General features: G+C 35.5%; 2 protein-coding genes across 6 annotated transcripts; both read left to right on the forward strand.

The window, feature by feature from the left end:
• The first annotated feature begins 31,547 nt into the window (after nt 1-31,547).
• LOC131048023 (probable E3 ubiquitin-protein ligase ARI8) lies at nt 31,548-76,645 on the forward strand. Of its 4 annotated transcripts, none has more exons than XM_057981846.1 (16): nt 31,554-32,127; nt 37,513-37,637; nt 38,260-38,368; nt 38,528-38,618; nt 39,400-39,572; nt 39,974-40,078; nt 40,212-40,300; nt 40,858-40,965; nt 41,280-41,370; nt 41,526-41,615; nt 41,755-41,802; nt 58,733-58,804; nt 75,287-75,386; nt 75,481-75,607; nt 75,696-75,865; nt 75,960-76,645. In XM_057981846.1, the coding sequence occupies exons 1-15, from the start codon at nt 31,951-31,953 to the stop codon at nt 75,862-75,864; spliced, it is 1,674 nt and encodes a 557-aa protein (XP_057837829.1). In that variant the 5' UTR covers nt 31,554-31,950; the 3' UTR covers nt 75,865; nt 75,960-76,645. The 4 variants fall into 4 exon arrangements, with proteins under 4 accessions (XP_057837832.1, XP_057837831.1, XP_057837829.1 ...); XM_057981847.2 differs by having other exon boundaries at nt 31,555-32,127; nt 75,696-75,857; XM_057981849.2 differs by lacking the exon at nt 37,513-37,637 and having other exon boundaries at nt 31,548-32,127.
• A 5,613-nt stretch (nt 76,646-82,258) lies between these two features.
• Nucleotides 82,259-104,903, forward strand: LOC131048077 (thioredoxin-like 4, chloroplastic). 2 transcript variants are annotated; one of them, XM_057981934.2, is made up of 6 exons: nt 82,263-82,579; nt 87,451-87,570; nt 100,508-100,585; nt 104,122-104,208; nt 104,332-104,385; nt 104,490-104,903. In XM_057981934.2, the coding sequence occupies exons 1-6, from the start codon at nt 82,391-82,393 to the stop codon at nt 104,613-104,615; spliced, it is 654 nt and encodes a 217-aa protein (XP_057837917.2). In that variant the 5' UTR covers nt 82,263-82,390; the 3' UTR covers nt 104,616-104,903. The 2 variants fall into 2 exon arrangements, with proteins under 2 accessions (XP_057837918.2, XP_057837917.2); XM_057981935.2 differs by lacking the exons at nt 104,122-104,208; nt 104,332-104,385; nt 104,490-104,903 and adding an exon at nt 103,258-103,832 and having other exon boundaries at nt 82,259-82,579.
• The last annotated feature ends 37,461 nt before the right edge of the window (nt 104,904-142,364 follow it).

Below are 142,364 nucleotides of genomic sequence, written 5' to 3' on the forward strand. Positions count from 1 at the left end.
TTATAGATTCATACTTAACATATCTAAATGATCCAAATCCACCATATTGCTTTAGATTAGCACAAAAATTATCAACACTATGTACATCTTCCTTTTTACTCTTGACAATCTGAAATTTACTTTTGTCTTCAGATTCGGTGTCACTAGACTCTTTAGCCAAAATGAGTCTCCGAGTAGATTTCTTATAAGTTTTTGTTATCTTTGGTGCGGCAACATTCTTTGGTTTCTTACTTGGTGATACTGCAGATGCTCTTGTGTTAGGTCGCTTTACTAAAGGAGTCGGTGATACCTTTGATGTATTTTGTTTCTTCCTTTTCAGAACATTCCCTTTAGGCAACTTGGTGCTCAATGTAATAGTTGCCTCCTGGGCTTCAGATTCCTCCTCAATGATGACTAGAGTGCCCTTGACAGGTGTGGAGGAAGAACCTTCTCCAAATTTCTCCATTAATGCCTTGATCATTTTTGTTGCTTTCCTTGTAGCCTTGGGTACTACAATGCTCGTCTTAACTTTCTCTTTAACTTCTTCATATGTACTGTATCTCAGCTCGGTAGCATGCCTTGGTAATGTAAGAAAAGCATCTATCTATTGTTGTGTGATGTCAAAATCAATCTCATAACCCATAGGTGGCAAAGATTGAGTTCTCGGTTCCACAACATTGACATAGCAGTAGTTGGTGTCCACTTCAAAGCATATGCCATCCTTGTTTTTCTCCACTAACTTGGGTGGAATTTTATACCTGTTATGCATCTTTTCTTGAAACTTGCTAAAGTAATCATCCATAATATCATTAAAGTTATCACCTAGCTTTTTGATGAAGTCATTGATTTGATAGGTGATTGGTCGGTGTCACTCCCAAACTACATTACCGACTGATGGAAAGAATTTATCAAAATAGAAAAACATGCATACCAAAAGTGATCCTAACTTCAGTGTGTTAGCCAAGTTGTTCTTCTTCGGCTTCCTTATGGTGTTTAGATTCTCAAACAGGTTTTTCAACAATACTTCACATAGATCAATTTTCATTCCTTTCTTCACAATTTTATATGCTAAGTCGACTGTTGCACAGGGTACACTATTTTCCCTTGCCGATTCAAAGAAGAAATAACCTATAACTCTAATGGCAAACTTTAGCTCTGCATCTGTCACATTGTTCAATTTCAGTCCTCTGCAATCAGATTCAACTCCGGTTAAAGTGATCAATTCCTTTTGTGATATCATTTTCTGAGCTCGGGCATGATAAAAAATAGCGTAACCGATGATCAAATGAATAATTTCCTTGGTGATCTTGATTGGTTGCTCCTCTAACCACATGAAATCATCATGAACCCTGCTCAGAACAAACTTGACCCATTAGGGTTTGAATACATGGGGATAGGTTAGGGCTTCGGTCAATCCCTTGATTTTAATGTGTTCATACTTGCTATCCAATCTCTCATCGGTACACAATTCATCATATGTGTCCTTGATTTCAACATGACTTGGTTCCTCAACACGACACTTAGTGAAGAATCTAACATCCTCAACTAGCAAAACTCTATCCAGAATAAGTGAAAATGCAATTTTATCATCCGGTTCAGATGCTACTTTGGGAGTTAGAGAGTATTTCAATTAGGGCTTTTCAATGTTCTCAACAACAACGGGCTTCTGGATCTTAGGTGCCATTGTAGATTTCGGATAAACACTTAACAAAAGATCCTTAGGGTTTGAAAACTTTTTAAACGGCAAACACTTTCCACTTAACAATTATAAAACATATATTCACAACTGATATGATCGGTAAACTAGTTTGACAATGCGTTGTGATTGATGTAAATACCTTGAATTTTGCTTCGGAGGAGGTTTGATTGCCTTTGAATCGCTTTGCTCTGCTCTCTTGAAAACTTGGTAAGTGTAAAATGACCGCACAAAAGCTTTAAGTACACAATATACCTTATTGGGCTTCATGTAGTTAGGTCAGAAAACATTAAATGCACTCGGTACCACTTCCTTTTTATGCTTTTACCGAGTAGCCAAACTTCCTATATTTACCGACTAGACAAGCTTCCAAAAGACTTGATAAAATTTCAAATTTCCTAATGCATCTTTAGCTATGCAGATTTTGAATTAAGTACATGATAAAATAGGAACTGTTAAGATTTAACCTTTGAGAGAATGCAGTCCCTTCATACCTTTACCGATTAATTTGGAATAGGTGCACCTAACTCGGTAGATAAGGTGCTTTCTTCATTTGACACAATTTCCATCTTTTTCCAAATCATTTGTAATTTGCCTTTTATTTCCTCAGTGTCTCCTCTAGGTTGATCTCTGCAATCTCTAGCCAAGTGTCCGACTTTGTGACAATGAAAACATGCCATACCAGGATTTCTCCATGATCTTCGGTTGTTCATTCTAAACCTTATAAAGTAGTTGGCACTTATATGTCCATATCTTCCACAACATTCACACCATATCCTTGTATTGTAATCCCATGGTACTGTAGAATACTGTCGGTTAGGATCTGTGTGAGTTCGGTAGCCTCTAGTATTTGCTCGGTGTGCAGACCACATATAGTTCTTTTGCTTAAACCAACACTTCTCGGTACTGTGTCCATATCTATTGCAGTTTTTACAAAATCCTTTGAATTTTGCCTTCTGATAATTGCTAGCAGACTTTGTCCTACATTCGTTAGATGTGTGACCATATTTATTGAAATTGTGACAATAACCATTAGACTTAGTGACATTCGATTGCTTACCTTTTCTGATTTGGCACATATTAGCAATATGTCCTTGTTTTCCATAGTAGTTGCAAATAGGCTTCTTTCCTTTGATGTTCTTCTTATTTCCATCTTGCTTTGATGATTCTCCTCTCTCGGTAGTGTGGATTCCCTTCTCGGTAGAGTCTTTTCCTTTGTAACTGAGTCCAACAACTTTGTTGGGTCTTTTTGTATTCAGTTTGCTCATCCAACATCTTTGATGCTTCATGACTCTTTTTCAGTGTTTCTTTGGATTTCTTCTCTGTTTCAAGTTCATTGGTCAACCTTGATACTTCAAGTTTCAATGCTTGCTTCTCATCATCTTTTAGATTCGCTTCATGATGTGCATAACCCAATTGATCTGACAGATTTTGTTGAATCCCAGTCAACCTCGTGATTTCATCATTCTTTTTAGATACTAATGCTTTAAGTTATTTTTTTTCTCTTTCTAGATCTCTTACTTTATCCTCAGCTATCCTCGATGCATCAAGATTTTCAGTCATCTGTATGCTGAAATGTTCATGTCCTCTTTTCATTGCTTTTAGCTGATCAGTCAGTGCTTTGTTCTTTTCCTTTAGTTCTTCAATCATTTCTTTAGTCTCTTCAGATATACTGTTCTCAGATGATGTTTCAATTTGTTCCACTAACTCTTGAGAGTCCTGCAAATCATCAGATAATCTTCTTCTAACTTTCAATAATTTTTGCATTTGTCTTTGCATGTTTGCAATCACTTGATTAGCATGATCCAATTCATTTTGAAGATTCACAATTCTCCGAGATTGTCTGTAGCCTTCCATTGATAAGATCTTTTTCTTTAGGCTGTTAATCCCTTTTCCAAGATTGAAGCTTTGATACCAATTGTTAGGCCCAATATGGAAAGCTAATGTATTGAGAGGGGAGGGGTGAATCGGTACTTCAAATCCTTTCTTCAACAATAACTTTACTGTTATGCATAAACCAAAAACTGATGTAACATAACATAAAGCTAAAACAAATAAATAACAATCATACATGATTCACTCCATAGCACATATATTTTGGTTACGCAAAAACTCTTGGTTAGAGAGAAAAACTGCGGTGGGGATGGCACCCACAACTTCACTACTGCAATAATAAAGGTTGCTCGGTTAGAGCTACATGTTTAGCTATTTCTGATAGCTTACCCTGTTAGGAGTATCAAGATTGTTAGATCTACCTTGCTAAAGGAATTTACAACACTTATTCTAAATGTTGCACCTGGTTAAAGGCTTTACAATTTATAGACTTTGTTAGAGTCTTTTACCCTGTTAAAGGTTTCTCTTACAACTCAAAATATTACAATAAAATCTTTACAAATATCTGCAACTTCACATCTAAAATGTTATAGCAGATTCTATGTGCTCAAAATGAGATTACCTTGCTTATAGCATACCTCGGTAACCCATAGATTAACTCGATAAACCCTTTTGTTTACTCTGTTCCTTGACTGTTCTCTGAAATCCTTCTCGGTGACCTTTGTGTCTTTGACAATCGCAATACTCGGTGCTTCCTTATCTATCACATATGTCTTGCTTCATATATCTTTGTTTTTCCATATTTTTATCCTTAATCCATGTTGTATAAATGGATCTCTTATGTCAGTGATCTGGTTCATTGCTTTGATCTTACAAACATGATTTATCGAATGAATAACCATACAAAACATTTCATTGGATAGATGACCTCAAAATCATAGAAAATCTTTAAGTGTAATTTCCAATGTGATAACGGTTCTTTGTTCCTCGATCTTGTAACACGTTTCCCATGTGTGTCTAGGTTCAATGAATCTGGTAACACGTTTCACTTGGTGAGTGTTCACTCGGTATATCATTTTTGCTGCTCGGTAGACATAGAGTGTTACTTGGTAGACAGCTCGGTGTATACTAGGCTCTGTGACTACTTTCTTCTATTATCGACTGCTCTGTGCTTACCGACTGAATATTTCGGTAGTAGTAACCGACTAGAGTATATAGAATGACTTTGGACATAAGACTAATGGCAACTTAGTAAGTAGTAACAAACACCACACCACATCCTACATTACCAATATTACCCTTAGAAGCACCATTTAAATTGATTTTCATCCATCCCTAAGGGGGACATTCCCATCTCACCTCTTCTCTAGGATTAACACGTATGATTTCACTCCCCTTTATTCTCCAATTTTTAAAAATGATGTTATCACCTTGATCTCTAGGATTCATTATTCCACTGGTGATGTAGAGGTTCTCCACCATATGTCTTTTGATTTTCTCAAAAATAATTTGAGCTTTTGACGCCTTATCTCAAAACATTCTATCATTTCTCTCTTTCCAGATTCCCCAACAAATATGAGGTAAAGCAAATTTCCATAGAAAATTAACTGAATTGTTCTTTGAAGGGTGGAACCAAGAATTGAAGACATCTTGGACAGCTTCAGGGAAGACCCATCTGACATTGAAGTTGTCCAAGCATCTAGCCCAAATATCCACAGAGAAAGGGCAATGGATAAACATGTGATTAATGGTTTCCTCATTCTGCATACAAAGATGATAAATACTAGGCAAACAAAATCCTCTTGTTTTGAGATTGTCAGTCGTCAGAATCTTATTTTGAAGAATAGTCCAGAAAAAAATATTAATTTTGGGGATAAGACCTTTCACCCAAGCCTTGGCCCAACATAGACTATCCTAACTAGAATATTGCTGAAAATAAAGATAGGAGACTGAAAATTTACCATCGGCAATAAGTTTCCAGATAAGTTGGTCCTCATCATCAACCACCACCATAGAGTTCATAATTTTATTCAGATGCTCGAGAGAAGGATCGATAGTGGATAGGTCCTTCCACTGACCTAAATTCCAGTAGTCGGCCACAGTAGTACCAAATTTTTCCTTACATTGATCCCGAAACTTGCCCCAATCAGGATTGTCACTAATGGAAGAGTCTAACAGCCAAGTGTCTTCCCAAAATTTAATAAAATTACCCTTCCCCACCTTCCATTTCACTCCTTTGCGTATTATATCTATAGTTTTAGTGACATTTTTCTAGATGTTAGAGCCAATCATAATATATTCAGCCTTGAGGAAACTATGAAGGGTCAGGAGTTGTCTTTTATACTTATTATCCCATATCAGTTTCCATTCTCCCTCAGTTTTATAACCTCTCCATATCTGCTTAGCCATGAGAAACTCATTCATATCTCTGATTCTTCTAAGACCAAATCCTCCTTTTCTCATAGGTTTGCACACCTTGTCCCATGCAATCAAATTCATTCTCTTCTTTTCCTCAACCCTAGTCCATATAAAGGTTCTTTGAATTTTTTCAATAGCCTTTGCAAACTTAACAGGAATTCTAAAAAGACTGATGGCATAAAGAGGGATACTCTTGAGAGTGGATTTCAGAAGTTGGACCTTTCCCACTTGACTAAGCAAAGAGCCTTTCCATCCAGCTAACTTCTTATGAACTTTATCCACCAGAGCACCCTAGAATACCGACATTGCAGTTGAAAATAACCTCAAATGAGTCGGCCTTTCCATAGGAACATTGGCAGCACCTGAAGAATAATACATTAAATATATGAAAATTGCAAGAATTGTAAACAAGGATGAACCTCTATTAAGAGTTGTAAGGAAATATGAACCTTTATTAAGTGTTTAATATTAATCTTGATGATACAATAGTATGAAGGAGAATAATGAAGGTAGGTTTTGATGTAGGACAAAGGTATGCAAATTTGTGACGAGAGGGCAGTGTAAGTGATAAACTAGTATAGTCCTTGCAAAAGATAGTCCATGGAATTTGTTTATGTAGATTGCTTCAATGTGCTATCTCATGTTGTCAAACTTCCTGCTGTCTTGTTGGTCTTTGTAATATCCCTACTTTGAAATATAATTTAATAATAGTAAATTAAAATACAAGTGATCAGATCAAATCAAATGAGAACTTCTAATTGTGCAACTAAATACTTTATTAACAGTTTAATAAACTATTATTACAATCATATATACACACAAAACTTATTATTATTCATTCTAAAGAGAGAGCAATAGTATAGACAGGGAAAGGCATGTGTAAATAACACTAGCATTAAAAAAGCAAGTTCACAAGTCCAAAGAAGGAGTAGTTTTAATGTATAGAACATGGTCATCACTTGCAATACCCTGATCATGTCCACTAGGTTGATGATCACACATGAAATTCTGTAAAAACAACATGTACATATTTTAGTTAGTGACATAAAAGAGTATAAAATATAAATCATTATTGAACTTTTGTTATAATTAAAGCTTTCATTACTGCTTACTCGCATGTTTTTTGTTGCTTGCATCAATTGATTCAACCTATCTTTTATCTCATCAGTCTGAGGGGTCGTGCATACCAAAGCAACAATCTCTTTATTAATTTTTGTGATAGACATTTTTATCACTTCTACAGGGTTTGTGGAAATTGTGCAGTCCTCATCGCTTAATATTGTGTTGAGGTGTTGATGTAAGGGAGGTTCCTTTCCCTTTCCCCAAACATCCGTCTATGACAATAATATTATTAACAATATCAAAATTACTCCAAAACACTCAAGAAAATAACATAATAATGTAACAGTTTGCTTCTATCTAATTTGTACAATTATAATGAGGTTTACCTGCTCGGTAGAAGTGTTGGGACCCACATCCATGTCTATGCTATGTGACAGATCTAGGTCGCCCTATGACAAATAAAAAATATAAACACGCTAGCGAAATGAAACCAATAGACTTAGAAAAAAAACTTAATAATAAGATGGTATATTGGAGTCATTAATTGGAGGTTGGTTTAAATGCTATATAGTACGTACCACCCCCATGTTAGTAACTTTGTTTGTATCTATACAATTCAAATTGTAATCGATTAGCAGCTCTTCCCCTGCACTTATTGATTTTATCACACATACGAATACATGATTTCCCTCGTGCACCTCAAATATGCAATTCGGTTACTTATTAGTTGACCCAAGTCGCGTACTATTTATAAAACCTGCAATATTCCTTGCTGCTTTTGGCCTTCCATCAATGTATATAGCCACTCGTTTACTTTGATCATTATCTTTATGTTGTATATAATTTGTTGACAGTGCATACCTACGCATACTTTTTTTATATCGAATAATCTGCATCCAATTTTTGTAATTATAACAAGGTTCGACATACTCCATCAATTCACCAACTTTGTTGTAACAGACCTTTATGCCATCTATGGAAAATAGGCCCAAACCATGTAACAATGAAAGTGCTATATGATATATCCTCTCGTTAACACAAAAATCGGTGTTTATTGGACGAAGTTCTTTGGGTAACCATTATTTCTCTAGCTGTTTATATCTCAAGAACACCTCGATGTCACCTTTTGTCTCATCATCATAAGAACATGACCGCCCTTGAGCAAGGAAAAATTCCATACATTTACCGAATTTTCTTTTAATATTTTGACCTCTAGTTGATCTCTCTATTTTAGACCTACTACATGTCTCACTTTCGTCAACTATTCCTACATTTCCCTCACTCGAGGAAGACACATCTGACAAATACCTATTTGGTGGTAACTGCACTCCATCAAATGAGAGAGTTAGTTGGTAATGAGAGATATATTTTACAAATGAGGGTAATGTTGATGAAGAAGTCGACCCTGAAGTTGACGTTGAGGTTAAATATTGAATAAGTCCAACTGGGGCCTCAAGTGTTGATAATTGTATTAGATTTGTTGCTAATGTCGAGGTTTGAAGAACCAAGTAAGTTTGTTTTCCTAGTAATTTTTTAAAAATACATTATTTCTATAGGGTGTATTGACTTATACCTGTCGATCCACGAGACTGTGCAGGATCCTCGTCAAAGGGGTTCAGGTTCTTGCATATGTAATTCAATTTTCTTATGCTAGCTAAAAATCACATGATACATTTACTAAAAATTACATAGTATACAACATGAACAATATGCAATCATCATAATCATTGTATATTTTTGTATTCCTTACCTTTACTTTATGTAGACTATGTAGGATCCTCAACTAAAGGGTTGATGATGTCTATAGTCAATTACCTGTTTACACCAAGGGTGGTAGCATCACACAAAATATATACATGAAATCAACACCAACAATTGAGAATCATAAGCATTACATTTGTAATTTGATAAACAATAAATACATATATATCATGAGCATCATAAGCATCACATATGTATCATCATATATGTAATTGAGCATCATAGGCATCACATATGTATCATCATAAACATGTAATCTATCACATATGTATCATAAATCACCACCTATCACATAGCTAATAGACAATCCACGTTCCATAAATAAACACAAAGTTCAAAAAATGTCAAATATATCATCGTAAACATGTAATCCATCACATAGCTAATAAACAATCCAAATTCCATAAATAAACACAAAGTTCAAAAAATGTCATACATTTCATTCATGTCATTGATCTTCTTCTTCATCTAACTCATCATCATGACCATCATGATCATCATTGCCATCATCGTCATCGTCATCGTCATCGTCATCGTCATCGTCATCATCGTCGTCATCGTCATCGTCATCGTCATCGTCATCGTCATCGTCATCGTCATCGTCATCGTCATCGTCATCGTCATCGTCATCGTCATCGTCATCGTCATCGTCATCGTCATCGTCATCGTCATCGTCATCGTCATCGTCATCGTCATCGTCATCGTCATCGTCATCGTCATCGTCATCGTCATCGTCATCGTCATCGTCATCGTCATCGTCATCGTCATCGTCATCGTCATCGTCATCGTCATCGTCATCGTCATCGTCATCGTCATCTTCTACTTCTTCAATATCTTCTTCTTCCATCTCATTATACTTTATTGACCTTCCTCTTGGATCATGTCTAACAACAAATGACCAATCCGATTTATGTGAAACCGTTGAGTAAAATACCTGCTCACATTGGCTTGGAAGAACATAGGGCTCATCCCCAACTGGCTCAAACGACCTTGTATTAACCATTGTAAATCCATTATCATGTTCAATAACAGTTCTATCAGGATCATTTTTATTCAGTTGTAGCCTATATCATTTGACGACGAACAAAATTAATTTGAAAGAATTAAAGTCACAGTCAAGTATATCATCCAAAATGCCATAATATCTATTTTGAGACTCTTGAGGATGTATGTTGTTTCTAGATGAAATATTGGTCACCTCAAAGACTGTTGTTATCCCAGAATCACAAGTTTTCTTCGTGTCATCCAACGTTTTGATGCGAAATTTATGACCATTGCAGCACATAGTCTTGTGGTGTTTAACCTATGATATGTCTAGCATGTTAAAATTATTGCATCGTGAATTGATAAACATACGGGTGATTAATAAAATCATGTGTACCTATTTATCTCTTAAACCATATGCTAAATCAATTTCCCTTTGCGTAACATTGGAATCTCCATTACGACGAGCTTCTTTAACCAATGAAGCCACACCTTCCCATGTTAATGTGCGACCAAAATGTTGACATCGTTCAATCCACACCGTCATCCAATCAAGATTGTTTGCAATATACAAATGTAGCGCATCCCACTCCCGACCAACTGTACAAATAATTAATAGATGACTTAGAACTGATTTATTTAGAAGATTAAGAATTAATTAACTACAATAACATTTTATAATTACCTCTCACTTTCCTCAATCTACCTTTCCCCATAAAGTACTCCCCTTCGAATTTGTTAATGGGGTTGGGATCCCAAATGCGATCTACGTGGATCTCTGCTGCAAACTTAGGAAGATATTCAACAATGTACACCATAGTCTGGTATACCATATATCCCTCCACCATAGAACCCTCGGGATGTGCTCTTTGTCGAACCAAAGCCTTGAAAAATTTCAAGTGCCTCTCAACCATCCACATTGACCTAGTGTGTACAGGTCCACACAATTCAATCTCCTCAACTTGGTGTATGAGGTAGTGTTCTTGTGCATTAAAAAAAGTTGAACGCAGACACTTTTGCATTTCACACATTAAATGAGGAATTTTTCTCTTCCAATATTTTATATCTTCTTTATGGATTTCTTTAAATGACAACCACCTAGAAGAGATTCAATATGCAAACATATATAAACGAGACTTTACAAAATAATATACAATATATTACATAACAAATAAAACAAATCGCAAATATATTATTTATACAACAAATTGAACAAAGATCACTACTTACCTCATGTATTTTCCATGATCATATATGACTTTCTTGACATTATTGTCAAAGTTGTATGGGAGAGATAGAGGTAGAACGTACTACAACAATTATCAAACGATCTTTTCATTGTTTTCTAATATAATACAATGAAAAGTGCATGCGTAGTATACAAATATTTATTAAATACACAAGAACATGAATTACCCTAATGAAGGTATGTCAATCATGTGTTTTCATCCCTGGCCCAAATTAACTTTTCTTTGATATGAGATTGTTTATGTTCGCAGAAAATCCTATGGGAAATCAAATTTTTCGTATGACTTCTTTTATAGCATTGCTTTGTTGGTCCATTAATAACCAAGGAAGGGCACTTATATTAATCTAGTCTCCATTTCTATTTGATTGAATGACATTTTTCATTGCATGATTGGATTCCTGAATGTCACGACAAATTTTGACAATTTTTTCTTTGTCACGCCTTCCCTCCAATATTTTCCATAATGTCTCTGTTATATTCTTTCCAATATGCATACTATCAAACAAATGCACAATTTGTAGCTGCTCGTAGTAGGGCAACCTACTAAATTATCTCACATAACTTTTGTCCCTTTGAAAGGTGGTCATTAATGCCTCGATGACCTTCACGACCATCAATTACATCATCAGTAAACAAAACACAATAGAAAAATACAAATTCCAAACATAAACCATTAGATGGAATGACATTACCTTGATAATTAATTCTATTATATTTCAACTTCCATAGGCAAGGTGTCATTCTTCGTAGCTTTGATGTAGTCTCTTCTTTCCCTTTGAAAATATGTTTTTCAGTATTTTGATACTTATGATTTATGTGGAGGAAGTGCCTATACTCATCAAACACCTACTTTCCTAAACTTTTTGAATGACAAAATTTCATCTTTGGACCACAAACTGGACATGCAATTTTTCCCTTTCTTTGAAGACCTACAAGATAATGTATAATTGGATTAAATATGTTAATTTTTATAATTATAATTATAACACGCAACTTGAATACCGTAACATACCACAAAAATGTGTTAGCCATGGGGCATCATGTATTGTCCATACAAGCATTGCATGGAATTGAAATTGTCTTTGTACTATTGGTCTAGAGACGTCATACATAGTGACACCATTTCATAACTCCAACAACTCGTCGATAAGAGGCTCAATATATGCATTCATATCTTTAACTTGGTATTTACCTAGTTCAATGCACAAAAACATTACATAATTATTATGACCATTTTACTGCAACATTTATAATTAAATGTAGATGACTATTAAATGATAAAATACTTGGAACAATCATCACCAACATTATGTGCTCCCTCTTTATTGACATCCATGGAGCAATGTTATTGTTGATAACAAAAACTCACCACACCGAGTAAACAGATCTCATCTCTCCAAATGGATTGACATCGTCCACTACCAATGAAACGTTGAGATTAGGAGGTTCTTCTTTAAAGTGTGGCCACTTTTCCTCAATGTCCATAAATGCTAAACCATACGTGGAATAATGGGAATATAACAAAGAACCTTGCGAGGCACTTTTTTTGTTATTTGATTTGTTCAATATCTACTGATATGACATTCAGAACATTCTTTTGCAAATTCATGTTGTTTATGATATATAATATGATCATTGGGACAAGCATCTATTGCTTGATACTCCATTCCAATATCTTTCAGAATGGAAGATAATTCTCGGTATGAGCGAGGTAGAATATTTGATGGTGGTAACAAAAACTCACCTATCAATCTACACAATATTAATTTTTCAATATAAAGAATATTAATGGTACATGATTTACCCTTTATTAACTACAATGACATATACAACATACCTTAACATACATGAGATTGTTATGTTGGACAAACCATTCATAACCTTGAAGTTCACCAACAACAATACAATGAAGAGAAGATTTGTTTGGAAGCCTTCATAAAGGGGCTCGTATGCCTTCTCAAGTACAGGTAAATCATGAACAACATCAAAATCATCTTGATCATCATGGTCAGTTGCGCCAGTACTAAATGTGTCACAGATTAATGTATATGTACCATCATCTTTAATTGTGTTTTCTGGTGCATGATCGTCATCTTTCATGGGATCATTATCTTTATCTTCGATATTCACACCTCCATGTTCCTCCACTTCGAAAAACATATTCTCTGGGTTGTGTTGGTCCATATCATGTGCCCTGGGGAGCTTGACCTATATAAAAATGATCAACATAAATAAACCATGTTCATGATCTCATCATGAAGTGATTTCTTATGTATATAAATTGTTAAAATGATATAATGAACAACTTACCAATGGATGATAATCATGTCCCCCTTCAATGTGACCATGTTGCCTACAATGTTTCTTAGTTGTTTTGATTAGAAGTGTTCTAGTCTTTAAGCCCTTACAAATTTTGCAGGGACAATAACATTTTCCATAACCTTTTCTTTTCAAGTTAGACCACAATCTAGCAATTGTCTCCTTATTTTGTTCTTCGTTGATATTTTCTGACATGGTCTTTCTTCACACGCAAAAAATTGGGCTATCGAAACTTCGGTGCGTAACCTTCACAAACTACACAAAAGGATATCGCTAGTACAAAAGTCTTCTTAGAACTAGTTATATAGAAGTTGAAATGTTACTTAAACTTAGACTCTCTTCAGTTGTTAAGACTATTTTATTTAGATAGTTTTCTTGGCTAAAAAAGAAGCTTGATTTTGGCAAGTTGATGAAAATATTTGAGTTTAAAAAAAAAGAGAAACCTTTTTATTGTGTCATCTAATAAAATCAACTTAGGAATGATGAATTTACGAAGAAGTCAACATGAAACCAACTTCATATGAAAGAGAATTGAATTGACTATTAGAATCCAAAATATGAAGAAACTTGAGCGGTTACATTAAGAGTTATAATCAATTCTTTTGTTGCAACCCTGTCAACAAGGGTTTTATGATAGTTTTGACAAAAACCATTAGAACTTTCTTTATAATCCATGGATGAACTTCAAACCTGTCTTGAATTAAAGATAACTCTTCATTATACAACCTCAAATAGGTTATTAGGGGCCGGATTCGATCCAAATCTTATTAGGAAAAACATCTAAAGCAACAAATAATCATGATTGTAAAAAACAACAATTAAAAGTATTGAACAAAATATCAATTTTCTCATCGAATCTTCATCAAAAACATTTTCCAATATATAATTTATAGCAATACACTTCATTCCTATTTATCCAACAAACAATTACATGGAATTTTTACTTTCAAACTGATATACAACCCTGTAACTATCACAACCCTGCAAAATTAAGTGACAGTTAGAGGCTTTATTTGATCTAGCCTTACAAGACTTTCCTCCAACTCTGTCACACACACTTAATCCGAATAAATGATGGATTTTATAGCCTCTCATGGTTCTATAACTATTCCAACTGCCCCTAAGACCAAAATGTACATTTTGACAACATTGTTGCATTACAACTTTTTAGTGACACCTTGACACCTTGACAACTTTTGCCTTTTGACATGAATGACCACTAAACATTACTTAGATACTTTGAAAACCTTCGAATGGACTCAAAAAAACATATTAAACCTTTATTACCCTTCCATGGCTACATTTACGTTATTTGAACAATCAGAACCTGAATAGGACTATTTGACAACTTTTGACAAAATGTCTCAGTTAGCCTTACACATTGATTTCAAGCTTGACAAGCTTGTTTATTTCTCATTACTCATGATGAGTATGTAGATTCTTAATCTTAGTACCATTTAGTTCTCCATTTTATATAAGCAAGAAGAGAGTATGGATGTCTAGAAGTGAGAGAAATGGAAGAAGTCCATTAGAACTCCACAAGTCTACAAAGGTGAAGTTATTGAAGATTGCGGGGCTGCAGAGAAGGATGGGAGGTCACAAGATAGACAAGGATGAGAAGAAGTTTGGATGATCTCCAAAAGTCCACAAAAGGGAAAATGGAAGAGGAGAAAAGGCTTGCGAAAATTGGGAGCAAAGAAAGACCAAAGGTTGGGATGAGAAAGGGAAGGATGAACCCCGAAAGTTTGGAACTATGCAAAATGGATGAAATGGTAACAAAAGCAAGTAAAGTCAAAGATTGCAAGAAAAGTTCAAAGTACATGACAATGCAATGATGCAGAAGAGAATGGAATATTGGGACAAAGAGACAAAAGTCCAGTTGTTCATTAAAAACCCACAAAAGGAGGAAATAAAAGTAGATGAAGAAAATAAAAACCCAATATACTTAGCAGAGCTTTCGTTAGCACATAATTTTTCAAATTATTTATGCTATTGAGATACTATTTGCTTATTGTTTTAAACAAGTATTTTTATCATGAGAATAGTTACTACTAAAATTTTATGTGCAGGAGTAATCCTACAATATTAATTCCCATCCATATGTGATCTGTCACTAGTGAGTCAACCATCAACTAGGCAATTGGGGGGTGACACTAAGTAAAGATAAGGCTTTCACTTTGACAAATTTAGCCAAAGAGGCAAGATCTATGTGATATCTCAGAGGTTGAGCTTGTGTGAGGATTTGTTCAGTTTATACGTAAAAAGTCATAAACATGTGTATTTCATTAAGGGAAGCACATTTGATAAGCAAATCAAACCATTGGTGTATCCCACCCCAAAGAAAGCACCCTAGCAAAGACAAAGGTCATCGGTAAGTGATTAACTATTGCTAAAAGGAGATAGGAGTTATCCTGATACCCGATAGACACATCGAGAGGATATACACCAAACGCGTCATTACTAAAGTATCATCGGTGTGACTTTCGCTATCGGAACATGTGAATTGTTGTCTTGCTGATAGCCAATAAGGCTATCAGTAAGACTTACACCAATAGGAAGAGAATACTTATTCATCAATATAACTTAAAGAGATCGGGGTGTAACATTTCAAGCTATCCCGACGCCTGATGGAAACAATAGAGCAAGAGATTCATTGGGGAAAAAGTAACTATTGACACAGGTTGTTCAAGGTTATGTTGATACCCGATGGAGGGCTCACGAAGACACACACCAATAAAAAACAAAGCGACTCAAGGAATGAAATATTATCAATGGCGCCAAGGGAGTAATTCATCGGGAAAGCATATACCAATGAGCCGTTACAGATACAATTCAAACTGAAACCAAAGTAACCTGTATTTAATGTGTGCGATTGAGTAGATTGATGGATCATACAAGGCAAATTAAGAACCAAATGCAGGTTGCGTCTTAGGAAAAAACACACAAGGTGAAAATTATTGCTCACAATTCACCATGCATCATGGAGGTTGCAAGTTCATCAGGAAGAAAGAGGAGTGCTAAGGGATCTGAATCCATGTCTAAAAAATCCAAAACAACGGAAGTCCCTCCTGCACATAAATTGAATCAAGATATCATTGATCAATTGCAGTCCCCAGGCCCAAAATCAAGGAGGTCAAAACAACATTTTCCCAGAAAAGACCAGCTTGAGGACATGTTTAAAGGGGTTGGAGATGTGTGGACAAAGGTGAGAGGTTATGAACGCTTCATGTTTCATTTTTTGAGAAAGGACAGAGAAGTGCTAATTTGTAACTCGTGGATAACCAACTTAGGTAAACTAGTTGTTCCAAACGTTTTCGTAAATATCAAATTGATGGAAGTCTTGGTCAAAAATTACAATTCTATGAAGAGATGCATTCAGTTTCTAAATGGCGAAGTGTTTATCAGATTTAGCTGTGGCACCATAGATGAAGTTTTTAGCTTAGACCCTAACCCTGATGTACCCTTGTTGTTTGAAGAACTAGAGGAGGAATTTGTTAAAATGGATACTACTTATAAAGGGCGGAACTTAGCTTTCCACAGGGTTGAGAAGGGCATTCTAACCAAAGAGGATGGTCCCTCATTCAACATGGACATTTTCAGACACTACTTACAGTACACCTATATGTCATGCAGATAGGTTGGAGGTATAGAGGTCCCTAATGTAGCTAATATTGGGTCGCTGGTGTTAGCAACAAATGTACAGATGTATGAGTCAAGACCCTTTGATTATGCTACTTATGTTGTAGAAAAATTACATGAAGGTTTCTTGAACCTCAGAGATAATAGGGAGCCCACTTTCAAGTTTTACTCGTTGTTAATGCATTTGATTTTATTTTATGGAAGATTAAGGGGTATGTGGCCAATGAATTTAAAATTGAACACAGTGACAAAGCAGGTAAAGAACAACTAGTACAGATGTGGACATTAGTTTGGGACTCACGATATGTGAAATCAAACTACATCAAGTTTGAAGAGCTAATAGTAAAGCCATTATACCAAATGTATGGTGTCCTGTGTGAAGGGTCTATTTCCACTGAAGTTAAAATATTTCTTAGACATGCTATTTTTTTATGAAAGAGGTATTGTCAATCACAACTGGGGTGATTGGTTTGTTCACAAGGATTTTACTTGCTTCAGGATTTATGGTTTCGAAGGAACCCCATATCTGTTGCCAAAACTTGTACCAGACAGAATTGCTTATCTAGAGATTATGAGACAGTTAAGTGTTTCGAATGCCAAACATTTTAGAGGTATGCATAAGAAGACTTTCCTTCCCATGAATCTTAGTTTTGGGGATTTTACCATTGTGTCAACAAAGGCTTATGAAGCCATTGATAGGAAATTGATTGAAGAATACAATTTGTTCAAATATGCTGCTAGGGTCAATTATGACCCTAAGGGATATATTCACAATTGCAAGAAAAGTCAAAATCTAGGAGATTATCTTCATGTTTACTTGGAAGCAAATGACATGTTTAGAAACATGGAGGAGGAAGAGGCCCAGACGACCATTGATGAATTAAACAAGAAATTGGAAGAAAAGAAAAAGAGATTGCAAGAAATGTAAACTGAAGAAGAAGAGAGTGAAGGCGAGTCCGAAGAAGTTGAGGTGGTATCTAGGCATCAAGCACCAGACACAACAGAAGAGCCAAACTTGTAAGAGCAAATTGTTGCTAGGTTGAACATCCATAGTGATGCAAGATACGATGAGTATTATGCCTTTGTGTCTGATGATGTTTTTATTAAGTCGAAAGAATTTAAATTCTTTTTATATAATTTCAAAGGGAAAAAATTGAGAGACTCTGTCCCAAATGTAACACCTGAAAAAGAATCAGAATTGTTGGGGAAACTAAATGAACAAATCAATTTAGAATTGACCACTATAACCCCTCAAAGGGGAAGACAACTTCTTAGTGAAGCAGGCATCATCATCTTTCCAGTATGGGACATGAGTGCATCATTTATTTTTGATAGCATGTTACATTATAAGAATAAGGATTTTAAATTGAATATTCAAGGGGTAAATGATGTGTATGTAGGCTCTAGATTTGACCAGAATGAAGAGGCTTTTATTTTATGGGCTCTTTACCCTCCAAATAAGAGGCCAAAAATCATTGATGTGGATAAAGCCTTTGGTCACATGATGAAATTGGTGAAGTAGATCCCATTGTTAAGGCTAATATGGGTATTGATATTTCAAAATTTAATAAAGCACAATTGGTCAAAGTGATCAAACAAAGAGACCAGTACAAGGGATTATATGAAGAATTGCTAAAAAGAGGAGGACAGCCTGTGCCACAAATCCATGATGGGTCTCAATGAAAAAAGAAATGCGAGGAAGTGCAACTGGAAAATAAAAAGTTGATAAGGCACATGCAAAGTGTGAGGGCTGACACGACCTCTATTTTATTGACTAAGATATTTGAAAAATTGTAGGGTTTCCTTAGAGATTTCTGGGTTGTTTATCAAAAGAATATGGATAATGCAATATCTCACAACCGGATTTATAACAGACTAGGAACTCTGTTGCATGAGAAGACAATGGCCAATACAGATGCTGAAGTCATTAAAGGAATACAAAAGTTGTTGAAAAAACATGAAGACTTTGACACATAATTGCAAAATGAATTTAATGAATGTAAGGAAATAGTACAACATGGTTTTCCAGAAATTGAAGATCAGAATCCAGATAGATTAAGGATAATGATAAATGGATTGTGAAGTGCCAAAGTCTTCTTAGTGCTTCCCTTAACATTGCTCAGTCTGATGTACTTGACATGACAGAGACAATCGAGCAGATGGAAAACTTCATCACTTTGGAGATTGTGGTCAGAGATATTATCTATGTTGCAGATGCCTACAAATCATAGGGATATTTGAAGCACATTAAAAAATGCGATCAGATGCTTGGAGACTAGCCATAGATATCAAAAGATGTTTAAAGATATGACTTTGTATTTTATAGTTTTAGTTTGTTAGGGTAGTTAGTTTCTAGTTAGTTTTTTGTTAATTTTAGTTTAATGAAAGGGTGTGCCCTTTCATTTTTCAAACCAAATCCTCATCTATATGTGGAGGACCTTTTAAGAGAGACAGATATCACAAGTTTATAGTTTTTTTTATCAAGACAATCTCTATGTATTTTATTATGAACTTGTTGTTTGGAAGTACCAAGTTGATGGAGGATATGCACTGAAATCAACTGGTTTAAGTATTTTATTTTCAATATAAAGATTCAAGTGTTTCTCATTCATGATGGTATCTATCTATTCAATGGATTGATCAGTTGCTTGGATAAATCTATTTACATAGGTTGTTTCATTGTGGAATCTTATGTTGTTGTAATTAAGATTGATTTTCAGTTTGAATATCAATTTGAAGGATTGGTTGGAAAAATTCGAATTGTCTTATTGGTCTTTCAAAGTAAAGTTAAATTCAAAAAAATTCGAATTGTCTTATCGGTCTTTCAAAGTAAAGTTAAATTCAATAAGACTAATTGGATGTCGCATTTTAATTGCAATTCATATGGAAGCCTTTGAGATGATGGTCTTGTTTCATTAACAAGTTATAAATCTGTCTCTAAGGTTAAACGTATGATTTTTCATTTGAAATGATATGAAACTAGTAAGGAATCAAGACACTGGTCTTTTATTGATTTTATATACTTGAATCAAGTATTTCCAAAGCAAATTTCATTAAGGAATCATATTTCTAATTCATACAATCACTACTTTATAAATATTCATTTACAAGCAAGCAATTACAGTTTTCAGATAATAAGACCGAGTTCGGGAACAATTGCCATATTGAAGTTGTAGTCACATAAATCGGTCCATTTAATTAAATGAATATTTGATATTTATTTGATTAATAAACTCACTAGCCAATCAGTTAAATAAATTAACATTTAATTAATTTCATCTTCAAACATTCTCCTATTAATTAAATAAATTATTCAATTTATTTTAATTAATTCATTAAACCAAATTCACAATCAATTAAATGAATGAATCCTATTTATTTAATTTAATCCCCTTTCCTCTTGTAAATAAATAAATAAAACATTTATTTAAATCATTAAAACCCTCCCACTTGCATTCTCTTACAAATGCAAGTTGCAACCACAAGTTGAAATAAATTTATTTTATTTTAAATAAAATCCTATTTTCCCTCACCCATCAAATCCACTTGCAATCCTAAATCCCCTTCTAGATCCTTCTAATCATTTTCTAACCATTCCTAATTAGCCTAATCCATCCCCTAAATATTGTCACATTCCTAAAGCAACTTGGAGTCACTTCTCAAAGCCTTCAAAGTCTTTGAAAAACATTTAATGCTTTTATGTGCCCAACAAGCTAACCTCTAAAGTCTTCCAAACCACTTATGGCTCTTACATGACCATTAATGGTTAACTCAACTCACCCACGTGGTTAGAGACTTTACCTCTAACTCAACCCCCATTTGACCCATGGGTCTCTTCAAGTATTTATTGCTTTGACCCTGGTTATCCTCACTAACTCTTGCACAAGAGTTTATCCCTTTGGATAAAAGCATTATTCCTTAAATGATGAATTTATTCACTCAACTCAACATTAACCCTACCTCCCAAGTTAACCCTCGGGTCATGTCAAGCATTTAATGCTTCTTCCCTCTCCCCTCAACCCATCTCATGTTGACGTTTGTCATCTCGAGATTGGATTGAAAGTCCTCACATGGATCCTAAGCCCTTCAATCCCAACCCTTGTTGAGATTACTCAATCTCAACCATCCATTGCTCCATTTTACCTATAAATAGAGCTCATTTCTTCATAATCCAGATCCTAAAAACTTGTATGCATTTAACATAGTGAATTTTAGAGAGCATTTTAGCATAATCACTCATATTGTCATTTTGGACTAAAATTAATCTTAGTTAATTTCATAATATCTCATAGTTAGTTTGTTTTACACTTGCATAGCATAGTTTAAAGCATTTCAATCTTAAATCTCCATAAGACATCCATAGTGCAAAAAGCTGCTGAGAGCTACACTCATTTGGAAACTTGGAGAGGAGAGGAACAAGGGAGGAGGAGCTACAAGCATGGTGGAAGGCATTTAGAGATGCCTTGTTGAATTTGTTTTCTTTGTTAAATGTTCTATTTTGCTTATAGTGTCTCTCTTGATATGCCTGTTTAGAATAATCTTTGGTTGTCAACACTAACCTTTGTTTCTTGTGTTCTTGTGTGTGTTGCCATCAACCAGATTTTTTAAATCCTTTTTGCAAAGCATGAGAAGTCACCTAATTTCTTAAATTCACTATAGAAAAGTATTTAACCTACAGTTTAGGTTTTAGATATAGGTTCACCCGCCTTGGTTTAGCGAAGCCTGAAGTGCAAGGGAATTTGATCTATCAATCATTCTGTTTGTTGGCCAAGACTGATTCAGAATTCATCAAGAGAAGTGGCAAAACTCTTTGATTTCCAATTTGTGGTTTTGGGAACCAACAACTTCCACATGGAACTGACAGTTGGAACTGGATATTAGACAATTAGAATAAGTCTAGTAGTCAACAAAAAGTCCACAACTCCACAAAAAGTGAGAAAAATGACCAAAACCTTCTTGGACAGAGAAATTTTTTGGGCTTTTGCAACTTTCAACATATGATAATAGTAGGTGGAATGAAGAGGAATGACACCAAGACAAATTTGACCGAGGGAGATCTATTTAAAGATTTCTCAAATCTATTATATATGATGGGCAAAATAAGGCTATATGCACAAGGGGGCATTCAAGCAAAATTTCCAACTATTAGATTGAATCCCAACACACTCTACAATTGGTGCCAAATTGAACTATGGAAGATTCAAATGCTTATCACCTTATTTGATTTTAAAATATTTTTCTATGGATTTGACAAAACTTGGAAGTTGAAGTCTATTTTGTAACACCACTTAGATAAATATGCGGACATCGCTGCTGCTTATGTCCCGATTCTGGTATAGTAAATAGGGTTTACTTATTTTTAAATTTTCATACAATACATTTAGCCTTTATCTAACATAATCGATAATTGGAAGACTTTTCAATAACTAGGAACTACAACATTAGGAAAGTAAAGAAAAACAGATAAACGAGAACATACCGGTAGGATGACAAGCTCAAATTTTTTAGACACACACTCTGAAATGAACTTGTTTGCAACCAACTTTACATGATTCAAACACACAACTTGCAAGTCCACAGGAATTTACAGGCATGCGAAAATCTACAGGAATTTAGCCATCTCCAATAGTTCGATACCCTCCAAACTAGCTACTCAATCCTTTGATATCACTTGCTTGACAACCCAATTTGCAGAGACAGAGATGGAGGAAGAGGCAGAGGCAAAAGAGGCAAAGGACACGTCGAACCCGATTTGCAGAGGCTGAGGAAGAGACAAAAGAAACAAAGGAATTGGTAGAGACAGAGGAAGTCAAGAGTTAATTCAATCTGTCGCGCATGGTTTTCAAATGAACCCACACTTTTTTTTTTTTAATAATGCATGTGGTCGTCGGAATTCTGACTAACACGGGCTTCATTGGAAAACGTCGTTGACATTTCGACGTTATTGGGCATTTTAAAAAAAAAATCAAATTTGATCACAAAATGCCTTGTCTGTCGGAAACTTCTGTCAGAATTTGTGGCCAAATGTATTAGTGGCATTATTCTTTAGCCCAAATTTTAGAAGCCAAACTTTGCATACCTTCCACAAACATTTTAGTCTCCTGGATGAAAACAATATTAAGAGAATGAATCCGAATTAGCTCACGAATAGCCTTTTGTATAGGGATGTTATTCATACTCCTTACATTCCATGAGAGAACAATCATTTTTTAGAAGTGTTGAAATGGGAATCAATGGTCTTCACAAAACCATATTCAACCAAATTCTCTTTGACTAGATTCACTTTTTCTTGGTCTTTCTTCCTACCAACTTTGGAAATTTTCTTAGGAACACTCTTCTTGAGAACCTTTTGTTGAATCCCCGATCTAGGAGCACTAGCCCGTCCATTACCCTCATCTAGTTGTTCTTGTAGAGGCTTACTTGTTGCACTAGATTCCTTTGGAACGAGAATTATTTCCATGTCACCACTTTCCTCCTCTTCCCCTGAAGTTAAAAGAGGAATACTCGAATCCATCCTAGTATCCATACATCCCTCCCAGATAACACTAGGGGAATTAATAGTTTGATTTTCAATTGGAAGCTCCAAATTTTGAGGTTCTTGTCCTACAGGCATCCTGACAAGTACCTCATCAAATCGGTCCAACTCCTCTAGAAGATCAAACCTATTAAACATTTCATCATTCTGCCTATTTTTCCAGGTTCACTCCTGCCCTCTTCCATTATTCTTAGCCTTGACCTGGGTAAAACCCTCTTTGTCATTTGTCAAAGGATTTTTTCCCTTATCTTGCTTGGGAGGTTGAGTAGTAGGCCCTTTACTTGAAGGTTCTCTCGGTTTAGATTTGGGGCACATTCTCTACAAATGTGCATACTCATGACAAAAATGACATCTAAAAGGTAGAGTTTCACAATCCACTTGTTGGATCCAAGAGGAAGATCTCACCTGTATTTCCATAGAGTTTGAAAGGGGTTTGCTCAAATCAATTTCAACACAGATGCGAGTGAAATTGATTATCTTTTTTTATCAATAGTTTGCATTGAAGGCCCCGTCGGTTTCCCAAGTAGCAGAGCAATTGAGTGAAAAATATATAGTTTTCAAAATTCTAGCGGAAACCAAGGGAGACACGCCCAAAATGGAACTTGATATGACATCTCCTCTGTAGGGTTGAACCCAACATGCCATGGATTCATGAAGAGACCAACCTGATTGTGGAAATAAGGCCCCCTTCAAACACCTTGTTCCAGTCAGACATATTTGAGAAAGCCACCTAAAAATAACCATTAGCTGCCAGCATAACCTCCATTTTACCCTTAGGATTCCAAAGGGTGATGAGCCCATGACTCTAGGAAGGAAAGAGATACTTGGATTCCCATGAACTTATAGATCAGTACACGATTTGATAAATAGTTGCCATCCTTAGCAATCGTTTGAGGTTGGATAACTAGAACCGCTCGACAGTCACTTCTATCAAAACATCCATTCACCTTAGAAGGTCAAAAATCATCGTTAAAATAAGATCCCTCCTTGAAGCTACCATTGTTCAAACCAAGACCTGATAAATCAATCGATTTGGAGGAGGAGGAACCCCCCATTACCACATCCCTAAAAGGAAAGTTATGATTTGAAAGAGGCCCAACCTGCAAAGCCATGTGGACCAAAAAGTGGGAACTCCAAACCATACACTTGAAAAATAAAAGAGAACCCAAGCCAAGGCCCCCAAAAAACACTACATAGACAAAAGCACATAATAACACAGGACGAAGAATGAATCCACTCCTACATAGAACAAAACATACATGCACTTGCAGAAAACTACGATCGCACCCAGTCATAGAAAGCAATACCCACCATCGAGGAAAAAATAAACACACCCCTCTCACGTGCCACCCAACCAAAGTAGAAGCAAACCCCATATAGCCCCTACGTATGCACAAACAGTAGGTGGGGCCTCTCGACCCTGACCTACGAGAACCTATGCCTCTAAGCACAACCCATCGTCCATCCTTATACTCCTCAATAAATACATTTAATACAATAAATATATTTAATATAATAAATATAAAATTATTTAAAAATGAAATAATATGCATAAAATATATTAAAGATATATAACTCCCAATTGGAAATCTGGTCGGTGGCCTTGACCAATTAGGGCTTTCACCAAAGGATTTGTAGAATTCAAACTAAAACACGTTTATTGAGAGGGGAGTTCCCTAGCCGATGAGGGTGCCAAAAAGGCAGGTGGCAATAACTCCTAACTAACTTGGCATATGGACCCATGCAAGCGAAAACAAATTTTTATGACATTGAAATGTTGTGATAACATGTTTGAGGACTGTCGTCATTCTGTCATGATTGTAAGTGAAGTGTGGGGTATGGGTGATGAAGGCTCCTAATTACTTGTCCTCTTATAAGGTTACATTTGGAGTGATATAGTGTAATGAAGGTGGCAGAAATGTTGACCATAACTAGTACCAACTTGATAAGTAGGAGGTATTTTCCACAACAAGTCAAATATAATATTGCTATCAAGGTTCAACTATGTAGTTTTTGAGTCAAACTCATTAACCCATGTTTCATGAGTAGTGGTTCACAAGAACCCATCTCTCGTGAAAATGAATGGCCCACTTAGCACTCATTGCATCCAAGTGATGTAGTACCAACTTGCCAAATTATTATTAATGGGTTACTCGGTGATCCTTAAGAGCACATGAAGTGATTATATAACATTAATATCCCAACTTCTTTGCAAATTTGGGAGATGCGACAAGATAGGTTGAACTACTATGGCATCATGAGGAGGTTGCTTCAGATATAAGATTATGGTACGACGATGACAATTTGAAGGTGCTTATTTATCACCCTTGACAGTGGTGGATGACTCACTTCTTTGATGTTGAGATTATTTTGTGCTAGGGGTTGAGAATGGAGACTCCTATTTGATTGGTCTTAAAGAAATGTCCAAAGTCATTCTTAGGGGAGGTCTTTGAGAAGCACCTTAAGACAATTCTCACCCCATGTCATTTTTTGGTGGTCCATGTCATGGTGCCCATTCTTGGGGATGAATTTATTAGGGCATGTCATCAACACCGAGTTGGCATGGATGTGATGATAATATTCTTAGCCATAATTTTGGAAGTAGGGAAGTCAAAGGAGGGGGTTACCATGTTGTATAAGAAGCTCTGCCTTGGAGAAATTGAGGACATTTTGGAGAATGTGGATGAGGACAAGCACATTCCTCTCCCATAAGACTACTATATGGTGAGGCATTAAGGGAAATAAGTGACAAAGCTATCTTTGGTCACAACCACAAATTCAATGCTATTTGAGGGTACGAGGAATGGTATATCCAAGAATATTTTCTTCCTAAAAAAGGTCACACGTATAATGCAAAATGAAGAAGGATGGGTGTAGAGGTATTTGAAGAGTGAAGGCCTTGTCATTGATGATGAAGAGGATGAAGAATTTGAACCCAACATAAAGGAAGAAGAAGGGGATGATGTTGAGTTGTTGGACCCGCTAAGAATTGTAGAGTTGGTCTTCCATGAAGTTTGTCATCCATGTTGTCCAATGAAGGCCAAATCAAAGAAGTATAAGAAGAAGAAACAAAAGGAATAAGGACAATAAGATTCCCCCCTTTTTGTTGCAGTTATCTGTAACTTGTTTACTCTGGTGGTATGCATAAACATGAAGGGCTAATGGTGTCAACATTTTATTTTCTGCTAATATTTTTTTTTGGGGGTGGACGGGGTTAACACAATTGTAACATTACTATGGGTATGTCTAAATGGTTGGTATAATTCAATTCTGTTAGGGGGGATTTGGCTGGCTTATCGATATCCAATCAAGAGCCATCACCATCCATCATCCATAATAAATTGTCTCTTGATAAGACACTGACACATTGAAAAAATATAATTAAAACATTACACAAAGCACCAAGTTTAACGAATCATAAATCAATAGACAAACTAATCGATCAATTTTGCCCAATCAATATTAGCAATCTTTTTTAGGTATCATTTGTCTGATATGGGTTGTTACATCCCTGAAACTAAACACTTGTCTTATACGAGATGTTTCATTCCCTAAACCAAATGTTATCCTTTTGATCTATCACTTTCCTTATATAGGTTTTTCCATTCTCAAAATCAGACATTTGTCTTATATGAGATGCTTCATTCCTGGAACCATACACCATCATTATCATACTAGCAAGAACATTAACTTTGGCAAGAAGATCTAAATGACAACTGTCTCGTTGGGTCTAGTGAGTCTTATCTTTTATTTGATTTATCTTGTATCATGTTCCTAAGCTACTCGAAGATATCCATAAGTGATTAGAGTAGTGAGAATGAATCATGATTTCTATCATTTGATTGTCGTTTGTGATTTGTCTTGATAATATTATTGTGGCAACTAAGTTCCTTGTGTGTGATTGGGGTTCCATTTGGCATTATCAAAACATCCTATGCAAGTTAAAGGTCATCTGATACTTCCTCGCATTGGGATTATCTTGCTATGTGGTTACTTCCTTACATATTCCAACAGGGTTCTATTGTCACTGGTATGAGTTGGGGCACTTCTTGTTTGCAACATGTTTATCTACACAAAGGGATAACATCATCACCTTAGTATTTCCATACCTTGGTGCAAATATATCCATTTGCGAAATGAAAATGCTCCATGATGATATAACAATATATCAAGCACAAGTCTTCATCACCATCATCTTCTCTATCTACTTATACCCATAACTATATCCATTGTTATCTTCTATGGCCACCAATTTACCATCTCCTTATCCATACCAACCTTCATTCATCATAATCTAATTTATTTTCTTCTAGCCTTATCCCATGTATCTTTCCTTTCGAGAGCACACATGTATTCTCTTAACCCACTAGTCCCCTCAAAGAGACATCATCTTATAACTTGTCATCCTTCCTCATCCTTCCTATGATTGGGACATCATGCTTCTAGTTCTTATGCCTTTCATACTTACCATGTTTTAATATTCTTTGAAATGACATTACTTTGTAACATCATCTCAAACACAGACAAAATGTAGACACCTAAAAATGTCCTCACTTAATTAATAAATATTTGTTATTTATTTAATTAATTTCTTATCCTTTTCCTCTATTAATTAAATAAATATTTTATTCTATTTATTTAATTATATCATTAGCCTTTTCTTTCTTAAATTAAGTAAATAAATAAATTAATCATTTATTTAATTATTTTAATCCCAACTTTTTCAACTTAATTAAATAGATACTTTTATATATTCAATTAATTCATTATCATCTTCTTTCCAATCCAAGCCCTTCAACTTGTTCAAATGAATGATAATCTAAATTTATAGTCATGTGATAAGTGTCCCACTTCGTCCTTTCTTCACACATCTAGGTTCATTGAACTCAGAAAGCCAACCCACCTCTTAATCTTATTCATTCTCTTCCACCTCTTAATGTTTTCCCTTTATTTCATGTTAACCTCTTAATCTTATTCATTCTCTTTTAATCGCTTAATCATGGCTACTAAGCTTTTAACTTCTTAATCTAAGCCCTTGATTCTCTTGGAGATTTCTATAAAAGAGGGGTTTTCATCTCATTTGATCATCAACAACTAGTGCTAACAAACTTTATGCTACCATTTTCTTATAGCTTCATAGCTTCATTGCTATCAATCTTGCATCATCAATCAATCACACTCCATTTCTTTATGCTATCTTTGTGCTAGAACTTAATGTCGACAAAAAATACTATTATCCATGAGGTCTCGAAGGATTAGAAAATAGTCTAGAGTCAAGCTTATCATGTGTGTGAACGTATAATTTCATTTATTTTGTTTGCATACTTGATTTAGAGCTCCATTGGTTTTGTTGATTTGTTTTGTATATTTTAGGCTCGTGGTTGGGTTTTTAGGAGTTTGCAATAGGGTTACATTTCAATATACACATCAGTATTGATAGATTCAAGAAACACTCACAATTTCATCAACAAAAGTCTATGTATTACATACTAAAGAGAACATGTCTTCTTGTGACACAACGTCAAACCTTCTAGGGTATCTCTAAACACCACCAATCATCATATGTAAAAAAACAATAAAGTAGATAAAGGTCAATTAGGTGAACAATGTAATAGAAGTATTGGAGAGTACACTATAAGGTCCATTACTTTATATGGATCCTCTTTTATATCTTTTGATGTTTGAATATCTATGTTACATGCATGCTTGTGAATGTTATATACTTTGAGATGCATGATCATTTTAGGTTTCACACACACCTCAAATTGGGGGTAACCTGTAGCAGTAAAATTTCAATACTCATGCCATTTCCCATTTAATTTATGTGACCATTTTGATGAAATTCTTTGATACACATGCATTTCAATAAGTGGTACAATCTTGTGCAAAGTTGGGGTCAATACCCTAGCTTGTACGTATCCCCATCAACACATATTCCCACATATTTAACCTCCACTTTATACTTACATAAACATACTTAAAAATATTACACAAGATTTATGATCATTGCACCTATCTATATACCTACTTTAATAAAACTAAATGTATCCTCATCCACCCATAATTATTTTTCCAGGTTTACAGTGAACCTTAGGGTCACATGCTTGACCTCAGCCTTTTCAAAATTCAAATTCAAATTCTAACTAGCTTCCACCCTTTATTTTTTCACTTAAGCTAACTAACAACCCTTCCAAGGCATTTATAAGCATTGCTAGTCATTTTATATCAAAATAAAATAAAATAGATGAAGGTTAACCGATTAAACAACATTTTAGAATTATATATTACCTAGGGTCAGATTTATATATAAAAGACGAGCGTGTGACTATGGACTACACCCAGAGACCTATTCACTCGATTGCAGGCATAACACAAACTCAACACATGATTCAAGTCACCTCACTTATAGAGAGATCCCATTTTCATACTAACAATAATCAAAGTTCAAAATCGCTAACAAATGATACTCGTTCTTTAACCATAAAACTAGACACCCCTATCCACTACATTTACTTTCTTAACTTAATATTTAATTTCAAAATATATTAATCCACGACAATCACTTATTAAATCCAAATTAATTAATACTCTATTATATACATATCATCAATTCGTCTAAACATCTTTAAGGTTTATTTTTCCCTCTACAATTCTTTTATCGTACTTAGTTATGTAACATTTTTTTATCTATAATAATTTAAATAAAGCATTCCATGCTAACACCACATATTAAGAATTCCACATTTCTTTTAACTATCTTTCATTCCCGATGATAGATCACAAAATATTGATGATAAAAAAAGTGTCACATAATCAAATCCAAAAACAACAAAAATATGGATTACAACATTCCCATCCTAACACCACATACTAAGAATTTCACATCTCCTTTAACTCTCTTTCATTCTGATGATAGATTACGAAATGTTGATGATAAAAAAAAGTAACACATAATCAAATCAAAAAACAACAAAAATAATCGCATGGATTATAGCATTCCATCACAACACCACATACTAAGAATTTCACATCTCTTTAACTCTCTTTCATTCTAATGATAGATCACGAAATGTTGATGATTAAAAAATGACACACAATCAAACCAAAAACAACAAAGCTAGGGGAAAGGACCCAGTAGTTGAGCATGTACCAATTGTTGTGAGGGTTGTTGATACCTTTTGTTCCAAAAATTGAACAAATAAAACCTATTGTTTGAAACAAAAAATATCAATTTTTGTTAGGAAATGTACCAACACTTGTTAGGAAATGTACCAATAGTTATTAAGAAATGTACCAATATTGTAAAAAGTAACCAATCAGGTGATGCCATATCAGCTGCACAACTATTGGGGTCTCTTTTGCACGCCTATTGGTCTCACTTTTTTTGGGGGCTGTTTTGGACACCTTGGCAAAAAACATGATGATGTGGCATCATATTTGATGATGTGGCCCTGAAACCTTAGTTATAAGTAGGGGACTTGCCAAGTAAGCTACTGTAAAAAAAATTGGAGTGATTTGAAATTTCCAAGTAGGATTTTGAGAAGCGCAAAGTTAAGGTGCACAACTACTGAGTCCTTTCCCATAGTCGAAAAAAATATAAAAAATTGATAACTTAATAAGCATTATAACCATGAAATTTCCACAATCCATAATATTCTTAACTTACTTTTCTCAATAAAACTATGTAAAATTTTGATACCCAGAGTAAAAGAGGCTCTAGGCATGATAAGTTGAAGTGAGCCTAAGTCAAATGCATGCTTTAAAAGCCAGAGGAAACAAGCAAGGGATAAAAAGTCATACAAGAAATCTCTCTTAGAAATTCTTGCCCCCACCAATCTCTCTTCCTCCATATGAATCATATTCATTTAACCTTTCATTAATTTTCGCCTGCTCCCTTTCTTCTTTTAATATTAGTATTCTCCTTTTTCATTATTATAGTGGGCGCCTTTGACCGACTACTAATCTAAGTGTCCACCACTAACCCCTTAGCCGCTGGTCACATGATTAGAATATTTTCCACATCAACCAGCCAAAGTTGGCGGCGCTTCTAATTTGCTTCAGATGAAGAACTGAATACGTAGTTAAAAACTTAGTGATACAATAGATTCTTCGTCTAATATTGCACTTCAAACCCTCGTCGAAGGGGAGAAAAAAAATAAAAAATTCAAAATTTCTCGCCAATCGGCCTTAAAATCCTCACGGCCGTCTCGTAAAAATCTCATATTGATAAAGACTTCAATTATTTTTTCTCGCGCCTGTTCGATTGGCGCTGTAAATACTGTAAATTTCCAGGTTTTGAGCGGCTCTCTGAGGATTTCTGGCTTGGCATTTTGTATAGTATCGTGTAGTGATCGAAGCAGAGCACGAGAAAAGAAAAACAGAAAATTTCTTTGTTAGGGTTTTAATCCCGTGGAATTTGTTGTTTAGGGATAAGGGGAAACAGGCCTCATTAATTTTTTTTGCTAGGGTTAGGAGATGGACTCTGAGGACGATATGCATGACGCGAATGACGGCTATGACAGCGAAGGCTTTGCGATGGACGAAGACGAGGAAGACAATTATTTAGAGGAGGAAGAAGAAGATTACGGCTTTGTTGAGAATTGCACCGATGATGATTCTGATGAACATATCCCTATTTCTCGCCGTCCTCAGGTACGTTTGTGAATTATTTCGACAAATTTAACGTAGATTGTTTCAATTTGGAAAAGAGATTTATGCCGGAGAGTAAATGGCTGTGGTGTCGTAAAATTTGTTGCGGTTTGCGCATAATTCAAGTATGGTAGCTACAATCTATTGTATCGAGTAGAAATTAGGGTTCTTTCTGTAGCGGATAAATATTACTTATGTAACAAATAAGAATCAGGCATTTAATCTACACACATCAGATATTTAACAAATACATAGCAAGCATTTGTGAAATGAATATACGCTAGCGAAAAAATGGCTTTGCCGACGTAAATATGGGCAAAGTTTTGTAGTAAAATTGCTAGAACCTCTTATATTAAGCTAAAATTCAGTTGCTTCCTAAGGAACATAATATCGGTGGCTAAATATCAGATATCTAACAAAGAAATATGATGTATTTAACAAATAAATATCATACATTTAAATAATAAATATAGACTAGGAAGAATGGGCTTTGCTGGCTTAAATTTGTGGTCAGCACTGCATTGATATCGCTAGATTATGTTATATTAAGTTGAATCTAGGTTGATGCTACAAGTGTTCTTAGACGGATGAACTGGATCTGCTGTCCATGTTCGATACGAACTTTTTGTGAAATTCTTTATGGATACCTGCTAATTTCTAATCTTTTTAGGCTTAATTTTGGTAAATACATAAAGAAAAATCAGACATTAAGAAACAAACACTCGCTGGCAAAGAAAAAATGTCATTTGTGACTATGACTCTCATGAGAATATAACCATTTATCATCTTCCACGGGTGAGCTTTGCTAATTATTTAAAATTTTTTTTTGTAGTTAAATTTATGCCAGAGAACATATGCATTTTTTCTTGTAAGATTTGTACGTGATTTTTTGAAAAAATTCTAGGATACTTTTGCTAAATTGCTGGCAAAGGAAAACTCTTTTTTAAGAATACCAGTGATTAGGACTCTGATGAAAATATTCCCATTTATTAACTTCCACAGGTAAGCTTTGCTAACCATTTGTACAAATTTCGTGTAGATTGTCGAAATATAGTAGATAAATTTATGCCAGATAATAAATGCATTATTTTTCGTGAAATTTGTATTCGTCTTTTGGAAAATTTCTGGGATGCTTGCTAAATTTTGTTGTATTAAGATGAAGAAATTTGGGTACTTTTTTGTGATGGATAAATATCAGGCATGTAGTGAATATATACGAGGCATATAACAAATAAATATCAAACAAATAAAGATTAGGCATCTAAGAAATATATACCAGTCACTCAAAAAATAAGTACATGCTAGGGAAGAAATTGCTTTTCTATCTTAAAATTTGTGCACAGTTCTTTAGAAACATTGCTGAATTCTATTATTATTGGTGGACAAATATCAGCTACTTGTCAAATAAAATATTCGATGTTGATCAAATAAATATCAGCCATTGAAGAAAAAGGAAATTGCCAGGGAAGAAATAGCATTGCTTTTTCAAATTTGCACAAATTTGGTAGTTATATTGCTAAATTCTATCATATTATAACCTGATTTTAGATTAATATTGCAAGCTGTGTGAGAAAGGGAAGAAATGGCTTTTGTGTGTAAGTTTGATTCAATCTGTTTGAGAATTTCAGGATACCTGCTAGATTATTGTTTTGGTCAATTTCTTATAAACATTTACTATTAGGAGAAAAATTCTTGGATGATTGTTAAATTTTATTATTTGAAGCTGAAATTTAAGGGCTTTTTGTGTTTTAAGAATTAGCATTTTTGTCTAACAAGTAAGTAGCAGACTTAAGAGTTAAAATTCTCCAAGAAAGTGAGTAGATTTATGCCTGAAAATACATGCTTTTGTTGTCTTAATATTTTCATTCAGGTTTGGAAAAATAGTAGAATGCTTGCAAAGTTGTATTGAATAATGCTAAACTTTAGGTTGCTTTTTGTAGATGGAATTGATAGCTAAACTGTCAGACATCGGATGAATAGAAATTAGTCATCAAACTAAAACATAAGTGACATCTTATGGAAAATATGAGGAATTTTGCAAATTAATGTCAATTGTCAAATTTTAAGAAATAAATATATGCATGGGGAGGGATGGCTTTTGTGTCTTAGCTTCTGTTGTAATATTGCTAGTCACTACTATAACAAGCTGGCTTTAGGATAATATTGCAAGTAATATTAGAAAGGGAAGAAATGGATTTGCTGTTTAAGTTGTGCATGGGTACCTGAACCCAACCCCCTAGAACGCGAACCGGAGACTGGTACGCGTCTCCCACACCGGAGACCCGTCACGAGACGTCTCTACACATAGGAGACTCCACGTCAACGAACCCTCCCGTCTCCACCCTAAATAACATGCGCTAAAGTCAAAAAGTTTGATGCGATGCATGGGCAGAAGCAAAAACCACTGGCGTGAGCTCCATTTTCAGACATTTGTATGACATTTTGATTTGACTCATTTCACATTTGTGTACTCAAACTTCAAAGTTAATGTTAATTCTTGTTTTGAAAGTTCAATGTCATTATATTTTCAGATTTTCTATAAATTATTAAATTATATTTAAATTTTTTTTGGCGTCTCCAAGTACCCCCCGTCTCCTATTTTGAAAAAATAGCCGTACCGGTACTGATACCAGTCTCCAGCGTCTCCGAGTACCCCCGTACCCATGCAATCTTGTGTTTAAGATTGATACCAAATTTTGTGAAAATTGTAGGGATTCCTGCTAGATTCTATTCTTTTATGCTCAATTTGGTAACATTTAGAAGAAGTAGTAGCAACGAATGTTTGCATACACAGATTTGTAATAATTACATGGGTACTTGCTTTGTATTATGTATACGAATTACATCAGATATTCAACAAATAGATACCAGGAATTTAATTAAAAAATATTAGATGTTCAGTAAATTAAGATTTTCTGGTAAATCAAGGTTTCCAATTCTCAAGTTCTAGTGTTGATTATGTTGACAAAACCATCACCATTTGTTACTGTCACATCAGGTAGGCTTGCTAATTACTTTGATAAGTCTAGTGAAGGTTTTCAAAGTTATATTAATAGATTTATTACAGGGAATAGATATCATTGTTGTTCTGAGATGTATTTCTGGATCCAACTGCATAGTTATATTCTTCCTAGTGTTTTGAGCCTTTCTAAAGGGTTAACTTCCATCAGGGAAGAAGCTTTAGATCTATGCCAGGGAATAAACAGCTTTATTGTCCTAAAATTTAAATCTGCATGTGGAAGAATTCTAGAATGCTTGTTAGTTTATATTATATTAGGCTCTTTTTGTCTGCCCTTGACATAATTACCGACTGGAACCATTTTTATGTCACTCTTTTCACCTAATATCTGCAATGGAAGTGAATGCCCTGTTATATGTTACTGAACTCTAAAGATGTTCAGCCGTACCAGCCCTGGTGATTTTTTTGGCAAATTGCCAAGTCCAAATATGAATTGGCAACATAGTCACTGAAACAACTGACTATATTACATTTATTTTTACAATTCCTGAAAGTTAGGGCACCTTCGGGGTTCTTATAGATTTTGTTTGGTGTCCACAAAGGTGCTGATGGAGGATCGTGTTTGTTGAACTAAACTATTTTGAATCAATAATGTGTCAAAGAAAAGGTCATCTAAGTGTAGAAACAGAAATTGCAATGATTTCTGACTGAATGCCAAATTTCTGAGCTGTAAGGTTTGTCTAGACTCCAGACTGATTCAAAAACCAGCGAATCTGCTCTGCTAATATCTAATGTTACTTGCTAGAAATGACCGTCACATGATATTTTTTCACGGCAGAAATGGGTTTCTGTAGTCCCTTTCTAAGGGTTTGTTGATCACAGAGATGTATTTGGTTCGAGGTTTGTTGATCACAGAGATGTATTTGGTTCGAGGTTTGTTGATCACAGAGATGTATTTGGTTCGATGTCCTCTGGGTTGCTAATTTAAGACTGATTTTATTCAGATAGTATTCTTTATCTTTGAGTCATGCTTTTGCCTTGAGAAATTGGTGTTTTGGGCTGATGGTTTAGAACTTTAGTGTGTGAGAGCTGATATGTGGTGTCAAAACATCCTTCTACCTATGTGATTTATTTCAGATCAAAGGAGACAGGGTAGTGCATATTATTAAAAGTGTCGAAACTAGTACCGCTGAAACCCATAGGATCTGATGTTAGTGTCACAAGGTGTCAATTTTTGATGTTCACTATATCTGTCACCTGAGCCTATGGGGTGTTTGCTTTTTCTGTATAAATTTGAGGATTGCAAGTGTTGAAACTAGGACAGTCAAAATCTATAGAATCTGATGTTTGTGTCACAAGGTGTCAATTTTTGATGCTCACTATATCTGTCACCTAACTCTAAGGGGTGTTTTCTTTTTCTGTATAAATTTGAGCTAATACCTACTCCTGCTTGGAGCAGATGCAATGGGGGCAAAGATTTCAGTTGGGTACAATAAATATATTAATGTAAGTTGAAGGTGAAGAATTATGAACAGTAATTGAGATAGACTCATGTACAACTCTATAACTTAAGTATTGGGATTATGAATGTATTTGGGAGGGTCCTTGGCAGCAAATAGGTAAGATCTAGTTCTGTTAAGATTTGATATAATATCGTAAAATAATAAATACATATTGTGACCGAAATGTAATTTGGTGGAGAATTATGAACAGTAATTGAGACAGACTCATGTACAACCCTATAACTTAAGTATTAGGATTATGAATGTATTTGGGAGGGTCCTTGGCAGCAAATAGGTAAGATCTAGTTCTGTTAAGATTTGATATAGTATCGTAAAATAATAAATACATATTGTTATGACTTGTCATAAATGGTACAAGTTAAAAAGATTGTTGTTTACATAAAGAGGTTAGATTTAAGGGTATGGAAATTTATAGTTGCACGCTATAAATATTATTAATATTCACTATTCAGCATACTGTTAAATATTACCATTTTCAAAAGTTAATGCCTACATAAAAAGGTAATTTTAAGTACTGTCAATCAACATTTTGAAGAAAGGTTGCAGAAATTTATAGTCATACATAATTGTTCCGTTTTCGTTTTATCTAAATAAAGTTTTCATGTTTCTCAAGATTTTTTTATTTTTGAGTTCTCTATACATGTGTGTATGCTTATTTCAAATGAAAAATATAAATGCAATGATTTCTTTGGAAAAAATAACTCTTTTTTAAATGAAAATTAATTCCAGGTTTGTTGAATATTTTAGCAAAAGGCTTGTGGAATTTTTTGCTGGAGATTGTTACTATTAATACTGTCTATCTTATCTCTCTATCCTCTAGATTATTGTTTCTTAAGATTGTGTTGTTTTGTGGTCTTCTTTGGTGTGAAGTTCCATAATTACTAAAATTTGATTATTACTATGCAGATGTACTATACCATTTTAAGTGAGCAAGACATTCGTGAACGCCAGGAAGAGGCTATAGAAAATGTTTCCTCTGTTCTCTCTATCTCTAAAGTTGAAGCAGGCATTCTTTTGCGTCACTTCAAGTGGTATAGTACATATTGCTTTTATGTTATTTTTTATATTCTGTGCATTTGTTGAATCCTTGGCTTCAGCAAAGCATTCATAAGGTATAACATATTTTTTTAACTTGTCAACTTGTCATACAATGCACTTTATGCCCAATGAGAAACTTGGAAGTGCTATACAGCCTTACAAACATGCATACTCTGACAAGATATTTCCTTATAACATGACTGTTCGTTCTTATATGACTACCATAATGATTGGTTTTTTGCTCAATGTAGTCTTTGTCTGAATATAACAATCTAAATACCATTGGTAATATGCATACTAGCTCGCAATTTCAAGGTTGATATTGAGAACTAATGAGGTCTTGAGGATTAGCTGTTTTGCACAGCACGATTGTCATATATACTTATTCTTTCTTGAAATTCCTCGATGATTGTTTTTTTCATTGTCTCACATGTGGATTCTCATTTTCTTCTCTGTTTGATTGCCTGGTTCAGTTTCCATTTATCTTCCATTCGTCTTTTTTTTATTTATATGCAGGATTGATTAATTGTATTCCATTATTATTGCCTTAATCTATTTCATGGCTTATGATTGGTGGCATGCTAATCCATAGATATGAATTGTGTCATTCTGCAGGAGTGTTAGTAAGGTGAATGATGAATGGTTTGTAGATGAGGCAAAAGTGAGGAGAGAGGTAGGGCTGTTGGAAAAGCCAACTGTAGAGGTTAAGCCAGATGTAAATGAGGTAATATATCAGAGCTGGCTTAGTTTACATCTGACAAGCTATTGTAGTTGTATTTGATATCTATTCCCTGTAATATATTCTGTATTGTAATGGCACTAAATTATTGTAAAAATTGGCTGTTCTCTATCAGAGATTTTAATTATTTTCCTTTACTGGCAGTTGCAATGTGGGATTTGCTTCGACACGTACTCCAATGATAGAATGAAAGCAGTTTTTTGTGGCCATCATTTCTGTAAAGGATGTTGGACAGGTTAGTATGGGCCTTAAATATTAGTTAGATTTTTGCTATTTGAATCAAAACAATCCTGAAGACTGAATTATTAGGTATTAATCAGCAATTTTTGTGAATGTAGATTGTGCATGCACAATTCATTAGCTTGTTCTTGAGACCGGATAAATTATGCCTAAATTTAGCTGTTGGTTGCAGACTTGCAGTTCTATTCAATGTACTCCTTAGTTTCACTGACATTCACTAGCTGATTTGAAATTAGTGTAGATGACTGTTATATAATGAGTATCTGTTATATTTCAGTGGCATTTGGTACAAATCTTAGCTTCATTTTGATGTTTTCTAGGTAACATAGAAATTTCTGTATTTATCTGGATCTGGATTTTCATGTTTGTCTGATCCCAGTCCAAAGATGTCTCACTGCCTTAAAAACAGCACACATTGTTTACTGTTGCCATTTTCAGTTTACTCTTGGAACTTGCTTGGTTTGTGTCCATTTACGAGTTTCAAAGTTGCAAAAGATTCTGCATGCTTTTGTAAAAGTAGATGTATTTTTAGGAGAGAGGAGATCAATGCTTATGTATTTCTTTTTGTTTTTTATATTACAGTTTCAACCTTCCTTTCATGTTAGGATTCAGGAATTCTATTCATTTCAATACCAAATATCATTTAGTTAACATTTTTGTATGTGGATAGAATGTTTTGAATCCAGTAAGTTTGATGTGTAGGGAACACATTTCATTTATTGGTAAGTAAAGGTCCTGCATACCATATTATCAACATAATTGGTTATGCTTTGCAGGCTATATTCACACCTCTGTTAATGATGGACCCGGATGTCTTTCTTTACGATGTCCAGTCCCATCATGTGGTGCTGCTGTTGATGAGAATATGGTGCTTTCTTTGGTCTCTGATGAAGATAGAACAAAATATACACGATACCTACTCAGATCATATGTTGAAGACAATAGAAAGGTTTGATTATTTGCTTGGTCTTGAAGAAGTTAAATTTGTTTAAATACTGTCTTTTCCTAGTTTGACAATTCTTGAGTTTGTTTGCAGAGCAACTTTCTTGTTTTTTTTGAATAATTTTCTAAGAATATACATGTTCCTGTCTTAGTAATCTTTAGGAAGAGCTCCATTTTTTCCTGGTTTGTGATAATAATGATAATTTAAGTGGTCATGTTTCTTTTCCATAATCTTTAATGACTGGTTGTTATACGGAACACATGGAGTTAGTGTATCTTTTCCTCTTGTGCCAGATGTTTGCTTGTTTATTAATTTACAACATTCTGTCTCCTAAGTACATTTTGGGATTGGCAGAGAGGATGAAATATGTAATTTGCTTGAAAATTGTTGTTTGGATGTACTTGTAGACCAAATGGTGTCCTGCTCCTGGCTGTGAGTACGGTGTTGACTTTGTCATTGGAAGTGGGTGCTACGATATTACTTGCAAATGTTCATACAACTTTTGCTATAATGTAATTCCTTTTATATTGTGCTCTGTAATAGTCCTTTTAGCAAATGCTTTTGTTTTCCAGCAGATTGTTCTTGATTTTTAATTATTTTAGATTGAAACTTAAATAATTATAATTTTGACTGAAACCTATGCAGTGTTCTGAGGAAGCTCATCGTCCAGTTGATTGTGAAACAGTAGAAAAATGGATTCTTAAGAACAGTGCAGAATCAGAAAACATGAACTGGTAATAAAAATAAATATTTTACTCCATTCTCTTTTAGTTCTTAAATGCTAGCTCTGCCAATTATTCCTCACCTTATTTGAATTGATCAGCTTGCTTTCTGATCAGATTCAATGTATTTTGGCTCGAGGATCTTGACAGTTTTTGAATTAATTGGTATATTTCATTAATTTAGATATTATCCTACTGCTCCAGTCTATCATCAGAAAGCAACAGTCAAGTCCCTTGATGGCTGTTGTGTCAGGATTTTGCATTTAAGACATTTGTTACTACTACTAGTTCTTGCAATTCTTGTATCAGAAAGTAGTTGTCATATCCCTTGTGTATGTTGAATATATTACGTATGAATCCAAATACCTTAAAAGTTGCATCCTGCAAAGTGCTCGTTGCTTGGAAAATGAGATAATACTGTGAGATTTGAAGATGGTTACCCAAATCCTCTTTCTAGTTATGACATATAGCTGTCAAGAATCATGTGTGAGCTTTTCTTTGCTATCTGTCTTCACGAATTCTTATTTGCTTTCACTGAGATCCATTCTCATGTATTGATGTTTATCCAGGATACTCGCTAATTCAAAGCCCTGTCCAAAGTGTAAACGCCCAATTGAGAAAAATCAAGGTTGCATGCATATTACTTGTACACCTCCATGTAAATTTGAATTTTGCTGGTAAGTAAATGATCAAATGGTCCAAATGATTTTTTTTTTAATTTAATAATTCAGTTCCAGTTATGTTGTGTTGCTTAGGATGATATTGTTTCATTTTATCTGATTTGGATTTTTGTATATAGAACAGTTACTTTATATTTAGCTATGCTCTACCGAATTTCTTTTTCATGGAGCATTTTAAGGATTTTGTTAAGGTTTCCCAATGTTCATGGCTGCTGAGTAAGCAGTTATGACTCCAATTGAATTACATTCTAAGTTCTAGTGTTGGTAAACTAGCTGATGTATTCTACATATTGATTTTGGTGCTGCTGTAGGCTTTGCCTTGGTGCATGGTCAGAACATGGGGAACGCACAGGTGGCTTTTATGCCTGCAATCGATACGAAACTGCAAAGCAAGAAGGAGTTGTATGTCTATCGTTTTTGTTGCTGTTTTGTTCAGTTTTTCGACTTATTTTTCCACAAAATAGATAAAAGTAAGACTAATAGGATTACCAGTTCATAAATCATCCATACCATTTCAAAGGTTAATCTGATATGCTAAATACATTTTCTTTGTCCAGTATGATGAATCTGAGCGGAGAAGAGAGATGGCGAAAAATTCATTGGAGAGATACACCCATTATTATGAGCGATGGGCAACCAATGAATCAGTAAACATCTAACATTTTCTATACGATTTGAATTTTTTCAATTCATGATGTCCAATGGCTTCTTTTTCTGATGTTATTATTTGTGTTTTCTTGGATGCTTTTATCAGCTAACACTTGATTCAATTTCTATGCATAACAGTCTAGGGCCAAGGCACTTTCAGATTTACAGCATATGCAAGCTGTTCAGGTAATAGGCATATACAGTTGTAAGAAATCATCGAACTCATTAGAGGATGCAGATGTAAATTCCTAGCTCTAGAAAGTTATGATATTAAGCATTGATGAATTATGCACATAAATGTTGTTCCTTTAAATAACTATTAGTCTTGTTCTTTAGGATTTGGTTATTTTGATTAAAGTAGAGGGGGTTGTATAGGGACCCTTGTCCTTGAAATACAAAGGGAACCAATTACAAACTTAAGAACATACCATAATATCTACAATCAAAAGCAAAAACATTCACATGCATGGGATGAACAGCATCATCCAGAATATAGCAAACAAAATTCTCTCTATTAACAAGAGCCAAACCCCAAAACACCCTATACTAACTAAGATGAGAGTCTCCCCATGGATGGTGCTTGCTGAACCTCAAGCCCCATCACTTGCGGAGGCAGCTCCAGACCAATGTTTAGCTGTGACCACAATTGAGTGAGGGACTGCAAATTCCTCACCTCCACAATTGGGCAGAGCAGAAAATTTTAACAACATCAATGCAGGGTTACCAGAAACGGTGCCCCCCATCCCCTGGTACGTGTACTGCTGTACCTGTCCATACCAGCTATGACAGTGGTATGGTGGGAAAAATGTTTCCACCCGTTTCTGTAAACCTGCACTTTATGCATCCGGGCCAGATTCGCAGGTATGCAATTTCTAAAAAAACAGGTGAATTTAGAAAAAAATCTTCAGTTAACTGTAGATTTAATCCCAAACAAGCAAGCTATTTTTGTTATAAATAAACCCTCAAAGACAATGAATGATATAGCATTCGATTTCTTGTCTGTGCCTGCAAGATTTCGGTGAGCTCTCAGAAAGAGTCTGCAAGGGCTTTTTGATGTTTTTGGTCACGGTTAGGCGTTTTAAAGAGGCCGTTGCTTCCAGTTGTGCGCTGTTTTCCCTGGTTCTTGCCCGTATTTTATCCTCCGTCAGATTCAGCTCCATCACGATTTTTCCTTTCCAGCATATATATTCGATTTTAGTAGTTTTATTTTAAACTTTAATAGTTCGATAATTTGATTGTAATAGTTGGATTTTAAATCTTAATAGTTCATTTTAATATAGTTTGGTATAGGTTATGGGTCGATCATTAATTTTTTATATAGTTCAGTATTGGTTATGGGTCTATCATTAATTTTTTATATAGTTTGGTTAAAAATCATAAATATAAAAACTATTTAATAGTTTATAAAATACTCCACTAATAGGGTTCGATTTTTTAGTATGAGTAGTTCGATTTTAAATTCTATTAATTTAAATATTGATATTATTTAGTTTTCAGGAATAGAGTTTATATAAAATTGAACTACGAAAATCCAAGTTAAATTTATATTTAGTTTTTTAATTTTTTTAATTATATAACAGTTAACTGTTCTATATTTAGTTTTTTTAATTTATATAATTGTTTTTATTTATATAACTCTTTTAATACATATTGGATATATAATTTGATCAAATTAATTGATACTATAATAGTTATATATAATATATACATTTTTAATTAATATCTTTAATTTTGTTTTAATAATAAAACTATATTTAAATGTAGTAGTTTGAAATATGTAGCAATTATGTTTCTATAGTGCTTTTATGTAATGAATTTTTTTTCAATAATTTAGAAAATTGGGTTTAATATATGTATATGTATTTTTTTATGAATGCCATATCCAAATGAGAGGTCTCGAAAAATTACCGTATTCGCATCTGATACTGTACCTGTATTCGTATCTGTATCTGTTCCTGTGCAACTTTGCAATGACCCCTTCACGTTGCACAGCCTGAAGCAGAACACCATCAAGGGGGAGGAGGGTAAAGGTGCATGTCACCTCCGAAGCACCTAGATTATTTGCAACCAACAAATACTTGATAAGCTTATGCAGATCCAAGTGACTAAGTTTTTCCATGGCTTTGTTAACTGCTAACAACTCCTAATTCAAAACCTGGAGGTCACCAATAGACACAGAGAACCCCAAGACACCATCATGCTTGTCATACATCCCCACCCCTGGACTTGCAGGCTCTGCAACATCCAAAAGCGAAGGAGACTGATGTGAAAAGAGCAACACCCTTTTCTAGACTGCTACATGGGACGTTCTCTTCCAGTTTGCCAGGAAATCTGAAATAAAGGATTCTTGCAATTTCAATAAGCTGTTTTCTTCATAACCTTAGGGGCCTAAACTAATCTTGACTAAATTAAGAGAAACAGAGTCAGGACAATGAACAATTGTCTGTAAATTGTTATAAATAAACTTTATGCTGAAGGAGAGGATCCTGACCACATGACTACAAAAGAAACAAGAAACTTCTAGTGGGAGCCACAAAACTTATTGACAAGGTGTGAAAGCTAAAATGAGGGCAAACGACAGCTCAATGACAGAAAATAATGATCCAATTCACTATTGAATAAGTTAGGAACACCTCAAATCTGTGGGGAGAGGCCACAAATAAGACCATGCTGGGAGAAAATATTAATGGTATAATATAAAGAGGACACCTATGAAACACAATCATGACATCAAGAATGATCTCAGAAATTGAAAATGGCCATGACCACATACTAAGGAGCTCCCTAATCAGAAAACAATTTCTCCAAACCCAGCTAAGAGTTGGGGTGGTCACTGACTCACTAATAAGTGATGAGAAAGGCATCTGATTGATGCCAAGATTAGCCAAAAATTTGCTGCCCAATTACTTGATAGCAATGGATGGAGAAGATATTTTCAAACCCGTTACAAACTGAATGTGCTTTTTCCAAAAAAATTGCAAAGCCTCCAATTTGAACAATTCATTCTGTTCAATTTTTGTCTTATGAGTTATGACTGCTAAGGCCCCTTCCACAATAGCTTTATCAATCTAGAATGGATGCCATAGAAAGTTCATGCACCATTGCTTCCCACTCTGCCTCATTGTTAGATTCAGACCCCAAGGAGGAGCCACCCTTCACAAAACTCACCTGGCAATCTGGCTCGCGAGTTTTGCTTGTACTTTGCGAGTTTTGCAATTATGCTCCGTGGGACCGAAACTGGACCAGCAGCTCAGAAGATATGTACATGTTTTTTATTTGAGGTCAACTAATGTTGACATCTGGACATGTTGGTTTTTTTGTCAGTGTGTGATAATGCCATGAACTTGTGATACTGTTGCAATGCAAGAAACATAAACAAGCATATGCTACCCTGAGCACATATTTGGAAGCTGAAACCAGTCGAGAAATTTGTGGTAGTTTTTAGGCTTTATGCTATTGCGTTTGATTTTTCCTGGCTATTGTTTTTGTGTAAAGATGGTGAGCAGTCTAATTGTTGTTTAGATAGATAGGTAGATCGTTTAATGTCCACGAGGCTACAAATAGCCTATGGGACAGCCTACCTTGTTATTTTGGTCTTCTGCGTTTCAGTCCTTTTCCTATTCAAGGAGATGATAAGCATCCCCGTCTTCTCAGTAGTCACTTTGCTGAATAAACTGTGCCAAGCAATAATTGTCATGCTTGTCTCTGATGTCCTTGAAGGCACCACTATCCATAATAAAGTGTTTTTCTGATTCTATAAGAGATGTGTATTTCCTCCTTTGTACAATACATTGGTTAGAGCTGCTCAGTGGTCTAGTTTTTCCAAGTTCCTTAGCTGCTTATATCTGCATTTATCTTTCATTTAGGAAGAATAATCAACATCTTGTTCAAATATAACACACTTTGTCTTGTGGGTGAAGGTATCTGTTTATTTTGCATATAATTGGAGATATTTTTAATATAAGTAACTGGTTTGGGTTAAGGCTGGGGTCGGGGATGTGAACCCGGTTCTTGGGTTTAGGCAATTTTTTTTATTTTGCTCTTTGGGTTTGTGGGTTGGGTTAGTCCATACACACACACACACATATTATATGGAAAAATTCAAAGAAATATACAAAATTATAAAACTAAATACATTTAATAGTATGCTACTTCATCATTTATCAATGCCAAATGCCAATTGATAGTTCAGAATTTCAATATTATCATATTATGATTTATGTCATATGCCATATAATTATGCCGAGAGGCATCTACAATGACATCAAAATGCCCGTAAACAAAATTCAATTTTGAAACAATTTGACATGCAAATGACAGGTAAATGCATGTAATATGCCATCTTTTGTTTTTTGTGGAGGTGTTATTTTATTACTCCAAATAAAATAGAACCCGCGCCACTTGTCTCCAACTATATAAAAAGGATTACATTGAAAAGTTAGTGGAAGAGTGCCATAATATTTAAAAGGGAACGATCGATAAAATCAAGTAGTGTTGAGAGGTTAGTGGAGGAGTGGGCTTGGCATTGTGAGTATCCGATGATTCTAAATTCCAGGTTCATGCTGTCTTAGATAATACTGGTACATACTTAAGCAGCTCTATTATTATCCATATTTTTGAAACTCTTGTATACTACTAATATTGTTGCAATCTTCATATTCCCTTCTATTATAAGAGATCTCTCGGTATAATTTACCCATATTTTTTAAATATAGATTACTAGTATATATCAATGTATCATATATGTCCAGGGCCATGATTCAAATGAAAATCATCACAATTACAAAATTGACAATAAAAACTAATAATTGTCTTCTGTCTTCATCAATCATCAAAAGGATCTAGATCAAGATCATCATCATTGACATTTGCTTCAAGTTCACATTCAAAATAATTTGAATCCAAAGCAGTGCCACTCCCACTAGGTGTAGGTATCTCATTACCATCATCCATAGTGACTCTAGCCAGATCATTAATAATTGCATCCAAGTTGATACACTCAAGGGTTACATCCTAATGCTTCATTGCCTTATCCTTGTATCGTTGTTCCTTATGTGTTAGAAGACACAAATTGGAATGAATATAAACCAAGTCTTCTGCTATTTTTGAAGCCAACCGGTTACGCTTCACTGAGTGGATGAAGGATTACATACTCCAATTCCGTTCAGCAGCAGAAGAATTTGCAACTTGTTGAAATTGGAGAGAAAACCAACAAAATTTAAAAATATAAAATGTAAAATAAATTAAAGAATTTTAAGTGCTACAGTCTACAATACAAATATTAAAAATAAAAAGTTAAAAAACTTAGTTGTGATAGAATCTTGATTGCAGGAGGTTAGAGGAACATATAATCTTGACCAGGAGGTAACACCATGTAGTAGTATCTATTTTGGATTGGTCATTTTAATGGCACAAGGACAATGACTTCTTCCTGAGATAAACAAACCAAACTCTTTCCTAACACTTTCCACCACTTTAGGATATGTGAGGAGTCTACCAAATGCCTACTTGTACCTAGTAGCAACTTCAAAATCTCTATATGGTGGAGTACTCCCTAGCAAAGAAAGTATTTCATTGCTATAGTACCTGGGAGATAATGCATGTGCAAGGAGGTGCAATGGCGTGGTTATCTTGTTCCAACAATGAAGAATGATTTTTTCCACCCTTTTGAAAAATACTTCTTCGAGGTCATTCTCTTTTTTTGCTATTATGATTTTGATTTTTTCTATCATGGTGTCCATGCCATCATAGACTTCGCCTAAACATGCTGTATCTGTATCAGTATACCTGATCATACTCATGATAGGCTCGGTGAAATTCAAGACATATTCCACACGATCCCAGCAATTGTCATCTAGGCTCAATGACTTAACCTTTTGGGCCCTTTCTGAATTTGATTGCTTCCAGACACCCCATTAATTACTAATAACCATGGCACTCAATGCGTGATTGTGACATATGGTGGTTTGTCACAAACATTTTGATCTCCTTACCCTCTTGGTATATTTCCTTAATCCACTCTATTTGGGTGCTAATTGCTTGCATCACCAAGTTGAGGGAGTGTATGGTACATGGTGTCCAAGAAATGTGCACATATAAAACACTCGCAACCCTACGAACCTTTGCATTGTCTGTAATGAATTGGACAACATTTTCACGACCCACCATATCTATGGAGTCAAAGAGGATTTTGGAAATGAACTCTGCATCTTTGAGTTGCCCCTCACAATCAACTGCCCTAAAAAATGCTGCTCCTTTGGGGGACACTGCAATAACATTTATTAATGGATGGTTTTTGCAATCTTTCCATCCATCAAAAACAATAGAAACACCTGCAATATTTCTTGCTTCCATTTTAAATGCTTTGTCCAATGGGCCTCTTTTGTGGGAAAGATTGGGATTTTCTACTTCATCTTGCATAGAGGGTATCTCCAAGAAAGGATGATGGGAGGTCTGTTTTGGTAGTATACGATATTTGGATAAAGTCATTGGTTTTTTGCTTGCAGATGGATTAGCTATTATTTTTTGTCTTGCTATAGCTTGATCAGCTGCTTCTTGTTCTCTAATGAATCCTGCTATTTGTGTTGTAGACAACCCTTGCTTATTTGGCCCTACACACATTTTAATCCCTTTCCTAGTAGGGCCACAAAAGTGACGTATCACTTGATAATACGAGCACCTACAATTGGTTTTACAAAAATTACAATTCCATTCATATCCCCCACCTCCTAGAAGTTGTTGAAGCATTGTAGTATGATTCCATAAAGGAGATCCTCTATCAACTTGAAATTTTTGGTTTCGAGTCTTGTAACCCCCACCCACTGAACTTGAACTAGTTGCCTTTTTTATTTTTTTGCTATCACAAGAAATTCAACATTTTTAAATTAGAATTTAAAAAAAAAAAATGCAAGATTACACAATGCAAAAGCTAATGTAAGTATGAAAAAACATTATAAAAAATAGTAGAACTTGTTTATCATTTTTTTTTAAATTTAAAAGACCAAAGAATAGGGTTAAAAACTTAAATGCTTACCTTAGATGCTTGAATCTCCTTTGTGCAATCTCTCCTCCTTCCTCAAGCACTCCACTAATGATATCCTTAAAAAATAATTACTCGCATTCAAAATGCCAAAATGAAAACAAGAAAGAATGAATGAGCAAATGAACATATTTTAGGTTGAAATGATGTTATAGGGGGGCAGATTAGGTTTTTTTTAGGTAATTTTTATGTTTTTTTAAGTCACCTTTAAGTGACTTGCCGGCAGCACTCTTGGGGTTTGCCTGGGTTTGCACATAGGTTCGCCCGGGTGCGCCCCAGGGGCTCCAGGTTTTCTATGGGTCTGTGAACGCGGACCTATAGAGAACCTGGGGCCACTGGGCTGCACCTGGTGTGCACCCAGGTGCAAACCTGGACCCGTGCGGATCCAGTCCACAGGCATGGGGCACAGGAGGTGCAAACACAGTAACTCAGTTTTTAATAGCTAGAAATATCCACATTCTCAATCTGCATTTCATTTTTATGAAAGCAGAAATGTCAGATTACCAGAGTAAACCAATTACATTGGATGTCACTAATTACTTCAGCGAACGAATAATGAGTTCGTCTTATACCTTTCCAAGAATCCAAAGTAATTGGAAGTTTTTTATTAATTTGTGTTAATTTGTTTCTGTCTGATAGAATTTATATATTAGAGGATACAGTGCAGCTACTCAAAATTAGAGGTATCCCTTGCATTTGGTTTTAGGTCCAACTTTAGTGCTGTGAGGATTCAAATTGGCTAATAAGTGAATGATTATTTTATTTCCACTTGCCACTTATCTGTTTGTGGGAGACCACTTCAAGTCTGGGTTACTACCATATGTGGTGAATGCTTTTTTGTGAACACTGTACATGCTCATTCTGGCAGTACTGGTGTTAGATTTGGGGCTCTGGAAAACCTACAGAAAAGAAGGAACATATGCTACTTTCTTCCTTAAATGAACAGTGGCTGTATAGTTGGGGTTATTAAGAATGATGAGTACAATTAGCTGCCATTGCCCATTACTGGCAGAGGTATTGGTTATGGATGCCTAATGAAATAATTTATTTTGGATAAGCTATATGGGCATCAACATGTTGTTACTTGCACTGAGACATGCATTTGTAATTTGGATCTATCATGGATGTCTTTGATATGTGTCAGGACATGGGTGCTAGTTGTATTAGTACCGTTTTTTGTGTTTTTGTCATATAATCTGTGTCATCTGTTGATTTCTTTTTTATATGTCAGTGTCATTAACATGTCAAGTTAACAGAGAATGCCCTCTTCCTTAAATATAAAGTTTACTTGTAGGGCCTGACAAACATTATTCACTGTATTTGGTGGCTGTTACAACTCTCAAAGATTTTTCTTGTTTTTATTTTGCTGCATTTGAAATGTCACGAGTTTCAATACATGGACACATAATCTCCTGTAATTATGCTGTGAGTTGTTCTATGATGGTAACATGTTATGGAGTCTCATGTTGTGACTTTGTACTAGTGTTTTGTGGGGACGCGTTTCCCCCTCCTTTTGGGCTGCGTCTTGGAGATGGGGATGTTTCCGGGATGGGGGGACAGGGACACGATGTCTCTTGCCGTCCCGCCACTGCCACCGGAGCTCCGCTAGAGACAGGGAAACGTCTCCGCGTCTCCCAAGGAGTCATGGAGACGTCCCCAAGTTTCCTTACGAGACGTCTCCACGTTTCCTTGGGAGAGGTGGAGGCATTTCTCGAGGGGCGGGGAGACGCCTAGACGGTCTCTCGTCGCCCCACATCAAATGCAAAAAAAAAAAGGTGACGTTTTTGGGGGTAACCCTAATTTGACGTGGGCCCCACCCCTTCCCCCAAAACAACACAAAACCGTTTGCTACATTTTGAGTTCTGTCATTTAGATTTTGGCATTTTGTCTTTGACTCTTTTGTAATGCTATTGCTATTAGTATTTGTATTTGGCTACTCATTGCAATGATGGATCATGTAATCATCTCTATAGACTTTGCAATGGCATCAGATATTCATATTTTCCATTTTCAATATAATAGAAATCTCCAATTTGACAATTTCATTTGTCAAATTTTATTTAGCAATTAGCATTGAAGAAATCTTGGTATTGAGATTTAGTATTTCAAATTTCCTATAGTTTCATTTGAAATGTAATTCTTATACTGTTATACTGTCATACATCTTTTCAAAACTAGTTTTTCAAGTATTATATGTATATGTATAACTATATCAGCACCGCCACCCCGCCACCCCCTCGCCTTTGTCCCCAAACTGAGGCCCTTGGTCCCTGTTGATGTGTATTTTGTACACGACCAAACACAGAATAAAATACCTAAAGGTACCTTATCCTCTCTTGAGCAAAGTTTCCCGATTGCTGAAGATCTTGCCGAAGGATCAGTCGAGGCAACTCCAAGGTTCTTGTATGTAGGTTCTCTCCTCGTGGATAAGCTCTTTGTGGTATGATGTGATTTTGCTGGAATCACAAGGGGACTTACACTTGATGACTGAACGTCTGATTTGCTTTGAATGTTACTGGAACACAGGATTTCACTAGTCTAGATTTTGAAAAAAAAGAAAAAGAATTAGGGCAAGGAAAGGATCTAATTCTGACACTAAGAATGTAGGAGCAATGAATAACCTTTGATGAAATTCTAACTAAGTCTTGTTTTGACATCCCAGGACCATCTCCACAAGGTTAGTGCGATCTTCGGAGGAAAAGCTTTATGATGTTCAGATCATCGCTACAGGCATAGACACCATCAGGCTGATGCATATCAGTGAAGAAGAGACAATTGAAGTTAAGCTTAAGCTGAACGATTCTAGTTGACTACACAAGGCAAGTCTGCAATCAACAAACTGCTAGTAGTATGGATATACGAATTTCACCATCAATCAAACACATTTCTTCCACTCATCTAATAACATGAAATCAAATCTGAGAAGTATAGAGACCATGCAAATTGTTGAATCGACCCATAGATTTCACCATTTCTTCAATGAAGTTTACAAGTCTTTTACAACAACATCTTGGCAACAATCGTTGCCTTCTCTTTCAATTCTACTCTAATTGCTATTCTATCAACTGACTATTCACTTTTAGCTAACTATTCACCTTTTAACTATTGACTAACTATTAGCCTTTACAAATGAGGAGCCAGGGCTTATATAGAGAAACCCTTTACAAATAGACGGCTCTGGTTGATCTAGAATCAATGGCTAGGATTACAAGATAGAAACCCTAATTAGGGTTTGCTACAATAAACTTCCTTAGCCAATTAGAAAATTACATTCCAAGGGTGAGGACCAATCGGAAGCAGGGGTAGGTGCCTCGAAGTTTGTGTCATCACTGATGAACGATGTACCCTTCCTTGGCTCTCTTGTGTTTGCCTATGAGATCCTCTTGAAGAGGTCTTCCTTTGACCTTGATGTTGAAATATTCTTCCTGAGATCCTCGTTCCGATCTTCCTCCAACTTGGTCTTTCTGATTTCTTTCTTTTCCTGCTGCAAAACAAACAAATGAACATCAAACGCATGATATATAGCTTATACAATCTCTGATTTTATGTGATTTGCATGTCTGATAGGTGCAGGTTTAGGGGAGATTGTCCTTTGCTTGAGCAAATTTGCTCTTGCTATGATGAATTCAGTCCTCCCTTTATTGAATTTTGCTGTTGTTAGGATGTACTCTGCGCCTTAAAGTGACTGATCTCAATAAGACCTGAAATTTGCCTCTGAAATTTGCCTCCTCAATCACCAATCTGTCTAATGAAATCTGCTTTTGAAATTCGCCTTGATGAATTCAGTTGCTCCTCAAATTCGCTCTTGTTGAATTCGGCTTGTGAAGATTGTTGACAAATCTGGAATTTGCTTCTTAACTGCTGAAGGATTTTGCTCTTTGAAGAAGAATGTTTGAAATGAATGATGAATAATTTAAGAATCAACCTCCCTTATATAAGCGCCTTTATGGGAGAATGCACTTCTTTGATGAAAGCCGACTTTGTTTGGATGAATAAATCAATTGTATTTCCCTTTAGTTGGCCGACTTCTCAAAAAAAATTCCAATTTGCTTTTACCGCCAAAGTGAGATTGGTTTATTAATGCATCAAATGTTTCTAGGTTGACTTGCACTTAGTCTTCTCTTGATCTTTTCGGTTTTTTACCATAATGCAATTGCCGTTAATAGAATTTCGCCTTGGTACCTTAGAGAGGGACATGAGCGAGCTAGGATATAAGTCAAATTTTCATCAATATTTGATTAAGGCAAGCTTAGTTCTCACGATCTGCATGAAGTTTAGGATGCTTGAACACTTGAAACCACCATGATTCACTTACAACACTGAACACACTATCATTAGCATATTACTCATCCTCAATGCATTTCGCTCCTGAGCGAACTAAGGGCTGATCTTAGTTTTCTCACTCACATACTCAATTTTCATTATCATTAGAAGGCTCATGCTGCAACAAAGACTTAAATTACCTTCAAGAAGGCTTGTCTTGATATCTTGATTAACAAAACATTCTTCTTCAAGAGATTTCGCTCCTGTACCTTTGGAAGGTACATGAGCGAATTTCTTCCTCTTGACTCAATTCATGCTTCATTCCTATCACTTTGCCTTAGACTTGATTTTTGAAATTCTCTTCTCATCGTGCTCAAGTCAATCTACTCCCAACTTTGCTTAAAACAAGATTCTCTTGGTGCTTTAGGTGAGATAGGAGGTCCTTCCAAGAGATTTCGCTTTGGACCCTTAGAGAGGGACATGAGCGAAATTCTTCTTTTGATTCAATTCCTTCACCATCCCTCAATACTTCACCTTGAAAGCGTGAGTTTGGATCCAAGTAAGGAGCGAGAAGGTGTTCTAAGAAAACTCGCTCCTGTACCTTTGGAAGGGTCAGGAGCGAATTTGATGCCCTAGCTCAAATTCCTCATTGTTCATGATCAATAACTCGTTCAAACAAGTCTCTGTCACTCCAATGTGAAAAATATCAAATCAACCTTTCAAAGAAGGCCTTAGCAGGGATTTCGCTTCAAATTGGGAATACTGGACAGTTTCTTCACTTGACGAAACTCATTCCATCAACTCAGATCCTAAGTCTTAGTCATCCATATCAGATTAACCTCAAGAAGACCTTTGAAATCCATTTGCTTTCCAAAGCTTCATCCAGATTTAGAAACTAAGTTCATCAAATTTTAATCCCGAAGGCAAATCGGTCATTACATCAGTCAAAACTTCATCTTTCGTTGTCAAAACCTTCTTCACTGAATCGGCCATCAAAGGTTCTTTTGTAGCAGATGATTGATCAATCAAATTCACTTGCTTGCACAATTGAATCAGGCCGGATTTTCATAAGCTTTGGTCTGATTTTAGGACTTTCTGTATTTGCAGGATTAATTCTATCTGAGTGCATTCTTCATGTGGAGATGCACAGATCAGATCTCTTCCCTTATGTGGAGGATTCCCCATTTGGTTTATCATCATCCTATATTCCTCGTGCTCCATTATTTGTTTACAACCATACCTGCAAAGACACAAAACTTAATTAATTATCATGTACATTAATCATATTTCTGAGTATGAAATAATACTTAGATCTGATTGTGGTCTAAACTCAGAGAAATTAATCCACTGGAAATTGCATTTAAACCAAGAGTGAATGAGGCCTGAAGATCTGATAAATTTTCCCGTGATTAGGAACCAGCCTGCTTGAATCTCTTCTTACACAGCTTATCCCTTATAATTCACCTCATTTTTGCTTGAAAATCTTCTCTCCTTTGGAGCCAATCAGTGATTAATATCTCCCTTCAAGATGGATCTGTAGGTACAAACCTAGAAGTTTTGAATCAACTTTGAAGTGAATTGCTTTATATTTTTTATCGTTGAATCTTAGTGGAGTCCAAAACATGCCACGAATGTGAGAAGGGATGAAAGGTGTAACAACAAAGAGGATGTGGTGGCAAAGAGGATGGGGTGATGTTGTAAAGAAGTGCCATGTGGTAATAAGGTGGAAGAGTAGAGTGAGGTGGATGCTCTCCCTTTTTAAAATTTCTATTAAAAAAAAGAACTTTTCTTTCATTCCAAAAATTCTGGTGGTGGTGGGGCCCGTTTAATATGAAAGACAAAAAAAAAAAAAAATTTAAATTCCCCAAACCAGTGGTTGGTGGGTCCCAACAAGAGTCTTTAATAAAAAGTTAATTCAATTCTCCATTTTGAGTTTAAAGTGGGGCCCAAAAGGGTGATGAGAGGAATGTGAGGGAAGTGGTAAGGGAAGCTGCTACGTGGAGAAAGAGGGGAAATGGGATGTTGGAGGAAAGGGGGACATAAGGGATATAAATGATGGAAGTAGGAGATGCGTCGGGTCAGGAGGTATAAGAGGTAGTGGATGGAGTTAGGGAAGGTTAGGGAGTAAAATGTAATGGGAGGTATGAGGGGGTAATAAAAGGGTAGAGGGGTGTAGGTTATAATGGGATGAAGTTTAGACTAGGGGAAGGAAGGTGGGATAGATGGGTAAGAAGGTTAGGGGTAGGGGTAGAGGTAAGCTTAGGGAAATAATGGAAGTGAGACTTATGGGATGTGGATTAGAATAGGTGATTTTAGGGGAATAAAGGAGGAAAGGAAGTTAGTGTGGATGGTAAGCTAAAGGGAGTGTGAGATAGAAGGTATGAGAGGAAGGGAGATGTTAGGATAGAATAGGGGTAGGGGTAAGGTGGAAAGGAAGTTAGTGAAGGGAGGTGAGGGTGTAAGATGGAGGTTAAGGGGTGTAGTGGTAGGACTACATGTAGGTGAAGGGTAGTAGATGAGTATGTTAGGTGAAGGTGATAAAAGATAAAGAGAGATAGAAGGTAAGGGATATGGAAGTGGAAAGGGTAGGGTGAAATGGTGATGGTAGGAAAGGGGAAGTGGAAAGCCGTCAAGATGGAGGGTTATGGAATGAAGAGAGAGATGAAAGGGTGGAATGGTGATGGCGAAGGCGAGGAATGGAAATGAGAGTGATCGGGCTTGGGCACCCATGGGCAGTGTTGGGAGAAGTGGAAGTGATAAAATCTTGGCTAGGTAAAGGAAGTGTCGAACTTCGGTTCATCTTAAAGAGACAAACTTGATCAACTTCTGACCTCTTGACCCACTATACCTCTTCAATGCAAAGGTTCATAGCGAAAGACTCAACACTAACTTAGAACTAAGCTAAGAGGACCAATCCTAGAAAGCAAAAAAGTAGGGGTCCCCATTTGTAATGGGGCGATGTGTGAATATGTCACAACAGTCCCCCCGTCCCAGAAACCTATCCTTGCATCTCCGCGTCCCACCGTTCCCAATGCCAGTGGAACATTGCTTTGTACATAAAAACCAAAACATGGCTGAAAAGTAACAGTGTATTTATTTAGAGCTGACATATATTTTTTAAATGTGAAGACATCGGAACTTCAAAAATATATGTTTATGTAAAACTACTAATAAGTCAAATATACGTATATAATGTTTACTGCACTTCTAAGTAAAAATAAAATAAAGGAATTATCAAAATATTGAATGGTTGCTTTACTAAAAGTAAAATTAAACATTACACATTGCTATTACCAAAAAATAACTTTATGATAAAAATAAAATGAACAATGTAGATAATTCTTATAGAAAAATATTTTTTTTAATATATGTAGTTAAAAAAAAGTTCTATTGTAAAATAAAATCTCTTAATACAATATTTATTGATAACTCTTGGCATTTTTTAGATACATGTATTTTAGATATCTATGCTTGTTGTATTAAAAAATTAGAATGCTTATTACGTCGAAAGGCGTATTAATACTCACATAATGGTTTTATAGATATGCGAGATTAGAAACCCCCTATGATTAAAATTGACACCCGTCATAATTACAATTAGTTTTACTATTACTTAAATAAAAATAATTTAAATAACTTTAAATAACCTAAATTAAAATAAATCCATGAAAAACCAAAAAAAATATTTTATTTATTTTTTCTTCTCAACGACCACTTACTCTTAAGTTTAACTATTAATCAATTCTATTTATCTCCGTCATGCTAATAGTTAACTTCGTTAAATTAATATTATAATAATAATATAAAGATATGATAATATAATAATAATAATTAGTCTTAATAGATTTTTTGCTTTGGTGAAGAGTTTAATAGAAATATAAAAATATTAAAATGTAGTAATATCTTAATAATAATATAATATTGATTACAATATCATGATATAATAATAAATTAATATTAATAATAATATAATAACATAATTAGTTTTTAAGTGGAACAATAAACAAATATGATATCTTTTGGCTAAGTCACAAAATACGGCGATTTTCATGGATGAGGTTCGAATTTAATCGAATTTCAAACCTTTGTACAAAAATCGTTCAAATTCGGCCAGAAAAAGATTCTGCTAAAAAGTGGGCAGATGGCCTCTGTAAACACACAACTCACTCCCTTGGCTGCCATCGCTCTCGTGTTTAGTTAGGGGCCTGAGCTCTCAAGACATCACTCCCGTGTTGTAAACAATATTGAGCAATAGTAATGCATTCGAATGTTGTGAATTTTATTAGTTTTAATTACAAGCAATAGTAATTAGGTATTCGATATTGTTTGATGTAGTTTTATTTTTTTACTAGGTTGCCGGTTCAGGTTTTGAAAAGGGGTTTGGGTTCGTTAGTACGAAAACATGTAAATTATATATATATGCAGCCTATAAGCATGAATTAAGATTAGCATGTCACATAGCATCATATAAACAACAAAACCAACATAAACTTGTAATCATAGCCTCATGATCATACCATAACAGCATCATATTCATCAAGTTTAATATCAAAATGATAAAATATTCAAGTATCATTGTTTCAGCTTTCAACAATTTAAAGTTTGATCATCAAATGGATTCTCTAATTCGTCATCCTCATTCTCCTCCTCCTCATCATTGACATTTACATTAAATGAATCAATGCCAATGACACTTGCGCTTGCACTTTAAGTTTGCTCGCTATCTGAGTCATCAAATGCAACAAGCTGAGAAGTGAAATCATCCAAATCAGTATGTTTTGGCTCCATATCCCACATCTTCGTTTCCCCTTGCTTGTAGTCATGTTGCTTGTGTGAAATGAGCCAAGTTAATGTTTTAAAACTCACTTTTAGGGTCATATTTTAATTTTTTATGTGGTGGAATTCAAAAATAAGGTTCGACCTGGGTCCACTTGGGTTCGACCTTGGGTCCACTTGGGTTCGCCTTGGGTTCGCCTTGGTTCGAACCAGGCCTGTGAATCACGAACCCTGTCCGAACCACAGGTCTAGGGGGCTGAACCCCGAACCAGGACCGGACCGGACCAGTACCAGGGGTCTAGGGGGCTGAACCCGGTAACTCAGTTTTTTTATTGTAATAAATTAGTAAATTAGGTAAAAGGTATATCGAATGCGTTAAAAAATATACAGTAATAAGTTATTATGTATATTTTTTAATGCATTCGATATACATTATTAGTTATTTTTTTAAATAAATTAGTTATATTATTAGTTATATTAGTTATAATTTGTTAGAAGTATTACATATATTTAAAAATAAACAAAATTATATAAGGTGAATTTAATCCGATTTTTTTTTTGATTTTTTTCCTTGCCGAATTTCATCCGAATTTCATGACTGTCGAATTCGAACCTTGTGACTTAGTCTTTCGGCATACTTTACCTATATTTCTCTAAAGATAGGTATACTAGTTATAAAGAATTTCCAAGGTGAAGTTGAACTGTTACTTCTGAAGCAATATATGTTTGTATGTGATATTATGTTTACACGTTTTTGTCATCTATGTATGTTGGTGATTTGTGTTTCTTACCTCGTCATTGCTTTGTAGTACTTCTATCTTTAAAATTTTACATTTTGCCAAAATAAACAAGTTGGGTGTGAAGTTGAGAAACCAAAATTTTATTTTTTTACTGGGTAACTAAAACTGGAAAAAACTACATATGGTGGCACACTTAAATGGAAGTTGAAGAGAAATTGAACTTTGGAAATGTTTGTGATTTCACTTTTTACTATCCACAATGTTTCTTAATGTTTTGTTATTGCTGCGGAATGTGCAGATTGAGAAGTTAAGTGACAAGCAGTGTCAACCTGTTTCACAGCTGAAGTTTGTGAATGATGCATGGTTGCAGGTAATTAAATATGGTCATTTCTTTTGATAGTAAATTCCATTTGGATTAATTATATTTCCACCTATTACAATTGTATTTTGCCTGTTAAATTTAGTAAAATATGCTTGCCTGTCAGTTGCCGAGGAAGTTGTTTTAGCAATGGGCGGGTTGAATCAGTGTTTCAGTTTTATAAAAATTTTACAAACTCAAAAATCAATAAACACAGATATGTATATGAAAGCTTAACACACAGCAAGGACACATAGATTTTCTCTTGGAAAACCCTTTCGGGTAAAAACCACGGCATCAAAAGACATCCATTAGCCTCAAATGGGCACCATCCTAGTTTACAAGATGTTAACAAACTGAGAACACCAACTCTTTTGATGGGCACCAACCCAGCACCAAACACTGAGCACCAACTCAAGACAAGGCACCAACATCAATAAGACTTCAACTCTGATTAAAACGAACTTTAAGGTTTGAGTCACTTTGAGTATATGTATATAATCACTAAGAACCAAATCATCAACAGTATACTCAGACTCGGACAAACTGAAAAACAAAGATTTCTGCTTAAAAATCCCCCCTTTTTTTAATATCACACTGCCTCTCGAGACCATATATCAAGATACTTCGTTCACAAAAACCATGTCTACTACTCCATTCGGGTCAACACACTTCTGCATTAATCCCCTTCTTCTGTCACTTCAGAACAACAATATCCCATCAATTGAAATTCTTGTATCTACGTACACAGAAGTGCCATCGCCCCATTTAAAAAAAAAAAATATGCACGATCTTAGGGATTAAATTCGAATCACCAACACATGCTCCCAATATCGAGAGCATTCAATTTTAATACGACATCTGCCAAAAGTTTTTAATGCAACCCCCAGCAATAAAGAGATACGATCAGATATAGACTCCTTCCGTTTTTTTATAAAAGAACTCCCTGAAAATTCTGCGCAGTCTCCACACAGCATCACTTCCCATAAAAATCTGATACTGGCCAATTCTTGAGGGTCTTTGTTAGAGCGCTCTCCAAGATGTAGGATTTCATTCTTTAGGAAACTCTGATTGAGAATTCAATCTCTAGCTGTTATGTCTGAAACCCTATTGCCTGGCTTTGAAACAAAATCCTCTGTGATGGATGCCCATGTGTGGTACACCTCAGAATTCCTCAGACATTTGTTTTGCATGATATCTTTAATGTAAGCAAAGAGTAGCACATTGACCACAACGTTGAAAGTCCATCTCAGGATTCAGTCTGTAACTGTGCTATTGTAAGGCATATCCCTACACTTTTTGTCTGCTTTTCATTTTCAACGGTGGACAGAGAGGTCTGTATTCTACAGAACTCTGAACTCTCAACAGAGCTGCCAAAATTACTAAAAACAAAAGCACAGGGAAGAGATCAATGTGAGTGACTTAAAACAATATGTTGATGGAGAAGCTACATGAATGAAGCAAATGATGGAGTTAAGTATGGTGGCAGCAAACGTACATTATAATCATAAAACTAAAGATAGAAAGGGTTAAAATAGATTACTGTCCACAACCAGACACAATTGATTTTCTGAGCCTTCGCATATCTTGCCATGTGAATTGATTCTATTTGGATAATTGGGCAATATATAATTAGTATCATTACTAATGATGATGATGTGGGACTTTACACTAGAAACGTTTTTGTGATTATAGCACACCTGTAATTATTATTGTTGTAAAATGATATTTTTGGTTAAGTAAGAGGATATTTCAGTCAGGACTTTGATTTTATGGTGGGAATGTATTAAAAAAAATATTTAAGCTCCCCCTCTGTGCATAATCTCCTGCATCAATTGTAGATGCTCGACAGGGGATATTGAAGATAATCTAAGAACTTTAAACTAAATCAAATAAAACTGGATTTTGCTATTGATCGTTCTCAATATATGGAAAAGTCCATTTCTATGAGAAGATAGGAATTTAATGGCTTGCATTCTGATAATAAATTTTAGGGCATGGTTGTTTATCTTAATCATTTGAACACATCTATTCAGTAATATTATGTTGTGATATTGTTGCTTGCTTAACAAAGATTTCAGTTCCAATAGAACGTTTCAACATGTTCTAACTTCTAATGAGTTAGATATGGACATCTTTAGTACAATTAGAAGGTTGCCCTAAACAACCTGAGTAGAATTTTGGTATTTGCCTTAGCCAAGAAATGGATGACATTCTTGCACTCTTGGATTTGTTGTTTAGTATGAGCTGTCTTATAAAGAGAGGTAATTGTAAGTTTGTCATGCACATGGATGATCTTACCGTTGACAAGATTAATATTCAGGTCCAAATCATTGAGGAAAAACCATGGAAAATAAAAATTATCGAGGTGTCTTTCCAGTTAATGTCTGTTGGATGGGCTTGGAATTATGCTGTGCATTGCAGTCACTTTCAAGGATGACTAAATGTTAGAACTAAAGTGTTGTGGCTGGCTAGAACAAGTAAAATTTTGTACCATGCTGAATGCTGGGAAAGATTGTAGACAGAATGGGCTAGAACTTTTGGGATTGATATAATTGCCCTCATTAGTTTGCAATTTGAGGAGCACTTGGTATTAGCAATTATATCACAGAATTTGGTAAATTTCATCCATGAGATTTGAAATGTGACGTTTTTTCAAAAAACCCAAAAATTTCGTTTCTGTTCACCTTAATATTCACATGGAAAACTGGGGGTGTTTTTTTTTTAATTAATCAAAATATATTTTAAATCTCATTTTCAACTATACTTCTCTATTGCAAGCTTCATTGTGGACTTTTCAAAATCCATCCTGTGGGATGCAGATGCTTGTGTTCTGCTAAACAACTTTTGTAACTCCTGTTTGCGGTGGCCATCAATGCCTATTCTCACGCCATCAAAAAATGGGCTCCCTGCTAAAGTAGCAAGCAGCTCTTGGTGGGAAAAGCTGGTCATATCTCTGGGTTTTCGGGTGTCTAAAGCTGGACTCCTGATGACACCTCTCCCATACTTATGTTCAAATATTCCCGATGATACAAATTTCCTATGTGCCCTTCCAATAGTTGAATCATATGAGAAAAAATTGTTTGGGGAATAAATAGGCAAATCAAATGTACAAGTTTTTTTGAAAAATTTGGGAAAATATCAGGAAAAATCAGATTCAAAATAGATGTAAAATATGTGGAAAAAGAGACAAACTACTTTTTCAATAAAATTTAAGGGCATTTTCATAGCATAGAGATGTTGATACATGATAGCCTCGGTAAGATGAATGATTGAATGAGAGAAATGAAGTCTCTCATTCAATCATCTATCTCATTGATAGACTATGATAAGACTTCATTTATCATTCCTTTGTCTAATGATTATTATAACTACTCTTCTATATGATGATCGTATGCATGATCATATAAACTAATGTTGATATTCACATATACGATCTTGCTGTGATCGTATTTCTCGATATATATATATATATATATATATATAAAACCTTGCAAACAAATCCCGATTAATATCGGGTTCTTAACCAATGCTTAAATATCGATTAACATCGGTTATAAATCGTAATGCACAGAACACCGATTATTATTGGTTGTATTTATTAAATACTACACACCGATTGGTATCGGTTAACTGCGATTATAGTTTGAAGAGGCACAATCAAGTAATATCTTGATCAGTCATGTCTAATATAGACATGACCGGTAAAGGTATTACTTGATCCCCTTTGGTTGCATGTACATATATATTGATCGGTGAATGTTGGAAGATCATCGAAATTTATAAATGCTCTTTCTCCATCTGCAACATACCATATAATAATCAGATTTATTATATAGTGAATTCACAATTACATGAAAGATACAATAACATTATATATCTTGCTCATTGAATAGAAAATTGAAAACCTTTACATGGTATCAGAGCCAAGTTAATATCAAATCTGCGGCTTTTCAATTTTGTGTTAAATTCAAGTGAAGAATATATCCAACATCACATTTCTCAAAATGGCCATCACTATCAGATTTGGAGATAGACTCGGAGGAGGCGATGATTTCTCAGCATGGAAGTTCAGAATCAAGATGATTCTAAGAGAAAATAAAGTTGAATCATTTATAAAAGCTGAAACCACAAAACCTGAGACTGAACCTGACAAAGCGACATGGATAGAGGGAAATGAAAAGGCCATCAAAATCATAGTTGATGGGGTGAGGAATAATATTATGCCCATCATAAGGAAACATGAAACGACCTACAACATGTTCAAAGGACTTGAAGATGCATTCGAGATATCCAATGCAAGTAGAACCTTAGCTTTAAAGAGAGAAATAAATCATATAGCTATGATCAAAGGCGAGTCAGTCAATGCCTACTTCATGTGGATATCAGCCCTAAGGGATGAGCTAGCAACCCTTGGATATGAGATCCAAAGCAAAGAATTAACACTCATTGCTCTAGATGGGGGTTGCCTAGTATATGGGAAACATTCATCCAAGGCATCAGTGCAAGGGCTAAATATCCAAAGTTTGAAAGGTTAAGGGCAGATTGTCTCCAAGAAGAATCAAGGTTAAATAAGAAAGGGATCAAACAAAAGAATATAGATGAAGATCTCCAAGTCCTAAATACAAACTCCAATAAGAAAAGCAAGAAGAAACAATTTAGGAAGAGCAAAGGTCGTCAAGGCAAGAATACCTCCCAGAAGGATCTCTCTCATATTCAATGTTATAGGTGTGACAAATTCGGACACTATGTTGCCAAATATTCAGAAAGAGCCAAACAACAAGCCACATTTGCCAAAGCAGGAAAATCTAAAGGGGAAGATGACTCCGAGAAGTATGTACTCTACTCAGCACTTACAAACCAAGCATCAAACAAGGTTAACTCTTGGGTGATCGACAGTGGCTCATCCAGACACATTATAGGGTTTAGAGAACTGCTAGACTCCATGATAGAGGAGAATGATGAGGAAGTGACTATCGGAGATGACTCCACACATCCAGTCAGAGGAGTTGGAACCTGCACCATCAAACTGAAGTCAGGCGTATCATTGCAACTTAAAGGAGTACTATATGTCCCAGGCATCAAGAGAAATCTAGTCTCTATATCAGCACTAGAGGATAATGGGTACAAAGTGACCTTCATAGACAATAGAGTGTTGGCTTGGCCAAAGAATTCATCTGTCAAGAAAGCTAAAACCATTGGTCAAAGACAAGGCTACTTGTATGAGTTGTGCACAGAGCCCAACCTAGCCCTCATCCATGAAGCTACAGATGCTAATGAAGTTTGGCATAGAAGACTAGGTCACCTGAATTTTAGAGCTTTATCATCAATGGGAAACTTTGTCACAGGCCTACCTAAGTTAAAGCAATATCATTCAGGGGCATGCAAGGGATGTGCCTTAGGTAAAAATACTAAGGGTGTTTTTCAAAATAGTACTAGGAAAACAAGCAAAGTTTTAGAGTTAGTTCATTCTGATGTATGTGGACCTATGTCCGTACCTTCTTTAGGGGGATTTTTGTATTATGTAATATTTGTTGATGAATACTCTAGGAAAACTTGGATCTACTTTCTGAAATGTAAAGAATCAAAAGAGATCCTTAATAGGTTTAAGGAATTTAAATCACTAACAGAAAACTACTCAAGAAATAAAATTAAAACCTTAAGAACTGACAATGGGGGGGGAATACACCTCAGATTTGTTTAAAGATTTTTGTAAAAATGCTGGGATTAAGAGGGAGCTTACTATACCTTATAATCCTCAACAAAATGGGGTAGCTGAGAGGAAAAATAGGACAATTGTAGAAGCTGCCAAAGCCACGATTCTTGATCAGAATCTAAATACCAATCTTTGGGCAGAAGCAACCAACACTGCTGTATATATACAAAATAGATGTCCTCACTCCTATCTTGAAGACAAAACCCCCGAGGAAGTCTTTACTAAAACAAAGCCAGATATCAACCACCTTAGGATATTTGGGTGCCTTGTCTATATTCATGTACCTAAGGAGAAAAGATTAAAATTAGAGCCTTTTGGAAAAAAGGGAATACTTGAAGGATATAGTGAAACCTCCAAGGCCTACAAAATCTCTATACCTGGTCAGAGGAATATTGAACTGAGTAGGGATGTAATCTTTGAAGAAGACTTAGCCTTCAAAAGAGCTTAAAGCTCAATAGAACCTGAAGCCTATATCCCTACCCCTAGCATAGATGAAGACCCTGTTCTTTGTTGATTCAAGTAGCATCGATAAGATAAAACCATATACCTATCTGTTTATATCAAATGAAGAAAGACAGTAATGCAGATATATATTTCATATGAATGATTTATATATCGAACCTCTTCACTATCGAATTGCAATTAATACATGTCGAAAACATTATTGATATATAATCGGGTTATATTAGAATTGACCCGAATTAGTTATCGGGCTTGTTTGCTTTGATACCGATTCATTATCGGGGGTGTTTACAATGGCACGGATTAGTTATCGTAGACACCAAATGGATTGGTTGCCATATGGAAGAGTCACGACCAAGTGACATCTTGGTCGGACATGTCTAAAAGACATGTCCGATCAAGGTGCCACTTGATCGTGACTACCTAACTATATATGCATCATTCAAAAGAAAGGGGATGACATTGAAATCGATACATGTTCATCCTCCATACCTGCAGCAAAAGAAAGACAACAATATTATTGTCATAGTCATAATACCTAAATCTGAAATACACCATCTTGCATATAACTTGTTCATTAAATTGGAAATTGCAATAACATTTACATGGTATCAGAGCCAAGTTATAGAACCTGAGGTTATTCAATTTTGTGGAAAATTTAAGAACTAGTTTATATCAAGCATTCTATTTCTCTAATGGCCAATGCTATGAGATTCGAAGATAGACTTGGTGTGGGTGATGATTTCTCCGCATGGAAGTTTAGAATCAAGATGATTCTAAGGGAGAGCAAAGTTGAAACTTTTATCAAGACTGAATCTACGGAACCAGAGACCGAACCTGACAAAACATCATGGTTAGAAGGAAATGAAAAAGCAATTAAGATTATTGTTGATGGGGTGAGAACTAACATAATGCCCATTATAAAGAACATGAAATGGCTTTTGAAATGTTCAAATCACTTGTGAACACATTTGAGATATCAAATGCAAGTTGAACTCTGGCCTTGAAGCGAGAAATCAATCATATAACCATGAACAAAGGAGAGACAGTAAACGCCTACTTCATGAGGATCTCAACTCTAAGAGATGAACTAGCTACTCTAGGATATGAGATCCAGAGCAAAGAGTTAACATTCATTGCTCTAGATGGGTTACCTAGTACATGAGAAACATTTGTCCAGGGCATCAGTGCAAGGGACAAATATCCTGAGTTTGAAAGACTAAGAGATGACTGTCTCCAAGAGGAATCTAGATTGAATAAGAAAGGAATAAAACATAAGAATATAGATGAAGACCTACAAGTCCTAAACACTAACTCCACCAAGCAAAACAAGAAAAGGCAGTTTAGGAAGAGAAAAGGTCATTAAGGCAAGAACACTTCAAAGGAGGACTTACCTCACATCCAATGTTACAGATCATTCAGGGGCATGGAAAGGATGTGCCCTAGGTAAAAATACCAAGGGTACATTCCAAAATAGTACTAGGAAAACTAGTAAAATTCTAGAGTTAGTTCATTCTGATGTATGCGGACCTATGTCCGTACCCTCTCTAGGGGATTCTTGTATTATGTAATATTTGTTGATGACTACTCTAGGAAGACTTGGATCTACTTTCTGAAATGTAAAGAATCAGAAGAGATCCTCTCCAGGTTTAAAGAATTTAAATCAGTAACTGAAAACTAATTTGGAAACAAAGTTAAAACCCTAAGAACTGACAATGGGGGAGAATACACATCAGATTCGTTTAGAGAATTTTTGTAGAGACAATGGGATTACGAGGGAGCTTACTATACCTTATAACCCCCAACAAAATGGGGTAGTTGAAAGAAAAAACAGGACTATAGTCGAAGCTGCCAAGGCCATGATTCTAGATCAAAACCTTAACACAAATCTCTGGGCAGAAGCATCCAGCACCGCTGTATATATACAAAAACAGATGCCCACACTCCCATCTTGAAGATAAAACTCCTGAGGAAGTATTCACTAAAATTAAGCCAGATATCAGCCACCTTAGGATATTTGGGTGTCTTGTCTATATCCATGTACCTAAAGAAAAAAGACTAAAACTAGACATTTCTGGAAAAAGAGGAATGCTTGTAGGATATAGTGAAACATCCAAAGCCTATAGATTCTATGTACTTGGTCAAAGAAATATTGAACTAAGTAGGGATGTAATCTTTGAGGAAGACTTAGCCTTCAAAAGAGCTCAGAGCTCCATAGAACCTGAAATCTATGTCCCTATTTCTAACTTAGATGAAGATCCTGCTCTTGAGTTTCAGAGGGAGAATCTCGATGAAACTGAAAATGAAAATGAACACTCACCTAGAAATATCAAGAAAAGACCACTATGGGCCACCAAAACAGTAGAAGAAGCTCAGAGGTTTGCTGCTCCTTCAGGAACCTTCAGAGAAAGCAAAAAGCCTAATAAATTTACTAGCTATGTTGCTCTTATGAGTGATCTATCTAAAAATGAACCTGACAATGTAACTGATGCCCTTAAACATCAAGTATGGAAGGATGCTATGTTTGAAGAGTATCAACCCATAATGAAAAATGATGTATGGGAGATTGTTCCTAGGCCAACTAAGAAATCTGTTGTTTCTTCTAAATGGTTTTTTAAGATCAAACATGCAGCAGATGGCAGTATTGAAAAACATAAGGCAAGATTTGTAGCCAGAGGGTTCTCTCAAAAGGAAGGAATAGACTATGAAGAGACATTTGCTCCCGTAGCCAGATATACCTCAGTAAGGACTGTGCTAGCCATTGCGGCAACAAAGGGATGGAAGGTACACCAATTGGATGTAAAGACAACTTTTCTTAATGGAGAGATCTCTGAAGAAGTATACCTAGAGCAACCTGAAGGGTTTGAGATTCATCATGCAGAGTCTCATATGTGTAGACTCAAGAAAGCTCTATATGGGCTTAAACAGGCTCCTAGGGCTTGGTATGAAAGAATTGATACATATCTATCAAAACTAAGTTTCTCTAAAAATGATGCAGATCCTAATCTCTACTACAAACAGAACAAAGGTGATATGCTAATATTGATTTTATATGTTGATGACTTATTAATCATAGGAGAAGATCACCTTATAGATCAATGCAAGAAAGATCTATCCAAAGAATTTGATATGAAGGATTTGGGATTCCTTCATTATTTCCTAGGGTTGGAAGTATGGCAGAATTCTGATAACATTATTCTAAACCAAGGCAAGTATACCTTGGACATCCTGAAGAGATTTGGAATGCTAAACTGCAGACCCATGACCGCTCCAATGGAAACCAATCTTCATAAACTTAAAGAAGCAGCAACAGAATCACCTTCTTCTGACCCCACTCTATACAGGCAGATGATTGGGTCTCTTATGTACCTGGTAAATACAAGACTAGATATCTGCTATGCAGTGAATGCTTTGAGTCAATTTATGTGTGAGCCAAAGGAGATACACTTGGTTGCAGTAAAACACATTATGAGATATTTACAAGGCACCTTGAATCTTGGTCTGAAGTATGAGAAAGTTGATCTTAATCTACATGGATTCATAGATTTAGATTGGGCTGGAAGTGTGACTGACAGGAAAAGCACCTCTGGGTGTTGCTTCAGTTTGGGATCCGCCATGATATCCTGGATCAGCAGAAAGCAGTCTTCTGTAGCGCAAAGTTCCATCGAGGCTGAATACATTGCGGCCTCCATGGCTGCTCGAGAAGCAGTGTGGCTTAGAAAATTACTTGTGGGATTGTTTGGTGATCCTATGAAGCCTACTATTATCCATTGCGACAATCAAAGCTGCATAAAACTTTCAGTGAATCCAGTGTTCCATGATAGATCCAAGCATATTGAGATTCCATACCATTACGTGCGAGATATGGTAGACAAAAATGTGATCCAATTGGAGTATGTGAATACAGGAGACCAGACTGTAGATATTCTGACCAAACCCCTTTCCAGAGTGAAGGTTGATCACTTCAGAAAAGGTTTGGGTATGATAGAAAGGTAATCTGTTTTGTAACCTATACTTGCATATCAATAAGATGTTTAATGTGTAAACTTCTTTGTCATGTCAGGACTTCTATGGGTGTAACCCCCTGTGTTCATATTCAAGAAGTGACGACTTCTCAAATATTGTACACTTGTATGGGAACATCATAAGGTGACGATCTTATGATGTTCAAACCAGTTATCGTGATAGGATCTCTGGTATGTCATGGATGTGCCATGATTGTGTTGTAATATTACATTTGAAATAGAATGCTAGTGCACTTATCACAACTTGGATATGTTGAAAATTTAATTATTTTCATATGATTATCCTTAGTATTGTGTGTGTAGGCAATACTGATATCACGTGCTTAGGTGATATCATGTCATTACAAATTGACTAACCCCTTGTATCACATGTTTAGGTGATACTTCATAATTGAATGGTATAGTCCTATGTAGAGTAAGATTATGAAACCTCATAAGGAATCCTGACCATCATAAGAAATGAGATGATAGATATGGTAACTTTATCTTCCCTAGGTAAGAGGGAGTGTTGATTCAAGTAGCATTGATCAGATAAAACCATATACCTATCTGTTTATATCAAATGAAGAAAGACGGTAATGCAGATATATATTTCATATGAATGATTTATATATCGAACCTCTTCACTATCGAATTGCAATTATTACATGTCGAAAACATTATTGATATATAATCGGGTTATATTAGAATTGACCCGAATTAGTTATCGGGCTTGTTTGCTTTGATACCGATTCATTATCGGGTGTGTTTACAATGGCACGGATTAGTTATCGTAGACACCGAATGGATTGGTTGCCATATGGAAGAGTCACGACCAAGTGACATCTTGGTTGGACATGTCTAAAAGACATGTCCGATCAAGGTGCCACTTGATCATGACTACCTAACTATATATGCATCATTCAAAAGAAAGGGGATGACATTGAAATCGATACATGTTCATCCTCCATACCTGCAGCAAAAGAAAGACAACAATGTTATTGTCATAGTCATAATACCTAAATCTGAAATACACCATCTTGCGTATAACTTGTTCATTAAATTGGAAATTGCAATAACATTTACATTCCTGAGCTTCAGAGGGAGAGTCTTGAGGAAAATGAAGGTGAAACTCAAAACCCACCTAGAGAAAATCTCAAGAAAAGACTACTATGGGCCACCAAAACTATAGAAGAAGCTTAGAAGTATGCTGCCCCTTCAGGAACCTTCAAAGAAAGCAAAAGGCCTAACAAACTTACCAACTACGTTGCCCTCATGAATGATCTTTCAAAAGCTGAACCTACTAATGTATTAGATGCACTTAAACATCAAGTATGGAAGAATGCTATGTCTGAGGAATACCAGTCCATTCTGAAAAATGATGTTTGGGAGATTGTTCCTAGGCCAACTGGAAAATCTGTTGTCACCTCCAAATGGCTCTTCAAAATCAAACATGCTGCATATGGCAGCATTGAGAAACACAAGGCTAGATTTGTAGCCAGAGGGTTCTCACAAAAGGAAGGAATTGACTATGAAGAAACCTTTGCACCTGTAGCCAGATATACCTCAGTAAGAGCAGTCTTAACCATTGCAGTAGCAAAAGGATGGAAAGTACATCAGATGGATGTAAAGACAACATTTCTTAATGGAGAGATTGCACAAGAAGTATACCTAGAGCAACCTGAAGGGTTTGGGATTCATGATGTAGAATCTCATGTATGTAAACTCAAGAAAACTCTTTATGGGCTTAAACAAGCTCCCAGGGCTTGGTATGAAAGAATTGACACTTATCTCTCAGGGCTAGGCTTCTCAAAAAATGATGTAGATCCAAATCTCTACTATAAGCAAGACAAAGGTGATACGCTGAATATTGATTTTATGTGTTGATGATTTGTTAATCACAGGAAAAGATCACCTCATAGATCAGTGTAAGAAAGACCTTGCTAAAGAATTTGACATGAAGGACTTGGGACTCCTTCATTACTTCCTAGGTTTGGAAGTATGGCAGGATTCTGATGGCACTATACTAAACCAGGGTAAGTATACCTTGGACATTTTGAAGAGATTTGGAATGGTAAACTGCAGACCTATGACCTCTCCAATGGAAACAAACCTTCATAAACTTAAGGAAGCAGCAAAAGAATCACAACCCTCAGATCCTTCTCTATACAGGCAAATGATTGGGTCCCTGATGTATCTGGTAAATACGAGACCGGATATCTGTTATGCAGTTAATGCCTTGAGTTAGTTTATGTGTGAACCAAAGGAGATACACTTGGTAGTAGTAAAACATATCATGAGATATCTACAAGGTACCCTAAAACTTGGTCTCAAATATGAGAGAGTTGAACTAGATTTACACTGATTCACAGATTCAGATTGGGTTGGAAGTGTAACTGACAGGAAAAGCACCTCAGGATGCTGTTTCAGTTTAGGTTCAGCCATGATATCCTGGATCAGCAGAAAACAGTCATCGGTAGCACAGAGTTCCACTGAGGCCGAATACATTGCAGCCTCCATGGCTGCTCGAGAGGCAATATGGCTTAGGAAGTTGCTTGTGGGGTTATTCGGTGAACCAATGAAACCTACAGTTATTCATTGCGACAACCAAAGTTGTATAAAACTTTCAGTGAATCCGATGTTTCATGACATATCCAAACATATTGAGATTCCATATCACTATGTGCGAGACATGGTAGACATGAATGTGATCCAGTTGGAATACATTTGTACAGGAGATCAGATAGCAGATATTCTTACCAAACCACTTTCCATGGTGAAAGTTGAGCACTTCAAAAAAGGTCTTGGTATGATTGAAATTTAATTTGCTTTGTACTCCTATACTTATTAAGATGTTTAATGTGTAAACTTCTTTGTCGTGATATGACTTTTATGGGCTCCACCCCCTGTGTACATTTCTAAGAGGTGACGACCTCTCAGATAATGAACACTTGTATGTAGACATTATAAGGTGACGATCTTATAGTGATCAAACCAGATATCATGTGTGATTCTTGGTGTATCATGCATGTGCCATGATTATGTTGCAGTAGAGACATTTGGAAATGTCAGTGCACATACCACAAATTGGATTTAATTATTTTTATGTATTTATTTATAGTATTGCTTACTTTGCAATACTGATATCACGTGCTTAGGTGATATCTTGTCATCACAAGTTGATGTGATGAACTTTTGTATCACGTGTTTAGGTGATACTTCATGTCACATGCTTAGGTGATGTGATTTCTTGTATCATATGATTGATGATACTTCATGTCACATGTCTAGGTGATATGATCCCCCAGAGAGTAAGATTATAAGACTACATAAGGATACTGACCATCATGAGAAATTTGATGCTAGATATGTTGTCTATCATTTATCTTCCCTAGCTAAGAGGGAGTGTTGATACATGATAGCCTCGGTAAGATAAATGATTGAATGAGAGATAAATGAAGTCTCTCATTCAATCATCTCTCTCATCGATAGACTATGATAAGACTTCATTTATCATTCCTTTGTCTGATGATTATTATAACTACTCTTCTATATGTTATTTTCGGTTTCTCTTATACCAATAATGATGATCGTATGCATGATCATTTAAGCTAATGTTGATATTCACATAGACGATCTTGCTGTGATCGTATTTCTCAATATATATATATATATATATATATATATATATATATATATATATATATATATATAACCTTGCAAACAAATCCCAATTAATATCGGGTTCTTAACCAATGCTTAAATACTGATTAACATCGGTTATAAATCGTAATGCACAGAACACCGATTAGTATCGGTTGTATTTATTAAATACTACACATCGATTGGTATCGGTTAACTACGATTATGGTTTGAAGAGGCATGATCAAGTAATATCTTGATCGGTCATGTCTAATAGACATGACCGGTCAAGTTATTACTTGATCCCCTTTGGTTGCATGTACATATATACCGATTGGTGAATGTTGGAAGATCATCGAAATTTATAAATTCTCTTTCTCCATCTGCAACATACCATATAATAATCAGATTTATTATATAATGAATTCACAATTACATGAAAGATACGATAACATTATATATCTTTCTCATTGAATAGAAAATTGAAAACATTTACAAGAGATACATAGAGAAAAATAAATTAAAGTTTAAACCATAAATAGTAGAAAATAGTTTTTATTGTTTATATTCATATTGCTAATTACATAGGCAAATATTCAGTTAACTTTTTAAGAGGGCAGTCACCATATACACCAAATAGTTGTCCAAGTCTGAGATCAAATAGGCAAATATTCAGTTAACTTTTTAAGAGGGCAGTCACCATATACACCAAATAGTTGTCCAAGTCTGAGATCAAATATTATCCAAGTATATGAAGTAACTGAGGTTAAAATTTATGAGATAGTGATCCAGCTACTGCTAGGAATTAAGTAAAGGTGGAAGCCATTTTGAGTGATTGTTAGACTCTCGGTGTGATTGAGGCGAGGAGTTTCGTAGGGGTAGTTCAATATTTGAGAAAGCTTGTCAAATCTGTTCCACAATTGCAATGCTTTATATTCCATTATGGCAATGGGTTAAGTCCTTTATATGGGACATAATTCAACAAAAGGCATTTGTTTAGTTGAAGTAAAAGATTAGCAAGTCACTGGCTTTGGCAATACTTCCTTGCAACTACTATTTTAGGTGGAGACAAAAGTTAATGATAATGTTTGGAGGCTGTTTAATTACAAGTATGTAAGCTTGTTTGTTATCTTTCAGATTTATTTCATGGAGCACTCTGGATATACTGCTCATATAATGTTTTGATGTCTTTGTCTGAGCAAAAATCAAATATATTAATTATTAATTAAAAGTCATATAAAAACATATAAAAATCATATGCATACATTAAAAATTAAATATATACATAATTATTAATTTATAATTTTTTATATAACTATTAATATATGTTAATAGTATATAATAGTTTAAATTTTAAAACTACATTATAATTTTAATTATAAACTACAGGGGTTCACTCCTTCCTTGTCAAAGTGCCATCTATACTAGTGCATAATAGTTATAATTTTAAAATTAGTGTATAATATTAATTATATACTAGTTCGCATCAGAATCCATGGGGCAGGGTGTGCGGAGAGATCGGGTCATATTTAAGCCACGATTTAGAGCAAATTTGTCAGCTACTTTGACACTATCCCACATGCTCTTCACAATTTAGGATGATTGAGGCTCTTTCAAATTTGGTGATGACCACTCTTGCTCCTCCCCCTCCTCTGTTTAGGGTTTTTTAGAGATCAGAAAGAAAACTAAGAGACAAAATAACAAACTGTTTCCATGCCAATTCCATGCTGCTCTGATTTTGTCCCAGGATCAACCCTATTTATGAGTGATTTGATAATTTTGTAAGTTTTTCTAGGGTTTCATGGTTTTTTCAATTATTTTTTGACATTTTTTTTGGATTTTAACACAACTAAATGCAGAAAATTGAAAATTGGGTCTAATTTCTTGGGAAAAAATTGGCTGGCTCCATGATTCAGGATTAATCGGGCATAATTATGATTTTTTTGCAGATTATTGCTTCTTTGAGTTGAATAAAGTACCAAAGATTTTAAACAAGATGAGGAAGTGGCATTCACTTGTTCCCTGACTGCATATTTATGTTAATTTGTTTTCATGTTTTGTTCATTTTCCTTCATTTATTTATTGTTTTATAAAATTGAACACATTAAAATTTAAATATTGTTTTAATTTTTAATATATTAAAATTAATATCTTAAAATGTTTAATTGAGATTATTAATTTTTAATATATGTAATTGAATATATTTAGTATTTAAAATATTTTAATATTCTTAAATTTGTATAAGGCGAATATCTTTCCAATTTTTTTTCTTGTCAAATTTCATTTGAGTTTTATTGTTGCCGAACTTGAACTTTGTGGCATAGATTAGCAATATTGGAAACAGAAGATCCATATTTTTCTTAAATGCATTTCCATGTAATACGTTTTGAGTGAGTTACTGTTGTTTTCAGAAACTGAATTAGAATGTTTTGATTCGTTTTTTTTTTTAAAATATCAACTTATGTAAGAGTTGAGAGAATTAGGGAAACATATGCAAATTGTGTAGGTAATAATTTGTGAAACATGCATATAGCGGTTCTTTTGAAATCGGATTAGAACTTATAGTTCTATACTATACACTAATTAATTCATTATAGATATGCATAAGTTTTGTTTCAGGATTCAGTAATGGTAGTGTAAATTAATGTGGTCTCTTCTTTGCAAATGCAGATAGTTGAATGTCGGCGTGTGCTGAAATGGACATATGCATATGGGTATTATCTTCCAGAAATTGAGTATACAAAAAGGCAATTCTTTGAGTACTTGCAAGGTATGCTTGCTATTAAGCAGTATATAATGGTGGCCTGTAGTAATTATTGTGGTTTCTAATGCAAGATAAAAGCGTTTTGCACCTTCCTTTTCAGGTGAAGCTGAATCTGGTTTAGAACGACTTCATCAGTGTGCTGAGAAAGAATTGCAAGGTTATATTGATGGTGAAACTTCTGTAAAAGATTTTAATGATTTCCGCACAAAGCTTGCTGGTCTTACTAGGTATTTTCCGATTCTAAATTTAGTTTTGCATATGTTTACCTGTTTTTAGTGTATCTCCATTATCCTTAAGGGTTTTTTATTGTTACAGTGTAACACGTAATTATTTTGAGCATCTGGTTCAAGCTTTGGAGAAAGGTTTGTCTGATGTAAATAATACACAAGCTGGAGCTAAAGGCAGCAGTTCTAAAGCCTCTGCCAGCAGCAAAGTAAGAGGGAGATCAAAAAGGGGTACAGATGACACTAAGCACTGGTATTGAGGTCTACCACAATCCTTTATTTTCAAGCATTCTCTGGTAAGGCATTTAATATGAAGCAAGGTTACTGGTCTTTATAACGTCTCTGTTTGTTGCAGATGAAGTCTACCTTGTAGGATATGTGTTAAAGTTCAGATGACCTTGGGAGAATGTCTTTCCTTGGTTCTCTTCAAGTTGCATGTGCGATTTTTTGTGGCACCTGTAAATCTTTGGTGTTGTATATCTGCTGGTGTTGTTGACCTTAGCCCAATGAATACAATAGTGTATTGGGTAGGGGCAAACATGGATATTTTAAGATATCATTCAAGTATAGGAGAAGCAGATGACGTCAGTCACTGTCCAAGGTGTTAACCGAGTGTATGGCGGTTTGTTGTCATAAACTGTGTGTTTATGGCTGGCCATGGTGAAATGGGCTTTTAATTCTTCCTTCAATTACAGATCACTCTTGTTGTATAGGCTGGTAGGCTGTGATGTGTAATCAGTTTTCAGGTCTTAATAGCAATCCAAAACTTATTGTTATAATGATGTTCAAGTATTTCTTTTGTCAAGTGAAGCATGAGAGAGGTGGTGTTGCTCTGTAACCAAAAGGAATCTCTATGCTCATTTGTATGCGGTCTTACGGAGCACTGTTCTTCAAACAAAGAAAACAACTGGTTTGTAATGTAACTGGACATTTTATGAATCTTAGTCAGTATAATCTTTTGCAGCAGAACATGTTTCCTGTAATATATTTATCATAAATCCACACTTGTTGCTTGGATGAATGTGGATGAGCTTTATTATCTTTAATGTGTTCAATATTTGCAGCTAGACATAATTATTCTGCCAGGGCATGCTTCCTTTAACATAGCTATTCATCATAAATCTTGCAAAATGTTATCACAACTGTTATCACTGGAGTTTAGGTGGACCTGTTTCAATCGATTTAAGTTACAGAGGGCTTTATTTACATAGTCGCATGCAAATTCAATGTTAGGTTTATCTCTGTGGCACCGCCTAAAATGTGGCCTGAGGCCGACTTCTAAATGGACAAATATTTTATATTTTTAATCACTTGGTTCTTAACCTTTTTTAATTTCATACGAATCATTACTAGAATTCAGTAGAAGCTTAAATCAATACTCGCTTTAAAAAATAAAAGGAAAAAGCAGCATTAAGATTGTTTTCAACAAAAAAGCATTTTTGAGTAACTAAGAATTTTGTTGCACAATAATATTGACGTCTATTTCTATGTAAAAACTATGATAAAGGGAGGGAATTGTGAGAGAATTTCGTCGACTTCAACATTAGTATCCATCTATAATTTTAATACAAACTACTCGCTGAATCAATACACGCTCTTATAACTTTTAAGATTGTTTCCCACAAACATTTTGATTTTGACTACCTGTCGATTTTGCCGCACAATAATATTGCATGTCTACTTCAGTATTTCTACATGTAAATTAATGATATAAGAGAGGAAAATGTTTGAGAATATTGTTAATCTTAACTTGAACATCCACCTACTTGCTTAATATAATCTACCTGTTGAATCATATTTGTAAAATTCAAAATCAATACGCGCTCTTACAAAAGAAGAAAAAAGTAACTCTAGGATTGTTTACCACAAAATACATCTTTGACTAACTATCGACTTAATTGCAAAATAATATTCCATGTCTATTTGGAAGTACAAACCAAGATTGTAGTGAGAATAATATTATAAAATGTGTAAAAATATTGTTGACCTCAACTTGAGCTGTAACTAACTTGCATAAGATAACCTCTGTGTAAACTTGAAAAAGTCCCTATGGAGTAGGATGTATAGGAGTTTACGGCATGTAACCAAAAGAAGGAAAAACATATTTCTCCCTAAAATTGCATAAATTGACCAAGTTTACTAGCATGTAATAAGTAATTGCATTACAAAGTCACTCCAAACTCTCTCATGAAACAATAATTTCATTACAAAGTCACTCCAAACGCTCTCATGAAATATTTATTTAAGCTACATTAGTGTTTTTCATTGCTTTTCACTAATTCTACATTTGATAAACTAATACAAACATTGCAATCATAGTATATATAGAAATTCATAAAAAGATATTCCAATACATCGTGGGAAGTTCATTTTAGAAATCAGCATATGAAGAAATAGATTTCTAAACTAAATATACTTTTAATAGGTTTTAAATTTTATTGACTTGATATACCATCTTTTCTTGTAACATTCATACACTTAAAAATTCAAAATTAGAAGTTTCAAATTGCATGGAGCATTTATATGACAAGGGCTATGCACACCCTTTACTAGAGTAATTTGACGTAGGTGTTCTAAGAGAGAATAAACAAATCAATTTTGAGAGATATAATCTTTTTTAAATCAATCTTAGATATCTTAAAATGCTATCTCCCTTAAACCAATCTTAGATGAGAGATATAATCTTTTTTAAATCAATCTTAGATATCTTAAAATGCTATCTCTCTTAAACCAATCTTAGATGTTTGGGAGTGCAACTTCTATATAGTAACATCTAATATATTAATTAAATGATTTAGATGAGATGTTAGTTGTAAACATTAATATTGTCAAAATATACAAAAACAAACTTACAAAGGAATTTTTGAGTATTATTTTGTTTATCAATGCTTACTTGTGGTAAGAGCATATCAAAGTGATAAAGGCAGGATTCATATTGAACAACTTAAACTTGGATGAGTATCTCAATCAATATTAGTTGAGGGTTAAATCTTTAAAATATCCTTATTTGGGAGGGTCTACATTTAAAATGTACTTTTTGAACTTATTTAAGAGTGATGTTGTTACTTTATTAATATTATAGATGAAAGTATCTATCATTTTTTCTAACTAAGACCATTGATAAAACATTAGGGGTCAAAGAGATTAGATTTTCATAGTCCATTGTGAATCATATCTTTTTCTTCTGGATTCAACTATGTAGGATTTTTTTTGCATCTTTACTTTAAAGCATAATTCATTCCCAGGATGGGCATCAATCAGAGAGATTAGATTTCCATAGTCAATTGTGATTCACATCTTTTGCTTTTAGATTCAATTGTGTAGGAGTTATTTTGCATCTTTGCTTTGAAACATAATCCCCTTCCATGAAGGGCATCAATTAGGGGTGTTACTAACTATTATCCTACTCTTTAAATATCATGTATAAGCCTTCCATTTCTAACCTCTAAATGTAGCTATATTTACAAGTGACTAGTATTATGGATAAATCTATTTCTAGGGGCATGGAATGAGTAACTACTCGAGGCCAACCTCTTACCGATGCATCACAATCGTGCATGACCAAAAACCTTTAATATGGTTGAATAACAGGAGTTCTTGATACACTTGAAGACATGAGGCCTAAGTTTGTGTAATGAGGGTTATGTCTAATAGTTTGATGTGAGAGGGCAACCCACTCTTTTCCTTTACTTTCACAAGACAATTTTTGTAAGCTTAGCTAAAAATGACAAATGTCTCAATTTTCTATTCTCTCCCAAAATTATATACCTCATCAACACAAAAGGGTTTGGGGTCAACCTAGTGATGAAATACCGATGCAAAACCACTAAAAAATAAAAATAAAGAAGAATATTTCAAACTCTTAGGATTGCTATTATGCACTAGAGAAGAGCATATGTATCCAACTTATGTAAAATGGTGAATTAGATAATTTTTGGTTCTCAAGATTGCCTAAACAACATGAGAGAAAAACACACTTAAATCCAAATAGTGAAACAATATTTAATCTAAATAAATAAAGCAAACAAGTTAATTATAAGAACTTAAAGACAAATGTGTTATGGTTTCAAATTGAACTCTTTAGCAAGTGAGGTTGCATGGAACACATTAGTAGTTTGGAGAATTTTTCTTTGATACAAAAGGCTTACAAGAAAATGGGTCAATAAATAGCAATGAATATCTAAATACGACCTATAAAACTAGTCTTAGAAAAATGTGAAATCAAATCTTGATGATATAATGATGGTTGTATCCAAAAACAAATGTTTGAAAAAGTACAAATAAACCATACCACTATCAAGAGGACAAAAAAATGAATTTACATAGCACCCAAATACGAACCTTTGTGAAATTTTTAAGTTTGTAAAGCTTAAAAAACTATGATTCCATAATAACAACTAAGAAAAATAATAATTTCTAAAAAATGCATTTAAAAATAAAAGATCAAGACAAAGAGCATAAATTTTTACCATATTTAAAAAATATGGTTAAGTTATGGCTCCTTTGCTAAGAGTGTGATAGAGGGGGTAAGGGGGTGGAGTCTTGTGGGTAGCTTTGATTGGTGTTGTCAAAGGATGGAGATTAATGGTGGTTGATAAGTTGTGAGGTGATTGAGTGTTTCTCGATGATTGATAGGTGAAGGTGGAGGGATGAGTGGAGGGAGAGTTGAAGAGGTGGGCAATGAATTACTTTTCCCGATTTTAAGTTAAAAATACATTTGCACTACCTTTAATTTGTTTGATTTATTCTATTTAGGACGTGCATGAATAAATCAACTAATTAATTATTTGCATGAGTGGAAGAGGTTAACTTTCAAAAAGGACATGTTGATAAGATAATTATTTGTGTGGATGAAATTATTTATAGAGCTTGTGAATAAATTGTGTGCATGAGTTGGTTTGAAAATTGATTAATTAATTAATAATAAATTGTGATGTGATATTTAGTGGATTAAGATGAGATTTAATTAACAAATGAATTTGTTTTATTTAATTGATGTCAATTAGCTAATGAAATGGGATAATATGGTGAAATTAATTAATTAATTGATATGTTGATGTTAGAGGGAATTAGCTAAAATGAATTAATATGTAAAATTGACAATAAATAGAGAGAAAAATATTTTTTATTTTTGTAGGGAGGATAAACATCCTTAATATTTTTGCACTCCATGGTATTATGTGTATCAGATGTACAAATAATTGACCTCCTTTTGTTTAATTTCAAGGATCGAGAGGTATCCATTCAACGAAATTCGCCAACAACACGATCCTTGCCTCATCTCTTTAGAACATTAGGGTTTTGAATTCAACAAGCTTTGGAGAACAATATTTTCTTTTGGACTAGTTTGAACTCTTACATTTTGAGAAACAAAGGTAAGTAAGTGTTTAAGCATTGAGTGCGATCGATCAATTCAGTGAAAAATGTTATCCTTAATGTCAAACTCTCCACTCCCAACTCATAACAATTTTTTTAAATTGAAAGATGTTTGATGTAAAGACAACGTCCATATCGTAGACACCTATATAATGACCGATACACACACACACACACACACACACACACACACACACACACACACACACACACACACACACACACCACCTCGGTATTGACTTCAACAAAAATCTAAGTTGGGAAGGTTGTAGAAAAAAGATAATGTTGGGAGGTTGGAAAACATTTTATGCTTTTCAAAATAGGTCCAGAGAGGTAGACTTATGGAATTGGAAGACTATCCAAACTCTCTTTGGGCTTTTATTGCTTCTAGTTGTACTTTATGGTTGTGAAGTGTGGGCCAACAACATCTTTGATGTACAGTGGAAACAAATTGAGTAAATTAAAAAACGCTTGATTTCAAACAAGTTCAAACTCAAAAGTTCAGTCCCCAATGATATCATGTTGAGTGAAGTGGGGGCTACACCTATAGGAGCAATTGCTTTGGCGAGACTCATAAGTTATTTGAAAAGAAATGGGCAAATGGAAGAGGGTTGATGGCCTAAGGTTGTCTTCAATGGCACATTATGCATAAGAAAGAAGTCTTGGATGCGACAAAATAGCAAATGGTTTCGAAAATGGGATATATACTTGAACATGTGCCCCACAAATAATAAGGAGATCAAGGTGCATATGTTATGGATAAACTCCACAAGCTTACTTGGGATAAAGAGCTAAGGAGAAAGAAGAAATACTATATTGAAGAGTTTAACCCCTCTTGCAACCATCATCAAAAAACGTACATAGAGGCCAATATACTGTGGAAAGCTAAAATCCTCATTGCTTAATTAAGAACTAATTCCCATCAACTCCGTTGCAAAACCGGACGTTGGGAAAGACCAAAAGAAGCTTGGGAGGAAAAAGAGTGCATTTTTTGCAATTCAGGTAAAGAAACTGAAAAACACTTCATTCTTGATGGTGATGCTTTCAAGGCTAGTAGAGACAACTATGAAAACATCCTGATAGCTAGCTTTTGGGATAATTTATTCAACAAAAGGTTTGTGGAGAAGTTAGGGGCACTCATCATCACGCTATACAATAAAATAGTTGAAATACAAAAATTGGTTTTGTGAAAGGCTATGTCCCATAGACTATATTTAGCCTCGTGAACATTAAAATAATTTCTTCCTTTCCTTCTATATATTTCAAACCTCATTTGTACAAAAATTCCCATTACATAGAGATAGGGCTGGGAGAGGTTAAGAAGACCCTCACACCCATAAATAATGTGAGGGGTCCAGGGTGGAGGGTCGAGACGGATTTCAGCTCTGCGTGCATCAAAAGTGCACCAGTATGAGTGTGCGCATGCTGAGCTGTCATTCCCTCCCATCGTACACGTGGAATCGTGTTGCTGCGCTGGAGAAGCTCAGGCCGACACGTCAGCTCTCCACCAATAAAAGGCGGCCATTTGTTTTTGCTGTCCGAGGGGGAATCGACATAGATAGGAGAGCCTTCTTCAATCAACAGCTTTGCAGGCAACTGGTAATTTCATTAAATTTGCTTGTTTTTCCCCCTGTTTAAACTAGTTTGTTTTCTTTCAAACCTTGTTCGTAATATATGTCGAAATTACATTTTCTTTAAAATTCTTTTACTAAATAATTTTCAATTCTTAATCCGTGCTCTTTACCAGTACTTGTTTGGTTAAATTTGCTTGTTTTCCCCGCTTTAAACTAGTTATTTCGAACCTTGTTCGTAATATATGCTGAAATCACATTTTCTTAAAATTTCTTTCACTAAATAATTTTCAATTTTTGATCCGTAGTAAATTTTATGCTGAAATCACAATTTCTTAAAAGTTCATTTACTACATAATTTTCAATTCTTAATCCGTGCTCTTTACCGGTACTATTTGGTTTAAGATTTCAAGCTTAGCAAATCGTTATGTTAGAAAAACCACCACTCTCCTAAAAATTGCGAACAAGATTTGAAAATCAGGGAGTTCTAGATTCTAACCTAGTCAGTGCATACTTATTTACAATATAATTTGGTTAAAGATTTCAGGCTTCAGCGACTTGTACTGTTAAGTTTGCGTGAATTTCTGAATAAGATTTGAAAACCACTCGGTCTAGGTTGGAGTTTTAGTTAATTCGTGCTTTTCTTTTTGACAATATTGTTTTGTTACAAGGTTTCAGACAACCCGTAATATTAAGAAGACACGATTTCAGACAAATTGTGAATAAGAATAGAAAAACCACGGATTTGAGTTTTACTTAATCTATGTTTTCTAGTTATATCATTTGGTTAAAAAATTCAAGCATTCTCAATTCATAATGTTAAGAAACATAATCTCTGAATAAATTGTGAACAAGATACGAAAAATCAGCAGATCTGAGTTTGGAGTCCTAGTTACGTTTTAACAATATAAGATTTTAAAGATTTCAAGTTTCTGTAATACATAATGTTAAGAAACATGTGACTTTCTGATAAATTGCAAAAAAATGAATTTCATCTGATCCGAGGTCTTAGGTTATAGTTGCAATTAGTTAATGCTTTTTAACAATATCATCAGGTTGTTTTAGCAGTATTATTTTAAGATATCTCATTATTTAAAAAAAAAGAATATAACAAACCCTTCCTCATAATCATAATAGCTTGCATAATTAAACATAAATATGAAATATTTATAACTTTTTAAGTTTTGATGAAATCAGTCTAAACACTTGATTTAATTTTTTAATCAAATATAATGTTCAGAACTTTGTTCAGGAAAGACCAAATTCGTCTACTGCAGCGGCTGCTAATTTATCTCTAAATCTGCAGTGTTCTACTTTTTAATGAAGAAAATGCCTTCAAATCTACTTGATATCCAACCTTAGAATGCCACAACTGCTGCTAGTTGAAAGGATATTTTAATTCCAATTATTAATAGTCAAATTTGTACAATAGTGATCTCTGTGTCAAATCACCTTAAGAAATTGTGGGTTTCGTCCTCCAATCCAAATCTAAAGGGGTTTCGTCAAGTTAATTGAACCGTAATTCCATGCTCCACAAGAAATAAATATCAGATAATAAATGTCTGCTCAATGACACCTTCTCCTTGTTCCATTTCTCTTAAATAGATTTTGTTCTTCGAGACTCATAATTCTTCAAAATACTTTTTGATTATATTAAAAATTAACTTTAATTACCATTTCATTTTGTAATATTATTTAATCCTTTTTTGGTGATCCATAATTTTCTTTATTCTTCTGTAGCGGCTACTCATAGCTGCGTCTCCTTTTAAATTTTTAAATCCTTCACATACGGCCTTAAATAAAATATTCAATATTTCTGAATATTTCAATATCAAAACTGAATTCAATGAAGTACACTTGGAATCCCTAAATAGCATTATCAAATGATTTGGGGGGTTTAGTTTTGGTTTAATTCAAAGAGGGGATATTCAGAATGAATGAATGAATGTTTGTTTCTAATAATGTTCATAAGGTCAAACAGTCTATGGGATTCACATATAGTTAGTAACACGGATAAATATGGAAGTCTAAAATAAAACAGATTGGAAACACTGTGTCTGCTGAATCTCCTTTTCTTTGTATCTTGGATTTTGAAGTGTGTATCTTGATCAAGTATTCTGCAATTTTTGTTTTCCTTTCTTCCTCAAACATGTTACTGAAGGAACCCACATTTACACTGAACAATTACAACAATAGTCTACTTGGATATGAGCAAAGGTAGAATGAAAGAGTTAAACAATCTTTGAAGAGATTGACTCAAAATTATAGCCAAAGTATCACCAATAACCTCCAAAGAAGAATCAACTCAAAATTGCAAAGGGAGATTTTGACAATTTGACCCAAACTGGAATCGCGAAGAAAGATTTAATAAGAGGGTTGATGGTAGGATACCAAGGCTTCAATAACAAAGCAGTCTCATCCCAAAACCAAAGCCCTTCTAAAGAACATCTGCCTTGTCTTTCTTCGATTGCAACTGAAAAAAACCTGCTGAGCATAGGGGAAGGATCTACTTTTAGAGGGACTGGTGTCTAGCACATGGAAATCCAAGCTCGAAGATCCAACAAACAACGTCAAGGATGATTAAATTTTACAAATCAAATACTTTTGAACATAATACACCTATTCATCCAAAACATTAGACACCAAAACAAGTGCAAGGATCTTCTTAGAACACGAAACTAAATATATTTCCTGAGCAACCCTTACTCTAAACTTCACAACTTTTTTAGTAGATCGAATGTTCCTTCATGTGGCAGCCAAGACCACTTTTAACTCCTCATTCGAAAGGTAGGAGCACAAAAAGGCAGTAGAAATGCCTTCAAAGAGACTGACAACCTATGTTGTAGAAAAAGCACACAAACTGTCACAAGGCAACTTGCACGAAGAAACAACATAAGACAAACCCCTAATTGTCGTCGTAGAAACAAGTTTAGGGTTTGCAAGGAGAAAGTAACAAAGGCAACCAGGAGCAATTGGGAGCTTTTTGCAAGGTCATATGCATTTTTCCTTTTGACAATATCATTTGCTTAAAAATTTCAAGCTTTTGCAATCGATAATGTTAAGAAACACGATTTTTTTTTTGGTATAAACTGAGAAACAAATTTTAAAAATTTAGGGGTCCTAGATTCTAGCTGTAGTTAAACTGTTAATCCATGTTTTTTAACGATCTTATTCAATCCATAATCATAAAAAATACATGAATTCTAGATAATTTGCAAACACTATTTGAAAACTCAAGGGGTCCTAGGTTCTAATTCTAGTTAGTCCATGTTTTTTTATCAATACTGTTCAATCCATAATGTGAAAAAAACATAACTTGATATATAATGAATAAGATTTGAAAAACCAATGGGTTCTAGGTTTTTGTCCTAGCGAGTAGAAGAACATGGCTTATAAATAAATGTGAGTAAGAATCGAAAAATTAGGCATCCAAGGCTTGAGACGTACTGACGTAGTCAGTCCATGCTTTTTAACAATATGTTTTAGGTAAATATTCAAGCTTCGGCAATCGATGATGCTAAGAAAACATGATACTCAAATAAATTGTGAACTAGATTTAAAAAGTTGAATTTTAAAATTACATTTTGTGGTTCATCATAATGATCGAGAGGTCATTTTTTCAAATCTTGTTTGAAATTTATCCAAAAGTCACATTTTTCTTAATATTAATTGGTGTTTGTTTGACATATATATATTTTCAAATTGTTGATGGAGCGTGCCCTATTGGTAACAAATACGGTTCTTAGTGGAGCCCTACAAATCCATAAGACACCTCTATGCTCAAATTTGTTTGCATTGTAATCTAGGGTAAGAATTGAATGTGGGTTATAATATGAATATTTAAACACCCCTCCAATGTACCTATATCCTAGTTTCGGAATGCCTTGGCTACATTATTTTAAGGTTTAAAGCTGTGTCATGCAACTTGGGCTCTATATTTAGGATTTAAACTCGAGTCGTACTTGATTGTATAAGCATATTCTGCTTTGAGGTACACTTTTGCTACATTCCGAGGATTTAAATCTGAATAATGCTTGAATGAATGTTTTGTATTCTAGTTTTTGCTCTGGTGTATGATTGGGTAAATTTTTAATTGATGATCATTCTTGAATACACCAGGAACTATATTCTAGTTTAGGGTATGCTTGGACTACAGATATATTTGAATGTTCTGTATTCTAGTTTGGGCTCTGGGGTCTGATTGGCTAAGATTTAAATGATGATCATTCTTGAATATACCAGCAACTATATTCTAGTTTAGGGTATGCTTGGAATACAGATATATCTGAATGTTTTGTATTCTAGTTTGGGCTCTGGGGTATGATTGGGTAAGATTTAAATGATGATCATTCTTGAAAATACCAGTGCTTGGACTACAGATATATTTGAATGTTTTGTATTCTAGTTTGGGCTCTGGGGTATGATTGGGTAAGATTTAAATGATGATCATTCTTGAATATACCAGCAACTATATTCTAATTTAGGGTATGCTTGGACTACAGATATATTTGAACATGAATCACATTTAAAACAATGCGAGTCATCTTTAAATATAGCTGAAAAGCAACCTACATAAATATGTTAATGGCACTATATGTTTTAGTGGATTTTTTTTTAATTCAAAATTTTAGTTTGGAACAAATTATGAATCTAGGTTCCCATGAAAAGTATATTTTGACACTAGTACTTTTTATCATTGAATGTTTGTTTTTGGTTGTTTAGATAGTCATTCAGAATTTCAGAGACTGATTTGAACATTAATTCTCATCAAGTGCTTATCTCCTGTTCAAATTTTTTTCCTCAGCATTGAAAAAGTTCAAATTCAAATTCTACTTTTTTGTATTTGTTAAATTTGTCTAATGAGCATTTCCCTTCCAAAATTTCTGAGAGGAATGGCAGGAAGCAGAAGCGATTGAAGCAGAGGCAGAAATTAGCTGTCCAATTCATTGTGTACGGGAAGTACAAAGCCATAGGGAATTTGAGAAAGTGCTGAACGATGCTCAGGAACACAATAAACTGGTGTGGTGTTACTTCTTTAACATCTTTTTCATTTTGGCATACCTGTAAACCCATCAGATATTTTGTTCAAATATCCATCCCTTAGTACTCAGGACTCAAGAGTCTTTGTAAATTTCAAAATCACACAAATACAGATACATACTTGTCCTTTGTCAAGTCAACAATAGATTCAGGTTATGGAATTTTGTTTTACTGTTGATATATCTCAGCCACCAAATACAATGTGAAGTTGATATGAATAACTCACTATATTACTGGACCAGCACGATCTCACTTGCAGGATCTCTCGCTAGCAAGAAAAGATTGAATTTCTTTTACACGTTTTAACTGGTTGGGCAAATATTTCCATTTTGAAAAAATATAAGTATTATAGGTTAATATCTGAAGAAAACATGAATTTGATGGTTGTAAGTTTTGAAAAAATATAATAATTTAATGTATATTTTTAATATTCTACAAAAATTGGGCTTTTTCCCTGAATTTTTTCTTGTTGAAAAATTAATTTTTTTATTATTTTTGTTTGAAATAGTCAATTGGCAACAAAATAGCTATTAAGAATTTTGCTGCGTTAAAATTTATCTTGCCAAACCCCATACCTTTGATCCTCTCTAGACCATAGGCTCGTGATATCCCATTTCATAATCTTAAAGTCAAATGATATACTTTATGACTGCAGAAAGTTATAAAAGACGTGAGAATTTTTAGGACAGACTTCATTATGTAACTGCCAATGTTGGGATATTTTGTAATTATATTTCTACTATATATACTTTTATTTTTTTGTTAATGAGGAGAATTAGTAGCCTAGCGACTAGGCAATGCAGTTACTTCAAAGGCTAGCTAGAAGTGGCCGCGCACTATAACTCTTCAGCCTCGACTTGAGCTGCTCCATGCTCGACACAACTCGTAAAGCGAGTTTCAAACTTGTGACCGTTGTTTGTGTTTTTCAATGGTTCAAACATTCGGTCTATATGCTAGGGTGTAGATATAATTTTATTTTTATTCTAAGTTTGACGAAGGGTGCTTCCCCTTAAACATACACATGCTCTAATGCCAACCGATACAAGGGTACTCCCCCTCATTCACACAACTATAAAAATCAGCAAACTTCATGAAGCAAAACATTTAAAAAATCAGCAACCTCTCTATTTATTCTTCAAACATACAACTTAAAATAAAAAAACATAACTATATGATCATCAAGACCTCTGATTACAATATCATGGGATGCATCATAATTGTATAAGTTGATGATTCAACCTCACAAGCCAAGAATCATCTACAAGCACACCACCTATCACAAAGAAAGATCAAGCAAGGTTAATTTGCTCAACACAACTTGCAAATTTCGTATTGATTACACAAAAGATTTCATTTGAATGAATGAATGAATCTTAATAAAATAATGAATGAAACCCTAGATGCAAAACCCTAAATCTAGATTAAATTAGCTAGTGCCAAGTGTCATAATCATAGCTTAAGTTTGTTTCTTGGGTATATATTTATGAAGTTCTTTAGAATCCGAGGTTGGTTCTCTCTAGCTTTATTATTTGGCTAGGATTTGCCCTTGACTTAGAAGGGAATCATCTATTGTGTCTTGATATTGAAATCTTACAATTATTATATCTTTCACACTTAATTAAATTGTTCTAAGCTAAGTCACATGATACGGCGATTTTCATGGATGAGGTTCGAATTTAATCGAATTTCAAACTTCTATAAAAAAAATCGAATTTAATCAAATTTCCTCTATAAAGCACTGCTATCCGCCTCTAAACACAACTCAGCTGGTCATGGGTATTCTTTGTATATGCTTTGTATCTATTGGGTCATGGGTGTCTACAACTGCTGGGTTGCCCTTGGATTTTCTCCAACAAGGGTCGCTATTCTGATAATTTATTAGAAGTATACATATATTTAAAAATAAACAAAATTATAGAAGGCGAATTTTATCTGATTTTTTTTTCGAATTTTTTCCTTGTCGAATTTCATCCGAATTTCATGGCTGTCGAATTTGAATTCGAATTCGAACCTTGTGACTTAGGTTCTAAGTCAGTGCAATTTATTAGGAGAAATTGTGACTAGTGAAAAATCTTGAATTCTAGTTTAGCGGCACTGTAATTCTCAAACCCATTATGAGCTTCATTGCTTATGAGCCAAAATGTGAGAAAAGAAGTATCAAAAGAAAAGAAAAAATGAAATGAAAAAAGAAATATCAAAATATTTTGGCTTTGGGAAGATGCAAATATTTCCATTGGGGGTATGGACGCTTGACTAGCAATGGAACAATGTTTGTGGGAATTACAACGATAACCCCGTCGGGGCTATGGATGCCTTACTGGCAATGAGACAATATCTAGGTTGGTTTTGAAGTAGATGGGTTTGTGAAATATTCCATTGCATTTTGGATTGTGAATTCTTGATGCCATTTTGAAAAATCCTAATGATTTTGTTGCTTAGGCTAAGTTTTGTTTCACAATTTCACAATTGAAGAATGAGTTGTCATGTTCAAAATTTTAAGTGTTTCAAGGTGAATTAGGAATGTAAGATTTTGAATTTTTCATTTTCTTAGCATAAATTTCTTGCATTTCACTTAAGGAATTAAAAAATCCGGAATAATAAGAGTAATTTATCCATAACTTTAATCCAAGGATTCTCTCTCTTTTCAAGCGATGCAATTAAGATGATGGAGAACGATGGAAAATGATATCTCAACAATACAAGGGAAGTCAAGGTCCAAGATATTGGAGGATGGAGAAGGATTAAACAAGAATGATGGAAGACAAGATCAACATGTTCAAAATGAGGATGGCGAAGATGAAGATAGAAATGCGTAATGAAGCTTAAAGAAAGCATTTTGAAGTTTCAGAAGAGTTAATCAAAGTTAGAAACTCATCCTATGAAGAATGAAGAAGAAGGATAGCAAGTTCAAAGATGGGAATCTAGAATGAAAAACAAGATGAACATGTTGAAGGACACAAGTCAGGAGTTGCGAAAAGAAGGTTTGCTATACATGCACAAGCTGACATGGCGCTTACTCATCTCCACCAATCAAATGATTCAAAGTCAACATGTCCAAATTCATCAAACCTAACTCATCCAAAGAAAGAGATAATAGGCATACAATCCTCTAGAAGACATGTGTAATATCCCCAAATATAGAACTATATTTTTCTTAACATAAACAATTTTTCAATTTTGCTGTTCCACTGTTTGATATAACTTGTCTGGTGAATTTAGTTCCAAATATTGCAATGAACCATAAAACATAGAATAAACAGGATAAGATTGGCAATTGTTTAATCAAATTCGCTACAAGACACAATCTGAAATAGCCTTCTTTAACAACAATAATCAAGCACACGAAGATATAAGGGCAAATACATATGATGTGAGATTAATGTCTAGTGTTGGAAGGCACTAACATTAATTTTATTTGCTTGATATAATACATTACTCACAGAAATAATAAGCCATGAACAAATGAAGCTCCAATATCTTTGAGGCAAACAGAAGATAGCTGCACCTGCTAGATATTCCAATACCAAGACAAAGAATAGCAATAACAACTCTGTTTGATTCTAGAAATTAAGAATTTACGCACAAGGGACTCAAATATCTTTCCCTTAGAAAGCTACAGTTCTACTCAACATACTCACACACCAGGAACTTCATCTTTGCTCACGTTTGTCACTGAAGAGTCGTTGAAACCCAAGACAGTTGTGAATAAGGATTACTGCTTGTGTTTTCTCCAGAATACCTCCTGCATAGACCACTGTAATGTCAGAATTCTCCCTCAAACAAGTCTGTTTGTCTTTTGCGAGTTCCACACAAGATTAGAGATTGCAATCATGTTAGGTTCGATTCTTTCTTTGATCACACTAATCTTGCCCTTTTTTCCTATCGAAGACAAAGGCAAAGGCCCATAATCGACACCTCTATCACCTGTGTGGATCTCTTGACTCGCTTGCCCATAAACCATCACCTCTGGGAATGTTATTGTCACCCAATGAAATGAGTGGACATGTGATGAATATTAGTGTTTGTCCTCTAACATTAACCGTAGCCAGCAAATAATATAATCATTTGATGCTAGACAAGCCCAATTTTCATATTAATATTTTACCTCACATTTTTGGACTTGTATCACCACAGTCGATGCTTGCCCATATCCCAACAAGTTTCAAATCTACTTCACCCAATAAATAATATGGATTATCAACAATCATATGCCGTCCTTGTCTCTATGCAGTTTACACCTAGGCAACTTACTCACAGATTGAATACAACCAAGATCACATTGATATGCCAAGCCCAAAATATAAACTTATATTTCATAGAACCTATACTATTGAAACGGTAGCTGAAAACTGAATTCATAATTGATCAGGCACATAGACAACCAACTCTCAAAAAATGTTTCTTTATTTATGAAATAAACCCCAAACCTTACAAATTTGTCAATAATGGAGACTTTACAAATTTGGCACAATTGTGAACTCCATCGTGAATCCACCTCTTTGGAAGAACCAGGTTTTCGTCCAACCCTTCTAATCATTAAAGGTTTCCTCAGTGATTAGCTAATTTAACGAATCAGACAAATTCACCATAAAAACATCATATCAAGCATACCTTCTTTCTTCCATTCAACCTCCTTATAAAGAACTCCTAGAAGCAACTAGAACATTAGGCCGGCTGACTAAAATATATTTTGGAGAACTTTATTTTATAAAGTGACATATAATAATATTTAATTTAATTAAATTAATTAATATCAAGTCATCATTTGAATAATTTATTTGGTTTTTGACGACTTAATAAAAATCAATTTAATTAATTCACTTAAAAAAAAGTTAGGGACATTACAATATGGAATTTTCTTATTTTCTCTTGTTCCTTGCAATTTGTGCCATGGAGGATATCTTATTTTTCATTGGTCAGAAATTGTAAAAAGGTGGTAGTTAGGGTGTTAGTTATAACTACTTCCACCATAGGGTTTTATTGTTTAATCTTGGCCATTGATTTAGAATCAATCTAGGCTCTTCATTTTGTAACTCAAACTCTATATAAGGCTTGCTCTTATCATTTGTAAAGGTTAATAGAAGTTAATAATAGTGGCAGGAATAGTAATAATAGTAGGAGGAGATTAGAAATTGTTGTCGAGACTATGTCAAAATCAATATATAATTTTCATTGAAGATATGGTGGATCTTTGTATGGGTTTCAACATTTTGCATGGTTTCTACTTCTCAAGTTTTAGTTGAAGTTAATTGATTTTAATGGAGAAATGTGAAGATATTTGATAAATTCCCTGGTTCATACTATCTGTAGTTTGGTGATTGCAAATTGTAGTGTATGGTTAGTCTGAACCTCATTTTGGCAATATTTTGATTGTGGATGTTCATTTGGATTGTGCCAACATTCGATATTTGAATGGATGTTTACAATATGAAAATCTGTAATATGCACCTGTCAGACACTACAATTTTTTTATTTTTTATTTTTAACAAGAACCAACTCAATTAAACAAACTTCTCGATCTAACTTAGAAATGTCAACTTCTTAATTCCTTCAATTTCCTTAGTGGTTACAATTCTACACCACCACTTATGCTTGCACTCAAAGGTGGTAAGCTCTTGAGATCAAGATCCCCATTAGACCCAGACTTAAGCCTCGAGGGTTCATTGAACCTTCCTACGTATCCCTTCAAGGGAAGTCAAAGGCCTCGTATTTCATCCCTAAAGTTTAGAGGGAGTTCATTCTCTCCTCCCATACGAGATCTTTGATCTCTCTTCTAAAACCGGATCTATTTATCAAAATTAGCCCATCAATAGTAAAGTGATATCTAATTGCCTTCAAGCAGTGTACATGCATACACAATTACATAGAGGGGTCATATCCTTCTCAAAATCCCTAATTCCATAGAGAGTGACTCAAGCACACATCTCATATACACATAGTGACTAGCTCACACAAGTCATACATATGATGAGTAGCTCTGGCTTACGTCACATATACATAGTGACTAGCTCTAGCATATGTCACATATTCATAGGGACTAGCTTATATATATATATATATATATATCTTATAGATAGTGACTAGCTTCAGTGGGCATCACATACCTAGTGACTAGCATTTACACAGTGAGGAACTGACATATCCATAACAACTAGCTACCACTTTCCCATAGGGCATCCCAGATAAAACAAATGTCGATGCACTGGGCACTACACCATGGGGTACATTTTTTTGTCCAGTCTTTTCCACCAACGAGCAAGCTGGAACAAGGTTCGATGTATCCCATACTACACTACATGTCTATCCTCATCCTAACAAAACCAAGTATACCATTTCCACATCAAGATATGCCCAATAATGTACAGTGAGATGATCCAATTATTATCTACCTATTCTATATTATAGATTCTCTTCCCTGCAGTCTATCGGATGGCTAAGCAACAAGGACATCCATCGTCGACATGCAACTGGCCACCAGGCTTACATGCTCTTGGCGGAATTTGTCCAAAACCCTAGATCTAAGCAGGGTATCCCTCGCTGCATGCAACTGGTGATAACCATCCTCTAACTAGGTGGTACGGCTGATAGTATACTGACATAGTATGCTCCTTGACTAGTGTCAATCTCGAGTGGATAAGCTTATCTCAAGCGGGTCATAGGATTTCCATTGGTGATCACCTTAGATGGAGAAGGGTAGCCTATGCATTGATGAAAGATGCCTACTACTGAATGTAGCAATCTGACTTAATTTTCTGATTTTGATTTCTTTGAACAGCGGTAGGAGAGTTTGGTTTCATATGTTTGTTTTTGTGGTTTTATGCTTTTTTTGTGTTTTTGCAATACATATGCCTTGGAAACTTGACAATGAAATTGAATAACAATGATAAAACATAAACTAATTACTCGATATAAATTTCAGATTGACTGATTTTATAACAACAATTAACAAATGCCAATAAATAGTGGAATTCAACAATGATATGCCAAAATTGGCCTATAGAGGGCTGCTTTATTGACTTAAATGAATCCAGATGCTGCTACAGGAGCTTCCAATGAGTCCTAACTCCTCCAATGAGTTTTATTCCCCTAACTAATAATTATCAAAAGCAAATTTTGCATGAATACATGAAACTGTTGCTATTTCTTTCAGGCTCCTAGGAGACTTCACTAAAAATGACCAATTTTCCCCACTGATTTGCTCATAACTCACTTCAAGGACATCATAAACCTGAAAGAATGATTTTATTCTTTATTTTTAATGCTGACAATGAAATTTACACAAAAAAACCAGATGTAAACCCTCCAAATTATTTTCTGTAAACTCCCAAGCTAGAAGTGTACGGCTAGGCTCAGAGAGGCGTGGCTGGCCATAAATTGCATTATTTCACCAAAATCTGCCCTCTAACTGCTCAGATCTGATTCTCATATTCAATTGCTATTGTAAGTGTCAAAATTCTTCTAATTAATCTCCTTGTTGGATAGATATAAGCGTTCCCAGCTTTCCAAATTGACAAAATATGAAAGGGTTTTCGTCCTTTCTCTCAGAAATGGAGGTCTACGTCCCCAATTCCAATCCACACACCTGCAAAATACGTTGCAGACTTGCAAAATAGTTTTCTTCTCAAAAATTCTCACTCACTTAATGCAAAAGTGAGCCCCCAAGTCTTCTTTTATGTATTCTTGCCCTAATTTGATCCACCTTGGGCATCATAGGAAGATTCTAATGGAATCTTTTCTCTCCTCATAAGTTCGAATTGCTTGAGGGTTGATTCCTCATTAAACATGGCCCACTTTTTAAGAAAAGGTTTTATCATCTAGGAAAGTGTGCAAGGGACTTTTAATATAAAGTCATTTATTAAGAGATAAAGTAACTTATAAGTCACTTTTATTTACTTTTTCCAAATTTAGAAAAAGTAACTTTATAACTTAATATTATAAAGTTTTATTATTAAGGCCCACCAAAGCAAAATTTGTCTAAGTATAGGTCCCCTTTGGCTAACCCATCATCTCCCAACACTAAACTTCACCTGTGGAGATGGGTGACAGGTGAATTTAAGTATCTGGATAGCAACTAGAGAAGTGGGGACATTACAGTCCTCCCTTCCCAGGATTGCTTGCCCTTAAGCAACTGAAGAGCTGGATGCTATAGAATAGCTTCTCCTTCCCAAGTGGCATCCTCTATGGGCAAATCCTTCCATCTAACCAAATATTATCTGATCACTCTGTTCTTCAATTTCCTCTCACGCCTATCTAGGATTTCAACTGGAAGCATAACCAACTTTCCTTCCTCATCCAAGGGAGGTAACACTGAAGAAGTCACTGTGCCCTGTCCAATTGCCTTCTTGAGGCAAGATACATGAAAGACATTATGAATCTTGCTCTCTGGTGGTAGCTCAATCTCTTATGCCACTTCCCCAACTCTCCTCAATACACGGTACGGTCCATAAAATCGGAGCTTGAGCTTCTCTGCTCCACTCATCTTCAAAGAACTTTGCCGGTAAGGTTGGAGGCGCAAAAACACCATATCTCCAACCTCAAATGATCTCTCAATCCTATGGCGATCAACATATAGCTTTTGCTGATTCTGGGCTCGCTGAATGTTCTCCTTAAGTGCCTTAAGAATGTCTTGGCTCTCTTGAAGCCAATCCTGTGCCAATGGTGCTCTACTATCTCCAAGTGCCAAATCCATAAATGTCATAGCATCATAACCATATAGTGCACGAAAAGGAGACATATCGATAGACATATGATGTGTCGTGTTGTAGCAAAACTCTCCCAAATACAACCAACGAACCCATGTACGTTGCTGTCCTGACACACAGTTGCGTAAACACCCCTCAATCCACTTGTTCACAATCTCAGTCTGATCGTCAGTTTGAGGGTGATAGCTGGTGCTAGGTGTCAACTTTGTGCTAGGGAGCCTAAACAACTCTTGCCAAAAAGAACTCATGAACCTGCTGTCACGGTCACTGACAATGGTCTTTGGAAGACCATGGAGCCGAAATACCTCTCTGAAAAATAGATCAGCAACCTGTGAAGCTGTATAATCTACTGCTATGGGAAAGAAATGAGCATATTTTGTCGACCTGTCCACAACTACATATATGCAATCTTTCCCTTGTACCTTGGGAAGACCAGTGATGAAATCCATCGAAATTCCTGTCCATTTTTGCTCCGGAATGGGTAATGGTTGCAGCAAACCAGCAGGGTATGTATTTTCAGTTTTATTTTGTTGACAAGTAATACATTCCCTTACATGCTGTAAAACATCATCTTTGAGGCCCTTCCAAGTGAACCTCTCTCTAATTTGCCTGTAAGTCTTACCATACCCCTGATGTCCTGCTACAGGAGTGTCATGAAAAGCATGTAAAATCTGATTTTTCAGTTTAGATTCCGGAACCAAATATATTCTCCCCTTGTAGTAAATCACATCATCCACAACTGTATACCGGTCATCCTGAATGATCCCATCCATAATCTCACAAGCATGCTGATTTTTGGAATATTCTACCAAAAGCTGATTCCAATCAGCTGAAATCTCACTCAATGAACAAAGAGTAGCAATAGAAGGCTTCCTAGATAATGCATCAACAACAACATTCTTTTTCCCCTTGACATATTCAATGTCAAAATCATATGCTTGGATCTTACTGATCCATTTTTGCTGCCTTTCATTGAGATCTTTTTGTTCTAAAAAGTACTTAAGGCTGTTATGATCAGTTTTAACAATGAATTTCCTTCCCACCAAGTACTGTTTGAATTTTGTGAGCGCATGCATAATAGCCAACATTTCTTTATCATATGTAGAGTATAATTTTTCATTGTCCTTTAGTTTTCTACTCTCATACACAATAGGATGATGATTTTGCATAAGTACTGCACACACACCTTCTCCTAAAGCATCACATTTAAGCACAAAAGGTTGGGTGAAATCAGGAAGTGCCAACACAGGACAAGTGCTCAATACCTGCTTAATCCTATCAAATACCTCCTGTGCCTCTTGAGTCCATATGAAAGCCCCTTTCTTGGTGAGATCTGTCAAAGGTGTTGCAAGCTGAGAATAACCTCTAACAAACCTCTTGTAATAAGCACATAACCCAAGAAAACCACGCAACTCTGAAATATTCCTGGGAGGTGGCCAATCAAGAATAGCTTGGATCTTTTCTTGATGGACTTTGACTCCATCAACTCCTATCACATGACCCAAGTATAAAATCTCAGTGAGCCCAAATTCACATTTGGACATCTTAGCATACAATGACTGAGATTCCATAATGCTCAACGCCTCATCTAAGTGCCTCAGATGTTCCTCCCATGATCTGCTGTAAATCAAGATATCATCAAAAAACACCAACACAAATTTACGTAGATGCTTATTAAATATGTGGTTCATGCATGACTGAAATATAGCAGGGGCGTTAGTGAGACTGAAAGGCATCACTAAGAACTCATAATGACCATAATGGCACCTGAAAGCTGTTTTGTGAATGTTTGATTCTCACACCTTAATCTGATGGTACCCCGATCGAAGATCAATCTTTGAAAAATAAGCTGAGCCATGAAGCTCATCCAACAACTCATCTATGCGTGGAATGGGATACTGGTTCTTAATGGTTTTCTTATTAAGAGCACGGTAGTCAATACACATGTGTAGGGTCCCATCCTTCTTCACCAGCACAACTGAAGAAGCAAAGGGACTAGAACTTAGTCTAATGAATCCCATGTCCAGAAGTTCCCTAATGGTCTTCTCTATCTCATCTTTGTATGCCTTAGGATGGCGGTAGGGAGTGGTCAAGACTAGTTTTGCTCCCTCTTCTAATTCTATCACATGCTCAAAGCCTCTATTAGGTAGTACACCACATGGCATATCACCAAACACCACCCCATGCTTATCTAAAATCTGCTGAATATCAATGTGATAAGTTTTGCCATCCTGAGATGAAGGTGCTTTAGATGAAATAAAGCATTGTGTAGCCCAAAGGATATCTCTATGCTTGATAATAGTCTCCATCCTGCAAGAAGAAACCTCCTTGGTGCCTCCATCTGACAATGCCCTTAATATTCTCTTCTTACCATCAGCTAAAAACTCCAACTGCATCCATCTGGCAATGCCCTCAAATAGAAGAAATTGGCCCTAAAAGGGCAATGGACTTCCAGCTCGTCCATTCCTTCCATCGCTCTTCCTTGGGTATTCCTCTGTGTGATGAAATTCCTCTTGAATGGATGGATAACTATGCTCTCTTCCTGAGCTCATACCTTTACTCTCTACGATGGGTCTCTTTTATTTGTTTACTGCATTGATTGTAGGATACGTGCCTAATGGATTTGTTGAATTGTCTTTCGAAACTTTCAAGTGTTCCGTCCTACCGTTCATTTGCTTTGTCCGTGCTTTCACCTTTGCATACATGTCTACCAGAGCAGTTTGCCTACTTCAACAATCAACAAATTTCGTTTCTCCTAATGCTTTAATGGGCCTGTGTAGCCCATTTGAGGCTCTCATTTTGGCAGCCACAGGGAGGATGTTCTCACGGTTTGTGAAGTATATGTTTCTTTTTTTCTTTTCCTGTGTGTTCCCCCCATTTTCCTCCAAGTTTCTGAGCCCTTTTCCACTAATCGATTATTTCCATGCAAAATAATTGGTCTCCATACCGTAATAATGGCATGGATGCCCCTCGCTCATTTGTGCCTATTCTTTCTTGATGAAAGATAAGAATCACCCATACTTAAACCATAAGAATCGAGTCTCCTCCTTTTCTTCCAATAAATGCCCACATAGCAGGCCCATACGCAGCCGAAACCTTATTAGTTTGGATATGTCAGATAACTTATTTCTTTATTTCTAATTTATGGGGAAGAAAAATGTGGGATGTGACAAAATCTTTCACTATCCTTAAAAGATTGCACTCTTTCAATGGTGTTATGAGCTATCTCTGGTTAAGTAGAAAGTAGTTCCATAAGGAATCCGTCTGTCTAAAGCACTATCCATTATCATCATTGTTCATAGGTCTTAGATTAGTTTTCCTAATCCTTATCCTTTTGTCCTTTTGTTTAAAGAGTTTGAGATAGTTTAGGAAGAAAGCATCACCTAAATTGCTATATCAGATGTTTAAGTTCCAGCTGCTTTGTAGAAGTGTAAGTCCCTTTGTGAGAACAACAAATCACATCATTTCACTTAGTCTATCCATTTCAACGTCAAGACCTAATAGTAGGAACCTTGGGGTGACCTTAATTGATCACATTTTTTAGCGTTTGAGGTTTCCTTTTTCAAGAGAGGATGGAATACTTGGTATTTTATTTTGTGTTTGAGAGTGTCACAAAACACCCATCCACTCACTCCATACTTGTGCCTTTAAGCTTAGGGCCCTTGGCCCTTGTGTAATAGGTGTTATGGTTTGGGGTTATAATCACTTTTGGTTTAGCCTCTTTCGTTTTGTTCCTTTGTTGTTGATTTTGTGTTCTTATTTTTACTTACTTTCATAGCCTAGGGCCCTCTTATTCCAGTTCTTCTCTATTTTAACTGCTTTTACTGTCAAGTTCCACTCGTTTGCTTTGGTTTTTATTAGAAATTAACGTAGTTTTATTGTTGTTTCCTATCTATACTTTTCTTGAGATGCCCTGAAGTTATACACAATGAATTAGATTACAGTGCCTGATACTTTCGTATTGCCCCTACTTGAAGAATTCTATCATGCTTATTTTGTCTTTGGAGTTTGACTTGGTTTTGCAATTCTAGTTTTCAATTATTAGTATCATTTTTAAAGGTTAAGCATCCTAATTCATTTTACTAAATTAGGTTTCCTCTCTCTGTTAATTGTGATGTATTGTAAAATATTTCATTTTGCATCTTACTTTGATTCGCCATACCATTTACACTTGTATCTTTTAATTAAACTGTCATGTGATTTTTACTTCCCAGGTGGTCTTGGACTTCTACAATACATCTTGTGGCTCATGCAAATATATTCTTCCACAATTCATCAAATTGTGCAAAAAGGTTTGAAATTAATGCTCTAATCTCTGATTTCTAAATTATGTTTTTAACTACTAATAATTAGCATATGTTTAAAATTGCACTGAATTATTCTGCTTCTAATAATTTCTAGAGAAAGATCATGTAGATCATGTATTCTGTACAATTATGGGTATTCCAATTTAGCAAAATTTATCTTTTCAACGCAAATAAGTATTACCAATTTTTGTCTTTCTATGGGTTGCTTTCTTTTTGGTGAGCTCTTTTACCAAGAAAGGTCCCTCCTCTTGATATGGGCACACTTGGATGAACTTCCTTTGCCACCACCCTATGATATACATGTCAGTGTCCTATGCAAATCCCTGGCTCTATAAAATTATTGTCATTTTTTCACAGTGAGCTAGATAAAGAGAGGCATTTAGAAGTTAAAGAGTAAATCTGTTTGTGAAGGCTTATGTGGTGAATTTTGTAAGCATGGGATGAATACTTTACAAGCTTACCCGTTTTCTGATGCTTTGAATAAAGTTGTCTGCCGAAGGTTTCCTCCATCTTAGCAACAAAACATTTTCATCCTACTCACAAACAAATATGCAGACATTCTCGACCCAACAATCACCCTACTGTTATGATTGGACACATTTTCATACCTTATGACACAGTGATCGATATGTATTTATCTCACCGTTTGAAAGGGTGTTGTATATTGATATGTGTTTATTTCAACATTTGAAAAAGAGTAGAGCTAGGGATCAAGAAGAATTTAGGAAAGACTACCAGACTATTGATCACATCTTCATCTTGTGTGTTATCATTGACGAAGCTAGGCAAAAATCTTCTAAGGTCTAGTGTTGCTTTGTGGAGTTTCCCTTGGCTTAGCAATAATTGGACTAGAGTAATAACCCTTCCTAACAACTGCTTGTCATTAGCGTTGACATTAAACTGGTCTGAGTCTACTTTTAACTCTCTTGTTAATGAATAACTTGTTAGTTGTCTTAGAAGGACATATTTTATTGACAATAGTGTTGAGACATGGACCAGCTAGGACTCGAACCTAGGACCTTCCATATGCTGCTGGAGTGCTCTACCACTGAGCTACTGGCCCCTCTTGGACCAGTCCGTCGTCGGTCCAGGTGTGGCTTATTTCCAACACCAACACCCCCCCTTAAGCCACACCTCTCGTGTGCTTGGGGCTCCTAGCCTGGACCTGGCTCTGATACCATGTTGAGACATGGACCAGCTAGGACTCGAACCTAGGACCTTCCATACGCTGCTGGAGTGCTCTACCACTGAGCTATTGGCCCCTCTTGGATCAGTCCATCCTCGGTCCGGGTGTGGCTTATTTCCAACACCAACAAATAGCATGCCCAACCAACTTTTATACTCCACAAGAGGACTTCGGCAGAGAATTTCCTCATATCTCTACACCTTTATATCTCATCAATTGTTTGTGTGTTTCTGTACTCAAACTAAGACACAGAAAAAACCCAATGGGAGAGGAGCATCTTAAATATTAAGGCTAAAACGCAGCATTAGACTTGACATTTAATAACCTTAGTGTGCAGTGTAAAGGTAATTCCTTACGACTAAAGTTTCATTTAAGTTATAGCTAATACCACTAACATAGTTACTGAATTCCCCTGTCAAAGAACAAACGAAAGATTTAAGATACTCATGCTTTAATGAGAGAAGAGTACCATCCTAGTATCCAGAACAGAGGCTGATAATCCTAAACTAAAATCCAGAAAAAATGAAATTCAATTTCATGGATTGTGGAAAACTCATGCATTCAATCTTAAACTAGTTGTATCAAAATTGATTTCAGAATTTTTAAAATTCCAAATGTTATTCGGAGTTGAAGGATTTCTGTAAAATATTCAGGAAAACAACAAATACAATTCCCTATTTTGCACCAGTCAAATATTGGGACCTCAATTTGAGGTCATATGGTATATCAATAATCAAAAGAAAACTTGTACGTCTTGCTACAGAAGGTTGGCTAACCAAATTTTGAAACGACACCTGACAGGGGCATGCTCTCCTATTGATAACTCTGACGGGAAGAATTAAGTCACTATTTGTGACCACTTTTGAGTAAGTGTTAAAGACCATCCTAATATTACATGCTGGATGATAGATTATGGAATCATGTGTGTAATGGTTTGCATATATAAATTAAGGCCTTTGAGACCACATGGACCTTCATGATGCATGCCACTGTCATTATTTTATCACTATGTTTTCTTTGACACCAAATCCTCATTGTTTCTGACCTAACCTTCATTCTTCAGAGAACTACCGGTGAATTTGACTGGTCTAAATAACGAGGCTGTGCAATTGAAGATAAGAATATTGTCATTCTTGAATATTTTTATTTATTTTCTTGGTCTTTAGAAACTCTTTACAGCAATCAGCAGAAAGAAATACAGTAATATCTTCAAGACTGTACATCCAATGATCCAAGTATCAGCAAACAGAAAAGTTAAAAACAGTAACAGCTGTTTTAAATCTAGTAGTCTAATTGGTCTCCAATACCATGTAAATATTCCTTCTTTCTTCTAAGGTCGACCATTTTGTACATGCTGTCACATTGTCTGTCTGTTCAAACTTCAAAGATTTGACACAAATCAAAATTATTATCATGACAGAAATTTCAATTTTTTATATAAAAATGAACATAATTGTTGTCCACACTGCAGGGACTTCCTGGCATCCCCAAGATGGTTGAGGGACTTATAGAAGTCTCCAGGCTGACCCTGGGCATCCCCCCAACATCCCCAATGGGGGGGATGTCTTCTACTTCTACAAGGCATCCTGGAAACATCCCCGCTCTTTGGGGGCAATGGGAGGATGTTTCACTTCCATCTTTGTGTCCCCAGAACATCCCTGTTTCCAAAAATCTGCATTTTCATGGGGTGCGCATCACATGGAACTAAGGATTATTCATAATACCGTCTCATTTGTAGATAAGGGTTTCCTTGTACGATGTAATGTACATGGTTTCTTTTTATTGTTTGTTTGGTAACTCTTAGATTAGGGTATGGGTCCACTTATATGCAAATTTGGGGAATTTTGGACTGCATTCTTGCGTTGGGTATAAGCTTTTGATCACATTCTAAACATTTAAACCTGGTCCTTGAACGTACCCCATTAAATTTGGGTTATGCACATTGCATGCGTCTCTTGATGTTATGGGCTACCTATTGCAATGAGGGGGATTTGAACTTTTGTTGCACTTAATTATTGTTCCCCATTACCATTACACCATAGGCTCTTGGATGTATATGGTTAATTTTAAATAAAAGTTTTACATGCATTTTCATTATCTATTTCTTAAATATAATGTATAAATTTGCCTTGAAAGTTTGGGTTTTGGTCCAAGCTTAACTTCAGTTGTCATTATTCCCGATCTTTGGGAGTGATTATGCAATTTGAGATTTGGGGATTGATCATCCAGAGCAGCAGATAAATTAAAAAAGGCTGATTATAGTACTCCATATTTGTAAATGTATTTCATCAATTTTCCGTGTTTGAACTAAGAATCATTCATTGGTAATTGCAAGGGATGTGGAGAGGAGTGCATGGTTGATGATGATCTTCGAGTTGTCTTTGTAAAACACAATATTAGAGATCAATATGATGAACTCACAGTAAGTAATTTCTGTTCACTTAATATGAAAGAATTTGTTTAACTTCCGTGCAAAGCATTTGTTTCATGACGTTCTTGTTTTATATATAAGCGTAAGCATACCTGTAATGCTCTGTATTTACAGGACTTGGCTAGGTTCTACTCGATACGATCGGTCCCCATGTTCTCTTTTTTTATGGTATGAGAACCAAAACTTTTAGAAACAGTGGTCCTCACTTCATTTAGACTGTATGATTTAAGTGAGTAGAATAATATTATCTTTTATTATAATGTTTCTGTCAGGATGGCTGCAGAGTGGAGCAATTTCCAACAAGAGATAAGCACCGACTCCATAATACAGTATGTAGACTACTCGAGAACTATGTCAGGAAAAACTCCAAAAGCCAGGATCAACAACCTGCAATATAACCTTCACAGAGAGAAAAATAGAAAGATATTTCACCAATAAGATGAATTGTATTGAGATATTAGCCTTGCTTATAAAGGCAAGGGATGAACCGGTAGAGACAAATAACCGTCCAACTACCAGTAACTAAAAATTAAATGCACTAATAATTAATAACTAATAATGCCTACATAAACTTAAGCATGAGTATAGAGTAAAAACTCATTTACTCCAACACCTTGATCCAAGAAAATATTTGAAAATGGGCATGTAAATACATATAATGAGAAAAGCATACCTATCTCTCGAAACCATCTTGCACAAATCTATTATATACAAAAGGAAGTGAGCAGTTCCATCAACAAAATCAGTGCATGTGGCCAAATGTCAAAAGCAATAAATTTTAAACCTTAAGTAGAAAAATATTAAGTTACAGTCCAATATTTACTAGCATGTGAATGGAAAACAAAGTAAAGCAGTCTAAGCTCAAGTTGGCAAGTATACTAACATAGATTTGCGTCTTTTCTCTTTGGGATCAAATACTCTAGTTGGATAAAACAAAAAGTTTTCAGCAACTCATAGGAGTTGAGTTCATATCAATTCATTTTGCCATCAATAAATTGCATTTCTGTCATGACTGTACAAATTTCACGAAGATTTCATGTTATTAGCCATAATGAAATTGGTACAGTGAGAATAATTGTACCCGATGACAGGAATAAAAAAACGTAAAAAAATATACATCATCAAAGTTTTGACTTCTATTACTACATGACTGCAGATTTTTTTGTAATCCATTCTGCCAGAGTCATCCAAGGCATGACCCCAACTTCATCCCTTTTGGTTTTTGGGCCGGCTTTGCACTCATCAAGACTTAATACTCGGTGGGCTCATTCAAAACAATGTAACTTTCAGCAGACAGAGCCTTTGACTGATGTATTTTTTTAGATATATTGTATCCACTCATATTCATATCACAGGTCCTTGAAAATGTCCTGTTTGGGTATCCAATCAGATACCATATTTGTTTCTATGTCAAAGTTTACTATAGTAAGGAGCAATAGATTTGTTGTAGATGCTTGCAAAACACGACATTTCTGAATAGGAAAAATATTACTGTTTGATACTTGAATGGGCATAACCAAAAACCCCCAAATCTTACTAATGAAATTCTCTCAAAAACAATAGAAAGAGATAAAATATATTGAAAATAAACATGTGACGGACTCATTGCTATATCTATTGTGAAATTGTTGGAAAATGAGCCACAAAGATGAACCAATCACCAAGAGGGCCAATAGCTTAGTGGTAGAGCACACCAACACCAAATGGGAGGTCCTAGGTTCGACTCTTAGTTGGTCCAAAAAAAGTTTAACATAGTATTAAAGCCCAAGTTAGTAGAGCCAAGTAAAGCTAAAATCTATGAGCATCTATAGTGTGCTTGTAATGACCATCCCAGTTAACCGAGAAACATGGAACGATAGCTATTCATCTCTCAAGGGGATAATAAACCAATAATGTCCTAGTCGAGGAATAATAGTAATAAGGTGCAAATTCATTTAAGAACTTGTTGTAACCTTTTCACACATCACCCCATTGCAAATGGGGACCCCCTCTTTTTGCCGATAGATTTAGGTTCAAGCAGTCGGGCAACGGTCTAGTCTCTCTTTAGGTTAGAATGAAGTTAATAGGGATCTCAGTGCTTAGTTGATGGATGAGTCATGATGATCATTCAATTTGATCATCACAATGCGGCCTTCAGGTCAAGACACGATGTGAGTTTAACTATGAAAAGCGGTCAATTGAGATGAGGTGTTTGATGAGAAATGATCAAAATCTAGGCAATGATGAATCGTGTTGATGAAATTAATGAAATGAGGGAACATAAGGATGCCTCTCAAGCTAATTGAACTAAGGAGGAAGGATGTCTTCATGCCCTCAAAAGTCCAATCATCCTTGACATTTTGTCTTAACACCCTCGAATCCGTAACTAGGAAGGTAAATGATGATTTTCCCTTGAATCGCTAAGATCAACACTTGGAGATCAAGTGCTTGAGAGTTTTGAGATTGCCTTGGTAAATGAAGATGCAAACATTTTAGAGGCAAGTGAAGTGAGGTGATTTTAATGCTAATATTGGAGAATGTGGCTTCTACAGTGTGTCTTTGCCCCCTCAATGGTCCGGCATAATGTGTCTTTGCCCCTTCCAAAGCCCAGTCACCTTGAGCAGGATGTCCTCACCCTCCAAAATCTCCAACCACTCTTCACACTTCATGGCGACACCCTCCAAAATCTCCGACCACTCTTCACACTTCATGGCAACACCCTCCAAAATCTCTGACCACTCCTCACACTTCATGGCAACACCCTTCAAAATCTCTGACCTCACCTCCTCACACATCATGGCAGAACCCTCCAAAATCCTTCATGCCACCATTCACTTCCTGTTTGTGCCTATACAAAACCCCCTCTACAAGAGCAAGCCTTCCAGAGTGTTGAAGAAGATGATTGAAAGCGGAATCTATGCCATCCAATGTAATGAACTAATAGTTGAATGTACCAAACACTACAAAGCCAACACAAGACAAATAGTGGCACCTAATGGCAAGGTCCTAACATTCCTATCTGAAACTGTCGTCAAGGAGGCATTCAATATACCTGAACATGAAGATGTGATATACAAGAACAAGGAAGGAGCACAAACTATCTTTGATGATGATCCCGGCAAATGCTTGGGCATCATCAATAAGTATTGGTTGTACAAGACTAGGCCTACCCTTGCCAAGGTGCCTAACAGGTTTCACCGGGTTGGTTTCAAGGAAGAATTTAGTGACTTGGTCACCTTGCTCAATTGGATCATGGGAAGCCCTCAAGCCTCCTCATTTGAGAATTGGATGTTTTATTACATGGAAGCAATAATGACAGGAAGAGAGAAATTCAATTGGGCAAAGATCATAAGCAATAACATTGATTTACAGTTGAAGAGACTAGAGCGTGCACCAAATAGTTTTACATGAGCTCCTATGTTATCTACTCGTTTGCAAGAGCTTATGAATACAAAGGATTGACATATAGAGGCCCTGTTGGAAATGGACAAGGATAGATAAGAGTGTGTGAGTGCTACACACAACTGCAATTCAACAACAAGGCACATTTTCAGAGGGTAAATGATGCATTCTCCATGCACATAGTTAGAATGTTGCAAGGCGACATCCATCAAAGGCTATCCCCATAGGTGAAAGAATTAGTGAAGAAATATGGGGCTTGGTTCATTCAATATCCCAAGTTCACCTATATAAGAGTTCAAGGATGTTCTTGTCCACCATACAAGCTTTCACATTACCCTACGGACAAGATGGTACTATTAGAGCTTGTAAGATAGTTGGTCACTTATGATAAGATTCAGAAGAGGCATAAGACTAGAATTTCCTTTCCTATCTCAGTTGGACAACCAATAGAAGTGTGTCCATCCATTCAGGCAGTCGAGATGAGATTCCATCCCCTTGTTGAGTACACCTCACGAACCAGTTTTGATCCATATGGCATATGAGGAAGATCAACGGAAGCAGACATAGGCACCAACCACATATAGAAGATTATTGGATGAATGCTTGGGATGATTTTGAGATTAGAAAGGAAATGTTCTCCAAGCTGTCGATTGGCATCATCAGGATGTGTAGAGTATTATTCTCCATCCCCAATCAAGCCCAGGATGATGGAAGACACCTCCAACATTCTTTTGAGCAAGACAAAGATAAGGAGATAGAGGTTGATTGGGTCAACATTGAGGTCACTGAGTTAGACGAGTTGATGAAACCTGTCATGGCCTATACATGAAGATGGGTAGATGTCCAAACCAACAAGTTGAAGAGTCAGAATGCCCATCTTACATTTGATATGATGGGAGATTTGGATTCATCTGATGAAGAAATAGAGAGCGTAAGCATAAGCGAGAATCCCACTCATTCATCCCAACCTAAGAGTTCCAAAAGAAAGGGAAGTCACAAGGAGGGATAAAGCAGAAGAAGCATAGGACAAATGCAAGTCATCCTTCCACTAGCACCTCATCCAACCATGAAGTTACAATGAATAGGGTAACCATGAATTAAGGACAATCATCCAAGAAAGGCATGGATCAAGGCATGAATGAGTCTTTGGAATCCACAGTACAAGATAATCAAGGTGGAAGGATAGATAAAGGAAAACAACCTCAAGTACAAGATCCTCCAATAGTGCAAGAACAAGTTGCAAACAACACAGTTGCAGAGGATGTATATATAGAGATCTTGGATGAAGATGATAACGAAGAAACAACTTTTCCACTCTGTGTAGAGAGACAATTCAAGGAGTTACAGGTAGAGAAGGAGTGATCTACTATCCCAACATGGCTTAAGGAAAGAATGAATAAGGAAGTGGTAGTAGTCGAGGAAGAGATAATAGATAATTTGGATTACTTCTTGGAGAGAATTGGTTAGATAGTTGAGAAGAAGAAAGCTACCAACCTTTCCAAGATCAAAAGAGATAGTATAGGATCCCGAGTTATCCAGATAGCTACTCCAAAGGTAGATAAACTAAAAGATGAGATCATTGTCGATGATTATGACTTAGAAATATTTGAGTTAGCTCCTGCCACCACTGAATAGGTGATGGAACATTTGAATGACTCAATGAAGACAATTCAGGATAGATTAAAGATTGAATTAGAAAACAATAAGAAGTTGGAAAGAGAATTGAATTCCCTAAGGAATTATGTGCAACAACCGAGCAATTTAATAAGACAGGATGACCCTTCAAGCATGCCTCCATCATTGCTTCCACCAGATTCAGTTGATGATTTGGAAGAGATGAGGAATAACTCTCAAGTGTTGAAAAATTGGATTGATAGTTCTTTCACAAAGGCAAATGAGTTCGTGGGAGAGTTAGTACATGTATTTGATACACTTTCGGCTATCCTTGACGAGACTCAGGTTCTCATGGCTTCCAATGATGTGTTTGTTTGCATTAGAGATTTCACCATTCTGAGGTTGTAGGCATTGATGGATATTCCCAGACAAGCTTTGATGAATGCTGGAATAGTGAAGGAAGGGCAGTCATATGACTTCCACAGATGGTATAGCACACTCAGGTTGAGATGAAAAATGTTTGAAGGTATGTATAGCACAGATGCGGTTGAGTAGAGGATATGACCTAGGTGATACATGATAAGATTGTTGCGGCAATTGAAACAATACTTGGGATGGAGATGAAGAAGTAGACATAGTTGTTGACAAGATGACATAAAGAGGAAGAAGTATTTTCTTTGGGGCAATTGGGTCACTTTCAGAGAGGTAGTTGGAGGACATTTAGTCATTCATGACACTTGTAGGCAAGATCAGTGATTTGGGGCCCGAGTGGCAAAATATTTTCATCTCATCCTCAACAGAGTTAGAGTACATGGAAGATCGGTTAAAGATTAGGGTTTAGGTGGCATAATCTTGGCCACTCATTTTTATTGAGAGCACTATATAAGCTCAACTCATTTCATTTGTAGAGGATTGATTAGAAGAGATTTTGACGAATTGTTGCTTTGATGCTGCCAGAGATAATAAAATCATTGAAGTGTTGGTGACTTATAATGTTTGGAGTATTCGCATGTTTCTTCATCTTTTTTTTTTTGATCGATAAAAGGCCGAGGCCAAAGAATTTTATTAATTTAAAAAATAGATGCATTTACACCTCCATTCGGTGTGGGCACCAGTAGGAAAGAATGGAGGGAAGAAAACCTCCGGTCTAGCCCAGATCCCTCAAGGATCAGAAAAAATTAAGAATGCGATACAAAATGGAGATACAAGATCACAATGGGAATTTGTCCGAAATAATGAAGATTGTATGTAGAAATCCTCTGTGTAAAGTTGAGCAGCAGGTTGCCCATTTCTTGGGGTGATGTTGCCATTTGTGGGCGACAGTTCTTGCTATTCCTGAAACACAGGGTTAAGCATTCTCTGCTCCTTATGCTGCACAAAATCTTGAGAAAATCTCTCACCAGAATGTTAGGAAAAGGAAAACCGAACATGTCAACTTATACAACATATCATACCTGCCTGGATGGTCGCCCTGTTAGGATACACAACTCAAAATATTAGTCTCAAAAAATCTCCAGAAACATAATGCGAGAGTGATTACCCATCGGAGAGCATAAACTCAATAAATAATAACGAGGCAAATTGCATAAGTATTCCTGCAAAGAGATCGCGGGGAGCTACCATCTTAAAGAATATGGTTCTAGAGCCTTCCAGGCCCTAATTGAGTGTCATGGGAAAGCTTTAAGTGAGAATTTTTTTATCAAGTCGACCCTAATCTAATAATATGATGCTGGGGATTACTGGGAAGAGAGAGGAAAATTGACATATGCATCTGAGATTGATTTAACTTCAAACTGAGAGAACAGGCAGGAAGATAGGAAACTATATATGAATATGATAATATAGATGTGAGTTTGAACATAATCCTAATATATAATGTGAATGATGATAAATATATATATTGCAACCATGGAAGGCCTAGAAAGTTTGGAGGTGGCTGGGGCCGATCATACACAGGGAAGAGGATGACGCAAAGCATATACACAACTTAACAAGATTACGAAGCTAAGTTAAAGCAACCTAGAGGACATTATATATATATTGCGACCATGGAAGGCCTAGAAAGCCTGGAGGTGGCTGGGGCCGATCATACACAGGGAAGAGGATGACGCAAAGCATATACACATCTTAACAAGATTACGAAGCTAAGTTAAAGCAACCTAGAGACATTAAAGCCTGAAAGCTTCTTTAGAACAAAACAAGAGACAAAACATCAAGAATATAGGGAACCGAAAAGGTAAAATAGAGATGAGGATAGCTAGGTAAGTGTTAGTCCTAAAAGAAGGCAATATCTACATAAATAATAATACCTATATATCCATGATCACATATATCCGGGAGCGAGATATGCCAGTACGTTTATATACCTATGCTCATTAATGTAAGGTATTGCCTCCTTCTAGTCTTAAAGCTTATCCTAGCAGAGCGGCGATGAACTTCAAAAAAGACTCATCGAAGGCAGTAATTCCATCGACAAAAGATATTGAGGAAAGCGGAGATGGTTTTCATCGACGTGAAAAGGTCTTCGAGGAGATAATACCATCGGTGTAACATAAAAATGACTCACCAAAAGGAATGTTCTCATCGAAAGAATAATGTCGATCCGACAAAAGGAAGCTACATCGATAAAAGATATTGATGAGGAAATAAGTTTTGAGGAAGCTAAAAGGCATGCCTCCGATACGCATGGTTTCACCGATGCGACTTATCAGTGGAAGATGATAAGGGAGGATAAAGAAAGGCTTCGGTGAGACAATAGATCCATTCACCGACAGGGCATGATAATTTCAATGGAAGAATTGTTTAGGTGGAAAAAATAAAGGTCACCGAAGCCTGAGGTTTCTTCGACATAAAAACCCAATGGATAACAGATAGGTATCGGTGAGGAAACAACCATAGTGACCGAATACAGTATTTCGATGAAAGAAGGATTATCTGTGGAGTTAAATTATAAAAGCCACCTATTGTTAAAATCATTTTCATTAATACCATGGCAGCCCACAAGTCATCAAGTTGGTGTAATAGCATCTTATTAAGATATCCGGGTTCAAATAATATCGATGAGACCCAACGATGTCTCATCGATATAGGAGGGCCATTGAAGAAAGGAAGCGCCGATGAACTTCAGAAAAGACTCATCGAAGACAGTAATTCCATTGGCAAAAGATATCGAGGAAAGCGGAGATGGTTTTCATCGATGGGAAAAGGTCTTCGAGGAGATAATACCATCGGTGTAACATAAAAAGGACTCACCGAAAGGAATGTTCTCATCGAAAGAATAATGTCGATCAGATAGAGGAAACTACATCGATAAAAGATATCGATGAGGAAATAGGTTTTGAGGAAGCTAAAAGGCATGCCTCCGATACACATGGATTCACCGATGCGACTTTATCGGTGGAAGATGATAAGGGATGATAAAGAAAGGCTTTGGTGAGACAATAGATCCAATCACTGATAGGGCATGATGATTTCGATGGAAGAAGTGTTTTGGTGGAAAAAATAAAGGAGGTCACCGAAGCTCGCGGTTTCTTTGACATAAAAACCCAATGGATATTAGATAGGTATCGGTGAGGAAACAACCATAGTGACCAAATACAGTATTTCGATGAAAGAAGGATTATCTGTGGAGTTAAATTATAAAAGCCCCCTATTGTTAAAAGAAATCATCATTTCATTAATACCATGGTAGCCCACAAGTCATCAAGCGCGTGTAATAGCATCCTATTAAGATATCCGGTTTCAAATAATATCGATGAGACCCAACGATGTCTCATCGATATAGAAGGGCCATCGAAGAAAGGAAGCGCCGATGAACTTTAGAAAAGACTCATCGAAGACAGTAATTCCATCGACAAAAGATATCGAGGAAAGCGGAGATGGTTTTCATTGACGGGAAAAGGTCTTCGAGGAGATAATACCATCGGTGTAACATAAAAGGACTCACCGAAAGGAATATTCTCATCGAAAGAATAATGTCGATTAGACAAAATGAAGCTACATCGATAAGAGATATCGATGAGGAAATAGGTTTCGAGGAAGCTAAAAGGCATGCCTTTGATACGCATGGTTTCACCGATGCGACTTTATCGGTGGAAGATGTTAAGGGAGGATAAAGAAAGGCTTCGGTGAGACAATAGATCCAATCACCGACAGGGCATCATGATTTCAATGGAAGAAGTGTTTCGGTGGAAAAAATAAAGGAGGTCACCGAAGCCCGCGGTTTCTTCGACATAAAAACCCAATGGATATTAGATAGGTATCGGTGAGGAAACAACCATAGTGACCGAATACAGTGTTTTGATGAAAGAAGGATTATCTGTGGAGTTAAATTATAAAAGCCCCCTATTGTTAAAAGAAATCATCATTTTCATTAATACCATGGTAGCCCACAAGTCATCAAGCGGGTGTAATAGCATCCTATTAAGATATCCAGGTTCAAATAATATCGATGAGACCCAACGATGTCTCATTGATATAGAAGGGCCATCGAAGAAAGGAAGCACCGATGAACTTCATAAAAGACTCATCGAAGACAGTAATTCCATCGACAAAAGATATCGAGGAAAGCGGAGATGGTTTTCATCGACAGGAAAAGGTCTTCGAGGAGATAATACCATCGGTGTAACATAAAAAGGACTCACCGAAAGGAATGTTCTCATCAAAAGAATAATGTCGATCAGACAAAAGGAAGCTACATCGATAAAAGATATCGATGCGGAAATAGGTTTCGAGGAAGCTAAAAGGCATGCCTCCGATACGCATGGTTTCACCGATGCAACTTTATCGGTGGAAGATGATAAGGGATGATAAAGAAAGGCTTCAGTGAGACAATAGATCCATTCACCGACAAGGCATGATGATTTCGATGGAAAAAATAAAGGAGGTCACCGAAGCCCGCGGTTTCTTCGACATAAAACCCAATGGATATCAGATAGGTATCGGTGAGGAAACAACCATAGTGACCGAATACAATATTTCGATGAAAGAAGGATACATGCGTTGAGAGTGCTTATCTATCCCAAATAATTCATGAAAGGGTCTTGGGCCGCAAGAATGTGAGATAAAACCTACATATATGTATATATATGTGTGTGTGTGTGTCGATGAGAGGATGAAATGAGGATGGATGACTGAATCAAGGTGAGGGTCTGATAATGAAAGTTCCTAGATAAGTATATGAAGGAGAGGAATAAAATCTATGATTGAGATTTGTGTTTTAATGATTATATCCGACCATGGATTGAGCCTAACTACCTGAGTTAAAGTTTGGGAGAATAGATATATGGGCATATTTAAACTGAATGTTTGTCTGAGTATCTATATGTAAATACAGGGGGAAGGAAGAGGAATAAATAAGGGGGTTAAAACAGAGTCTGGGCAAGAGAAACAAAAGGGGATGAAAGGAGAAACATGCTAACGACCACTTAGGACATGAAAACAAAGGAGGGGGTTGCCTTAAGGTGGCACAGACCAGAGATTGATGCCATCGGCTCCCAAGTTGGCCAACTCATCCGCTCTTTTATTGCCCTCCCTATAAATATCATTGACTGTGAACCTATCAAAATCTCTGCATAAGTCAAGAGCTTTTGACAACAAAGTATTTAGTCTCCAATTAGGCATACTACCTTTCCTTAGAGCATTGACAATTATAGCCGAATCTCCTTCAATTTCCAAGTTCTTAACTCTTAGTTTCCTACATAACTGCAGACCCTCCACCAGGGCCATAAGTTCCGCCCAATTGTTGGTGTTGATGCTAACTGGAGAGGCAAGGGTTGCTAGTTCCTTGCCTTCCTAATTATGAACAACACATCCTATCCCTGCTTGCCCTGGGTTGCCACGGGATGCCCCATCAAAGTTTAGCTTCACCCAACCTTCGCCTGGGGGCTGCCATCTGCATGCATCCCTTGATCGAAGACTTGCAATAGGACCATCCCCTACAAAGGGAGGAAAGGATAAGCCTTCCCAACGTTTAATCATCTTTTCATCCCAATAAGTGATAGAGGCATTCTTCAAAGTGCCTGATGACAGTCGGTTGTTCATGAGCTCAGTGATAGCTGACTCTATCCTATCAATGATTCTGGGAACCTCTAGTTTTTCATTCTTAAAGAGACATCTATTTCTCTCCTTCCATAGTTCCCACATAATGGAAGAAGGAAGAGATGTCCATAAACCTTCAAAGAGACAGCCACGCCTGAGGAGAGGCCATGCCTTGAGCATTCCAAAGATGGTGTGGGGGAAGGCCGCAGACCAATCAAGTTTGTTGGTGAACTAGATCCAACATTTGTGAGCAAAGGGATAGTTAAGGAGGATATGATTGGTGTCTTCCTCATCTACCTTGCAAAGAGGACATCTACTAGGGCCCTCATACCCCATTCTTCTAAATTTGTCCGCAGTTAGGAGCTTGTTCTGAACCGCAAGCCAGGAGAAGATACCTGCCTTAGGCAGACAATATTTATCCCAACAAAGTTTCAAGGGAAGCTCAGTCATAGGTCTTAAAAATGATTTGGAGATGAGAGAGTACCCATCCTTGGAGTTGTATTCTCCTCTTAGGGAGCCATCCCAGACGAGCTTGTCCTAATTCTGACCTAAGGAAATGTTCCTTGATTTAAGAATTGCCATAAGTTTCTGTTTATCCCTTACCGGGATATCCTCATCTTCCTTCTCGATCCACTGCCAACCAGCCCCATCCTCTGAAGGGGAGATATAGTTGTTTAACAGGGGTCCTCTATGAGATTCAAGAAGGATACGAGTAGCACCAAAGTCATGGATATTATCAATAGCCTTATATCCACCCCATGAATCCGACCAGAAAAGAGCTTTATCCCCGAGCCCCAGGTTCCAAGTAAGTCTATCAGAGATAATCCTCCTGCGTTCTAACATAAAATTCCATACGCAGGACCCTCTGGGAGGGTTGGTTTCTCTGAAGATTTGGATAGGATTCCCTCCATTAAGGTATTTGTGGTGCAACAAGCGAGCCCATTTGAGGTGGGGGGTTCTGAACATCCTCCAGACCAACTTGGCACCCAAGGCTTTGCCTTGATCATGAAGGTTTTTAATGCCAATTCCACCTTCTTCTTTAGGTTTGCATATCTTGTCCCAGGATATGAGTGATATTTTATGATTGTCATTAGCACCTTGCCAAAAGAAAGTCTTGAGATGCTTGTTGAGCTCTGCAAGTTTAGAAGAAGATAAATGTTGACAGGAGAGCTGGTAAATGGGCATAGCTGACAAGACCGATCTAACCAAGGTTGGTCTACCTGTAGATGAGAGCCATTTTCCTTTCCAAGTGTTAATCCTAGACTTGATTTTATCCACCAAGTTGTCCCATAATTTTGAGGGTCTTCTACCCTTGTCAAGGGGAATGCCTAGGTATTTGCAAGGAAGAGTTCCTTCACTAATCTCTAGGACATTGCTGATCACTTTTCCTAAGGAGGGGTCTCTGTTGAACAAAAAAACTGCAGACTTGGCCAGATTCACCTCTTGACCCGAGGCTAGCATATAGGAATTAAGGATGCCTTTGAAGGCGCTCGCTTCCCATACACTTCCCTGCCCAAAAAGCATCGTGTCGTCGACAAATTGCTGGTGGGTAAAGGGAGGGAGGCCGCTAGTAATGGGGATACCTTGGATCCCACCTTCCTCTTTGGCCTTAGAGATGGATCTACCTAGGGCTTCAGCCATGATGATGAAGAGGAAGGGGGACATAGGATCTCCTTGCCTGAGCCCTCTTGAGCTGCTGAAGAAACCTTCCGAGGAACCATTAACCAAGACCGAGAATTTGGGGGTGGATATACATTCAAAGATTAGGTTGATCCAGGGTTTGGAAAATCCAAAGGTTTCCAAGCATTTGCATAGGAAGCGCCAATCAACTTTGTCATAAGCTTTGCTTATGTCTAATTTGATTAGCATACTTGGGGCCCTGTTGAGCTAGACCGAATGAATGGCCTCTTGGGCTATAATAACCCCATCATAGATTGATTTATCTGCTACGAAGCCAGTTTGTTCTTCACTAATGATAATGGGGAGAAGATTCAGGAGTCTAGCTGCTAGGGTTTTGGTTAAGAGTTTGTATAGAGTGTTGCAAAGGGCTATTGGTCTGAAGTCATTAAAGCTTTCAGGATTCTCTTTTTTGGGGATGAGAGCTAAGAAGGTATTGTTGATTTCTTTGAGAATCTTACCAGAGTTCCTAATACCTTCTAAAGCGTTCGTGATCTCTGTCCCCATAAAACCCCAACATTTTTGGAAAAAGCTAGTGGGGAAGCCATCCGGGCCCAGGGCCTTGTCAGGATTCATCTTCATAAGGACATATTTAACCTCCTCGTCAAAGAATTTCTTTGACATGATTTTGTTGTGGTCATCATTAATGAGTTTTGGAAGATTCTTGATAATATTGAGTTGGCCTCTGAGGTTGGAGCCTTCAATATTGTTTAAGATTTTATCGAAAAACCTTGCTGCCTCGAAGGCAACATCATCCGGTTCAGACAGGATGGAACCCTGACAATTCTTAATTTTAGAAATTCGATTGACCCATCGCCTCTGCTTAGTACTATTGTGGAAAAACTTAGTATTTTGGTCCCCATCACTCAACCAAGTCTCCCTCGATTTTTGTTTCCAAAAGATCTCTTCATTTGAGAGTGTCTTTTCATACTCAGAGAGTAGAGCCTTTTCTTTGAGGAAGAGATGTTCATCCATCCCCTTCTCAAGAACCTCAATGTTAACATTCTTAAGATCATTTTCTATTAGGAGTTTTTTATCGAAAATATTTCCAAAATTAGTCATGTTCCATTCTAAGAGCTTCCTTTTGATAAGCTTTAACTTGCTTGTGATAATAAACATCTTCGAACCAGAGAAAATAGAGCTTCTCCACCAGTTCTCAATTACGTTTAAAAAGTTATCATCTTTGAACCACATGCTCTCAAATTTGAAGGGACATTTTTTAGGGGAGTGGTCAGATGATAAGATTAGTTGGAGTGGGAAATGGTCAGATCCTGCTAAAGGGAGGAGTTCTGCATTCAGGGGCAAGTTAAGCTCTGAGAGCCCTCCATGGATAAAGAACCTATCTAGTTTCTCAGCAATGTTATAGAAACCAAGCCTTCTGTTGTTCCAGGTGAAGGCATTATCTGTCGTTTGGATTTCCAACAGGGAGTTCCTATTGATCCAATGATTGAAATCTACAGCCGCTGGAGGAAGTTTGTTGCTACCTCCTCTTTTGTCTGCTATCTTAGTGATAGCATTTAAATCTCCCCCAATGATGCATACATCATTTGGGAAACTTCTGAGGAAAGACTCCAGTTCCACCCACACCCTAGCCTTATCCCTATTTTAGATAGGACTGTAAACGTTAATCAATTTGAATCTTAGGTTATTTTTATAACTTACTACTTCCCCTCCCATCCAATTTTGCTTAATCTCTAAAGGTGTAAACGAGATGAATCTAGAGTCCCAAATGATGGCTAAGCCCCCTGAGGCCCCTGAAGCAGGGAAGTGCTTTAGCTGTCTAACGCCTAGTTTTTTTCTCAAAAAAGGCTATCTCAAAGGAGTTCATTTTGGTTTCTTGGATTAACATTATATCTAGTTTAGAATCAGAGATGCAGCACTTTAAGATGCACTATTTGTTAGGGGCATTCAGCCCCTAACATTCCATGTTGTGATTTTCATGGCTCTCTGGGGAGGAACTTCCCCTCCCTTGCACTAAAAAGAGTAGATATTTTAGCCTGACCCTTGGCATCTCCATCCTTTGATCTTAGTTCAGCAAGGGATCTCCTACCTCTTCTCTTACTGTGTTTAGCACAGTCAGGAGAGTCTTTGCTTCTGTCAGAGCTGAGAATGCCTAGAGTATTTGGGTTATCGTTTTCTAAGTTATCTAATGCTATAAATAGATCATTTGTTTCTATGTCGACTCTGGCAATATCCATTAGATTTTTGACATAGAAATCCCTTTGTCTTTCAAGTTCCTCATCATCACAAATTTCATCAACCAATTGATCCATGAGGTCGTTTACTACTTCTTCCCCTACAAATTTGGCAATGATATTAACTTCCCTAGCAACTCGATCACTCTCATATTCTGCAATTGAATCTGAAACAACCATCACAGATGGAGGATGGACCTTTGACCCCTCAAAGGTCTCAATTCTTGAGACTTGAGAGATTGGTTGACCCTGCACAGGTGTCATTCCTAGATTTAGGGGAGGCCTATCCCTCTCTGATTGCTCAGAGGAGGAGGTGGGTTCTATTAAAGGGGAAGACCTCAAAGGACTTAGCCTCTTTGGTGGGATGAGAGAGCTAGATGATGGCAAATTATTCAGTCCGGGCTGCTCTTTCTGAGGAAGCACCTCACTGATTTCACCTTCTTCCAGATCTCGATCCCAAAGTGATGAGTCAACTATAGGTGGATTAATAGTTGGCAATGGAGGAAGAGGTGGGCGAGATATCATAATAGGGGAGCTGTGAGGACATAAGTCCGTGGTGAGATGATTAGGGTTGATATTAAACTTATAGCCTTCGAAGGTAAAACCCCCTCCTGCCATAAATCTAAATGGGGTGCCATTAGATTTGAGGATTGATTCGGAGAAAGGTTTCTCAAAGGGGATATTCCTCGGCGTAGAATCTTCAAAAGAGCCATTATAAAAGGGTAATTCTAGGGTTAAACATAAATGGTCGCATTTCACTGTTATGGGCTCTAAAGATTTCATGTTAATATTCATGTTAACAATCAAAAGCTGGTTAAAGAAGCTTAGGGCTGATTTTTTAACTTCTACAAATTTGCCTATTTTGTTACCTATTATTCTTAAGAACTCATTATTTCGCAATTCTACAGGGAATTTATCAAGTGAAATTGCTCTGTTAACCATGCAGGAATTAAGTTGAGATGGAAGAAAGAGGGGTTGCCATTCCCAGCAATCAAACCCTAGACCTTTGAATGTTAATATGTCCCCGTTTTAGCAAAGAATTTCTCAAACTCTTATTACCACATTCAATAGCTAAGAAATTATCAGGAAGGATATCAATTTTTACCTGGTTATTGAGAGAAGCCGACACCGAATTAACAATTTGATTAGACGGGATCCCCCAACCTTTCCACCGAGCAAAGAGCATTCGGTCATTGCAATGCATTTGATACCTGATCTTAGTATGGGTGTCAATTTCAATGACAAACCCATTACGATTAGCTGCATGATTTGAAGGTGAATTCGGCTTAGGATGCTTAGCCTCCTTTAAATTGTGATTATTCATGAAAGAGTGATGGCTCGGGGATACCAATTTCTTTGAAAATTTACCCAAGGACCTCCGTGGAGGAAAGATATGGCGAGTAGAGAAAATCTTTGACTGGTTAGGTTTTACAAAACCCTCCTCCTGGCAATGATTGGGATTCTGCTTGAGGTAGTTTGGTTGCCCTAATGCTCTGTTGTTTCTGCGGGTCACCAAATGCCAATCCCGATCCCAACCCTTGCAAAGAGGAGGGGGAGCCCTAACCGTATCAGCCAGAAAATATTTAGTTTTTGCAAAGAAGGCTTCTTGATAATGGGTCCATGATATAACCTTGCTAGGTTCCTCAGTCCCAGAGATACTAGCCAAAACAACGAACCGATCTACAGAGCCTCTGTAAATTCCTTGTTGCGGGTAAGAATGCTCGAAAAAGGGTGTTGATGCAATGCATCGATTTTTCGCTCGCAGAGACATTTTTTCATGATAGATTTTATTATGGTTTCTTCATCCTTTTTAAGGAGAAAACTTAAAAACAAAAAAAATTATAGAATAGATTTACTTAAGTGTTTTAGATGAATGGAAGATCTTTGTGCATGATTGATGGTGAAATTTTCATGTTCATACTACTAGTATTTTGTTGATAGTGAAGTACCTTGCGTGGTCAACTGAACTCCTTCATCAAAGCTTAACTTCGATTGCTATTTGCTCATAGATATGCATCTCATTGATGGTGTCTATGTCATTGTTGGTCATTTGAATATAATATGCTTACCTTAGAAGATCGCACTAGCTTTGTGGAGTTGTTCCTTGTATGTCAAAGCAAAGCCTATTTGAATTTCCCTAGAAGTTGTCCATCGTTCTTGCATTCCTAGCTTTAGTTTAGCATTCCTTAACCCTTAATCTTTGGACTTTTTTTCGATCAATCATTAGTAGTACTAAGGAACCTCATTGCATATCATTTGAAAGACTAGACTCATAAAGCATTCCTTATGATCAAGAGATTCATCTCCTAAGAACAATTATGTAAGTCCCCTTGGAAAAACAACAAACACATCAACAATTGAAGCTATCCACACATCAACAATTGAAGCTATCCACACATCAAGACCTAATATATATAGACCTTGAAGTCATTTCAAGTGATCCTTCCATTCAGTATTTGAGAAGATTTTGTTCAAGAGAGGATAGAGTATTCAATACTTTATTTTGTGTTCGAGTGTCATAAAATGCACATCAACAGAACCCATTCAACCAAGAAGTTAGTAAGTGATATGATAAAATAAATTAATAAACAATATCATTATATTAGTTAAGTAATTCCACATTGAAGACTTAATTGACTCTTTCCAAGAGGGGGTGCGACGAAGGAATGGAGGTGATTAATGAATGAAATTGATTCACATCGAGGGGTCTGACTGATAAAGGATACCATTCAATAAAGTATTAAAGGAGAAAGTTGGGGAAGTGTTTGAGGGCAAAGGAGAATTAATTTAATACATTTGGATCAGTCTAATAGAGTGCTTAGTGGAGCCATTGAATAACCAAATAAGGGGGTCTATTACCCACTAATGGCATGTCAATAGATGCATAAGCCTATAATACATTAATCGGGAACAACGCAAAATATATAACATGCATATAAGGAAAGTAGTAAGGAAAAGTTATCAGTTATAAGAATCCATATTTGTTCATACACAAGGAGATCCAATGTTGTTCAAAAAACATGATCATAAAGAAGACACTTAGCAACAATGGACAAGACCACAATAAGATTCAAAAGTTCTAAAAGAAATCCTTATATCACATCCAACATAGTGGTTAATCTTTAGTTGAAGTCTTGTACATTAGTTGGTCTTTGTGAAGCAAAATCAAAACTTCTTGACACCGAGTCGGATTTCATATGAGACTTCTCATTCATATCATAATACAAATGAAGTAATAGTAATCTTGGGTACCACTATAGGTACAATCTAACATATTTCCACTATAAGTGTGTTGATCAGAGATAAGGATCTACTTCATTTCACATACCAACAGGTCTATTACTAATCCAAATGTAGGATTATAAATGTATTGAAACTAATGAGAGTCATTGCATTAGAAATTTTGAAAGAATCCAACAAATCAGTAATCATTATCAGACTTACATAGAGATCATATCAGACTTTCTCCTAGTGGTAGATATCTTACATTGCATTAGTGGTCATTCTTATGTGCATAAGGGAAGTATTGTCCTATTAATGCATTTGTCTAAGTTTTCTCACTGATAAGTATTTTTGCTAATCTAGCTAGGGAGATTAATTCCGATTGCCTAAAGGATTGTAGAACTCTTATGTGTCAATCTCTCTATTTATGAGCAAGTTCTTAGAAATTGTAATCACAATTGACCTTGGTACAAAATAATCTATTCAATTATAGATGAAATCCTAAGAAGAGCCACAAGGGACATTACAGTGGCTCAAGGGGAGTTGTTGATAAATGAACCACATTTGAACTGAAGATGGACCGATCACCAAGAAGGCTGGCAGCTTAGTGGTAGAGTATCCTGGTAGCAAATGAGAGACCCTAAGTTTGAGTCCTAGCTGGTCCATGAAAAGTTTAACATAAATAACATTTGATAAGTTTTAAATGAAATCATTAAAGAATACATGGAAAGTTAAAAGGTATATTCTTATATGAAGGAAAAGTGAGTTGTCTCAAGAATGTTGATGTTGCCAAAACATGCACATTCATACTTAGTGACAAGAATGCTCTAGCAATGTTTTCATGAAGAATTAATGAAATCCTGTTCTCATCATCCTTGTTTTTAAGGTATGCAAAGGTGATATTGTTAGCATGATTTTGGTTTTTCAGGAGATAGGTGATTCTTACTGCAATTAGGTGCAGTCTTCAAGTTACTAGATTTTCTCATCCACAACCACCAATGCATATTCCTTGTTGAGATTGTACTTGGACAACTTTGTAGCTAATCAATGTAGGTGTGTGATTGTAGAGAAATTTGAGAAGCATTCTTTGTAATTGTTGGAAGAAAACAAGCCATAATTCAAACCAAAAATGGGTCTGTGTTAAGAGCACCTTAGCATAGTTATAGAAAGGTCCTAGGTTTGAGTAGTAGCTTGTCCATGGAAAAGTAACAATAAATGCTTATAAATCTTGATATAGTTTCATGATTGCATATACTTCCACTTTGAATGCCCATTGACAAAATATATGGTATATATTTTTTCCACATGGGCTGCTTATGTACTAACAACCACAACTAAATCTAGCCTAGACAAGCAACCATGCAAACAACATTGAAATCTCTCATCTTTAAAATATGTCTTTTTACCATTATGTATTTAGATGTGAATTATCAAGTGAAATGTATCTTTGAAATACTAAATTTCATACATATTAATAGAAGTCTTTTTTCAAAATTTGTTTCTTAATTTTTGTAAAATGCATTTTAAATTTCTATTTTCATCCACTTATAATTATGAAAAATGAATATATAAGCAACTTATATATTTGACAACTTTCTTCCATGGTATGAAGCCATTGGTAATGACATGTTGGCTTGCACCATATGGCATTACAAACTTAATTTCATATGGCTTGGGCCTTATAAAATTGCTGAACAACAATATTGAAATTTGCTGGACATACAATCAATGGGCACTATTTGAACTTTTTGATGAGTGCAAATTTTGTTTGTTTTTATTATATAAGAAGAGGAAAGGACCCCTAACCTTCACAGAGCATAAGGAAGTTCAACATAAAGCAAAACAATATTTGAATAAAGGTTGGACGCTAGGCCAAACAACACAACTAAGAAGTAGAGAACAACAGAACAACAAAACACAGTAGAGAAAAACTAGCAAAGAACTCCAGTCCAAGGTCAAGGAATCTAGAGTCTCCTCCCAATCAGTAGCTCCCATATACAGGTTCTTATTCTCCATGTGATGACCCTACGGTATCACGAGATGTAAAAACACTTGCAAGGTTAAAAGTATTGTAAAAGGATTAATTAAAACAAAGAGAATGTTATTTAAAATTAATATTTCAATGGAAAAAAGTATTTAAATATATATTCTTGATATATCATATATATTATAATTAATGAAATGTATACATTTAAAAAGAAGGGAAATTATACTTTTTGAAATATGATTAATATTTAATATATTGATATATTGAAAGAATAACACATGAAATGCATTTCATATTTAATACATTAAAAGGAAATAATATATTACATGAAAAACATATTACATAATTAAAAGTAATATTGTATTATTTTGTGACATTTATATTTTATTAAAATATTAAACTAAAAGCATCCCAGACGGCTGGGGCTACCTCCGCACAAAGTGGTACGTAGGTAACCGCAGCCTAGGCTATGGTTACCTCCGCACCCCTTCATATGGAAGGGGCCCGTGAGGGAGCACAACCCCTCACAGGTTATAAAGGAGAGTGGCACGGGAAAGGGAAGGGAGGAGCACGACAGGGAAATAGGGAGGAAGGTCAACGGATAGAGAGGTAAGAGCCTTGTCCCGTATTGATAGAGGTAAAATATACAAAGGTGATTTTATTTATTATTATAAATATTAATAAGTAGGGTTAAGGGTAGAGGCACATTAGTAGTAATTAGTATTAATTAATGGACAATGGATATGGGTAAATTCAGTGGTAATCTTATTTATGATTATAAATATTAATAAATAAGATGAAGGGTAGAGGCACATTAACAGTAATTAGTATTAATTAATGGACAATGGATATAGGTAAATTCAGTGGTAAGTCATGTTCATAATTGACCGGTAGGAATTTATTTACATTATAAAGTGTAGTTATAAGATAGGAAAAGAAAAGGTAATCTTGTAAATCAAATACACATAAGTTGCATACCAAGAGGGATTAATGAATACAAGGTATTTTTAGTAACATATCGTAGATATGGAAGATGAAAAGTCATGTTAATATATATATCTATGAATTAATTAGATAATGCAATAAGGGTTTATTTTACATAAAAAATATATATATATTCATGAACAAAATGTTATGGAATTACAAGGCTTGGTTGGTTCAAACTCAACCAAGAAGGGAAGGATCGAGTCCACCCCCTTTGAGGACTTGGATGATGAAGGCATCGTCCAGGACAAGGAAAGGCAAGGGTCTTCCTTGGCTGGCTTGGGTATAAGAGGTTATACTCAAGACAGGACTCAAAGGTCAGGTCGATCCCTTCTGAGGACTTGGATGATGAAGGCATCACCCAAGGCAAGGAAAGGCAAGGGTCATCCTTGGAGGGCTTGGGTGTAAGAGGTTACACGCAAGACAAGAATCGAATTCATCTTCGATTTCCTGGAGGGCTTGGAACCAAGGGGTTCCAAGAAGGCGAGCCTCACAAGCTGCCTAAGGTCATACATCGTATGACATCTGTATCCTTTTTATGAAATAATAATTATGATTATGTTAATTGAGCATTGAAGTTAGATTGTAATTTGGATTACTTAACTATGTATATATATGTTTGTTGTATTCTAACAATCTGTTTTGCAGGTTAATGATCTCTAACTAGTAGGGACATTACAGTGGTATTAGAGCATAATCTTGCCATCCTGTGGGGAAACGTTCCTCGTTTATGATCACATATCGGAGGAAGAAAGGAGCAAAAGCAATGGCTGATCAACTAGCCAAATAGTTCCAAACATTCATGGAGCAAACCAACGAGAAATTCGAAAGAATGAGCCAGTTAATCCTCCAAAGTACCAACAACAACAATAGAGATATGTCAAACCCTAGAAGAGAGACACACTCTAATCACGCTGACAACGAACGATCACCTCAGAGTTCTAGGCAAACAATTCCCGAATTTCTCCCTAGGGAAGAACATGTGAGGGAGGAGGAGGAACTGACCATACTTGGGGAGGAGGAAATCGCCCAAATTTACGCTAGGTTGGAACCAGAAGTTCAGAGGGTGGTGTCCTTCAGGGATTTTTGTGAGTCCAAAACTAATGAGGGTAGAAGGAAGAAACCAATGTGTAACGACCTCAAAGCTAAAATTAACAAAATGTCCCTACCCTGTTTTGATGGGGCAGGGAAGGATGTGGCCCAAGCTTGGGTACAAAAATTAGACACCTACCTATCATACAACCCAATGACCGAAGGAGATGTTATAAAATTTGCCATATTACATTTAATCGGCAATGCCCATAATTGGTGGCATAACGGTCTCATTACCCTAGGACACAAAAACGTCTCTACCTGTAATGAGTTTACCCAAAGGCTTATCAACCGATTCGACCAGAAAGATTCTGAATGGTACTTCCAAGAGATAACACACCTTAAGCAAGTGGGGACCATTGAAGATTATGTAGACCGATTCCAAAACTTGTTAGTAATGGTCCTCGACCTATCCTAGAAAAGGCTTACCTACATGTTCTTAGAAGGGTTGAAGGAACCCATTAATAATTTTGTTAAACCCCTAAAACCACAAAATTTGGGAGAAGCCATTAAGAAAACCAGGATGGTCAAATTTAATGTCCCCAAGAATACTTCAACCAAAACCCCACACAGGAACGAGGGACCCCAGAGAGACCGCCGGGAGAAACCTTGCCACTTGTGCAAAAAACCTTGGAGCTTTAATCACCAATGCAAGGAAAGAGACGAGCTCATGGAGAGAGGGTTATGTTTCAAATGCAAGGCCCCATGGGTGAGAGGCCATGATTGTAAAAGAGGACAGCTAAACAACACAGAAGAAATACAAGAAGAGGAAAGACCTTATAAAAGAACCAGACTTGAAAACAATACACCTAGTACTTTGGCAGTAATCACTCAAGGAAGTGAGAATAGATGTTTCAGAATCAAAGGAACTATCAAGGGGCATAAAGTGATCGCATTAGTGGACACCGGGGCCTCCCATGACTTCATTAGCAAACATTTAGCAGCAAAGAGATGATTAAAGACTCAAGAATTTGAAGGATTTAAAGTGATCATGGGCAACGAAGTCCTGGACAAGTGCACTCAAATTATACCTCAATTGGAAGTCACCTTGGGAGGACATACCATTACAAGGAACTTCTTTGTGGTCAACCTAGAGAATGACATCATTTTGGGAATGCCATGGATAAATTCATTAGGAAAATTTACCATGGATAGTCCAAACCGAGAGATATGCTTCCAGTATGAAGGAAGGGAGATAACATTGAAGGGGGTTCCTGACGGCTCTCCAAAAATAGTATCATGCAACAAAATGGAGAAAATCCTTCGACACGATCAAGGAGAGTGGGTCGCCCAATGTATGATCTTGGACAAATCTCCAACTGAGGGCCAAGACATTCAAAGGGATATACAACCTATCCTTAGAAGATACAAAAAGGTCTTCGAGGACATTCCCCTGGGGTTACCCCCAAAAAGGGGATTTGAGCATTCCATTGAATTAGAGGAAGGAGCAAAACCTGTCATTACCACTCCTTACCGCCACCCACACAAGTTCAAAGAGGAGATTGAAAAAACCATAAAGGAATTATTAGAAATGGGACACATCCAACCAAGCAACAACCCTTTTGCTTCATCAGTAGTATTGGTTAAGAAGAAAGACAGAACTATGAGAATGTGCATAGATTACCGAGCCTTGAATAAAAAGACTATAAAAAATAGGTACCCTATCCCAAGGATTGATGAGCTAATGGATGAACTCCATGGAGCAAAATACTTCTCTAAAATCGATCTCAGGTCAGGATATCATCAGATTAGAATGAGAGAAGAGGATGTTCCCAAAACAGCATTCAGATGTCACTATGGATATTTCAAATTTTTGGTCATGTCGTTTGGTCTCACCAATGCTCCAGCCACCTTTCAGTCTTGTATGAATCATACGTTCAGGCAACAGTTGAGGAAATTTCTTCTAATATTCTTTGATGACATACTCATTTACAACAAAACATGGGAAGAACACCTCCTGCACATCGAAGAAGTATTAAACATCTTGGAGTCTAAATCATTATATGCTAAAGCCTCCAAATGTGAATTTGGGATGAAAGAAATCATTTACCTGGGACACAAAATTAGTGAAGCAGGAGTAAGTGTAGATGAAGAGAAGATCAAAGCCATCAAGGAATAGCTCATCCCTAGAACCTTAACGCAGTTAAGGGGATTTGTGGGACTATGCAGCTACTATAGATGCTTTGTAAAAGGGTTCTTCAAAATTGCAGCACCCCTTACAGATCTAACAAAGAAAGGGGCTTTTGCATGGAATGACCAGGCCCAATAGGCCTTTGAACAACTCAAAATCACCATGAGCACTTGTCCAGTATTAGCCATTCCCGACTTCTCTATACCGTTTGAACTACAATGTGATGCATCGGGGGAGGGAATTGGGGCCGTACTAATGCAAAAAAAACACCCCATATCTTTTGAGAGTCGTAAACTTACCGTAGCAAAAAAACTCTATTCTATCTATGACAAAGAAATGCTAGCCATAATGCACACCTTGGCCAAGTTTCGCCAATACCTTGTCTGTGGAAGATTTGGTGTGAAAATTGATCATAACAGTCTACGCTTCTTCCTGAGCCAGAAGGACCTTAATGATAGACAACAAAAATGGGTGAGCAAAATACAAGCCTACGACTTTGATATAGAATATGTGAAAGGGGTAAATAACGGGGCAGCGGATGCACTATCCCGACGGGTTCACCTCAACGTCATCACCAGTATCTCAAAGGACTGGAAGGAAGAAATCCTTAATGAATATAACCAAGATCCACAAACAAAGGAAATCTTGGCGGGAAATCTTCCAAATGAAGATTTTAAAGTTAAAGGAAGTCTCATCTTATACAAAGGAAGAATATACTTGAGTCCTCAGACCAGATTCAAAGGCAAGATTCTCAAAGAATTTCATGATAACCCCCTAGCAGGGCACCCGGGGTACTACAAAACCTATAAACAAGTTAGGGAATGATATGCATGGAAAGACCAGAAAAAGGATATCCAAAAATATGTAGAAGAGTGCCTAACATGTCAGCACAATAAAACTGAACTCACTCATCCCGCTGGATTACTTCAGCCACTGCCTATTCCTAATCAAAAGTGGGAGAGTATTTCTATGGATTTCATTACGGGGTTGCCAAGGACACAAGGGAAGGACAACATTTTTGTAGTGGTAGACAGACTCACGAAATATGCCCATTTTCTTGCAGTCTCCACGGAATACAAGGCCTACCAAATAGCAGATCTATTCTTTAAAGAAATTTTCAGACTCCACGGACTCCCTCTAAATATTGTCAGTGATAGAGACAACAAATTTATTAGCCAATTTTGGCAGGAACTCTTCAGAATGGCAGGAACAAACTTGACCCCTAGTACCAGTTACCATCCGCAAACCGATGGGCAAACTGAAATAGTAAACAAATGGATAGAGGGTTACCTAAGGAACTATGTTACATGGCAACAGACTGCTTGGGTTAAGTGGTTACACTTAGGAGAACATTGATACAACACGACACACCACATGTCAATAAAGATGAGCCCCTTCCAGGCCTTGTACGGTTATGAAGCCACGGGCTTTGGGGAGCTCATAACCCAAGAGAGAAAAGTACCAAAAGCACAAGACTTTATGCAGCAAAGTCGAGACATCATGAAAACCTTGAAGGAGAATTTACATCAAGCTCAAAACCAACAAAAGATCTATGCTGACAAGAAATGTATAGAACGATCATTTGAGATCGGAGATCTAGTGTTTCTAAGATTGCAACCCTATAAGCAAACATCCCTCAAAAAGAATGGAACTGAAAAATTGAAACCTCGGTTCTATGGACCCTACAAGGTAATCCGGAGGATTGGAGAAGTAGCTTACGAGATTGAGCTTCCCAAGGACAGTAAAATACATAATGTGCTCCACGTTTCCCGACTTAAGAAAGCTCTTGGACAACACATGGTTCCTTGCAACGAACTACCCCCTCTAGATGATGAAGGGAAACTCACATTGTACCTCGAGATCATTCTAGATACACGGACAAGAGAACTCAGGAACCGAACCATTACCGAACACCTGATAAAATGGAGGAATCTCCCAGATGAGGATGCCACTTGGGAAAGGGAGGAAGATCTAAAGATGCTTGAGGACAAGCAAAATTGAGATGGAGGGACTGTGATGACCCTACGGTATCACGAGATGTAAAAACACTTGCAAGGTTAAAAGTATTGTAAAAGGATTAATTAAAACAAAGAGAATGCTATTTAAAATTAACATTTCAATGGAAAAAAGTATTTAAATATATATTCTTTATATATCATATATATTATAATTAATGAAATGTATACATTTAAAAAGAAGGGAAATTATACTTTTTGAAATATGATTAATATTTAATATATTGATATATTGAAAGAATAACACATGAAATGCATTTCATATTTAATACATTAAAAGGAAATAATATATTACATGAAAAACATATTACATAATTAAAAGTAATATTGTATTATTTTGTGACATTTATATTTTATTAAAATATTAAACTAAAAGCATCCCAGACGGCTGGGGCTACCTCTGCACAAAGTGGTGCGTAGGTAACCGCAGCCTAGGCTACGGTTACCTCCGCACCCCTTCATACGGAAGGGGCTCGTGAGGGAACACAACCCCTCACAGGTTATAAAGGAGAGTGGCACGGGAAAGGGAAGGGAGGAGCACGACAAGGAAATAGGGAGGAAGGTCAACGGACAGAGAGGTAAGAGCCTTGTCCTGTATTGATAGAGGTAAAATATACGAAGGTGATTTTATTTATTATTATAAATATTAATAAGTAGGGTTAAGGGTAGAGGCACATTAGTAGTAATTAGTATTAATTAATGGACAATGGATATGGGTAAATTCAGTGGTAATCTTATTTATGATTATAAATATTAATAAATAAGATTAAGGGTAGAGGCACATTAACAATAATTAGTATTAATTAATGGACAATGGATATAGGTAAATTCAGTGGTAAGTCATGTTCATAATTGATTGGTAGGAATTTATTTACATTATAAAGTGTAGTTATAAGATAGGAAAAGAAAAGGTAATCTTGTAAATCAAATACACATAAGTTACATACCAAGAGGGATTAATGAATACAAGATATTTTTAGTAACATATCGGAGATATGGAAGATGAAAAGTCATGTTAATATATATATATATATATCTATGAATTAATTAGATAATGCAATAAGGGTTTATTTTACATAAAAAAAAAAAAATATTCATGAACAAAATGTTATGGAATTACAAGGCTTGGTTGGTTCAAACTCAACCAAGAAGGGAAGGATCGAGTCCACCCCCTTTGAGGACTTGGATGATGAAGGCATCGTCCAAGACAAGGAAAGGCAAGGGTCTTCCTTGGCTGACTTGGGTATAAGAGGTTATACTCAAGACAGGACTCAAAGGTCAGGCTGATCCCTTCTGAGGACTTGGATGATGAAGGCATCACCCAAGGCAAGGAAAGGCAAAGGTCTTCCTTGGAGGGCTTGGGTGTAAGAGGTTACACCCAAGACATAAATCGAATTCATCTTCGATTTCCTGGAGGGCTTGGAACCAAGGGGTTCCAAGAAGGCGAGCCTCACAAGCCGCCTAAGGTCATACATCGTATGACATCTGTATCCTTTTTATGAAATAATAATTATGATTATGTTAATTGAGCATTGAAGTTAGATTGTAATTTGGATTACTTAACTATGTATATATATGTTTGTTGTATTCTAACAATATGTTTTGCAGGTTAATGATCTCTAACTAGTAGGGACATTACACTCCACAATCTCCTCCCACTTCTTATTCCTCTTGTCCAACTTCGATTGAACAAACAACCATATAGACAACAACTTTCACTGTAAGCTCATCCACAACTTTAACCAACTGATTCATAGCACTCTCCAATCTTATAACTCTATGTTGGTAGAGTTTTAAAGTATTATAAATGTTATTCTACTTTCTCTTATAGTTTGGGCAATCAACATAATCTTTCTAGATTCTCTCCAATTTCTGAACTTTGACCTATAAATCAATCTCCGTGTAATAAGTTTGCAAAGGGTCATCTTCACAAGCAAGATTATCATATTTTTTCATTTATTTCCTCTTCCTCATGAGAAAGACTGTAAGTGACATTAGAAATCTAATGATCATCCTCACCACAACTACGGTTGTCCTTTTGAGCAACATCATAAGACATCATGTAAGAGGGGGAAAGTGATAGAGAATCATCCACATCATTGTTCAGATAGTGAGAAATATAGTCACCAGAATAATCTTCTTTACTAGAGTCGGGCATGGCATAGGTGTCCTCTTCATCATCTTTCTTAGTGATATTTTGTTCAATGAGATAATCAACACTAGCAAAAATTTTAGCTAGTCTCATTGACCTTATTTTCCGAGACGAAGCAATCTTCTCCTCCCTGGTGTTCTCCTTGGTATTTCTCATGCTTTTTTGTTGGTTTGTGTATTTGGTCTTGTTTATTATTGTAGATCTGTTATATGAATGATTATGCAAAGTGAGAGTTAGAAACATGATTGTAAGGATTTATTTTGGCTATCATCTTTCACAAATGCAAATAAGTTCACCATATGCTTAAAATTTACAATTCACAAGATATATTAATTTTCTTTTTAGCTCTATTTTATTATTAAGTGTTTTTCTTCCTGCCACCATTTCTCTATTTTCCCATTTCTCTTTCTTCGTACCATGCATGTTGAACATCCTCCCAAATGTTTAAATCTTTGTAATTTAAGAAACTAGATCACTTGGGTGTTGCATTCTTAAGCTCCATTTCCACTTATTGTATCAATAGTGTTTTTGGTGCAAAATTTGTCCAAAGAGGTTGTTGGTGTTGATGTGAAACTTTTTATCCCTCATTTTCTTAAGTTTGCATCATAAGTTGCTCTGTTGGCATGTTGTTTTTGAATATTAAGTGATTAAAAATTAAATTTTTAAAATTTCATGTGTATGCTTTTATTTAATGTGACAATGAATTTATGGGTATTTGATTCATTGTGAAAAAAATTTGTCTAACCTTTGGTTCATCACATGACAAATTGTTTGGAATAGTTAATTTGTTGATTGATCAAATTGTGGTTCACCTTGTTTCTTTAATCTAAAATCGCATGCATAGTAAGTTCGGGCTTATATAGTGATGGCAACAAGGAAATGCTTATTCTTGGATTTGAATAACTTGGTGAGAAATCTTCTTATTGAGTATGACAAGATCTTTTTAATGCAACTTGGTGAGTAAAGGTATAAATATGTCAACTAATCCCACAATGAAGCCTTGATACACTAGGGACTGTTAATGCTTATGTTGCAAAGGGTGAATTGTTATTCTACAAATTGTTCTTTTTAGGCTCAATTGTTATAGTAATTACATACATCCCTTTTTGTAGGGTATTTGGTTTTTTAAATATGTATGAAAGAAAAAAATACACTTTTTTTTCAGTTGGTTTGAAAAATGATATCAAAATATTGGTTGTAGAACACAATACATGCCAACACCCAAAATGAGATTTTATTGGATTCTAGGCACTCCAATTGTAACTATAGTATAGATAGACATTTCCATGGATTTTATTGAAGGGTTGCCTAAGTCATGCGGTGAATCAATTGTTTTAGTGGTAGTTGATCGCCTTTGCAAGTATGACCACTTCTAGTCATTGGCCCTTTCCTATAAAGTTCTTCCTACATCACCATGAGCCCACCTTTGTTAGTAACTTTTGACAAAAAACTATTCAAGCTATATGGAGCACAATTGAACAAGAGATTGACATATCACCCATAAAGTGACAATTAGACAAAGATGGTTAATAAATGTTTGGAGACTTATTTACATTGTTTGCTTCAATACACCATACTCAAAGGGCTAAATGGGTGCCATTTATATAATGGTGGAACAACACTTTGTATCATTCTTCCACCAAAATGGCACCCATATTAAATTGTGTATGGCCAACCTTTAATATCCCTTGTTTCCTAGTTGCTAAGGTATATGATATTGATTTAACTCTTGACAATTGAGAGTATCTTCTCTAGACTTTGAAGGACAACTTGGTCGTAGATCCATATTGTATGAAATGATAAGAATATCAACATTGTTGTGAGCACAAATTCAACAAAGGAGACTTGGTCTTTCTACATTTTCAGCTATATAAACAAATATCTCTCAAACTTATTGGTAGACAAAAGTTAACACCAAACTTCTATGGACTCTTTTAGATATTGCAATGGGTGAGCAAAGTGGCCTACAAGTTAGATCTCCCTCTATCCTGTAAAATAAACCATGTTCTTCATGTCTCAAGTCTAAAAAAGGTTTTACGAAAATACATTAACATTCAATCAACACTTCCTAAGTTGGATGACAAAGCAAATATCATCATTGTGCAAGTATTTATTTCGGTCCTATGATCACACTATCTTTTTAACTCCACCACCAACATATTTTAGTCTTGTAGCGAGAATTGCAACGAGAACATGTCACTTGAGAACCTTTTCACTAGCTTGAACAACAATTTTCATATTTCAAGCATTAAGGACACGACTTTCCAAAAGGGGGGCATTTTAGGACCCTTATGTCCTAATCTTTTTACTATTTTGAGCATTCTAGTGTTATAGTTTCATTATTTAGATATATTATATTATGCTAATTTATCTCACGTGTATCATATGAAACTAGAATAATGCAAAGAATTCATATTTAAGTGGATTTCTTTCACATTTATTGTATCTCATATTTCACTCTTTGTGGGGCCATTACATTGATGTTGTAATAAGAAGACAATCATCTTGTAATTATATTTTGTACTAAATCTTTGCTCTCTATCTATTTGTTTAAGTATATATAAACATTGTCTCATTTTTATATATTTTTGTTTGATAATATTTTGTAGATTAGATCTTAACAACTAATCATTGCATCTTTCTTTGAAAGATGAGATTTATAAAAAAATAATTTGTGCATGAAAATTTTGTGGTTGATAATCTATTATTAACTAACTAATTAAACATTTTCAAATTTCCAAACATAGTTCTTTGTAGTACTTCCTAGTTTCAGCTCATGACCTAGAATCAAGGTAGCATTTTTGTACACGTGGATGGTAGTGATATTGTTTAATTGCAATGTTGATCATTTAATTTTGATGTGGTCATGTAGTGTTGTAAATTGTAACCCCTTACAATTTCACATTCCTCTTTGGACCCTTGCTTTCACGTGCCCTTTTCTAAGTCATTTTAAGCTTATTTGGGGTTCTATCATAATTTAAATTTTAAAGCACTTTATCCAACACTTAAATGTCATCAATCCTAATATAAATATCAGATTTAATATTAGGGCCCTATTATCTCGCTTCCTTGAAAATCAGGGCCTATTTTGTTGGGACTATGTGGCTTAGCCCCATAGTCTTAAGCTTTTTGGCAATTGTTTTGGGAAAATAATGTGTTGGTCTCAATATTACTAGATCTAGCCCCTACATTGGGATATGACCGTTGTAAGTTGACAAAAATGCAAAAATACCTTGAAAACCCTATATACGACATCACTCTTATTTCATTCCTTTATCTCATCTTATCTTTTCAATTCAAGAGCAAATATTCTTCTATCGAGAGTAGATCTGAGTACAAGGAGCATCAAGCTACAATATGCCATCTTCAATTATGTTTACATGATGGAAGTTGTAATGATTTAACATGGATTTATCTAAAGAGCATTGCATCATCAATCAAAGCTATAATCATTTCATTTTAGCACTTTAATTCAACATTTCATTTCAAATTTAGCCTTTGCCTTGCAAGGGTAAGATCTTTTTCTAATCATTGTTGCTATAGTGGAGGTTATCACCTACCTAGGGTTTGACTTAGGCAAGCCCCTATATAGCCCAACACAACTTTCCTCTTCTTTTGTTCATTTGTAGGCTTAGGAACAAGTCCCAAGAAAATTATGAAGATACATGAGCATTTTGTAGACCGAGACAGAGCTTACTAGAGAAAAAACAACAAAAAATACCTAGACTATGGGGCTAAGTGCCATAATCCTCCTAGTTTGACCTGGAATTTGGAGGGAATGCAATTTGAAGATTTCTACGTCTAGGTCTAACACTTGTTTGAACCTGGACACCTATTAGGACTAGGACATGAAGCTCCAATGGCCAACCATTATGAGCCTTGATTTCAAACTCAACTTCCTCTTTGTATCCCCTTTCCAGTTATGCACATTTCAGTCGAGTCTCAGTTCTGCATTTGTTTGTTTATGTTGATTATTGTTGCATCATTCAACCTATTTTTTGCATTTTTAATCTCTAATCATATCCAATCAATCAAATCAAAAGGAAACAATCAACTATCAAATGCCTCTCCCAAGGATTTGAAGTTGGGCCTATTTGGTTTTTCTCCAATTGATATGTTTGGAATTGGGTTTGATTCCTAATTTGCATGTTTAGGTTGTTGAATCCAATTTTCTACATATATTTTAGTGAACCCGACATGCCTTACATTTGCATATTTTTTTATTTTCATTTTCAAATTTGGCTTGTATACTCGACATATGCTAAGGACCTATTGGAGGTCTAGGATTTAGGTTCTTGCCCAATGCATGTTGAGTCAAAAGGAAGGAGAAAAAATGACTATCTGATGTGAAATCCTATAATGCCTATAAGGATGACCTTGTCGCCATTTTGGGTTTAGGCTAAATTGTTTGATCTTTTGGGTGGGATGCATATAAAACTAGGAAAACATTTCAATTGTAATGATCTAGTTTATCTCATTTTATCTTCTAGACACTTTGTGTTCAAGAATTTTTCTAAGGACAAAAACCCATATGAGACTATGGTCAGTAGATGACAGTTCCCATTGGTCAGTAAACCCATAGGAGACCATGGTCAGTAAATATCCAAGTTAGAATTTGTGAGAATCAATATGCTAAGTTAATATCCAATTAGATTTACTATCTATTGATATTACTATAAGGGATTCCCACTTGGTTTAGAAAAGCCTAAAGTGTAGAGAGAATTAAATTCCTTGTTTATTTGCCAACTACTTGAATTAATTAATCCTAAGATATGACTAATCTCTAGAGAAATTTAGGGAATTACTTAGAGTAATCAACACTTAACTAGGAAGATTTCACTCTAAATCTCACAATAAAGTATTGCTTCACCTTATTTTATTTTGACATATGAACAAAATATCTAAAACCAAATGGCTCCTTTACAAGTGTGACTAGCTTCCATATACTCATCTTCGATAGTGGAAAAAGAAACCACAACATATCAATTACTCATTCAACTAATTTCACCACCAAATAAAGTAAATACATAAGCATTGATGGTTCATCTTCTATTAACATCACTTGCCCACTTGGAATCCACATAACCAAACATATTAAGGGGATTGATTGTCTCCTACCAAATTACCATGATAACACAAGGAATACTATGAAGTACCTATCAAATATCTAATGGCTTTTTAAAATGCATCCCAACGAACTCTACCAATATTAGACATATATCTGGTAAGAACTACCATTGCTTGGGTAATATCTGGTCTAGTGTAGATGATAAAATACATCAAACTTTCAACTACACCCTGGTAAGGAGCTCTACTCATAGCTTACATTTTTTATGGTGATGTTGGAGAATGATGAGTAGATAACTTTGTTCCAACTATAAGTGGAATACACAATGGTTTACAATCTTGCATATTAAACCTCTATAAAATTTAATTGACATACTTACTATGGCCAAGCTATAGTTTTCGTTCACTATCTTCTTATTTCCATATTAAGAATGTGTTTAGTTGCACCAAATTATTTCATTTCAAATTTAGCTACAAGCTGAGACTTTAGTTCTTAAATCATTCATGTCCCTTTAACAATAAATAACATATCGTCAACAAAATGCAATAAATATGAAATGATCACCATTAGATTTATATTTAATAGAGCGATGATTTAGAATTCTCAAATCTAAAACTCAATGCATATGTATCAAAATTTTTATACCGCATGGCAATGTTGGACAATGATGAGTAGATAACTTTGTTCCAACTATAAGTGGAATACACAATGGTTTACAATCTTGTATATTAAACTCTTTAAAATTTAATTGACATACTTGTTCTAGCCAAGTTGTAATTTAGGTTCTCTCCCTCCTTATTTCCATATTTAGAATGTGTTTAGTTGCAACAATATATTTCATTTCAAATTTAGTTACAAGTCAAGACTTCAGTTCTTAAATCATTCATATCCCTTTACTAATAAATAACATATCATCAACAAATAATGCAATAAATATGAAACGATCGCCATTTGATTTATTTTTAATAGATCGATATGCTTTAGAATTTTCAAATCTAAAACTCAACACATATGTATCAAAATTTTAATTACCACATCTTATGACTTTGATTGAAGCCATACAAATATTTCTTCAATTTACATGTAAATATCTTCCTCCAAGCCACCATGGATCAAAGTCATTTTCATATCCATTTTCTCAACCTCTAGATCATAAGCAACACAATAGAAAGTAAGAGTCTAAAGGATGACATTTTTGTAATAGGAAAAATATATCATCATAATCAACACCCTCAACCTAAGAGTAACTTTTTGCAACTAATCATGATTTGTACTTCTCAATTTCTCCATATGAACCGATCTTTTTTTGAACAAGCATTTGCAATCAACATGTTTTCATCCTTCAAGAAACTATACTAGATCACATGTATCATTTTTTTTCAAAGTTACCATTTCTTCATCCATAACAATCTCTCAAGATTTTGCACCATTCATACCTAATGCCTCTTCTACATGTCTAGGTTCATCCATGTTAATATTCAAAGCAAAAATAGATATCCTATCATTAAGTGAACACCTTTTCAATGACTCTCTATACCTTATAGATCTTTGAAGAAGTTGACATGGAGGTTCTTCCTTCTCTTTTGAAGATTCAAAGCTATATGATCTCTCCATAGATTCTTGTCTATCTAGGGGCCTCAATTCAATTTTCTCAAGTGTAGAAGGAATTTGAATCACAAATCTTTGTTCACTTTGTTCTGGATGCAATGTAATAGAAGAAGGCTTAGTTTCTCTTAAAATCACACTAATGCTATATATTACCTTTTGTGCAAAAAGATCCCAAAGCTTGTATCCTTTCACACCATAATTAATATCCAATGATACATTCCACATCCTTGTTCTCTAAATATTTTAACTTCTCCTTTGGCACAAGTACATGTCTTAGAACCAAAAACTCTAATATGTTTCAGTGACACGTTGTTAGTCATGATATATAAATTCTTTTGCTTCAAATTGTGAACAAATGGTTGAAAAAATTGATTCACTTGTTAGATAGGTGATTCCGATCACAAATCATATGATCACCAATCTATAATGTAATTTCAAACCTCAATCTTTTGCTACTCTTCCACTATTATTCATTATTATTGGTTGTAAAACCTTACCTTCTTGTTTTGCACATTTTAACCATTAGAATGCACATCAATTTCAACTACACATGGTTTTTTTACACAAGCTCTTCCCATTGTGCTATAACTATAGGAATGCCTCTCAATGTAACTAGCATGCCTATAACTCGAGAAATCTATGTAGAATACATTGAGAGATATCATTCTTGAGGTTCTTAATTTATGTTCTTTTAGTTATTTAATTTAATTTGAATTCAGGACTAATTGAATGTTAAACTTAAACCTAACAATAACCCTAACCCTAACCTCAACTCTAACCCTACCCATAGTCTTAATTGAACTAGAACATTAAACATAAACCTATCTGATCCCTAACCCTAAAATCCTAACCTTAAATGATCTCTAACCTTAACTCTAATTAAACCTTAATACTAACTCTAATCCAAAATGAATCATAAAAAAAAATGTAACCCTAAGATTATAGTTTAATTAAAGTGACAATTAACTATTAAATTCAAAACTAAATCAATTAATTATAAAATACATCAAATTAAATAGTCCTTAATAAAAAATTTACAATATTTACACAAAACTAAAATTCAAAGTAAATGAATTAGTAAATATATTATACACTTCAAAAAATATTTTTGAAAATTCTAATTGAATGAAAGAGTGGATCTATTAATACAACATCATCCTAAATTTAAAAGCTTTGAGCTCAAATTGAAAGCATTCCATGAAAATTTTCTATTCAATTAATCATAAAGAAAGTTCTACAAGATATTTAAAGCCATTCAATTAATCATAAAGAAAGTTCTACAAGATATTTAAAGCCATTCAATTAATCATAAAGAAAGTTCTACAAGATATTTAAAGCCACTCATCTTTCTTTGGGTATTTGTGACATGCATAATAACTAACAAATGTTTAATCCCAAAAATTACATATTAAATTAAAGGCAATTTTTTTATGGATTAATCAAAGGCCCCTTCAATATAACTCTCTCTCTCTCTCTCTCTCTCTCTCTCTCTCTCTCTCTCTCTCTCTCTCTCTCCAAGATGCATTTTTGGTTGTAAATAAATTGTCAACAAACTAATATCAAGATCTTCGTTGCCTATGGTTTCACTCCATTTCGTTTTCCTTAAAAAAATGACATCATTTCTTGTCAAGCATACGAGTTACAAAATGGGTCATGTATTATTTTCAAAACAAGGTATTTTCTTTTCTATTTATTTTATTTTATTTTATTTTTCACAGTAGAAAATCAATTGGATAATAAACATAGGTGGTATTGGGCTTATGCTTGATTGGAACCAAATAAAGTTGTTGCTAATGTCTCATCAAATTGTTTTAGTTTCATTTTGTGATGATGGTGTTTCAACTACTTCAACCAAAGAATCACCTAGCAAGAAAAAGGACAAGGAAATACTTGTGTAGGAAAGAGCCTCACTTAATTTTGATATATAAGTAACCATCATTATATAAGACGAAAATACAATTAATTCTACAAAATATAAGTTTTCTTACAAATTTATAATATGCACAAAGTATAAAGAAATTGATTCTAAAACATATATGAATTTTTGCAACTCATAAAGTGTTTTCTTCACACATGTTCATATTTTAAAAAGAAATACATTGTGAATGATTGTAAGGCCAGGTTCCTTAACCTTTTTCTCACATCCTAGCACCTTATAGGTGTAGGTGTAAGAATGCATCAAAGCATACCAAAAAATAAAGTCTAGAAGATAGTATAATTGCAAGTGTTGTGGTAACATGCATGCATTACATTGATGCATAGAAAAGGTACACAAGCTATTTGAAGGGAGATGCCAACACGGAAGCCAATGCAAGGGTTGTAAAAGATAGTATTGCATATTATAAAGAATAATATCTATTATTAAATATTCCAAGAGTTGTAATGACCTATGCATGATTAGAATGACATACCCAATAGAGGTTGTGCATCTTAGAGCTACATGCTAATATAAAAGATTGCAAAGACCTATGTCCAAACAAGTTAAAAGGATATACACAAAATGGATTTAGAAAATTTAAACAAATGCAAACATCAAATGTAAAACAAGATTTCACATTCTCGTTACATTGTTTAAAATAGGAACATGTAAATGGAGACAAGACACACCAACCATTTGACAAAATGCTTGTAAGAAATGTGTCACATGGCATGTACTAATTACACAGTAAACACAAAATGTATATGTTAAAAAGGCTCCATAGAACTTCAAACAAATGCATTTACTTTGACCTTAAAAATCTCTAGATCTCCCCCTACAAGTGACCATCATCATTATGTCATTCCTAATGAAACCTTTGGCACTAATTGTTGAAAAGATTTTCCCAATTCACTCCTCAACATATATCTTTCATGTGATATCTACATCTACATGTAGCGAATAAGTTAGTGGAAAAAGAAATGAAAGATTGCAAGGAGAATTGCAGTTGGTAGAGAAGGAAGCAACAACATAGAAACTTTGCCTATAAGCATGGAGAGAGTAGG

This window comes from Cryptomeria japonica, chromosome 6 (genome assembly GCF_030272615.1).
Source record: "Cryptomeria japonica chromosome 6, Sugi_1.0, whole genome shotgun sequence".
NCBI lineage: Eukaryota > Viridiplantae > Streptophyta > Pinopsida > Cupressales > Cupressaceae > Cryptomeria > Cryptomeria japonica.

Excerpts from the sequence above, each read along its gene's own strand:
- LOC131048023 (XM_057981846.1), top strand. The coding sequence starts at position 31,951 with ATGGACTCTGAGGACGATATGCATGACGCGAATGACGGCTATGACAGC. Across the intron at positions 37,638-38,259 it reads CTTTTGCGTCACTTCAAGTG|GAGTGTTAGTAAGGTGAATG; the intron begins GTATAGTACATA and ends GTCATTCTGCAG. Across the intron at positions 38,619-39,399 it reads CTGTAAAGGATGTTGGACAG|GCTATATTCACACCTCTGTT; the intron begins GTTAGTATGGGC and ends TATGCTTTGCAG.
- LOC131048077 (XM_057981934.2), top strand. The coding sequence starts at position 82,391 with ATGAGTGTGCGCATGCTGAGCTGTCATTCCCTCCCATCGTACACGTGG. Across the intron at positions 87,571-100,507 it reads CTCAGGAACACAATAAACTG|GTGGTCTTGGACTTCTACAA; the intron begins GTGTGGTGTTAC and ends TTTACTTCCCAG. Across the intron at positions 100,586-104,121 it reads TCATCAAATTGTGCAAAAAG|GGATGTGGAGAGGAGTGCAT; the intron begins GTTTGAAATTAA and ends GGTAATTGCAAG.